The 144,179-nt window shown below is 38.1% G+C and overlaps 5 protein-coding genes, 1 non-coding gene and 1 pseudogene across 6 annotated transcripts; 5 read left to right on the top strand and 2 right to left on the bottom strand.

The window, feature by feature from the left end:
- Positions 1–59,093: 59,093 nt before the first annotated feature.
- Positions 59,094–61,198, top strand: LOC144997029 (ribulose-phosphate 3-epimerase, chloroplastic-like). The gene is made up of 8 exons (XM_078956846.1): positions 59,094–59,544; positions 59,635–59,890; positions 59,976–60,089; positions 60,166–60,244; positions 60,326–60,435; positions 60,539–60,595; positions 60,728–60,797; positions 60,890–61,198. The coding sequence occupies exons 1-8, from the start codon at positions 59,444–59,446 to the stop codon at positions 60,922–60,924; spliced, it is 822 nt and encodes a 273-aa protein (XP_078812972.1). The 5' UTR covers positions 59,094–59,443; the 3' UTR covers positions 60,925–61,198.
- LOC144997028 (Pentatricopeptide repeat (PPR) superfamily protein) lies at positions 61,190–63,339 on the bottom strand. The gene has a single exon (XM_078956844.1). It carries the CDS (start codon positions 63,249–63,251, stop codon positions 61,287–61,289), a length of 1,965 nt encoding a protein of 654 aa, XP_078812970.1. The 5' UTR covers positions 63,252–63,339; the 3' UTR covers positions 61,190–61,286.
- A 26,179-nt stretch (positions 63,340–89,518) lies between these two features.
- LOC145045137 (pentatricopeptide repeat-containing protein At5g66520 pseudogene) lies at positions 89,519–91,804 on the top strand (annotated as a pseudogene).
- Positions 91,805–92,911: 1,107 nt separating this feature from the next.
- Positions 92,912–95,065, top strand: LOC144997230 (protein NEN1-like). The gene is made up of 6 exons (XM_078957085.1): positions 92,912–93,329; positions 93,421–93,578; positions 93,657–93,703; positions 93,785–93,848; positions 93,938–94,554; positions 94,650–95,065. The coding sequence occupies exons 1-6, from the start codon at positions 92,918–92,920 to the stop codon at positions 94,885–94,887; spliced, it is 1,536 nt and encodes a 511-aa protein (XP_078813211.1). The 5' UTR covers positions 92,912–92,917; the 3' UTR covers positions 94,888–95,065.
- A 5,049-nt stretch (positions 95,066–100,114) lies between these two features.
- On the top strand, positions 100,115–102,925 carry LOC144997964 (two-component response regulator-like APRR1). Its single transcript, XM_078957817.1, has 6 exons — positions 100,115–100,894; positions 101,011–101,169; positions 101,242–101,375; positions 101,460–101,624; positions 101,702–101,735; positions 101,837–102,925. The coding sequence occupies exons 1-6, from the start codon at positions 100,717–100,719 to the stop codon at positions 102,538–102,540; spliced, it is 1,374 nt and encodes a 457-aa protein (XP_078813943.1). The 5' UTR covers positions 100,115–100,716; the 3' UTR covers positions 102,541–102,925.
- A 549-nt stretch (positions 102,926–103,474) lies between these two features.
- Positions 103,475–103,548, top strand: TRNAT-AGU (transfer RNA threonine (anticodon AGU)). Its single transcript has one exon. It is a non-coding gene; the product is annotated as a tRNA-Thr (tRNA).
- Positions 103,549–104,321: 773 nt separating this feature from the next.
- On the bottom strand, positions 104,322–108,400 carry LOC144997705 (DNAJ heat shock N-terminal domain-containing protein). The gene is made up of 18 exons (XM_078957578.1): positions 108,183–108,400; positions 108,015–108,084; positions 107,808–107,850; positions 107,641–107,718; positions 107,447–107,531; positions 107,222–107,359; positions 107,016–107,126; positions 106,859–106,916; positions 106,623–106,719; positions 106,500–106,535; positions 106,255–106,391; positions 106,039–106,163; positions 105,830–105,972; positions 105,613–105,744; positions 105,309–105,542; positions 105,158–105,217; positions 104,825–105,067; positions 104,322–104,693 (listed from the first exon to the last, which is right to left on the bottom strand). Exons 1-18 carry the CDS (start codon positions 108,355–108,357, stop codon positions 104,562–104,564), a joined length of 2,097 nt encoding a protein of 698 aa, XP_078813704.1. The 5' UTR covers positions 108,358–108,400; the 3' UTR covers positions 104,322–104,561.
- Between the last annotated feature and the right edge of the window lie 35,779 nt (positions 108,401–144,179).

Here is a 144,179-nt window from a genome sequence, read left to right as displayed (position 1 = left end):
AGTTTAACTTTTTTGAATTTGACTTTTAAGGTTGACTTTTGAGGTTTATAATCAAAGGGTTTGACTTTTAAGTTTTATTTTAGCTTCTAGTAGTGTTTTTTTAATTGATTTTAAGGTTTACGAGGGACTTGAAAGCATGAAAGAGAGTCGTCAAGATATGTTAAGACAAAATTTCAACATTTTTTATTATATCCCTAGAGAAACCCTCGAAACTCAGTTGCAGCAATTTACTACACTTATTACCGAGATGAATATAGCTGAGATCTTCTTGTGTAAATCTAAGATAAACAAAAAGCTATTGAATTCACTTCCAAAATCGTGAGATATGGACGTGGCTGACATCAAGAAGACAAAAGATCTTAATCGTCTTAGTCTGGCTGATATAATTGAAGAACTTAACACTTTGAATTGTCGAAAAACAATGAGTTCAGCAAACCTTCCGGTCAATGAAGTGTCGTGTTCTCATTCATGTGAAGTTTCATGTTCTCAATCATGTGAAGATATGATTAAATTTCTTCGGGAACAAATTGATTTATTAAAATGGGAAGTTGAGAACGTGAGATATAAAGGATATCAACTCAGGAAAGGATAGAAACCCCTGAAGGCTGAATTAGATGCAAAAACCAAGGACTTTAGGAAACTTCAGGAAGAGTATAGCAACAAGTGTGAAAATTATGATTATGTTAAGAGACAACTTATTGCTGTAACTGAAGAACTTGATGCTTTAAAAATTAAGTGTGGAAAAACATATTTCAGTTTCAAAAATTATACTGCATCAAGTCAGACAGTCGAGTCCTTATATGAAACCCAATTAAAATTCAAAGAAAATCAAAACAAGGGTCTAGGGTATGATAGTGTACCTCCTCCTTATATTCATAACTACACATCCCTCCCTATGACACAGGACGAAACTGACAGGGAGCCACATCTTCGATATGGAAAACGAGGGTATGATAGTGTACCTCCTCCTTATATTCATAATGAAGATACTAATGTTGCTACTTCTTGTGCAGGCAAAGTAACAGAGGATGAGAACAAGGAGAGTTCTTCTGAACAAACAAACGACCTCGTGAACTCTGAATCTGTTGTTTCTAATCAACCTGCCGTTGGTAATTACAGGTCACCATCTCAAGCTAAACAGAGTGCCTGTTGCAAGTGTGCGTGTGGGAAAAGCAAGAGACAAGGCAAGGATACGCCACTAGGGGCAGGAAGAGATAACTTCACAGTGAAGAAAATGACTTGTTTTCACTGTGGAACACCTGGACACATTGCCAGAAATTGTCCTAATCACGCATATGTTCCTTACTATGCTCAAGGCCAGCAGAACGCACCAAGTGGGAGATACTTCAAAAGAAATCCTTCCACTTCACGTTCAGACAATGTTGACTGGAACGCGTATAAGGCAAATAATCAAACCCACAAGGCCAAGAATCCGAATGCCAAGGGCAAGAAGGGAGTGTTGGCTAAGAAGCCCAATCCAAGAGATGCTCCCGTGAAGCCAAAATCAAAGTCATCTCAAAGGCCGACTTCAAGTTCCAAAGCAAGTGTCGACGCACCCATCGGATCGAACAAGAGATTGGTTAAACCTGAATATAGATGGGTACCAAAGGTGAAAACTCCAAAATCTCCTAATGCATCTAACGTTTCTACATCTTCTATTTGTGATAAGTAGCATATGTCATGGGAGAGAGTACCGTGCAAGGATGAAAAAGGTCGACCCAGTTTCAAAATGGATTGGGTTCCAAAGACCAACTGATCCCGCTCTGTGTCGGAGCAGCTATGGAGGCATATCATCAGACTTTGGTTTGTTGGTAGTGGCTGTTCCTGGCACTTAATAGGAGACATCTCACAACTGTACAACACTCAGAACATTGTTTGGGAGAATGTGTCCTTTGTGGGTATGGAAGAAAGGAAAGGATCATGCATGGGGTTAGTGCTTAATGATATGAAGAATTTTCGGATTTGTTCTCAGATTATTCTTGCTGTTCTCAGATCTTCTGAATGCAGATTCAATCGGTGAATTACGGTTTGTGTTTTCTTCTCTATACTCCTGAATTTTTCTTAAGTTGATTCGCTTTAAAGACTAATTTTTGTTTTAGGATAGTTTAAATTTGCGCATTTACTTTCGTTTCTCTCCTATGCACAAATTTAGGGGGAGAAATAAAAACAAAACAAAAAATTAGAAAATTTTAAAAAAAATCCAAAAACATTAGAAAATCAGAAAATCAAAAATGTGGTGTTAATGGAATGTGCTTGCAGGAGATGTTTTGGGAAATGAAATCAGCAAGTGATAACGGGCAATCTGAATCGGTGTAACGTACCTAAGTTGAATCGTCTACACTCTATGCTCGATGTGCTGGTAGGCACGAAAGATTTTAAATGGACTTGACTAGGAAAAGTTGAACCTAATGAATTTAAGGACTTGAAAAACTTTGACCTAGTTAGAACCGTTTAACCTGATGTCACGACGCTCGGATAGGTTGAGCAGGGAGATATACATGGGAATCTATCGGTCACATTAATTAACCCGTATCTAGAACTATGGATTAACTTTTCCTCAATGTGCGAATTATGTCCTTAATTCCGATTGGATGGGGCGACTGGTAAATTCCGATAAATTAGGTATGTAGAATATCTTTTTCTTTCTTTCCTTCTGTTAGTCATATGTTGCACCCTTTGCATGATTGGAAGAGATCCGACCTGGATTGAAACATATGCAACTCTATTTCTCTGCAAGTTATATATATGAAATTCTTCTTATCTGTTAGCCATATGCTGTCTCCTTTGGGTAACTTCTAATCCGACCTGGTACACAGCGTATGCAACCTTCTTCTTCTCAACCCCTCTGAAGTAATAAGTAATAGAATTCTGAATCTATCCTCTCTCTGAATGGTTGTCTGCTCACCTGGTGTAAGGAGTACTATGGAAGTTCTTGATGGCTGGGGCATGTCAGGAAGTAGGAAACACGTTCCAGTACACTTAAAATTGAAGACATACAGATTGTCTGTAGATCTTGCTGCTCAATTTTGGTGGACAACAATATCCTTGGTCGTCGTCAGTTGAATGGTCCTAAAGATATAGTATCGAGGAACTTAGGATCAGATATAATTTACTAGGAACATAAGTTCACCTTGTCTTGTAACAAATAGTATGTCATAAATTTGTCACAATTTTTTGTGTTTAAGTGGACAACAATACCGACGATCGACCAGACAAATATGTGAATATGAAAGTGATTTCAGGTATAGATAAGACTCATGGAGTTTGTGTTGAAGATTTCTGAGCCAAATCCTCGTCCGTGAGCATCGAAGAATTCTCATTCGAAGGAGCAAGAATGAAGATTATTCTTTCAACATTCAATCCTTCAACCCCAGAAGAAAGGTCAAGCTGACTTGAAGAATATGTGACGGATTGCATTGAAGCCTCCTCAATCAGTCTACTGCTATCTTAAACCTGCTGAAGTGATCTAGAAGATTTGTTCTCTCTGATGTTCTCTCTGAAGATTCTCAAGCTGAAAGCACTATCTTTCAAGAATCAGTACATCAAACCTCCTGACCCAATGTGCGTTCAATGCCAAATTCTAAAAAAAAACCTCAAGTGCTCAAGATGAAGTCATTCACTGAAGATTAATATGTTCATCCTGATGCTGTGAAGAAATCGAAGGTTAAAGCTGAAGCCAAGCTCCCATTGAAGATTGACAAGAAGAGCTAGCTACCTTTTAAGGGGAGCTTGTTGGGTCATTAAGAAAAGAAAGCTATAAACCAAGGGGGAGATTGTTGGGTCAAAATATGGTTTATACTTTACTTTTTTGGGCAATTGTATTTTTCTGCAATATTTATGAATTTATGGTCTAGTTTACGGCCGTAAACCCATTTACGGCCCATGTTATCCGGCCCATGTTCTCCAAGTATAAATATAGGTGTTAGGGTGAGGAGTAGAGATTGATAAACCCTAAGGAGTTTACGGCCAGAGATAATAAGGAGCGTATGTGTGTGAATCTTTTGTAACTGGAGCCTTAATTCATATCAATACATACAAAGATTCATATTATTCTTCTTCTCCTTCTCTTCTATTTGATCTGACATCATCCGTTTGATTGGGATTCCGCACCATCAAACGGATCTGATTGATACACAAGCAGATTAGGGACTTACAAGAGTGTTGGGTACTTGATGTTGCGTCTTGGGCTCGCTTCCTAGCCCATCTTGTATACGGCATGGGCCTGTCCATCCGTCTCTTATTTCACTAGGGTTTGTGTATTAATAGATGCTTGCATGCATCTTTTTCACTACTGATAGATCGTTGATTTTTATGTGTAATTAAGAAGATCTCTTTTGTAACCCTAGCATCCTCTACAGCGGAAGTTCTTTATCGAGCTCTGCTGAGGATTGAACGTTCTAATCATTCAACACATTCAAATCCATTCTTGAGTATTGTTTCATTGTTTTACTTTCATTATCTACCTGTTGCAAAGATCTAATCGATCAAAGAGCTTTTATATCTCGTCAATTGGTATCAGAGCGGGAGGCTGTGTAATTCATACACATCTCTTCTGTGAAAGAAGCTATTAGGGTTTATTCCGCATTAACTAATATTTATTGAGCCGTCATTCCATAATTGACGTATCTCATTACTTATTCATTTTGCCCTAATATTATATATTACAAGTCTAATCTTTCAAACAGGTTATTCGATCAAGCATGGACGAGTCGCAATCCAATCCCATTAATATTTCGAACAGTATTGGATCAACAACGAAGATTCCCATCCTTTACACCCAGGATTAGGAAGTCTGGGCACATCACTTTGAAGATTATGTTATAGGATCTGAGGACAATGGATACCTCATCTGGGAAGCAATCGTATCGGGACCCTTCGCTCATTCTGCAACATCAAGGATTATTAAAACTCAAAAGGAGTATAATGATCTTTTGAAAGATGTTAAAGATATTGCCCAAGACGAAAAAGATAAATTTCAGTGCAATATTAAAGCATTGAGATTAATCAGATTCGCTCTTCAATCTGACACTTTCAGGCTGGTGAGTTCATGTACTACTGCCAAAGAAATATGGGACAGGCTTCGAGAATTGTATTCTACGAATGAAGATCTTGAACACTCCATTCAAACCTTACTCTTGTCCGAGTTTGGTGAATTCAAGCAAGGAGCTGAAGAAACCATGACTCAAACGTTCGATCGCTTCAATCATCTTCTTAGCAAGATGATTAAACATGACATTGAAAGGAAGCTAATTGAGCAGAAGGTTACGTTTTTAAACGGCCTCAGATCTGAGTGGAGATCTGTAGTGTCCACAGTTAAAGCGCATGAGCAATTTAAATCTTATTCTCTGGCGAAACTGGTAGGCATTCTGAAATCTCAAGAAAAGATCGTACTACAGGAGAAAAATGTAGTTTCAAGCCTGGGTTCATTGGCCCTCCTATTCAAAAGTAAAGCGGTTATGGAAGATGAAGACCTCAACATGGAGGACTATGATCTTACTTCTGAAGACTATGCTATGATGGTATCACACCCCAAGAGGTTCATCAAGAAAAGATTTCCCACCAATAAGAACCGAAATTGGCAGGGAAGTTATAGTTCTGAAAAGGTCAAAGACGAACCAAAGGCAAAAGAATCAAAAAAGGAACCGAAAGCTGAAGGAGATTCGGGAGTGAGCTGCTATTACTGTGGAGGAAAGAACCACTATGCAAAAGATTGTGTCCTCAAGAAAATGGCAGAAAAGGATGAGGAGAAAGATGAAGAAGCATTGTTGCTGAAAAAGCTGGATGAGATCAGGAAGAAGAAATCTACTGCTAACCCTTCTATGAATGCTTTAATTGTGCAGGGTTCGGTAGCGAATGATGAGTTCGGAGGAGTGGAGGTCTGGTCATCCGACTCCGAAGATGATGAAGTAAGAAAGCCTTCTCATGGAAAGGCTTATGTGGCGAAAGACAAGGATAGCGGGGAAAATGATTGATGTTGTCTGATGTATCTCAGATGAGGGGATACAACACAGTTGGTGGGAATGAAGACACGAAGGAGCAACAGGACATGTGCTTTACAGCAAAACCCCTCAGCATGCAATTCAACGAGCTTGATGAACTGATCAAGAAGGTACAATCCGTTTTTGTTTCATTCAAAGTCCCACAATGCTCATATGAAAAAGAATTAAAAAATGTTAACTTAAGAATCTATCATCTAGACAGCAGTTTAACTCAAACTCGAGTCACTAATTCTAACCTAACTGACCAAATAAGCAGGGTGTCTTTGAAGAGTGAGGAACAGAGGATGTGGATCGAACTGAAGGAGTCGGAGTTAATCAAAACCAAGGATGAAAACATTTATTTGCAAAGAGACAATTTAAAACTTTTAAAACAGCGAAATGTTTTTTGTTTGATTGCTAAGCGTCTTTACAATAATATCACTCAACTTCATTTAAACTGTGAAATAGGGCAGAAAATTCATCGTATGATTTTGCCCTTCCTTGAGTTTAAGGAGGATGAAATCGACGCTGAAGCATACAATTGTGAAAGTGTGGTTTCATCTGAGGATGTTAATCCGACATATATGTATGGCCTAGACAAAATCGAATCGTTCATAAAGTCCAAAGACCATAAGGACATGCTGAAAAACCTTTTGGATGAAAATGACAAACTGAATCTAAGAACCGAAACCATACAAAAGTTTGATTCATTGAATGCCAATTTGAGCTCAGAAAATAAAATTAATGTTGAAAATGAATCTGAGCTTAATGAGGATGATGATATGAGTGAAATTTCTGTAGAGGATGAAGTTGACTGTTCTGAGTTTGTCAAGAGCGAACCCGAAAACCACAAAAATCTTATCTCAGAAAATTCTGTGGAGTTTGCTCTGTTGTCCCAACAAACATCCCCGATTCTTGAAGAAAAGGCTGTTGTATACCAAAAGGTAAGGACAACACCAAATCAGGTGTATAAGGTCACAGGTGTAACCGAACATCAGACTGCCGAACTCACAGCCATTGTAAACGAAGATAATGCTGATGGTTGTGATGAGTTCTTCTGGCCCGCCCCTATCGACAATGCTGATGAAACAGTTGGTCTGTCAGAGCGAACATCCTGGAAAACAAAAGGAATATATATTCCAGAGCCACTGAACAAGCCTGATAACTTTGACGTGCCAAGCACTAGTGGCACTAAAGAAATCCCATTAGATGAAGTCACCCCTTCTACCAAAAAGTCATCTACATCAAACAAACCTGTTGTTCAAAAGCCAAAACAAAAGGCAAATATTCACAGGCAACCCAAACAGGTGAAAAACCAAAAGCAACAAAGGAATCAGAGATACAAGAAGAATCTTTCTGAAAGAAAACAGTTTTGGCAGTCTCAAAATGCCTATTTCTCATATTGTGACAGAAATTTAAAGTCAGAGAAAAATACTGTTAGACCACAAGAAAGCAATAACAACCGAAAGCAGAGGTTCGATTCAGAGAACAGTGTCAACCGAAAGCGGAGGTTCGGTTCAGAGAGCAAAGGAGACCAAAATTCTAGGTTCGGTCCCACTGATGATCAAAACCAAAAGGGTCACCTAGAATATCAAGTCAAGAGATCATCTCAGTCTAAATTCTCTCATTCTAACTTTTCTAATTCTTTCAATCATTCTTCTTCTCAACCCCATTCTAAATCCAATTCTGTTCGAACTCAAAAACCTAAATCTTCAACTGGTCTGAAAGGGAAATCAAAAGTTTCGTCAGTTAAATCCAAGTCCAAACCAAAAGCAACAAATCCCAATAAAATTAAAGTTTTCACCATCAAAAAGAAAGATGAAACAACGTTAATAAAAAGAACATATTTTGTTGACATCTCTCTTACTACTCCTGTTCCTGTAAAAGGCTCACGAGGACCCAAGAAACTTTGGGTTCCTAAATCTGCTTAATTGGTGCAGGTTATCAGTGACGAGCAGTTTGACGAACAATGGTATATCGACAGTGGCTGCTCACGTCACATGACAGGAAGGAAGGAAGAGCTAAGGGAATACAGGTCTCTTTCAAACGGTGGAAATGTCAAGTTCGGGAACAACTCCTTCGGAACCATAAAAGGCTATGGAATGATTACAAACGGTGATTTCACGATTAGGAAGGTTGCATATGTAGAACGACTACAACATAATCTCATCAGTGTATCTCAACTTGTTGGAGGTACCGGTCTCAAGGTCTCATTCGATGATGAGGGTTCGGAAATAATTGAGAAGCAAACGAACAGAGTTATTCTCAAATCAGAGCGCAAAGGTGAAATGTTTCCCCTAAACCTCAAACCCATCAAAGGGAATCCAGCAATCTGCTTGTTATCAAAAGCACAATCTGACGAATGCTGGCTGTGGCACCGAAGGCTTTCTCATCTCAACTTTAAGGATATCAACAAACTTGTCACTGGAGGTCATGTTCGTGGTCTTCCATTGCTCAAGTACAATAGAGAACATTTGTGTGCGGCATGTGAAATGGGGAAGCAGAGTCGTCAAAGTCATCCATCAATCATAAACACTAATGTTGTTGAACCACTAGAGTTACTTCGTATTGATTTGTGTGGTCCATCATCTATCAAAAGCATCGGCGGTAGCAAGTACATTCTTGTTATTATTGATGACTTTTCGCGTTTTACATGGGTGTTCTTTCTGAAGCTTAAATCTGAAGCGACCCACAAGCTAAAGATGTTCATCAAGCAGGTTGAAGTACAGCTGAAGAAAGTCGTTCGCAACATCAGGAGCGACAATGGGCTGGAGTTCAAAAATAAAGAATTCGAAGAATTCTTGGCAGAAAGAGGAACCAGTCACAACTTCTTAGCTCCCTACACACCTCAACAAAACGGAATTGTCGAGAGACAAAACCGATCTTTGTGTGAAGCAGCTCGAACCATGCTAAATTTTGCTTCTTTACCTTTATATTTTTGGGCTGATGCTATCTCTGTAGCTTGTTTTACACAGAACAGGTCATATCTCAATAAGCGATTCACGCTCACTCCTTATGAGATCGTCAACAACAGGAAGCCGAATGTTAAATTCTTCCATGTGTTCGGTTCCCGGTGCTTCATCTTCAATTCTAAAGAACATCGCAACAAGCTTGATGTCAAAGCCGGTGAAGGGATTTTTCTGGGCGTCTGAATCGTCCGCTCACTCTGGCCGTCTATCTGGGGGTGATATGCGGTACTAAAATGCAGCTTAGTACCCAACTCCTCATGAAATTTCTTCCAGAATCGGGAAGTGAAGCGCACATCACAGTCCGAAACAATCGAGATCGGCACCCCATGCCAAGATACTACTTCTCTCACATAAACCTCTGCCAACTTCTCCGCCGAAGAACTCTCACTGATGGCAAGAAAGTGAGCGCTCTTCGTCAACCTATCCACAATCACCCAAATTGCATCAACTCCCCTGGCAGTCCTCGACAATTTGGTGATGAAATCCATAGTGATCTGTTCCCACTTCCACTCGGGAACCTCCAATGGCTGCAACTTACCATGCGGTCTCTGGTGCTCGGCCTTCACCCTTCGACAGGTCAAACACCTCTCGACAAACCATGCGACGTCCCTCTTCATACAAGGCCACCAATACTCTTTCCTCAAATCCAATACATTTTTGTAGCCCCGGGATGGATCGAAAATTTCGATCTATGAGCTTCCTCCATCAATGTAGTACGCGTACCACCCACAAACGGTACCCAAATCCGCCCTGATAAGTCATAAGCCCTCGACTATCCGACACAAACTTAGAAACCAAACCAACGACCCGTTCTCTCTTCTGCATCTCCGGATGCACAGCCTCGGCCTGTGCCCCACGAATGGCGTCCAGAACTGGATCTATCACGGTCAATCTCAAACACACATTTCGCAGTGGAGTACTCTCCGCCCTGCGACTCAATGCGTCGGCTACCACATTAGCCTTGCCCGGGTGGTACAAGATCTCGCAATCATAATCCTTGACTACATCTAACCACCTCCTCTGCCGCATATTTAGGTTAGGCTGATCCATCAAGTACTTCAAGCTCTTATGGTCCGTGTATATCGTACAACGAACCCCATACAAGTAGTGCCGCCAAATATTGAGAGCGAACACTACTGCCCCCAACTCCAAATCATGTGTGGGATATCTCGTCTCATGAGGCTTCAACTGACTCGATGCATATGCTATCACATGTCCCTTCTGCATCAGCACCGCTCCCAGCCCTAAAATCGATGCATCACAGAACACCACAAAATCTTCCATCCCTTCCGGAAGAGCTAATACCGGAGCTTCACACAACCTTTGGCGAAGTGTCTCAAAGGAGGTCTGCTGCTCGGGACCCCATAAAAATGTAACACCCTTCCGGGTCAATCTGGTGAGTGGCATTGCGATCTTGGAGAAATCCTTGATAAACCTCCGATAGTACCCTGCCAACCCAAGGAAGCTCCTGATCTCAGAGGGTGACTTTGGCACCTCCCACCTCATCACCGCGTCAACCTTGGCCGGATCGACCAATATCCCTTTCTGATTAACGAGGTGCCCCAGAAACTGGACCTCCCGCAACCAGAAATCGCACTTGGAAAACTTTGCATAAAGTTTCTCCGATCTCAAAACTCCAAGAACTTCCCTCAAATGCTCCTCATGTTGCTCTCTAGATCTCGAATATACCAGAATATCATCGATAAACACAATCACCAACCGATCCAACATCGGCTTGCATACCCTGTTCATGAGGTCCATGAACACAGCCGGGGCATTGGTAAGCCCAAAAGGCATCACCACAAACTCATAATGCCCATAACGCGTCCTGAGTGCTGTCTTCTGGACGTCCTCGTCCCGCACTCTCACCTGATGATAGCCCGACCTCAAATCGATCTTGGAGAACCAAGATGCTCCCTGCAACTGATCAAATAAATCATCGATCCTCGGCAAGGGGTAACGGTTCTTGACCGTCAGCTTATTCAGTTCTCGGTAATCAATACACATTCGATGCGAGCCGTCCTTCTTCTTCACAAACAGAATGGGTGCTCCCCACGGCGAGCTACTCGGCCGAATAAACCCCTTCCCCAGCAGCTCCTGAAGCTGCGAGGATAACTCTTGCATCTCTGGAGGTGCAAGGCGATAAGGCACCTTAGCGATAGGCGCGGCTCCCGGAACCAAATCGATACTGAACTCCACTTGCCTCACGGGAGGCATACCTGGTAATTCTTCGGGAAAAACATCTGGAAACTCACGCACCACCAGAACTTCATCCACTGAACTCGGTCTCTCGAAGATCACTCGCGTATCCATCACATACGCCACAAAACCCTTACAGCCCTGCTGTAAACACTGCCTTGCCCTAGCGGCTGAACAAAAGGCTGATCCAGAACGTGTACCATCGCCGTATACCGAAAGAACTCCCCCACTAGGATCTGGTATGGTCACCAGCTGACGCTCGCAGTCGATAATCGCACCGAATCGGCTCAACCAGTCCATGCCCACTATGACACAGACATCACCCATCGCAATAGGAACCAGATCGATCGGGAAATCAACCCCAAAAATCTCTAAAACACATCCCCGGAGGACCTCCGTGGCACAAATCACTCTGTCGGTGGCTATGGAAACCCGCAGAGGCCGACTCAATGCCTCCCGACTAACACTGATATGCTGACTAAAGGCCAAAGATACAAAAGACCGACTCGCACCCGAGTCAAATAACACTAAAGCAGGCACAGAGTTCACAAGGAAGGTACCTATGCATAGCATAATATAATCATAATATCTCAACACCAAAAATATATAAAAGGAAACGTACCAGCCACAACGTCGGGTGCAGCGCGGACCTCTTCCGCAGTCAGCTGAAAGGCTCTCCCTCGAGCTCTCAGTGCCTCGGCCTTCACGGGCCGACTCTCTGTAGCTCTGATGGCGGCGGGAGCAGATCCCTGAGACGCTCCACGCAGCAGCGGACACTCCGCCTTCCGGTGTCCAGTCTGGTTGCAGTGAAAACACACTGCAAACCCCTTGGGGCAGTCCTTGGCCATATGCCCCTCCTTGCCACATTTGTAGCAAGATCCTGCTCGACAGACTCCATCTTGACCCTTGCCGCACTTCCCGCAAGTGCGGCCCTTCTGGCTCCCGGGGTTGGGATCAGCGGGCTTGGCCCGCTTGGCTGCCGGCTGGAGCTGTGCCGGCCACCGATCCCTCCCCAGAGACTCTTCCTCCTCCCTGGCCTGAGTCTCAAGCTCAATCTCCCTCTTCCGGGCATTTTCCTGAAGCTCAGCAAATGTCCGATACGAGGAGTTCGCAGTGAACTCCCGAATATCCCGTCTCAAAACGCTCAGGTAGCGGCTCATACGTGCCTGCTCAGTGGACACGTGCTCAGGGCAAAACATCGCCCTCTCATGAAACATCCTCGTGATCGCTGTAACTGACTCAGTACCCTGCTTGAGGGTCAGAAACTCCTGTGCCAAACGCTCCCTCTCCACCTGGGGAACGTACTCATCTCGGAACATGGTAGTGAACCTCTCCCAGGTCACTGCCGAAAGCTCAGCAGGTGTGAAATGCGCCGTCACAAACTTCCACCAGTCCTTCGCTCCCAAGCGAAGCTGGTTCAGCGCGAACCGAACCTTCAAATGCTCAGGGGATGAGCAAGTGAAGAAGCACCCCTCCATATCAGATATCCACCTCATAGCTGCCACCATATCCTGTGTACCATCAAACTCTGGTGGTTTGGTGTTGCTGAACTCCCGAAACAGTGACACATCACCTCCCTGGGGTCTCGCCGCAGCGATCGCTGCGATAGCCGCTGCAACAGCAGCCTCAGAAAGAGCGGCATAACGCTCGTCAAATGTCTCAATCAGCGCGGTCTTAATAGACCCGAACATCTCTGGTATCTCAGCTCTGATGACCGCAGCCACCTCCTCATGAATGATCTGTCGAATCTCCTCATCACTAGCTCCGGCACCCTCCGGCATATGACGTGTCCTCACCATGATCAACCTCTGAAATACAACATGCGATAAATTAGAATTCACTCGAACATTCTTACACTCGACAATCCACCCCTCCTTGATTCTTGGTATCCCAAGATTCTTATTTGGACTGTGTACTGCCCCGGTGCTTTCAGTAGTACGGGCCCAATACTACTGTCCACACCGTCTCAGTACACACCCCAAACCTTCCTCTTCGGATCCCAATTCCCAAGTACTCTATCATGCGTAGACCACTCTCTAATAGATCTCTCATAAACCCCTTGCTGCTACCTACTCACTCTCAGCATCTCATAGCAGCTCACCCCTCCCTAGGCTAAGGCATCACAAATCAGGCCACTCTAGTCCTATTAGCAATACCTAGCCTACTCTAGCATGCAGATACATCATATCAATATTAATATCACGTAAGATAAAGGTATTTTGGGAATTCACCGTTCGGGCGCTGACTGATCGTACACACGTTTCTTCCTGGAATTTGTTTCTTTTTCAAGAAAATCTTTTACTCTTAGAAAAGTTAGGTTTTCTTTTGAAAATATCTTTCCAATTCCTCAGCTTGAGTTCAAATACTCCCGAAGGTGTACCCGAATCCCTCAAACCAAGGCTCTGATACCAAATTGTAACACCGTAAATTTCATAACAAATTTTTCGATTTTCTTAACAAACATAATTCGATTAATATTCATCAAACAACCATATTAATTATCTAATATAGGTTAATACAAAATCCCAAGATCACAATGTAAAAACTCCGAGTGTGTGTGTACGGATCAAGCCGGCGCCTTCCCGCGGTCGTCACTAGTACCTGAAACAATAATATCAAACACTGTAAGCACAAGGCTTAGTGAGTTCCCCAAAATACCACATATAACACATATTAGCCACTCGAGGCTATAATTCTGTGGGTCCGTGCACCCAAACTCTGTGAACCCTCAGGTTCTAGCTCTGATAAACATGCACTACATAAATCACATAGAAATAATGCAGTACAACACATAACATACATAGCATACAAATACTCTATCACATAACTCTGGTTACCTACTCAAGGTAATATAGTATAGTGAGAAGACTCACCTCACGTATCTCGGTATCTCACGAATCCTGGAAATCCCTCGTGCTCGATCCTCCGAGCTCTAATCCTCCTATAACATTATACGTTTCTAATTAACACTTTATATCTCTAAGGTTGATTATCTATAAGAAGTCAACACATGTCAACTCTGGTCAACGGTCAACGGTCAACTCTGACCGGACTCGGCGAGTACCATGGCGACTTGGCGAGTCTAGACGTTTTCACCAACCCTCTGAAATCCTCTTACTACACGTCGAGTATCCCCCCCCCTTTACTCGACGAGTTTCACCTAAATGAATCGCGGGGCCACCCCGACTCAACTCGCCGAGTCTCAAGGACAACTCGGCGAGTCCAAGTTTGACTTAGTCCACTCGTCATCCCTCTCCAACTCACCCTGACTCACTGAGTCTACCCATGACTCAATTTGGACCACCCGCTGAGCAGTCCCAAGGCAATCTTCAAGCTACTCGCCAAGTCGGATGAACAGACTCGGCGAGTCCATGCCATGCAACCACTCTAACTCGCTTCTAAGGTCAGATCTACTTCCAAAAACTATAGATATGGCCTCCCTCAACTGATTCATCACGTAAAGCTCTTATCTTGGTGCTCATAACACACCCTATAGCTCAATAATGGAGTTTTTGACCTAAGGCATGAGGATTCCAATCCAAAGCCTCCATTGATCCCCAAAAAGCTTGGGTAAAGGGACACTCTGGACCTCTAAGGGTCCATATCTATGGTTCCAACCTCATAAAGGACCAAAAGGGCACCAAATCTTGCCATAAAACGGTTCAACAAACCCTAAATCTAGATAAACAACAACAAACAAGAAGGTAACTCGGATTTATTACCACAAAAGTGATGCTCTGGACTCCAAACCCACAGAAGTGGCTCCTTCTTGCTTTCCCTTGGCTAGCTCTTCTCCTTCCTTGCAACAATGGCACCTCCAAGGTCAATAATCGCCTCCTACTTAGCTCCAAATGCTCACACACGATTAGGGTTTCACTCAAGGGGCTAGTGAGCACAAATGACGGCCATTAGGCCCTTTAAATAAGTCTCAAACCCGAGAAATTAGGGTTTCATTACACAACGCTGACTCGCCGAGTCCATATCCTGGACTCGTCGAGTCCAGGCACGATCCCGCATCCAAATCCGCGTCCCTACTCGGCGAGTCTGAGCTCTAACTCGCCGAGTCCCCCTCACAAATCAACAAAATACAATAAACAAGATACCTGATAAAAATCCGGCTGTTACAACCATCTTATGATTGTACAAATTTACGTCAATGATATCATCTTTGGCTCAACGAATCCCAGCTTAACGGCTGAATTCAGAAAGCTGATGGAGACTAAATTTGAAATGAGCTCCATGGGTCCTATTAACTTTTTCCTTGGATTAAATATTAGACAGGGACCCGATGGCATCTTTATCAACCAGGAAGCATACACCAAAACTCTTCTTGCCAAATTTGGTATGATGGGAGACTCAAAGGTCAAAGTTCCAATGGCATTCGGCACCAAACTCACACCTTCGCTGGAGAAACCGGCAGTTAACATTACGTTATACCGCCAGATGATTGGGTCCTTAATGTATCTTACTGCTAGCAGGCCTGATATCATGTTTTCCGTATGTTATTGTGCTAGGTTTCAGGCAAACCCACGAGAACCACATATGCTTGCAGTGAAAAATATACTCAGGTATCTGAAGCGAACTACCTCTCTCGGTCTATGGTATCCATCCAACTCAGGCTTCTTTGTTCAAGCCTTCTCTGATGCAGACCTTGGAGGATGTGGTTTAGACAGGAAAAGCACCACAGGGGGTTGCCAATTCCTTGATGGGAAGTTGGTCAGCTGGCAGTCAAAGAAGCAAACCTGTGTTTCCCTTTCTACAGCCGAAGCAGAGTACATCGCAGCCGCCTCTTGCACATCTCAAGTCATATGGATCCAAAGCCAGCTCAGAGATTATGGACTCAACATGAAAAAGATCCCACTATATTGCGATTCAGAAAGTGCAATTAGCATCTATCATAACCCAGTGCAACACTCTAAGACCAAGCATATAGCACTGAGGTATCACTTCATTAAGGATCATGTGGAGGATGGAAATGTCGAAATTCACTTTGTTCGAACCACTGATCAACTGGCCGATATCTTCACCAAAGCCCTACTTGAAGCCAGTTTCAATAAAATCCTTCATGGTCTAGGAATGATGGAATCAGAATCGGTACCAAAAACACCATCCCAAAGTTAAAAGTTAGAAGCGAAATGAACCGAAATGAACCGAACGTTCGGTCTATTTCGGGTTCGGTTCACATGGGACCGAAATGAACCGAACGTTCGGTCTATTTCGGGTTCGATCCCATTGCACATATTTTCGCTCAATCTCAAAAAGGTGTTGTCTATGGTTGTCAACATTTGTAAAGCTGTTTTCCAAAAATCCAAAAATATTTTTTTTAGGAACCGAAATGAACCGAGCGTTCGGTCCATTTCGGGTTCGATTCAAATTTTTTATTTATTTATTCTGTTTAGTTTTTCTCTTTTCAAAAACTTAAAATCTCCAAAAATATTTTTCTTCTTCTCTTCTTTCATTCTTGTTTAGATATCGATGGGACAGATTTGGTTCTCACACTTTATACTAACTAGTTAAGCGTCCCTAGAAGCATGCTGCTGCATGTTGTCCAAAGCCTCAATTGATTTTGAATAAAAGCCTTAATGACAAGGTATATACAAACCTTGTCTTCCCAATAAGGCCGCTCCATTTATTCTAATCCTGAGCTACCTTACTCTTTTCTCATATGGGTTAAGAGTTTACTGCTTGGTCACTATTTTCAGCAGAGGTACTATCGTTTCTCTTCACCACCTCAATACTTTTCTCCATCATATTTCGGTCCCATATCGTAACCCTTGAGACTCTCAGAAATAACCACTGAGTTTTATGGTTACACAATCTCTGTGTTTATGATCTAAGCCTCGTGTCACTACGTGCTTAGTGAAACCCAAAATCCAATACCTAACATGAATTGACGGTAAACATGAAATCTCTTTTTGGTTGTGCGATTCTTATGAAATTGTTCTTTACCCTAGCATTTCTTCCCTTAGAATCCAGTTTAATTTTTTTTTGAGATTTCACCATCACACATCTTCAATAAGTCACTATATATATATATATATATATATATATATATATATATATATATATATATATATATATATATATATATAATCCAGCCTACTTGTTCAACGTACCACATCGGTCTCACAAGTACTTCATTTAGTCTCGGTCTTATGTCAAGGTCCAGAATTCTAAACTGAAGCGAAAGCCACCCTTTTAAGCCTTATAAAAAGATGCCTTTCAACACTTCTTAGAAAGTGATTGATCGTAATTCAATGGGAATCCATACAAACACTTTAAGGTCTCTCTTGACCTTCAAGAAAGTGATTCGTGCCCGGGATCAACTGTTTTGTGTCTATATTGACATCACAACTTCCCACATATATCTCGCTTTATTTCCTTATCTTTCACACTCTATGCATGGAAATCTTTGATTTTCCAAAAAATCTCGTTCGGTTCCATTATAATCTTATGTTTGGATGACAGCTATTAAACAGATAAGATGCTGACTCAGCCGACAGAGTAACGGCCTCAATAGTGAGGTGACGGGCACGCGTGCAAAACAAAACAATTCTTCTCTCTCATGCGTAATCATCGGGGGTGCCAACCGTCGCGCTTCTGTCAAATCCGAAACCGTTACGTGTATCAAGAAGATTTGGGGGATGATCTTTCTCTCTCCTCTACCCACAGTATAAAAGGAACACATATGCTTCATTCCAAACTTACCACAATCAAAACTCAAACGAGCAAAATCAGGCGATTTCTACTTTACTGTTCATCATCTTCTACATTCAACAATGGCAGATTCTTCATCTGTTTAGGAAACCTCTTCCCGCACCAACATTCTTCCCATCCGCGCTCAACAAAGCCTGGTGATCGATTTAAACCCTAAAGCTTACGAGAATTATATGTATCCCATGGTGGAGTGTCTCAAATACTCTCCATTGGTGCTCGCTCTTTCCAAGGTCGAGATTGTGCCCATGGAATGCCTTTCCCAGGTCTTCTCCACTGCCCATTATGATAGATCAGTGGATCGAATCTACTTTGATCTTCTTTCTCACAAGACCTCCATCTCCAAGCAACGATTATGTTGGCTCCTAGGTTTTGAAGCTGATGAATCTAGGGTTAATCCCGATTCCATCACCGTAGTACAATTATTTTCGATGTTCTCCAACATGGGCTACACGGAGATTCTCACGACGGTCACTAAGTTCAAGAAGTTGTGTCTCCCTCCTCCATGGAATGGTTTCTTCACCATTCTGTTCAAAGGGCTCTCTGAGCGCAGTTCTGGTTCTGATGGGTCCAGCTAGTTGTTCATGACCATTCTCTATGGTCTATATCACGGCCTCAACCTCGACTATGGCTCGGTTCTCTGGCAGCAACTCATTCAACGCCTAGCCTCCTCCTCTCGGCACACTGAGGTGTCCTACGCCAGATTTTGGATGCTCATCACCAAGTGTGCCATGGATAAACTTCATGTTCCAACTGTTTCAGGTTCCCTTCTCTCCACCATCAGTGTCTTCCACACCACCAAGATCATTGTTACCGATCCGACCAAGTTTTCTTTCGTCGAATCCATTCTGGATTCTATGTCCGCTGGGGTGTCCAAGGAGAGCGTAATAATGAAGGCCTACAAGGACTTTCGTCCTTCGGGTCCAAGGGAACTTTCTGCAGAAATGGTTCAGTCCATTAATGATGCAGATAAACCTGCTGCTAGAGGGAAGAAACCCGAGAAAGGGAAGATCAAGAAAGAAGCAAAGGGGGAAAAGGGTCCTTCTCCTAAGAAGCGAAAACCCTCAAAACCAGATCCTTCCCCACCAGCGAAGAAGAAGAAAGTACAACCGAAGAGGAAACTTATTCTCTCTTCTTCCTCCAGCGATTCAGAAGAGAACCATTCTGACTCAGATGAGTCGGCTAGAGGCAAAACTCCTCCTCACTCACCTGCTCATGAGGTACATGTTTCATCAAAACCTCCTTCCCCTTCTCCTATAACCACCTCTTCCATTCCCACCATAACCTCTTCCATTCCCACCATAACCTCTTCCATTCCCATCATAACCTCCTCCATTTCTGTTCCCTCCATATCTAACCCTATTTCTATTCCCCCCATAACTACCTCTACTTCTCTTCCAACCACAACAACTTCCATTCCCCCGCCACTTTTCACAGAAGCCACCAAAACTACCACCAGTGAGGTTCCAACCAATGTATCTGATACGGGGGTTCCAACTTCACAACCTGAACCCACTTCCGTTCCCGAACCCACTACCACTACCGAACCACCCACCGCACCCTTATCTCCCACTCCATCTGTTGAAACCGAAACCTTTTTGGGAGGGGAGGATACCGTTTTTGATTCCATCTACTACAGCCCCTACCAACTTCAAAGTGATGATGATGATGATGCTCCAGTTACTAAAAAGCACATCAAGGAACTCCATGAGAAGATTGACAATCTTGTGGCTTCTTCCTCTTCCTCAACATCTCACTTTTCGGAGGCTGCCATTCAGGGGATGGTGGAATCTCTCTCCAAAGCACACGAAGCCTCCATCAGCTCAGCTTCTGCTGCTATTGATAAATCCACGAAGGCTAGTGCTGTTGCGACTGAAAAAGTCGAAAAACTATTTCAAGACGCCCAGATCTGGCTGGAGTCTTTGCAGGCGGCATCAGAAACAAACACTAAGAAGATCCGCACCGTTGTGGAGAAGCTGGTCCATTCCTTCAAAACTGAAAAAGACCAATTTGCCAGCTTCCACCAGAAACTCAAAGAAGACAACCAATCTTTTCAGTCTTCGGTTGCGGATCGTCTTCTTTCCTTCCAAGCCACTCTTGCCGCCGAATCCACCACAAAGGAAGAGCTTGCTCGAAAGTCTTCCGAGCTTACTCTGGCAACTCATCAGCTCTCCCAAGCCGAGAAGGAGATCGATTCTCTTCGGTCTGAGAAAGCTGTGGTCAGGAGTTGTGTTTCAGATGTCCATGGAGCTTTGTCTAATATTATCGAAGCCCATGATCCGATTCTTAACTATTCAGTGAGGCGTTCTCTTGCAGAGAAGCTAGCTCCTGCTCTTGCCCTGCTTAGCCGTATTGAAGGCATTCCTGAGCAGGAGGACCATCCGAAACAAGGGGGAGAAAAGAAACCAACACCTGTTCCTTCATCAGGTTTGAGTGCTCAAACCAAAGCCAAACAAATTGTTGACGACAGTGATGAAAGTGATGATCAAGAACCGATTGTCAGCTTTGTCAGGAAACAGACCAGAGAGAGAGAGAGCTGGATGAAAATGCTCGCATCGTCAGCGAAGCCAAGGCCAAGGAGAGGAAGATAAAGGAGGCTCATGATCTCCTTGAAAGCAGGAAAACTTTATTTCCTCCTTGGAATCTCGAAGTGCTTATCAGAAAAGCCATTGAGTCCCCTTGCACTCTTTGGTTAGAACCAGTCATCTCCTTAGACCGTGTCAATTCGGTCGATTCCCAGTTCGACATGCCCCTGACCCGAAAGGCCTTTATCTTCCATGCATTCGCTCATATAGCTGAAGTTCCCCATCCTCACCCGAAGGTGGATAGGGAGCTTACAGACTATTATCTGAGGACCGCTCAACCTCAGTACCAGACATGGAGCGCACAGAAGATAACCAACGTTTGGGTTCTCAAACCTGTTCGTGAAGGCAATTTCGTTAATGTTAGATTCAAGGTCTTGAGGGGATCTGACAAATCCGAGCATTCCATCTCTCTGGCTGATCTTCCCAACCTAAACCCTCATGATTGGATTGTCTTGCACAACATTCTTCTTGTCAATGAAGTAGAATATGGTCCGATCATAGACCATTTCAAGAGAATGTTAGTTTGCTATATTTTGGAGGTGGCTAAGCTTGATCAAGAGGTTGCTAATGTTCTAAGGAAGAAGCCCATCATCACTCCAGTCGGTTCTGCAAGCGATATAAACCGAATGAAGATGGGAAAGATTGATCCGAAACAGAACTCAGTCATGTTCACCAGGGCAGAAGGTCAGAAATGCCTATTTGCTTTGGCTGACAAACATCTTTACACCACTACCTGTTTGGAGCATGTTCTGGGTATCATCAATCGGTGCAAGCAGAACTCGGACAGTGATAAAAAGTACTTCAATGATATGATAAATTGGTACATTCACTTCCGAAAAACACTTCTTGATATCATCCCCTGCCTGTTCAAGACCGTAAAGAAATCCAGTGTTGCGGGGGTAAGCAAGTTGGAGTGAGGTCTCGCCCCAATTGACGCAAAGGGGGAGATTGTTGGGTACTTGATGTTGCGTCTTGGGCTCGCTTCCTAGCCCATCTTGTATACGGCATGGGCCTATCTATCTGTATCTTATTTCACTGGGGTTTGTGTATTAATAGATGCTTGCATGCATCTTTTTCACTACTGATAGATCGTTGATTTTTATGTGTAACTAAGAAGATCTCTTTTGTAACCCTAGAATCCTCTACAGCGGAAGTTCTTTATCGAGCTCTGCTGAGGATTGAACGTTCTAATCATTCAACACATTCAAATCCATTCTTGAGTATTGTTTCATTGTTTTACTTTCATTATCTACCTGTTGCAAAGATCTAATTGATCAAAGAGCTTTTATATCTCGTCAAAGAGAAAGTTTGAAGGAACCTCAGGTTCCAATAAGAAAAGCAAATTTTCGAAGTCTGATTCGAAAAAGTTTGGAGGGAAAGGAGGCGAAGCGAAATGGTGTGAGAAGTGCAAGAAAAAACACTTTGGGAAATGTAGTGAGGATGTAACATGCTACAAGTGTGGAAAAATTGGGCATTTTGCCAATGAGTGTCCATCCAACAAAAGGATGTGTTTTGGTTGTAATGAAGAGGGGCACATTTTGAAAGACTGTCCGAAGAAGACTGAGGCAGCTAAGCCCAACATTCCACAAAAGCCGAAGGCGAGAACCTTCCAGATGACACTTGAGGCTGATAAAGATGAAGCTGATGTCACTTCAGGTACCTTTCTCGTAAATAAATAACCTGCTCAAATTTTGTTTGATTCTGGAGCCAACTACTCCTTTATTTCGCATGAGTTTGGTAGGAAACTAGCTTTGCCTGTTGATAGACTAGATAATGCTTTATTAGTCGAAGTTGCTAGTGGCAAGTTTGTACCTATTAGCCATCGTATGAAAAACATCTTAATCGATCTTAATGGGAATAAGTTTCACGAGGAATTATTACCTATTGAACTTAATGGTTTCAACGTCGTTCTGGGAATGGATTGGCTTAGTGCCAATGACGCCGAGATATTATGCAAGAAGAAGATAGTTAAAGTAAACCCGCCAGGGAAAGAGTCATTTATGGTGTACGGGGACAAATGTCGAGTAAATTCTGGAATCATTTCCCTAGTGAAAGACAAAAAGTGTTTGACCAAGGGATGTACATCATATTTAGCATTCGTGATCTATGCTAAGGAGGAAAAGAAGGTGATGCAGAGTATTCCGGTGGTGTGTGATTATCCGGAAGTATTTCCTGAAGATCTTCCTGGATTACCACCTGATAGACAAGTGGAGTTCAGAATAGACTTGTTACCAGCAACCACGCCAATAGCAAAAGCACCTTATCGATTAGCACCGATAGAGATGAAGGAGCTAATGATGCAACTTCAGGAGTTATTGGACAAAGGTTTCATTAGACCTAGTTCATCACCCTGGGGAGCTCCGGTGTTATTCGTGAAGAAGAAAGATGGAAGTATGAGGATGTGCATCGATTACAGAGAGCTGAATAAGGCAACAATAAAGAATAGATACCCGTTGCCAAGGATTGATAACCTGTTTGATCAATTGCAAGGTTCGAGCTATTTCTCGAAGATCGATCTAAGGTCAAGAGATCATCAGCTAAAAGTGAGAGAGCAGGATATCGAGAAGACTGCATTCAGAACTAGATATGGACACTACGAGTTCTTGGTTATGTCATTTGTACTAACCAATGCTCCAACAGCATTCATGGATTTAATGAATAGGGTTTGTAATCCGTTCCTTGATAAATCCATGATAGTGTTCATAGATGACATTCTGATTTACTCGAAAAGCCAAGAAGAGCATGGCAGACACTTGCGAGAAGTGTTAGAAGTTTTGAAGAAGGAGAAGTTGTATGCGAAATTCTCCAAATGTGATTTTTGGATTCGTGAAGTCCAATTCTTGGGTCACATGGTCAACCAAGAAGGGATAATGGTTGATCCAACAAAGATTGAAGTTGTAATGAAGTGGGAACAACCGAAAAGTCCCACGGAGATCCGAAGCTTTTTAGGGTTAGCCGGATATTACCGAAGGTTTATCCAAGGTTTTTCTTCGATTACTACTCCATTAACAGCTTTGACCCACAAAGGAGCTACTTATGCTTGGAATGATAAGCGTAAAGAAGCATTCGAGAAGGTAAATAAGAAACTATGCGAGGCACCAATACTTTCATTACCCGATGGAGTTGAAGACTTCGCTGTTTATAGCGATGCGTCTGGGGTTGGATTAGGTTGTGTTTTGACCCAAAGAGAAAAAATGATAGCATATGCGTCTCGACAGCTGAAGGAGCATGAAAATAATTACCCGACTCATGATTTGGAGTTCGTAACGATAGTTTTCGCTTTGAAAATATGGAGGCATTACCTCTATGGCACAAAGTGCAAACTTTTCACTGATCATAAGAGTCTCCAATATCTCTTTAATCAGAAAGAATTGAATATGAGGCAACGACACTGGCTAGAGTTACTCAAGGACTACGACTGTGAGATACTTTACCATCCCAGTAAAGCTAATGTTGTTGCTGATGCTCTCAGTCGGAAAGTCAATCTTGAAAGGAAGAGGCCAAGAGCGTTGAGAATAGAAGTTGTCTCGAAAATTGTGGAGAGTATAAAGAAAGCTCAAGAGGAAGCTTATGAGAAAAATAACCGAAAAGAGGAATGTTTGGGCAAAACGTTGGTGTTTGGTACAAACGGTCATGGAATGAAGGTATTCCAAGATCGTATTTGGTTACCTAAGTCAGGAAGAATTAGAGATCTTCTGATGGAAGAAGCTCACAAAATCATGTACTCGATTCATCCTGGTAGCACTAAAATGTATAGGGACCTAAAACCCTACTACTGGTGGCCGACGATGAAGCTCGATGTTGCGAAGTATGTGGTCGAGTATGTGACATGTGCGAGAGTCAAGACACAGCATCAGAAACCATATGAGAGTTTAGAACCTTTACCTATGCCTATGGGTAAATGGGAAGACATTGCTATGGATTTTGTCACTAAACTACCCAAAACAAAAAGTGGTCACGACATGATTTGGGTGGTCGTTGATCGATTCACTAAGAGTGCGCATTTCATAGCAGCCAATGAGAAATGGTCTATGGATAAGCTTGCAAATTCTTATGTGAAGGAAATTGTAAGGCTTCACAGTGTTCCATTAACAATTGTATCGGATCGTGATAGCCATTTCACCTCAAGGTTTTGGAAAAGTCTACAAGAGGAACTGGGTACTAAGTTGTGTTTAAGTACATCTTACCATCCGCAGACTGATGGTCAGAGTGAAAGAACAATACAAACACTTAAAGATATGTTGAGAGCATGTACCCTAGAATTCCTAGGTAATTAGGATGAACATTTACCTTTGGTAGAATTTTCCTACAATAATAGTTTCCACTCGAGTATAAAGATGGCACCTTATCAAGCTTTGTACGAACAGAAGTGTCGTACGCCGTCTTGTTGGCTTGAGGCTGGGGAAAAGCAGTTTATGGGTCCCGAGATGGTCCATCAAACTTCTGAGAAGTTGAAAGTGATCAGGGAAAAAATGTTAGCAGCTCAAGATCGTCAAAGAGCTATGCTGACAAGAAGCGAAGACCGATGACTTTTAAGGTTGGAGATTCGGTTTTGCTTAAAGTCTCGCCGTGGAAGGGACTTATAAGATTTGGTAAAAGGGGAAAGTTGAGTCTAAGGTTTATTGGACCGTTTAAAGTTCTTCAGAGAATTGGGAACCAAGCTTACAAGCTCGAATTACCCGAAGAACTTAATGGAATTCACAACACTTTTCATGTGTGTTATTTGAGGAAGTTCACGGGAGAAGTTCCGGATATAATTCCAATTTCTGAATTGAGAATTGATGAAAACAAGAGGTTAATTGAAGAACCAGAGGCAATTGTTGACCGAAAGACTAAGAAGCTTCGACGCAAGATGGTCGAATTAGTGCTTGTCTGTTGGAAACATACGAATGGGTCAAATCTCACTTGGGAAACGGAGAGTGACATGTTGAGTCGCTATCCGCATTTGTTTGTTGACGTGTTATTCCGGGGACGGAATCATCCTAAGGGGGAGAGAATTGTAACGCCCGCGTTTCCAGGCTAGGCATTATCATTGATGTAATAGGCTAGGTTAACCCTTGTAACTCTTTTTGAAGTATTAATGATGAAATATTCGAGTATTATGTGAATTATGTGTTTAGTTTCTTAATTATTATGATTTAATGAATTAAGAATAAAATAAGCGTCAAAATTAAAGTATGAGATAAGCCCAATATATTTGCATAAAGATGTAGTGGTCGAAACAAGGATTCCGAAGATATAAAGAATGCTGAAATCCGAGTTATAACGAAGAAGTTATGACCTGTCGAAGTTTCGCGACAGAACCGGCAACACTGAATGACGTAAAAAGTGAAATTTACGTTAGAGCGATATTTAGCCTTAGTGATCTAAAGGAAAGTCGTAGAGTTCATTACCCGACTCATGATTTGGAGTTGGCAGCGGTAGTTTTCGCTCTGAAGATATGGAGGCATTACCTCTATGGCACGAAGTGCAAACTTTTCACTGATCATAAGAGTCTCCAATATCTCTTTAATCGGAAGGAATTGAATATGAGGCAACGACGTTGGCTGGAATTACTCAAGGACTACGACTGTGAGATACTTTACCATCACGGTAAAGCTAATGTTGTTGCTGATGCTCTCAGTCGGAAAGTCAATCTTGAAAGGAAAAGTCCAAGAGCATTGAGAATTGAAGTTGTCTCGACCATTGTGGAAAGTATAAAGAAAGCTCAACAGGAAGCTTCTGAAAAGAATGACCGAAAGGAGGAACGTTTGGGCAAAACGTTGGTGTTCGGTGTAAACAGTCATGGACTGAAGGCGTTCCAAGATCGGATTTGGATACCTAAGACAGGAGGAATCAGAGATCTTCTGATGGAAGAAGCTCACAAAACCATGTACTCGATTCATCCCGGTAGCACTAAAATGTATAGGGACCTAAAACCCTACTATTGGTGGCCGAAGATGAAGCTTGATGTTGCAAAGTATGTGGTCGAGTGTGTGACTTGTGCGAGAGTCAAGACACAACACCAGAAACCGTATGGGAGTTTAGAACATTTACCTGTGCATATGGGTAAGTGGGAAGACATTGCTATGGATTTTGTCACTAAACTGCCCAGAACAAAGAATGGTCACGACATGATTTGGGTGGTCGTCGATCGATTCACTATGAGTGCGCATTTCATAGTAGCCAGGGAGAAATGGTCTATGGAAAAGCTTGCGAAATCTTATGTGAAGGAAATTGTGAGACTTCACGGTGTCCCGCAAACCATTGTGTCGGATCGTGATAGTCGTTTCACCTCAAGGTTTTGGAAAAGTCTACAAGAGGAAATGGGTACCAAGTTATGTTTAAGTACAGCTTACCATTCGCAGACTGATGGTCAGAGTGAAAGAACGATACAAACACTTGAAGATATGCTGAGAGCATGTACCTTGGAATTCCTAGGTAATTGGGATGAACATTTACCATTAGTAGAATTTTCCTATAATAATTGTTTTCACTCGAGCATTAAGATGGCACCTTACCAAGCTTTGTATGGACAAAAGTGTCGTACGCCGTCTTGTTGGCTTGAGTCTGGAGAAAAGCAATTTATGTGACCGGAGATGGTTCATCAAACTGCTGAAAAGTTGAAAATAATTAGGGAAAGAATGTTAGCGACTCATGATCGTCAAAAGAGCTATGCTGACAAAAAGCGAAGACCGATGACTTTTGAAGTTGGGGATTCGGTTTTACTTAAAGTCTCGCCGTGGAAGGGACTTATAAGATTTGGAAAAAGGGGAAAGTTGAGTCCAAGGTTTATTGGACCGTTTAAAGTTCTTCAGAGGATTGGGAACCAAGCTTACAAGCTCGGACTACCAGAAGAACTGAATGGAATTCATAACACTTTTCATGTGTGTTATTTACGGAAGTTCACGGGGGAAGTGCCCGACATGATTCCACTTTCAGAGTTGAGAATCGATGAGAACAAAAGGTTGATTGAAGAACCAGAGGTAATTGTTGACCGAAAGACTAAGAAGTTGCGACGCAAGATGGTCGAGTTAGTGCTTGTTCGATGGAAACACACGAATGGGCTGAATCTCACCTGGGAGATGGAGAGTGACATGATGGGTCGCTATCCGCATTTGTTTGTTGAGGTGTGATTCCGGGGACGGAATCATTCTAAGGTGTAGAGAATTGTAACGCTTGTGTTTCTGGGCTTGCCATTTTTAGCAATGTAATAGTCTAGGTTAACCTTTCTAACCCGTTTTGAAATAATATAAGTGTATTATTTGAGTATTATATGTTTTGTGCTTAATTGCTTAATTATGTGGTTTGATTAATTAAGAATAAAAATAAGTGTCAAAATTTAAGTGTAAAATAAACTTGATATCTTTAGATAATGTTGTAGTAGTTGAAACAAGGTTTCCGAAGATATAAAGAATGCCGAAATCCGAGTTATAACGAGGAAGTTATGGCCTGTCGAAGTTTCGCGCAGAACCGGCAACGCTGAATGACGTAAAAAGTAAAATTTACGTTAGAGCGATAGTTAGACTTAGTGATCTAAACGAGAATCGAAGATCTCGTTGTTAGTATCAAAGCGATAAAAAGTTAGGCGAGAACGGACGTCAAACGAAGAAGTTATGAATTTATAACGAAATTTTTTGTCCCGGCCTATTAAAAATAAATAATAAAAATAAATTCAAAATTAGCCGACGGAGTCTAAACAGAAGTTGTAGAGCGTAGTCTCACCTTCGCGTGGATATAAAGAACGTCGAAAACGGAGTTCGTATGAAGAAGATATGAATTTTCGAAGTTTATTAAATAATTAATAATTAAATTTAATTATTTAATTTCGGTATTATCCGAAGACGAGTCACAAATCTGATCCGAGGTACGCCCCGCGTACGCCGAGAGTGTCGACATTTCAGATGACGCATGCAGTGACGATTTCGGACGCCCATACGCCCCGCGTAAATAAGGCTACGAGCCTCCTATAAATAGGATGCGAGGGCAGCCGACTTCTTTGCTATTTTTCTCCATTCTCTCTCCCGTTTTGCCTCGATTTGCATGCCAGATGTACCCCGAGTCCCCGGTAATATTCCCGAGTCCTGAAGCAAGTCCCGAGATCCCGAAGATCCCGAGAAGTGCGGTTTCCGACCCGAAACTCTGCCCGCGAGAAGTTCGATTTTTGTAGAGATCTTCCAGATCTGCTGAGGATTACTACTTTTGCAAGTTGTAGTACTGTCCGATCATCTTCTGATCAAGTGAGTGTATACTACCTTTCATAAACGCAATAATAATACAAGTATGGTTTGAGTGTATTAAGCATATTGTTGTTTATATGTGTGAGTGTGTTGCTACTTTCTCCTAACGTATAATTATGAAGTATTTTATACGAGATACGTGTTATGTGTATATTCTATTGTTATGTGTGTGAATGTATATTCACTTTCTTCTATCTTACAGATCTGATTATTTCTATATGAAATACGTGTTATGTGTGTGTGCCTCATCTGTTATATGGAAAATGTATTGATCAAGCATGCTATACAGGTTTTGAAAATATGTATAAAAATGTATGTTTTTATCTACTAATATGTTGGGTAGAACATGGGTAGATAGTTGGTGTGTAATAAACAGATGAGAGGCCTCGTTGTTGTTTTGATCAAGTCATCTAGCGGAATTTAGATGACGACCACGGACTTTTCTAGACAGTCTAGTGCAACGCTAGCAGGCTCATAACCTGTAGGTGTTAATGAACTTGGGTGTTCATTCGCTGTATTCCATCCCCCTCATGGTTGCCTTATTTGACTTATATTGCTGAGGAACCCCCGCAGCATGTGTTGTCACCTCGATGAAAATATTCTTACATTAGGTCCCTTGTGTTAGTTATTATAGGGACATAAAGTGAGAATAACGGGAATGGGTAACTGGGTTATTGTTGGTTGATAATAATTAATTTAATTATTTATTGTGGGTCGAAAACCCTATATGCTCACTAGAGTCCCAAGCCTGACCCACTCAGTTTTATTTGTATTACAGGAAGTTGCGCAAGGGCGTAAGATGGATGAACCATCAAGTTGTTTTGTTTACAAGTATGTATATATATATATATATATATATATATATATATATATATATATATATATATATATATATATATATATATATTTGTTGAATGACTTGTAATGTTATCGTTTATGCTTATTGGTCTGTATCGGAACATGACACCCCGAGTTTTGATTATATAATGAAAAATACATTTCTTTTATGAAATGCTTTGGTAACCATTGTTTTATCATGTTTTGTTTTTGGGAACAAATTCCGCAAGTCTTTCAAATCAAAAGGATTTACTCTGAATTTATTTTAAAAGCATAAATGAAAACCGATCTTTTCTGGCCGAGATTTTGGGGATGTCACAGCTATTGTGGTTGGTGGAATTAAATATAATTATTTATTGTGGGTTGAAAATCCTATATGCTCACCAGGCTCCCAAGCCTGACCCACTCAGTGTTATTTGTATTACAGGAAGTGGCGCAAGGGCATAAGATGGATGAATCATCAAGTTGTTTTGTTTACAAGTCTGTATATGTATATATTTGTTGAATGACTTGTAATGTTATCGTTTATGCTTTATGGTCTGTATCGGAACATGACATCCCGAGTTTTGATTATATAATGCAAATACATTTCTTTTATGAAATGCTTTGGTAAATATTATTTTATCACGTTTTGTTTTTGGGAACAAATTCCGCAACTCTTTCAAATCAAAAGGTTTTACTCTGAAATTATTTTAAAAGCATAAATGAAAATCGGTATTTTCTGGCCGAGATTTTGGGGATGTCACAGTTGGTATCCGAGCATTAGTTTAAGCGAACTAGGAATTTGTAGGATTTATAGACTTAAACTTAAAATGCTAAGTGAAATTTTAAGATGTGTGTCTGTTATGTTTTAGACACGAGCACTAGTTTATTTTAGGAAAGTTGCCTAAAATGCTTTTATGTGCTAAATGTTATATGTTGCCATATATGATATTATCTTTTCGGATCTATGGTCTGTTGCCGACCGGATCTAGAAACCTTATGTGTGTAGGATTCTAAGCGTACGTTTACAAATTTAGAACTAGCATGTAAACATTTCGGAGTGATAAGGATGATTTGAATATCTAACGTGAATGAGGATCTAATTTCACCTTATTCGAATTGTAACGCCCGTAGATCCGGGCTAGTCAATTTAGAGGCAATAGGGGTCGAAAATGGCTTTTTGACAAAAGATTATTTAGAATAAATAATCTTAACCAAGTTTTAGAATATGTCACAAGGTTTCCGTACATATAAAGAACGCCGAAATCCGAGTTATAACGAAGAAGTTATGGCCCGTCGAAGTTTCGCGACGAAACTAGCACGGCACCGGGAAGTGTAAATACTGAATTTACGATGGAGGACTTTTTAGCCTTAATGATCTAAATGAAATTCGTAGAATATGTTAAACTAAGAGCGTCGATAAAAAGAACGCCCAAATCTGACTTCGTATGAGGAAGTTACGATTTTTCTAAGATTCGGCTTAGCAGTGTACAACCCGAAACTCGAATTTTAGTTCGAGCGGTTTTTGGCTTACGCAACCTAAATGAGAGTTGAAGATCTCATTAATAGGAACTCAACGGTAAAAAGACAGACGAAAACGGAGTCCGTATGAAGGAGTTATGAATTCTTCGCAGTCATTTAACAGTCTAAACGCCTCTTACTGTTAAATTTGACATCAGTCGAGAATTAGCCAACGGAGTCTAAATGAAAGTTGTAGATCATGATTTTACCTACGCGTGGATATAAAGAACGTCGAAAACGGAGCTCGTATGCGAAAGTTATGATTTTTCTAAGTTTGAAGGCTGATACGCGATAGGGGGTGACGTGGCACCACCAGAATTGGACACGTGGCACCACCAGAAGGGTGCCACATGCACCAACTCGGCGAGTCATGACTCAGACTCAGCGAGTCCATCAGGTTTTTGCACTATAAATAGAGGTGTCGGGTCTAGCCTTCTCTTCACACCTCCCAAACCTTCTTTCTCTCTCTAAACTCTCTCTCTAAGCCTCCCTAACCCCCCAAAGCCTAGGGTAACTCCCTAGCACGAGGCGGAAGCCCTGGAGCGCTCGACGGCTCCGAGAAAAGAGCCTTTCGGCTCAGGAAACGCTGCTCCAGCGAAGCCCGGTTTTGCGAAAAACCCGTTGTAAGTGAGCTACGCCTACGCTAGTTTTAATATAGCTTCTAATTAATTATAGTAACATTATTAGGACCTGAAAATAATTATTTGGGCTATTATTATGAGTTATATTGAGTGTTATTTAACGCTTATATAATAATAATAATAGCTAGACTATTAATTAGTCACGGTTATCGTTAGACTAAACCCTAATGGTATTGATACTAGGATTTATCGAAGGAAATTGTTTTGAGAGTATCGAAGCGCTGTCCGAGTGCTGAGTCACCACCTTTCAAGTGAGTGCATAGTCCCTTTCATGAACATGATTTTAATACAAGTATTGATTGAAGTATTAATTATATGTTTATGTGCGAGTTAATTGATGTTGCTTGAAATTCGTGTTAAAGAACATACCTGATTATATTTAATAATTTAGGATAAATAGTAGACCTAAATTAAATATGAGAAATATTGGGTAGTATATTCTTACGAGTACAAGTAAGTTAAACTCAGAGAATAGAAGTTAGTATATGTCACTTATCCGGGAGTATGGATTAGACATAATCATTGTCCCTAGTCCGAGAATATGGATTAGGCATAATCATTCGTCATTAATCTGAGAGTATGGATTAGTCATTGTCCCTAGTCCGAGAGTATGGATTAGGCATAATCATTCATCATTAATCCGAGAGTATGGATTAGTCATTCGTCCCTAGTCCGAGAGTATGGATTTGGTAAATTCGTTCATTTCTGATCCGGGAGTATGGAGTAGGTAAAACAACTAATCTTAGGTCCGAGAGTATGGATAGCCTCGTTGCGAGGATCGACGGGGTGGGATAAGAGTTGTTTATATATATATATATATATATATATATATATATATATATATATATATATATATATATATATATATGGTGAAATTGTATATTTTGTGGATTTTAAACTATATATATGGTATAACATTGTGGGATTGAAATCCCTATGTACTCACCAGGTTTCCCAACCTGACCCACTCAGTTTATTTACATCACAGGTATTGATATGAAGTCACACTGAGAGATTAAAGAGATGTAGACCACTAGTGTAAATAAATATAAGTTCTGTTTATGCTTATGTTTCTATATTGACGATGACATCCTAAACATTTTAACATATACGTTTCTTCGAAAATGTTTTGATAACGTATTTATCGTATTTTTCTGGGAACAAATTCTGCAACATTTTTATTAAAAGAAGTACTCTGATTTTTATAAAGCAAAAACAAAATCGGTCTTTTTTGGCCGTGAAAATGGGGATGTCACAAGTGTGTAGATCAAAAATGGTGAGAACAAGAAGTGGAGTTGGAAATGCTGATGAAAACAGGAATCAACCACCAGTGATTGAACAATTACCTATTGTAGCTGCAACACCGGAGCCAATAACAATGGCTGGTGTACAAGTGATGATTTAAACAATGTTGGATCATCAAATGGAGGAGACTAAGTGGTTGCTTCAACAGAATCGTGAAGAACTGTCAATTCATGTGGAAGAGCCTGAATTAAATGAAGGGCACTCGGAAGGTGGAAACTTCAGTGGGTCTGTTGGTCAAGCCAACCCACGGATAATTAGGCAAAACAACCATGATGGAAGGAATGATGGAATGGGATGCAAGTACAAGGACTTTCTAACTTGCAAACCATCGACCTTCACTGGAAAGGAGGACCCGATAGGAGTGATGGATTGGATCTCCGAAATGGAGTTAGCCTTCATGACTTGTGGCTGCAGAGGCAAGTTGCAGACTACCTATGCAGTGCGTCAGTTCCGAGGTGGAGCTATCGTTGGTGGAACACTCTAGGGAAGACTTTAAGCCCTAATGAGCCATTGCAATTGACATGGGCAGAATTCTTGGTGCAGTTCAAGCGCAAGTTCTGCTCGGCTCAAAATCTGTTGGAATTGGAGAACAAGTTTCTGATATTGACAAAGGGCAGCATGTCAGTCGACGTATATACTAACAACTTCACCGACAAGATGGGGTTTGCCTTGCGCATTGTTCCAAATGAGTTGACAAAGGTTGACCAGTACGCAAAGGGACTCTCATGGGAGTACGCTGGGCTAGTTCGTCAGGCACCTACTCTAGAGGCAGCTATTTGGGCTGCCAAGTCTGTTGAGGACATGATCAAGGCAAGATCCGCCAGCAAGATTGAAGTTGGCGAGAAGAAATGTTGGGTTAAAATATGGTTTATACTTTACTTTTCTGGTCAATTGTATTTTTCTGCAATATTTATGAATTTATGGTCAAGTTTACGGCCGTAAACCCATTTACGACCCATGTTATCCGGCCCATGTTCTCCAAGTATAAATATAGGTGTTAGGGTGAGGAGTAGGGATTGATAAACCCTAAGGAGTTTACGGCCAGAGAGAATAAGGAGCGTATGTGTGTGAATCTTTTGTAACTGGAACCTTAATTCATATCAATACATACAAAGATTCATATTATTCTTCTTCTCCTTCTCTTCTATTTGATCTGACATCATCCGTTTAATTGGGATTCCGCACCATCAAACGGATCTGATTGATACGCAGGCAGATTAGGGACTTACAATTGGTATCAGAGCCAAGTTGTATCAGTCAATTTTGTCACATTTGGGGCATTATTTGATCTTATTTTCGAAATATTTTTGCGTTTTTGGATAGATCTCACAAAAATATGCGGGGTTTGTTCTTCGCGTTTTTCATAAAAACGGGTTTTTGATCGAGTTTTGGAGCAAAAAAGGGTAAAAAATGTTGTTTTTAGTTGTAAACTGCGAGGGTGTGGCAGCCAGCAGCTAGGGTTTCCGAGGAGTTCCCGGCCCGAGGTTTGCCGCTCCGAGTTTGTGGCCTCGGCTCGGAGTATACGACTCAGCAGCGTTTACTTTCTCGCATCTCGCAACAGGTCCCCGCTTCGCGGGCTCGTCCTCGCTGGAGCAAATTCGCTTCGCATACACTAAAAAAAAGGGGAAACGGATTTAACGTTGTTGGGTTTGAACCGGGGACATCTTGTTCACAAGGCAGCGCACTTAACCAACTCAGCCAAGAAATCCCTTGTGATCTAACTTCGAATTTTTGAACTTAACCCATCCCTGTCGATTCCAACTTTCATCTTTTAGCACTTTTAACCCCAAAACTAAATTCCTTTTAATTTTAAATTTCTTTTTCATCCAAAATAATAATAATAATAATAATTAAAAATAATAATAATAAATAAATTAAATTAAAATTAATAAATAAATTATATTTTAATTTTTTACTTTTATTTTTTTTAACTTTTGACCTTAGATTTTGTCTTTGACTTCCAAGTTTGACATTTGACTTTAAACCTTAACTTTTTCGTTTAATTTTCAAACTTTCAAATTTAGCTTTTCGGTTTGACTTTTGAGTTTCATTTTTTAAATTTGACTTTTAAGTTTAACTTTTTAAGTTTGATTTTGAAGTTTGACTTTTGAGTTTAACTTTTTGAATTTGACTTTTAAGGTTGACTTTTGAGGTTTATAATCAAAGGGTTTGACTTTTAAGTTTTATTTTAGCTTATAGTGGTGTTTTTTAATTGATTTTAAGGTTTACGAGGGACTTGAAAACATGAAAGAGAGTCGTCAAGATATGTTAAGACAAAATTTCAACATTTTTTATTATATCACTGGAGAAACCCTCGAAACTCAGTTGCAACAATTTACTACACTTATTACCGAGATGAATATAGCTGGGATCTTCTTGTCTAAATCTGATATAAACAAAAAGCTATTGAATTCACTTCCAAAATCGTGGGATATGGACGTGGCTGACATCAAGAAGACAAAAGATCTTAATCGTCTTAGTCTGGCTGATATAATTGAAGAACTTAACACTTTGAATTGTCGAAAAACAATGAGTTCAGCAAACCTTCCAGTCAATGAAGTGTCGTGTTCTCATTCATGTGAAGTTTCATGTTCTCAATCATGTGAAGATACGATTAAATTTCTTCGGGAACAAATTGATTTATTAAAAGGGGAAGTTGAGGACCTGAGATATAAAGGATATCAACTCAGGAAAGGACAGAAACCCCTGAAGGCTGAATTAGAAGCAAAAACCAAGGACTTTAGGAAACTTCAGGAAGAGTATAGCAACAAGTGTGAAAATTATGATTATGTTAAGAGACAACTTGCTGCTGTAACTGAAGAACTTGACGCTTTAAAAATTAAGTGTGGAAAAACATATTTCAGTTTCAAAAATTATACTGCATCAAGTCAGACAGTCGAGTCCTTATATGAAACCCAATTAAAAATCAAAGAAAATCAAAACAAGGGTCTAGGGTATGATAGTGTACCTCCTCCTTATATTCATAACTACACATCCATCCCTATGACACATGATGAAACTGACAGGGAGCCACATCTTCAATATGGAAAACGAGCTGGATTTGTGTCAGGAGGAGTTATCAATATTGAAGATACTAATGTTGCTACTTCTTGTGCAGGCAAAGTAACAGAGGATGAGAACAAGGAGAGTTCTTCTGAACAAAAAAACGACCTTGTGAACTCTGAATCTGTTGTTTCTAATCAACCTGCCATTGGTAATTACAGGTCACCATCTCAAGCTAAACAGAGTGCCTGTTGCAACTCTGCGTGTGGGAAAAGCAAGAGACAAGGCAAGGATACGCCACCAGGGGCAGGAAGAGATAACTTCACAGTGAAGAAAATGACTTGTTTTCACTGTGGAACACCTGGACACATTGCCAGAAATTATCCTAATCACGCATATGTCCCTTACTATGCTCAAGGCCGGTAGAACGCGCCAAGTGGGAGATACTTCAAAAGAAATCCTTCCAGTTCACGTTCAGACAATATTGACTGGAATGCGCAGAAGGCAAAGAATTAAACCCACAAGGCCAAGAATCTGAATGCCAAGGGCAAGAAGGGAGTGTCGGCCAAGAAGCCCAATCCAAGAGATGCTCCCCTGAAGCCAAAATCAAAGTCATCTCAACGGCCGACTTCAAGTTCCAAAGCAAGTGTCGAGGCACCCATCGGATCGAACAAGAGATGGGTTAAACCTAAATATAGATGGGTACCAAAGGTGAAAACTCCAAAATCTCCTAATGCTTCTAACGTTTCTACATCTTTTGTTTGTGATAAGTAGGATATGTCATGGGAGAGAGTATCGTGCAAGGATGAAAAAGGTCGACCCAGTTTCAAAATGGACTGGGTTCCAAAGACCAACTGATCCCGCTCTGTGTCGGAGCAGCTATGGAGGCATATCATCAGACTTCGGTTTGTTGGTAGTGGTTGTTCCTGGCACTTAATAGGAGACATCTCTCAACTGTACAACACTCAAAACATTGTTTGGGAGAATGTGTCATTTGTGGGTAGGGAAGAAAGGAAGGGATCATTCATGGGGTTAGTGCTTAATGATATGAAGAATTTTCGGATCTGTTCTCAGATTATGCTTGCTGTTCTCAGACCTTCTAAATGCAGATTCAGTCGGTGAATTACGGTTTGTGTGCATAAAAAGAGTTCGTTAAACCGAGAGCGTGCATAAAGGAAATTCGTAGAGTTCGTTAAACCGAGAGCGTGCATAAAAAGAATGCCCAAATTTGACTTCGTATGAGGAAGTTATGATTTTTCAAAGTTTTGACATAGCAGTATGCAGCCCGAATACTCGATTTGAGATCGAGCGATTTTTAGCCGAAACAATCTAAATGATAATCGAAGGTCTCGTTAATAGTAGTAAAACAATAAAAAGATAGGCAAAAACGGACGTCGGATGAAGAAGTTATGAATTTATAACGGAGTTTTCCTGTACCGGCCTACTAAAAATAAATAATAAAAATAAAGTCAAAATTAGCCGACGGAGTCTACACGAAAGTTGTAGATCGTAGTCTCACCTACGCGTGGATATAAGGAACGTCGAAAACGGAGTTCGTATGAGGAATATATGAATTTTTGAATTTTATTAAATATTTTTGATATTTAATTTAAATATATATTAACCGATATTATCCATGGGGGGAGTCAGCGACCCTATCCTCATTACGCCCAGCGTAATTCAAAGTTCCAGCCCCTATAAAAGGATGTCGGGGAAACTGATTTCATTGCTCATTTCTTCCCCTTTTCTCGCGTTTTTGCATCATTTTTCGTGCAAGAATTATCCTGAAGCCCCAGTATCATTCCTGAGCCCCAAAGCAAGTCCCGAAGCCCCGAAGATCCCGAGAATTACAATTCCCGAGCCAAAGCTCTGCCTGCGAGGAGTCCGGTTTTTGTGAAGATCTTCCAGATCTGCCGAAGAATACTACTTCTATAAGCCACAGTACTGTCCGATCATTTTCTGATCAAGTGAGTGTGTGCTTACTTTCTTCTAATGCATAATTATGAAGTATTTTATACGAAATACGTGTTATGTGTATATTTTGTGTTATATGTTGGTGGATTAGTGTCTAAGTCCATAACTATTTTGGTATGTACATGACCCGATGGTGCATGGTCCTTTTGGGTGGCCTTCACCAAACCAACTTGATAGGATGAATTATGGAGATAAAGGATTAAATATGATTTATTAATATATTATGGAAATAATATATTAAAGGAGAAATCATATTATTTAATTAATATTAGTCAGGAACTAATAAGAATTAAGTCTGTGACTAAAAGAGATTAATTAAACTTAAGGGACTGGAATCGTAATTATAAGATAATTGCAATTGGGCTATGGATTACCTTATTATATAAGGTTGGACGAATTCTATGGGGAAATGGGGAAACCCATTAGAAATCGTCCAAGGCCTTTAAGAAGGGAATCCATGGGCTGCTTAGGGCTTAAGCAGTCAGATTAGGGTTTCCTAGTTTAAAACCCTAATAGCCTACATGTATAAATAGCACCCTTAAGCCCCAAAAACGTGGTGAACTTGTTCTCTAGGGTTTTGGACGATTTTGGGCAGCCTCCTTCTCTTCTCCTCTTCATCCTCTTGCTTTTGGTGTATGTGAACCATTAGAGGAGTGACATTTGTGACTCTAAGCTTTCTAAAGTCATTACAAGAAGGAATTGTGATTGTTATTGCCACACAACAATCAAGGTATGATCTAAGCCCTAATTATATGTTGTATTGATTATCATATGCTAGATCTAGGGTTTATAGTCTTGGATGAATTGCATGTACAATAAAGAAACCTAGATCCAAGCATTAGGGTTTTGTATGAGCACATAGGATGTTCTTATGACCAAAACCCATCAGTGGTATCAGAGCCTAGATTGGTTTCTATTGTATTAATGCATTATGTGTTTATTCAAGTTGCAAAAATCGTTTTTGTCTAAACTGTCTGATGAACTCGGCGAGTCCCATTGTGGACTCGGCGAGTAGGCCCCTACTCGGCGAGTCCCATTGTGGACTCGGCGAGTAGGCCCCTACTCGGCGAGTCCATATGGGTACTCGGCGAGTTCGAGCGTCAAAAAGAGGGGATTTCGGGATTTCTTGCTGTTTTTCTCATGGATAATTGCCTTATCTGTTTTAGATCAATAAAATCCGATTTTAATCAATTTTATGAGTATATCCTTGATTAAACAAAAGATAATTATCAATTGATTAGATAATAACTTCCTTATATGATTAAAGTTGATTATTTGTATTAATTGGGTAACTTATTTTGCAAGAAATTGAAATTGGGTCAAATATAGATAATGATGAAATTAATTGTTTAATTTGTATTATTTGTTATTTGATCCTTGTATTATGAAAAGTTTCAATTTTCCCCTTTAGGTTTTATAGTTTAAATTTAAACTCAAAAGCTTAGTTTTGAAATTTAAATAGTTGAAACCCTAATGTTTTGAAAAGGTTTCAAAACTTGCCCTCATGTTTTAGAATTTAAATTTTGATTAAAAAGTTTAATTTTGATGTATATTTAAATTCTAAACCTAATGTTTTGAAATGTTTCAAAACTTGTCCTCAAGTTTTTGAATTTAAATGTTGATTAAAAGTTAATTTAGAAATGTTAAATTCTTAAACCCTAGTATTGTTTTGAAAAGTTCAAATCACACCCTTATGGTTTTATTAATTAATTAAGGTGTGTAAGTAAAAGAGGTTTAATAAATCCATAAAAGTTTAGGTTTACAATTTAATTGAATTAAAGGTATAATTGTTGAATTTGACCACCTAGTATTTTAAAAGTGTAAAATACACCCTATACTATATATAACATTAAAAGTCTAACATTATATATATGTATGAGTAAAACTCAGTCTTATCGTTAGTAGGCCTCATTCACGAAGCTGGTCTATAAGGGGTGTTTAAGGAAATTGCCTATAATATGGCGATTGAATGAGTATCCACTCTTACCCACCGCACTCTTGACTAGTGGAGGGTCGTTAGCCAAATGGGTAGGATAGGACGAAACCTTCCATTATAAGTATAATGAAGTACAAAAGTAACTAAATGTTTTTTACAAATTCCCAATCTTAGTTACTTAGGCAAAAGTGAATTGATGCAATTCCATGAAATTACACTTTGTGCCCTTGCGAAGACGTTAGTGGAGCGTGTGTGGTTTACCGACACACTAAATGGTTCTAAGCAAAGGTAGCAAAGGGTGACTCAATGTTTGTCATAGTTCAGTGGAGCGTGTGTGGTTTACCGGCACATCGAATAGGTGATCGTAACATGTGAGGGGACCATGTAAGTTTGCATGGTTATTCACACCCGCTTTGTGATCCTCGGCATCCCAATCACAAACAAGAGGGACATATCGAGATTTAAACATGTCATTGAAATGTTCAATGAATCTCAAAGGATCTAGGAGTTTTCATAGATTTAAAAACTTAAATTTCTTATTTGTTTTTCATGGTGGAAATTAGTGAATCGTCATTCACTTACCTTCAAATATTCTGCAACTAGATTACGACATCCCTTTTCTAGGTTGTAGCGTATTATGTTGGGTCCTAGCCTTAATATCTCATTTGGGTGAATTATTAAGGACTCAATCAATCAACTAACTTGAATTTGTTTTCTCCCGTTTTGTAGATGTCAAAGTTCGACAACTATGGTCTTCCCAAATCCCGTAGAACAAGCATTCCACATGAAAATGATATTCCACGATTCGATCGACGAACAAGAGATCATGCTTCACTTCCTCCACCTCCTCCCATTATTCTCCCTAACCCACAAGATCGAAGAATTGAAAGGTTCAATGTAACTAAAGCCCTATTGGAAATGAAACATGAAGATGGTAAACCCGTGTGTGCCCACGTTCTGGGAATGAAATCACACATTGATAGGTTGAGAATGTTGGGCGTGTCCTTCCCGGATAAGTTGGTTGTGAACTGGGTTCTGCAGTCACTTCCCGAATCATATAATGAGTTCAAAAGAAAGTACTATATGATGGATCATGACGAAAGCCTCATTGACCTAACTTACATACTTATTGCTGCAGAATCAGAAATGATTTGGCAAAGCAATGGAGCGTATTTGTTGGAAGAGTCAACCAACCATGCTTCCAAGGACGTTCTAGGAGAACCGACCTGCGTTTGCTGCCAAGAGAAATGGCGTTGGATACAAGTCTTCCCTAAGAGCCTGAAGAGTCTAAAAGATGGGAGAGTCAAAGAGTATGACTGTGCTTCAGGTAAAATCCACTATCTAACTCGATTAAGTTCCTATTCGTTGATTCATGATACATAATGTGATAAGATTGCATTTGAATGTTTTGCAGGATCGATGAAAGGAGAGGAAGCTTGATGAAATAAAGCAAGATGAGTCTAATCACGAAGAAATGGATCTCGATCGCATGGATTCGAAGATTAGATTTTGAGCTTAGATAGAGTTGTTAGGAATATTTATTACATAGTTTTTCACTTGATTTTGCATTGTAAGGAAAAATGTTTTCCGCTGCTTTTATGAATAAAATAAATTTTGTTTGACGTGTTTATTTATTTATTTCCTTGCAATGAAATCGTTATGAAAAATTGATGTTCGTACATTTACAACAAATGGATGTGATTCTTAATTATGTTGTTTGTGGAAATGTCGAGAATTTACCAAATAGGGAAAGTTTCTCATCGCCCAAGTTTCAATTGGATAGAGATTTGGAATCGTACAACAAGAATTGTATGATGAATGAATAAACTTTCACATTTGGAAATTAGACTAATTCGTTGACAAAGTGTCAAGTGAAGAACTAGGAGATCAAGTACACAAGGTTATGTGTTAAGTTCACCACAAGAGTAACAAATATATTCGTCATGATTTACTAAAGGTTTAGTAAATATGATTATACTTATAAGACTAAGTGTAATTCTGAATTGATTGTAAAAGTTTAAATCAATAAGCAGAACGAATAAGAAGAATCAAGTAGGCAGAAATATAAAAGTTTCTCTATTCTAAGAAGAAGGGAGAGTACCTTTTATTATGTTTTATGATAGGTCTTAATGATTAAGAACCATATCTCAATTGATCCTCTAAGTGAGACTTAGTACAATTGTATGTCTAAAAAGAGGAATCAAGAATTGAAGAAATGGTTAAATCAAGAAGTCAATCATACTTCGTTTCAAAACAAGTCTTAAAGTTAAGATTGTGACATTGAGTGACAAGTCTTAAGAAGGTTTATAACATTCATCAAATGAGGAAAGTTGTGATGTCTTGGATAAGACAAAGACCAACTAGGACCTATTTATGAAGTGTTTTGATAAAAACTACACTAACTCTTGAATATTTGTCAAGAAGTGTTTATTGACAAGAGAATCTTATATGTCGAAGAGTCAGTGGGAGTCTTAATGGTCTTGAAAGGTTTCAAGAACAAATCAAAATAAACTTTATCTAACATCACTAGCACACGACTTGAGGTTTACAACCTATCGTGTTGACATGATATTGTTTCTGTGCCATTCCAATTGAGTTAATTATGCATGTGAGTGTTGGGTTTTGAGCATTCTAACACTTCTAAGTGTACATGCAACCCTAAATACCTTGGATCTATGTTTTCTCTATTATACATGCAAATAAGAACTTCCAAGGCTTTAATCCTAACTAGCATATTATGAAGCAACTATACTACAAAGACTAGTTAGATGACATACCTTTTGGCGTAGCTTGATGTCTTCAAGCTTTAAGAGCTTAGCCCCAATAGTGTGGAAGCCTCAAGTGGAATCACAAATCACCAAAACACCTTGGAAGACTTTAGAGAATATGGATACTTGGTTCTCTCTAGTGAAATCGGCTAGCCCTTCTTAGTGTACCACCACTAGTGCCCATTTCACCAACCAAGGACATCTTTATATAGTATGGAGACTAGGGTTAAACCCATGACCTTTCATTTTATATGATCCATGGGTTAAAGACTCCATGGACTATCCATGAAAGCTTAGCCCAACCTAAATGAACTTGGCCCATTCCATATATATAAGAGTCCATATTTAATTAGTTCATTTTGATCACTTAATTAATTCTAAATTAAGTCTTGATCAATACTAATTAAATAATATGATTCCTTATTAATATATTAGAACTTATAATATATTAATATAAATCATAAATATACTATTGTCAAAAGACTATCCATATAAATTGTGTCAGTGAAGTGCAACCCAAATGGACCATGTCGGGTCGGGTCAAGTACATACCAAATATAGTTATAGAATTAGACATTAATCCAACAGTCTCCCACTTGGATAAGTCTAAAACTATTATTGAGTATGACTTCAAACCCTAACTGGCAATCGTAGCTCTTAAAGTCGCTGTGAAGCCGCTGTCAAACTTTGATCTTGTCAACGAACTTGTCCATTAGATAAGGGATCATATATTCCTCCATTCTAGATATCATATGGACTGAGTCATGGATTATAATCATTCTCTCTTTCCATTTGTTGTTTCCCGATTTCCGATTCATGACGACTGACTAATTGAACAAATCAAATCAGTCCTGGCCCGTCCGAGCACTTCCATTTGTCATCATCAAATCATCGAGGGGCCCACAGATATCACTTTTATCCCGAAGGTAAAAGGAATGGATAAACTTTGACTCATATGGCTTGTTCTACTACTTGTTAAATCATATACAAAGGCACGTTTTATAACACCGAGTTACCGAATGCGTTTTCGTGCAATCAATGTACAACCAACTCATAGTAACAACTCATATCTCTAGGTTTGAAGAATATAAGATATTATCGTCTCATGATCACTCGGGATAAAATCCATAAAGTGATTCCAATGAGCGCGGGTTGAATCCAATGCTCAGAACTTATGAGCACTCATGAGTGTTGTAGCCCTTTGTCCAACACCTTAGACCTCTATAAGCCAACCCATGACAGTCTTAATTCATATCTACTTCCAACATATGATCGCCTGTCGATGGTTTGAATAACTTAGTCATTCCGGAAGAATAACCTAGATTATTCTGGAAGTCAAAACATGCAAAATGAAACACAATAATAATTGAATCCAATATGGTATCAAAACCTATGAACATAAATAAAACATCTTTTATTTATCACCATATGAGTACACATTATTCATTGTATACTGTTTCAACTGTCAACTTTATTCTTGAATTTAAAACAATAGTTGTCCCATGCTCCAAGCATGTACACTATGTTTTCTAAACACTAGTCATGCCATACACCAAGTATTCATACTATGTTTGTCTATGATCTTTACTTTGTGAACTAGATCAATTGAACATAACTCCAATGATCCTCTTTTCACAATCCCAAATCCTTACTGCAAATGCAAGAATTCCAAATTCATGTGATTTACTAAAATTTGTTGGATTCTTAAACTTATATGCATTGATCCTCTTGTAATGATTATGCACGAAGTCAGAAAGACTTGACAACAACCATTACAGAGCATTCCAAAGGATATCAGCTCCTTGGAAACATCCTTCTTGCATTAAGTTTCCTAATCTTACACAGATTGAATAATTTCTAACTTTGAAACATTTCCAGATTCCATTTTGACTATCACTTCTGAACAAGAGTTGCCTCCTTACAGATTATGTCAATATGGTCCTTCCAGAATTATCACTATACTTCCAACTGTCCTTGAGCAACCAATCTTTGGTAAACCTTAGATTGTCCTCGACAATTGTTTAATCCTTTTAGTCATATCCAATTCTAGACCTTTTTCCTTCTTAATGCCCCAAACATTTGGAAAATTTTAGAAAGGATGAATATAGCACATGTGATCGATTCTATATCCGAAGCATATGGGACACTATTCATGATGTCTCACGTAAAGACTAAACCAGTCTTTTTCTATAATATTTCCATTTCTATTTGCCAAGTTCTCATAATTCAGATTATGAAAAGGGATGCCGTAATCATAATTGAATTTTAGAATGCAAATAATGGACCCATATACAGAATTTCCTTATGTTGAGCCATTCCAACATGAAATTCATATATATATATATATATATATATATATATATATATATATATATATATATATATATATATATATATATATCCTTGACTATACGATTAAAACCTCAATCTAAGCTTTTAGATTTGAGATGAAGTATAATTTCCTCTCCCTTAATTATAGCAAAACAACTTTTTCCCAATTGAAACCTTTTGTTTTCTATAATTAATATTGCTAACTTTCAATACTTATCATAAGTATCATGCTCCCACTAACATGATGATTATTAGCATAACACTTATGCTCCCACTAGCTTTGACATGTACCCAGAAATCAACTGGACTTCTAGAAATCAATACTTTATTGACTTTCTTACCAAAGTTCAGATTTCTGATACTAGATTGCCTTGATAAGACTTTATCAAAATCATACACCTCTCTTAGATAGCTCACAAGTGTGTCTAAACAATTTCAGAACTATGAAAAGGGATACCGTAATCATAGTCTAAATTGTTTAGACCTTTTGCCATTTCTCATAAGTCAATGTTAGTGTGTCGGTTAACCACGCACGCTCCACTAACGACTTTGAGAACTACAAATATCACAATTGCTATCTACTTAAAATCTACTTAGTGAAAGAGTTTCCTTACCATCATTTTCATGAATCGAAGAGAAACCTTATGACATTTAGATTTTATGGTGTAAGTGTTCTTATCCATGTGAATTTTTCAACACCATAATCACAAGACTAGGTTAGTGACAAATCCTAACTCATATGGATTGAACTTGTGCAATCATATCTTCTTGCCACCTGGCAACTCAAGGGCCTGCCATTGCTTCCAAGTTGTTGTGCAACCAATTGAGAACTCTAAGAACTCATATGCAAAGCCAACTTTAACTGGAATGGGCACAGAATATGTCAACATGATAGGTTATAAACCTCAAGTCGTGTGCTAGTGAAGAACTTCAGGTTTTTTTCTTGATTAGTTCTTGAGACTTTCAAGACCTTTAAGACTCCCACTGTCCTCTTGACCTATAAGACTCCCTTGTCAAACATCCAAGAGATAGTGCAGATTCTAATCAAGACAAACACTTCACACAATTGGCCTTAGTTGGTCTTTGTTTTATCCAAAACATCACAACTTACCAATTTCAAATGTACAAGAGTAGGAGACTTTTACTCTTACATTTGACAAGTGTTTTAAACCTTCTTTAAGACATGTCACTCAAATTACAATCTTGGAGTATGACTCTAAGACTTATATTGGAACGAAGTATGACTCATCTTCTTGACTTAACCATTTCAACAATTCAAGATTCCTCTTCTTAGTCATAAGAATGCACTAAGATACCCTTTGAGAAATAATTGTTCTATGGTTTCTTAATCATTAAGATGATCACAAAACTGATACTAAAGTACTCTCCCATCTTTTCAGATTTGAGAAACTTTTATCCTTTTGCCTAAGTTGATTCTTCTTATTCACTCTGCCTTACATTGGAACCTTTTCCAATGTCTCATAATTAAACTTAAGCTTGTAAGTATAACCATATTTACTGAGCTTTAGTAAATTATGACGAATAATCTTATCGATCTTATGTGGTGGACTTGACCAGTGCACAAGAATGTGTACTCGATCCCTTAGTCCATTACTTGACTCACACATCCATGTGAACATGTAATTATTCTTAATTTTGCAATACTTGAAAGTTCTCATTCATCATGCTATACAACTTGCATGATTCCAAGTTCCGGTCCAAGTGAAACTTGGGTGATGAGAATCTTTCCTTATTTGGTAAATTTAGACATTACCACAAATGAAAGAATCAATTTCATATTTGCACTTTTGCTATTAATGGAATTATATAAGCAACAATTTTTCCTCAAATGCCATTGTAAGGATATTTTTAAATAAATAAAATCAAAAAATTTTCTTTTATTTTAAAACTTTGTGGAAAAACTTATCCTTACAATCCATATGAAAAATTGTTGTTATCTATTCCGAAGCAATATCTCATAACTCCTAAGAAGTAGCTCAAGAATCCAATCTTCAAACTGTACGATAGAAATCCATCTACGCGAGCAGATTCAACATATTCTTTCTTTAAGTTTCTTCCCTATTCTTTGATTCTTAAAACATCACCATGTGACCCAGTCACATCATGTATCAAGAATCTCAGAATAGAAACTTAGCAGAGTTAGATAGTGGACTTTACCTGAAGTAGAGTCAAACTTATTGACTTTAACAACCTTAGGTAAATTTGGCAGCTTCGCAACTAATGACCCTTCCTGTGGCAATATAAACATATGGACCCTTTGATAATGGTACACGGGACTATCTCAGACTTAGCCTTTCTCTTTACCATTTGGTCAACCGAGTTGACTATGGCCGGTCCCTTTCCACTGGGAAGAGAGAGCTTTACTAGATATCCAATGTCATCATTGTCAATATCCATAAAGTTTTAGGAAGTTGATATTAGCAAATAGATAAGATCATTAAGGGTCTTTTCATAGTCCGTTTCATAGGTGTTCCAAAAGAACTCACTATGTGACTTAGAAAGTAGTTGAACCACCAACTTTCTCAAGACTTTGACACCCAACTCTCCTGGCTTGTCAATATGTAACTACATCTCCAAAATATGATCACACCTAGACCTTGCCTTGCTAATAGGGCTTGAGTGACCTTGAACTTGTGGGTTAGGGAGAATAATTGGAGGATGTTAAAGAAGTATAATTTCCAAAGGACAACATCTTCATTTAGGAAAGCTTGTTTCAAGAGATTTGGGAATATCATAGATGTCTAGACCAGACATCTTTTGGGAGATATTCAAGATAGTTGATCTAAAGTCCTTAGTATGACACCCAATATGAAATATTAAGGATAGGACCCAACAAACTATTTTATAACTTAGAAGAGGGATGTCATAATCCAATCTATAAAATATTTGAAGGTAGGTGAATGACGATTCACCAATCTCCACCAAGATAAACGAAATGTATTATTAGGTTTTAATTGGATTTGAAACTCCTAGATCTTTTGAGATTCATTGAACTGTTCAATGGCATGTTTCAATCTCGAGTGTGCCCTTCAGGTTTTGTGACTGGGATGCCAAGGATCACAAAACAAGGTGTGAATTAACCATGCAAATTACTTGGTACCCGTAAGTGTTTACCCCTCAAATGATGTGCCGGTTAACCACACACGCTCCATCGATACTATGATAAACATTAAGTTACCCTTTGCCTACCTTGTTAAATACGAGTTAGTGTGCCGGCTAACCACACACGCTCCACTAACCGACTTAAACAAAGTGCAAAGTGTAATTTCATGGATTAGCACCTTATTCACATTTTTCCTAAGTAACTAAGATTGGGTATTTATAAAAAGTTTATTTACTTAGTATTTATCATTAATACTTTTAATGAAGGGAGAATTATAGTCCTGTCAAACCCGTTCGGCTAACGACCCTCCACCAGTCAAGGAAGCGGTGGGTGAGAGTGGACACCCATTAAACTGCCATTTTATAGGCAGTAACCTTATACCCCCCTTATAGACCGGCTTCGTGAATGAGGCCTACTAACGGTAAGACTGACTTTACTCTTATACATATATATATAAATATTATTAACTTATAATATTATAAAGTATAAGGGTTGAATTTTAACTCTTTAAAAATCTAAGGGCTAACTTGGAATTAAAGTATTCATAAGTGAACACTTTTCAAATTCCAAAACTTGAGGGCAAGTTTTGAAATTATTCAAAACTAATTAATTCCATAACTTATGTGTTTAAAGTAGTTTTAATCCAAAAACTCTTCAAGTTCCATAACTTGAGGACAAGTTATGGAAGACTTTAAACTTAATAAAAGAATGTAACTTTTCATTATTTTATAAATTATGGAATTATTATGGTTACACACTTTATTCTTTAATGAAGTGACTCTTGAACCTCCATAACTTGAGGACAAGTTATGGAGTCATAAATACAATTAATGATGACAAGACTCTTCATTTTTGTAACCATTGCCAACTTTTATGAGTTTTATGAATCTTAAATGTGTCTTATAATATAACTTGAGGATAAGTTACAAAAACACATTTTAGCATCAACTCTTACATTAAAATGGATCAAACACACAATCAATCAACTTTTCTATTAATATAAGCAACTCATAAGAACAAGATAATTCAAATCAAACTTTTTCATGTAATTAGTCTAAACTTTAAACTAAAACAAAACATGAATCTATTGACAATTATCTTTGAAATTGGACTAGCATGAACATTACCACATCAAAATCAAGTTTATAAGTCCAAAAACATCTTAGGGTAATGTTCCTAGTCCAATTCTAGCCAAAAAAGTCGAATTTATGTTGTTTGGGGTTCCAACTCGTCGAGTGCATGAACCAACTCGGCGAGTTGGATCGATTTGATCACTTTTTATGCATGGACATGCCGAGTCTCCTTATGGACCCGCCGAGTCTGATGATCACACAGCAAACAACTTCGATTTTTTTAAGCAGTTTTGCAAGTATAACAAGAAAACAAGCATAGGCTCTGATACCACTGTTGGGTTTTAAGCATTCTAACACTCCTAAGTGTACATGCAACCCTAAATACCTTGGATCTATGTTTTCTCTATTATACATGCAAATAAGAACTTCCAAGGCTTTAATCCTAACTAGCATATTATGAAGCAACTATACTGCAAAGACTATTTAGATGACATACCTTTTGGTGTAGCTTGATGTACTCAAGCTTTAAGAGCTTAGCCCCAATAGTTTGGAAGCCTCAAGTGGAATCACAAATCACCAAAACACCTTGGAAGACTTTAGAGAATATGGATACTTGGTTCTCTCTAGTGAAATCGGCTAGCCCTTCTTAGTGTACCACCACTAGTGCACATTTCACCAACCAAAGACATCTTTATATAGTATGGAGACTAGGTTTAAACCCATGACCTTTCATTTCATATGATCCATGGGTTAAAGACTCCATGGACTATGCATTAAAGCTTAGCCCAACCTAAATGAACTTGGCCCATTCCATATATATATATAAGAGTCCATATTTAATTAGTTCATTTTGATCACTTAATTAATTCTAAATTAAGTCTTGATCAATACTAATTAAATAATATGATTCCTTATAAATATATTAGAACTTATAATATATTAATATAAATCATAAATATACTATTCTCAAAATACTATCCATATAAATTGTGTCGGTGAAGTGCAACCCAAATGGACCATGTCGGGTCGGGTCAAGTACATACCAAATATAGTTATGGACTTAGACATTAATCCAACAGTGAGTTCTATGAGTTCTCATTTGGATGCATAAAAGGCAACGACCTTGATCAATGAAAATTATATTGATAGAAAAGGGTGAACTGCTTAACTACTTGGAAGACATTGTGGGTAGCCGTGTTACCTTAAGGCAAGAAATCAAGATTAAGAATGTTCGGTCCATATGAGTTTGGATTTGTCGCAAACTTTGGTTTTGACAAATTCACATGGATAGGAACACACACATACACCATTAAAATCTAAGTGTCATAAGATTCCCCCCTTCATGAAAATGACTGTGAGGAAATGCTTTCACTAAGAGAGATTTTAAGAAGATAGCAATTGTAAAATTGCATTCTCAAAATTGATTATGGTTACGGTATCCCTCTCCATGACTCGAATTGTGAGATTTGGCAATTAGTCTTAATTGTTTAAGACACATATGAGCTATCTTGGATAAAGGTGTATGAGATTAAGAAGCCTTGATAAAGGATTATCAAAGCATTAAGTATTAGAAACATGAACTTAAGAAATTCAATAGGTATTGTTTTTCTGGAAGTTAAGCTGGTTTCTGAATACATGTCAAAGCTATTGGGAGCATAAGCGTTATGTTTATAATAATCATCATGATAGTGGGAGCATAAATGTTATGATTGTATGGTTATTAAGGCAAGTACTGCAAGTTAGCAATATTAATTATAGAAAACAAGAGTCATACTTTGCAAAGTTGTAAGGGTTGAATACTTGTTTTGCTATAATTAAGGGAGAGAATATTATGTTTCATTTCAAATCTAAAGGCTTAGATCGTGGAATGTTAATAATTTAGTCAAGGATATATAGTGTGTTCTTAGATTTCGATTATGATTACGACATTCCTCTTCATAATTCGAATTGTAAGAACATAGTACACAGAATATTATGGCAGAAGATTGATAAAGTATCAAATCTTTATGTAAGACATTTTGAATCGTGTCCCATACGCTTTGGGTATATGATCGATTGCAAATGCTACAATATTTGACCATTCTAAAATTTTCCAAATGTCTAGCGCATTTAGAGGGAAAAAGGACAAGAATCGGTTTTGACTAAGATAATTAAACAACTATCAAAGGATAATCCAAAGTTCGCCGAGGATTGGTCGCTTGTGAGTAGTTGGAAGTATAGTATTGGATGGAGTATATCGATATTTTTATGAATAGATAAGATTCTATTAAGAATGAGTAGTAATATGGTAAGTATGGAAAGGTTTACATATTGGGAGTTAGATATTGAGAATCTATGTCTAGATTAGAAACTTTATGCAAAAGGATGTTCAAAGAAATGTACTTTGAGTGAGAGACATCACATCTATGGAATTGTCTTGTAACAATTTCCGATAGAGAACTTTGTAATTCATTGGCAGTAGTCATTGTGACTTTAGTGCAATGACATTACAAAAGGATCTTTGCATAAAATGTTAGATTTTAACATATTCTATAAGTGGCAAGAATTTGATATTCTTACACTTATGAAAAAGGATTGGGAGTTGTGAGATGAGTATGATTGGAAATGTGTTCATTTGATCTATTTCATAAAGTAAGAACCATAGGTAAGCATTGTGTGCATGCTGAGAGCATAGGACAAGTGTTATAATTCAAGTAAGAAGTTGATTACCCGAAACGACAAATAATGAGTAATCGATATGGTGATAAATAAAAGGTGTTTTATTTATACTCAAGGGTTTGGGGCCATATGGGATTAGTATTATCCTTGTGTTTCACTTTGCATGTGTTGACTTCCTGTATAATTTAAATTGGTTAAGAATAGTCAAATTATTCAAATGGGCCACAGTCGTTCATATGTTGGAAGTAGGTATGAATGAAGACTGTTATGAATTGGTGTGTGAATGTATAAAAGAGTATTAGGCATAAGCAAATGTTTATTGTAACGTTCATGAGTGCTTATGAATATGATTTGAGCATTGGATTAAACCCATGCTCACTTGGATCACTTCATGGATTTTATCACGAGTGATTGGTGAGACGATAACATCTTATATTCTTGAAACCGAGATGTGTGAGTTGTATCTTGCAAATCGGTTGCACATTGGTAATATGTAAACACACTAGTAACTTGGTGAGTGAGTGCAAGCGAACATTGAGTGAAAGTTTATCCGTTCCTTTTATCCAAAGTAGGATAAAAGCGATATCTTTGGGCCCCTCGATGATTTAGTGATGACAAACGTAAATGCTCGGCCGGGCAAGGGCTAATTTTATTTGTTCAATTAGTCAGTCATCATAAATCGGAAGTTGAGAAATGGTACAGAGAGAATGATTAGAAATCATGTCTTATACGATATCTAGAATGGAGGAATATATGATCCCTTATCTAAAGGACACGCGTATCTGATAGGATCAGAGTTGACAGCGGCTTTAGAAAGTTACAATTGCAGATCAAGATCTGAAGTCATACGCAGAATAGTTATTAGACTTATCCAAGTGGGAGACTGTTGGATTAGTGTCTAAGTCCATAACTATTTTGGTATGTACTTGACCCGATGGTGCATGGTCCTTTTGAGTTGCCTTCACCAAAGCAACTTGATAGGATGAATTATGGAGAGAAAGGATTAAATATGATTTATTAATATATTATGGGAATAATATATTAAAGGAGAAATCATATTATTTAATTAATATTAGTCAGGAACTAATAAGAATTAAGTCTGTGACTAAAAGAGATTAATTAAACTTAAGGGATTGGAATTGTAATTATAAGATAATTGCAATTGGGCTATGGATTACCTTATTATATAAGGTTGGACGAATTCTATGGGGAAACCCATTAGAAATCATCCAAGGCCTTTAAGAAAGGAATCCATGGGCTGCTTAGGGCTTAAGCAGTCAGATTAGGGTTTCCTAGTTTAAAACTCTAATAGCCTACATGTATAAATAGCACCCTTAAGCCCCAAAAACGTGGTGAACTTGTTCTCTAGGGTTTTGGACGATTTTGGGCAGCCTCCTTCTCTTCTCCTCTTCATCCTCTTGCTCTTGGTGTTTGTGAACCATTAGAGGAGTGACATTTGTGACTCTACGCTTTCTAAAGTCATTACAACAAGGAATTGTGATTGTTATTGCTACACAACAATCAAGGTATGATCTAAACCCTAATTATATGTTGTATTGATTATCATATGCTAGATCTAGGGTTTATAGTCTTGGATGAATTGCATGTACAATAAAGAAACCTAGATCTAAGCATTAGGGTTTGTATGAGCACATAAGATGTTCTTATGACCAAAACCCATCATATGTGTGAATGTATATTCACTTCTTCTATCTCATAGATATGATTTATTCTCTATGAAATACGTGTTATGTGTATGTGTCTCATCTGTTGTTTTGGAATATGTATTGAATGAGAATGTTATATAGGTTTTAAACTATGTATAAAAATATATATATTTTTATCTACTAATATGCCGGGTAGAACATGGGTAGATAGTTGACGTGTGATAAACAGATGAGAGGCCTCGATGTTGTTTTTGATTTAGTCATCTAGCGGAGTTTAGATGACGACCACAGACTTTTCTAGACAGTCCTGTGGAACGCTAGCAGGTTCGCCACCTGTAGGTGTTAATGAACTTGGGTGTTCATTTGTTGTACTCCATCCCCCTCATGGTTGCCTTATTTGACATATATTGTCGGGAAACCCCCGAATGCATGTGATGTCTCCCCGATGAAATATTCTAAGACTAGGTCCCTTGTGTTAGTTGTTTTATGGACGTAAAGTGAGAATAACGGGAATGGGTAATTGGGCTATTGTGGTTGGTGGAATTAAATATAATTATTTATTGTGGGTTGAAAACCCTATATGCTCACCAGGCTCCCAAGCCTGACCTACTCAATTTTATTTATATTACAGGAAGTAGCGCAAGGGCATAAGATGGATGAATCATCAAGTTGTTTTTTTTACAAGTCTCTCTCTCTCTCTCTCTCTCTCTCTCTCTCTCTATATATATATATATATATATATATATATATATATATATATATATATATATATATATATATATATATTTGTTGAATGACTTGTAATGTTATCGTTTATGCTTTATGGTCTGTATCGGAACATGACATCCCGAGTTTTGATTATATAATGAAAATACATTTCTTTTATGAAATGCTTTGGTAAATATTATTTTATCACGTTTTGTTTTTGGGAACAAATTTCATAACTCTTTCAAATCAAAATGTTTTACTCTGAAATTATTTTAAAAGCATAAATGAAAATCGGTCTTTTCTGGTCGAGATTTTGGGGATGTCACACTCGATGTAGTGGGCAAGGCCTAATGTATGCTATTATGTGATTATGTGTATGGTATGTGGTAGTTTGGCGCGACTCACTAAGCTTTGTGCTTACAGTTTTTAGTTTTGGTTTCGGGTACTTCCACTAGCAAGGGGAAGAGCTTGGGATGACTGCACGACACACACCGCGACTTTTAGCTTGGGATGATTTACTCTGATGTTTTGACATATGATTTTGATATATTGATAGTTGTTTATAACATTTATGAGATACACGAGTTATGATTTTTATATGATGAATGATACTTATGGTTTTTATTTATGGTTTAAAACGAAATTTTTGGACCGTATTTTTGGGATGTTTCAAAGAGATCGTAATTCTGAAGCAGGAGTCTATTGAGAATGACCTGTTGATTGGAAATTTAGATGTGAGAGTCTATGAGCTTGAAAAGGAGAATTCTCAAAAGAATAAGCAGAAATCAGATCTTCAGGCCAATCTTGACGGGTTGACAGCTCTTTATTTTGATATTAGAGACAAATTAATTGGACAAATTGGTGATGAGTTTAAAACTTCAAGTTCTAATGATGGAAAAGTTTCAGAGACGTCTAAGAGAGTCATGGTCTCTCCTGACCCAGATGCTAACATTGATCAATTTTTGTCCCCTGTCCCTATCACAGCCGAAGAAAGAAGGGAGAAGAAGAGAAAAGTTGATAAGCTGAAAAAGGATAAGAGGCTTCTGATGAAAAACTCTTATTAAAATGCACCTGGTGATCACCCAACGATGTTCATTAAAGAAATTGGAAAAATAAAATTTGTTGATAGATATGGTGATCGCTCAGGAATCTTATGTTGGGATATGAAGTTGATAAGAAGATGTGGATTGTGAAACAAAAGAGCGGAAACATTGAGTATTATGCGAAGAAGATTGACTTTGTGTCTTAGACAAAAGTTGATCTTGCATAGATGGTCCATGCACCGTTCCACATTCCAATAAATGATCCTAACGCATGGGCGTTTAAAGGTTCCTTGAAGACAAAGCTAAGATGAACTTTGAAGGCTTGAAAACAACATCATGATTCATTAAAAGGGCCAAGGGTGTCATAGATCCTCACACTAATAAGACTATGGTAAATGTCATGTGCCCGCTTACGAATAAAGCGAAAAGATCCATATCATTCAGCGTGTACCTGATGGCTCTTTGAATGATTTATTATATTGGGTATATGATGAGACTACATAGACTGTTGTTCTCAAGTTGAAAAAGGATCTGTTTCGTCTTGTTGATCCTTGGGATTTGCTGAAATTTGGCGAGCATGACATTCATACCTTGTCCAAACATCAGCTTATGGTGGAGAATGAAATGTTTGAAGCGATGCAAAGGCGTTTAACGACATGTTAGCGACTATCATTGATAAGATGTTGTGGGCAGGAGCATTGGCTAATTCTGATGTTCATCTTGTGGAGAAGTCGTAAAGTTAGCCAGCAATAAACAAAGGGAGAGATTGTTGGGTCATATTTAAATTGTTTATGTTGAGCTTCTAGTCTTTTTATTGTTCTTGGGCTTTAAATAACGGGTTTATAGTGTTTTCGGTTATGGGGACCAAAATCACTATGCATCATGGGTTTGGGCTTTTTAAGCTTTGTACTTGGTTGTATATATATATATATATATATATATATATATATATATATATATATATATATATATATATATATTCAGCCATTTACATGTTCTAGTTGTTCAATCTTTGTGGTATTCGGTTGTTAAGAGTATTCTTGTGTACCAGACGATTTCATTTAATAAATCGTATGCATTAAGAGTTATTTACGTGTTCCTGAATCACTATCTGATTTATATTTTTCTTTATTTAGATAGTTTGATTGATATCTTATTGAGCAAACTATTTTGGGACTTACAAATTTCAAAATATACATAAACATTAGCATCTATTTCAGAAAATACATAACCAATAACATATAATTTTATCATAGATTCTAATATGATTCTAGACAAAGAAAAAAAAAGAATGGTTGTTTACCGTTTGACTTGGTGAGATCATTAATTCTTATATGGAGATAGCGAGAATAAGAGAGTCTTGATCAATATTCAATTTTAGATGAAGAAGCTACCAACAAAAATCAGCAAGTAAACAATCAAGGAGTCAAGAAGTTTAATTTTAAAATTAAATAATGTATTACAACATTAGATAATATACTTAAATAAATTTTAAAAACTTAAAATATAATAATAAATTTAAAGATAATAAAATAAATAAACAAATTATTTTTAAAATATTTATTATTTATATTTAAAAATATAAACAATTATTAAATAGACTTAAAATAAGTAATGATATATATATATATATATATATATATATATATATATATATATATATATATATATATATATATATATATATATATATATATATATATATATATATATGTTCAGGCTCATTTGAGACCATTCTAATTTTGTAAGACCGTAAAACCAAATCTAAAAATAATTTTAAAATGCAAAATAAATGGAAAAATCCAAAAATTCTTTTTTTAAATATTATTTTCGGAACTTAAATTAACTAAAAAAAATTAAAAAAATTAAAAAAAAATCCCGTTTTTTTTTTTTTGAAAAATACGTGAAATATTCTAAATAAAATATTACACTAACATATTCTAAAAAATAATTTTAAAATGCAAAATAAATGGAAAAATCAAAAAATTCTTTTTTTAAATATTATTTTCGGAACTTGAATTAACTAAAAAAAATGCGTCTCACGGTTTCACAAAATTAGGCCGTCTCACATGAACCTATATATATATATATATATATATATATATATATATATATATATATATATATAGGTGGGTTCAATTGAGAAAATAAAAAAAGGTTGAGAATGGGGGAATCATTCTCAGCCACTCATTTAATCTAAGCATAAAAGACACGGTGGCAAACTTGTAAATATCGTAATAACCTTCAATCTCCAATACGTAACTATAGAGAATTCGATAACTGTTCGTTTATCATCAAAAATTTTCCTCCAACCTTCAATAATCATCTAGATTTCTTCAACTAAACCGTAATTTCTTTGCTGTTCATGAAATTGAAATCAGAGTTCTGGACTCACAATCACAGTCGACATTGAGGGACTTAGAATCGGTACTCACAGGTTCCCAATCAGATTTTCGGAAATCAAAATCAAATTGAGAAATCGATCAGAGATAAGATGTCGCATCTGAAGTCGAAATCGAAAGTATATGATGATTTGGAATTGATAACTTGATGTTTTTAACATTTTTAAAATAGTTAACTTGTTTGCACTCCAACTGTTTGATGAAATACATAAACTAAATTACCACGTTATATTCACATATGAATATGTTTTCTCACCTGAATCAGTATATGATTATTAAAAACACAAAACAAATATGCAAGTCTATATGTTATTCATATGTAAATAACATATAAAAATTATATATATTTGCCAAAATACCTTCAATATTCATAAGTGAATATACCTTGTAATATTCATATGTGAACATACTGTGTAATATTCATAAGTGAATATATCATCTAATATTCACAAGTGAATATACTCCATAATATTCAAATGTGATAGACTATATAATACTATGTAATATTCACATATGAAATATCATTTAATACTCATAAGTGAATATACCATCTAATATTCACAGGTGAATATATTATGTTAATATTCACAAGTGAATTCATCGTCCAAATCATATTTTTTATTCATAAGTGAATAACGAATGTACTGTAATAAAACCTGATGCATTGTTATTCATTTATGAATAACGATAGCTGAAAATATAATATATATATATATATATATATATATATATATATATATATATATATATATATATATGTTATCTTAAAACTATATCAATATGGATGTCTATTTGTAGAGAATAAAAAATCATGAATTTTGATATATTTAAAATCATTTTTTGATAAAAATAGCTTATAAAAATTAAAAAAAACTATGTTTTTGTATATATTAAGGTTTTTTACTAAATTTATAATCTTCTCATCTCCATTATATATATATATATATATATATATATATATATATATATATATATATATATATATATATATATATATATATATATATATATATATAATGGAGATGAGAAGATTATAAATTTAGTAAAAAACCTTAATAATTTTATATATATATCGGAGATGAGAAGATTATAAATTTCGTAAAAAACCTTAATAATTTTTTAAAAAATATCAAAAAAAAAGAAAAAACGACTTTTCAAAATATAGTCAAACCAATGGCATATAGCTAGTCCTCATCTGCAATGTACTCGTTCCATTTGCTATTTGCTCATTTTTATCAACGATTTGTTCCTTTCCATCAACTATTTGTAGATGAGAGTGACGAAACAGCAGATGTGGCTAATTACATTTCGTTGGCTATTTTACGAAAATTGTTAAACTTTTGGTATTTTTCAAAATTCAATAAGAATTTTTTTTTTTTTTTTTTTTTGGGTACGATAAACCCTCATATACAAATGGCATGTCAGCTGGCTCCCACCATCCTAAAGAGGTGTTCAAATGCAGTCGGCCGACTTTTTACGGCAACAGAGGGGCGTCAAGAAGAGACTCAAGATTGTGGCCTGTCACTCTCCAAAACTCCCTATTTCCTCTTTTCTGTAGCCACCCGTTTACTAAACCCGCTCCTCCAATCTTACGTGTGTCAATCACATCTCAATTCACCCACCCATCATTTTCCGACACCAGAACAATCTTCATCTTCAATTCCTTAATCTTCACCCAAATTACACTCATACCCAAAAGATTTCGCGTGAAGATACCAAAGATCGCGCCCTTTTAGGCTATACCCACCAAGTGTTTGTTAAAAATACTCATTTTAATAACTTTGAGAATATAAAATCCGAAAACAAATGGCAACTGCTACTTTGGGTTCATCGACTCTAAGCCAATCGCAGATTAATGGTTTTATAAAGCCGTCTATCTCCCAGTGTAACACGCTCCCTTGCACAAGGTATAGTTTTACTTCTCTAAATTCGTAAGGATCTCGACAACATTCCAAATGTAGTACTCATAATTTTCAAATTCATGATTAAATTCAAAGGAGAACCATTAGAACAGTCGTGAAGGCTAGTTCTCGAGTTGATAGATTCTCAAAGAGTGATATAATTGTTTCTCCATCGATTCTGTCTGCAAACTTCTCAAAGTTAGGAGAGCAGGTCAAAGCCGTTGAGGTGGCGGGTTGTGATTGGATCCATGTTGATGTAATGGATGGCCGATTTGTTCCAAACATAACAATCGGACCTCTTGTTGTTGATGCATTGCGCCTTGTTACAGACCTCCCATTAGATGTTCATTTGGTAATGAACTCTTCTTTTTGCAAATAATAATTCTCATTCTCATATATCATTCAAACCAATGTAATGAAAACTATAAAAATGGCAGATGATTGTGGAACCTGAACAACGAGTCCCCGACTTTATAAAAGCTGGGGCAGACATAGTCAGTGTCCACTGTGAACAATCTTCCACCATCCATTTACATCGAACTATTAATCAAGTGAGATTTCATACGTTTTCTTGAAATCTAAAATCTTTTTTATTTGTCGTTTTTTAATGTTCCTTTTTTCATTCAGATTAAAAGTCTTGGAGCAAAAGCTGGAGTAGTGTTGAACCCTGCAACACCATTAACAACCATAGAATATGTCCTAGATGGTAAATTATACACAATTTTGTACATTTAAGTATATCTTTTAATGGAATTATTGACTCACATTGTTTTTTTTGTTCAAATAGTGGTGGATTTGGTGTTGATTATGTCTGTAAATCCTGGATTTGGTGGCCAAAGCTTTATTGAAAGCCAAGTGAAGAAGATATCAGATTTGAGAAGAATGTGTGTGGAGAAGGTATTCTTGCATTCTCGCTTTTTTTAAAATTTTAAAACATGAAAATCCTAATCGGGAAATAGTTTGTAATAATGACAAAATGTAATTTATATCCACTTTGCAGGGTATGAACCCATGGATTGAGGTAGATGGTGGAGTGGGTCCCAACAATGCATACAAGGTATTTCAATCTATGTCCATGTTTCTTTTATAAAGTTCTGTATGGGTGTGAGTAAATGACCATTTTACCCTTCTGTTTACAACACCAACAATCAGTTTGAACAATTTTAAAACTTTCCATGTTTGATGACAGGTCATTGAGGCTGGAGCTAATGCGTTGGTTGCTGGTTCTGCTGTTTTTGGAGCTAAAGATTATGCTCAAGGTAAGGACTCTTTAGTTTTTTCTACTTTTTATCTGTAACCAAAAACTTGAGTAAAAATCCTTAAACATGTTTATTTTTATCCATTTTTACAGCAATAAAAGGTATTAAAACCAGCACAAGACCCTGAACATGTTTCTTATCCATTATCTCAAGTATTTGAAGACAACAGGGAAAGAGGATTCTATACCAAATACCACATTGCTTCATGATGTTGTGAGATTACTCGTATAAAGAAGATGGATATTGAAAAATGGCATGCAAATGTGTATAAAATGTTCCATTTTTGCCCTTCACTTCTACACCTTGTTTAGCTAACAGTCGAGAGGTCTGGAAATTGTTATGAAATCTTGATGTAACTGAAACATAATAGGGAATGAAGAACAAGTGGCAATTTTATGATTTTTTTTTTTTTGAAAATTTGATTGTTATTGAATGCAAAGAAAACCCGAAAGCATAAAATTATATCTCTTATAAATTTCACAACTACAACTACAATCTCTCACATTGAACACCCAATTCCAGAAGATCATCAGAACACTTGAATGCTGATTTATAATCCCCATTTTCTCTATAACCCCTAGCAAACACACCATAAATCACATCATTTGGGATCACACCAATCTTAACCATGTCTCCATGTAACATCATCACTCCATACATATGTTTCATCTTAAAATGCCACTCTGTAATCACTGCATAAACATCCACATCTGCCTTCAAATCAATCCTTCTCATGTCTCTAAAAAACTTACCAGCTTTGAAAACTTTCCCATCATTGCAAAGTCCTATAATCAATGATGTGTAAAGAACATTATTCACGTGACAATTATCATTTTCCAAGAAAATCTTGATTGCATCATTAGTTAAACCATCTTTGCATAATCCATCAATCAAACAAGTAAGAGTGAAAACATTAGGAGTTAATCCTGACTCCATCATCTCCTTGTAGATCTTTAAAGCCGATTTTGTATTGCAATCTTTAAAATGGCCATCAATCAAAGCAGTGTAAATCACAACATCAGGCACAAGACCTTTGATCATCATTTCTGTGTATAAACCCATTGCACATTCCATGTTCTTTACCTTACAATAACCGTTTATTAATGTAGAGTAAGTAATGATATTAATCTCAACACCATTACTCATCATTTCACCACACAACTCAAGAGCTTTCTTCATGTTTCCTTTCTTTGAGTGCCCATTGATTAATGCATTGTAAACTGCTGAATTAGCAATGACTCCCTTTTTAGTCATTTCTTTTAACAAAAGATTTGCTTCTTGTAATCTACCCATATTGCAATGGCCATTTATAAGTATACAGTAAGTGTAAACATCATTTGTTATACCCAAGGTTTCCATTTCGGATAACAAATTAAGGGCTGCAGAAAGATTTCCTTCTTTACAATATCCATCAATTAAACAATTATAAATGTGTGAATTAGGTATCTCACCAAACTTAATCATTTGACTGAAACAACTTTGGGCAGATAACATGCTACCCACTTTGCGAAACATGTCGATTAGGATACCAAATGTGACAAAATTTGGGATCAAACCAGTGATCAAGATCTCTTTGTAAAAGTCAAGAGCTTTACTAACATTTGCCATCTTACAATGGCCATCTATTAGAGCATTGTAAGTGTATAAATCTGGAGCCACTCCAGCTTTCTTCATTTCTGCAAACATGCTTTCGGCTTCTGATATTCTTCCTTCACAACATAGTCCACGTATGAGAGTTGTGTAAATGACAACAGTCGGGTTCATACCTCTTTCAAGCATTTCATCAAACAGCTTCCGGGCTTTTTTGATATCTCCTTGGTGACAACATGCATCGATTAAAATCCCATACGTGACAACATTTGGTGGCATGTCATGAGAAGTAATGTTTTTGTAAGCCTCCCACATTGAATTATACCTCCCCGTTTTCAGAAACCCATCTAAAATCCTGTTGCAAACTTGAACAGCAGGCAACTCATCTGTTTTCTTGAGCACCCAATACGCCTCGTTCACAAATCCCAGTTCGGTTAAAGCTATGATTAACACTCCAAACACTTTGGTTTTGGGTTTGCTGAGTTCGGGTTGATCAAGGGCATGGTAGAGCAAAGAACATACTCTATTAGGAGGGCAAGATCTGTGTAGAGTTTCGATGAGGTCTTTCATCAAACACCTGGCCTTCAAGTATAACCTTGCATTGGTCAAGAAATGAATAGTCGCTGAATGCAGTTTTAAATTCTTAGTGGTATCGATGTTCTTGGAAGCTGAATAATACAACTGAAGCGCTTCACTTGCGGATTTGGAGTTTATGATTTTATCTGCGAGGTTCGACTGAAAGGATGAAAATGAGGCAGCTGAAGAGAAGAGAGAAGGATTTCTGGAGCATGAGAAATTGGCTTTAATGGCGGAAATCTTCATCGTCGCGCAGGCAAGGTGATTTCTTCCATGAATCAGATTCATCTGCCGTTAATTCTTTGATCCAAGTCTCAGCCCAAAGTTGCTCTTGCTCCTACTATGAAATCACAACACTTTTAATCATATACTTAGAAAAGAGTGCATTTTACTAAAATACCCTCTTAATTTGAAAATAATTAATGAAGTTGTAAACCAAGAAAAGGATCGATTGTTCTCGGAGTTTTTCATAACCTTCTTTAATCATTAGCCGTCACCCACCCATGCTTCTCTCATAAATCTGCCTAGCCTTAGGCCCGGTATATCTGCAACTAGGTTTGATAATAGAACGGGGTTTGATCATAATCCAATCCAAACCCTTTAAAATTATAAGAGTTTGAAGTATCGTTTTTGATTCGTTTACCCGCTAACATTTTTATTAAAATGGTCTTGTATGGATCATTACCGATCCGCTCCGTTTATAACCCCCCCCCCCCCCTCTCCTAAGGGGCTGTTTGGTAAATTAGGGATCGAATTTGAGAGGAATTATGGAAACAAGGGTGTGATTGGTAAAATTCCGGACTTAATTTGGAAGGATTTTCACAAGGCGGTTTAAATGGTAAATTAGGGATTTGTTTTGAAAAAGAATAATACAAAGAGGGACCATTTTTGTTATTATGGGATAAAGCTTAAGGAACCGTGTATATAACCTCACTACCCGTCTAACCCTAACCCTAGAGAGGTAGCCGCTAGTTGTATCTCCAGTCGCCGCTATCTGTGCCATCACCGGACGTCGGGTGTTGCCGGGAGGAACCACCAAGACCGATGTTGTATAGGGGAGGACCAATCGAAGGTGCTGGGTCGAGTCTCGTTGCTGGCATTGCCGCCATACGGCTGTTTCATCGAGTTTGATGCTGCTACCTCCGTTTCTACGATCTCCGGTGCCGCCACCACCATTGTTGAGGTTCCAAACTAACCACCGGCGACTCCTCGCGACTCCGACGATGGGCCTGAAGGCTGATACCGCTACTGTTGTTGCGTTTTTCCTTCCTCTGTGTCTTATTCTTCTCTTTCCTTCTGTCGCCATCCACAGACGCATCACGACGAGCGTAGGTGCTTCTCTGGCCACCTTTCGTCATCTGTTAATGCCCCATCGTCGCGAGTTGCTGCTTATCATCGTAATTGTCGCATATCGCCGTTAAGACCGCTGCTGCCTACTTTCCCGTGTTGTTGATGTCGTCACGGCCCACCACACGTGGGTGTTGGGTTTTCTTTTCGAGCCAAGATGCACATGTTGTCTCTCCTGTTGCTGTGCATATCGTGTACGGTGTTGGTTTGGCCGGAAACCATGGAAGACCACCACGGTTGCCAACCATGGTGATTACCACCGCCTTTGCTATTATGCCACCACCAGTCGTCGGGTGGTGGTGGTTGTGTGCGTGCTTTGGTGCATTGTGTTTATTTCTGGAGTGAAGTATATGTGTCGTGGGCGGAATTGCTTGGTCGGAAATCATGAGAAAAGCCACCACCACCAATTTGAGGTGGTAACTGCCACCATGTGCCACCGTCGGCCACCACTAGGGTGGCTGTGTGTGTGTGTTTGTAATAGTGTGTGTTATTCGGGTTTTGCTTTGTAATATTGTAACCGATAGAAAAATAATAAAAGAAATTTGTAACCACCACCGTGAGGTGGTGGCCACCGCTGTGAGCCGCCGTTGACCACTACTACCCGAGATGGTAGTGGGTGGTGCCCAATTAATGAAACCCTAGTGGGCCTAATGGAACGGTGGGCCTAATGAAGCCCTAATTGATATGATTGGGTTGGACACCCTAATTTTGGGATTATTGGTTTGGACTTATTGGGACCTGTATTTTGGACCATTAGAGTGGAGTTATGACTCAAGCCCAATTTCATTGTATGTTTGGACTTAATGGATTAAGTCTTTAATGGGTTAAGTAGGAATACTTAACCCTAATCGTCATTTTATGTGAAAAACCCTAATTGGGTTTGGATGCTTGTTGGGCTATTTATTGGACTAAGCTGTTTGGGCCTTTATGGGCCAATTAGGAACATATTTATGGACTAAGGGAAATTATTGGGCTTCAGGATAATACCCATTAGAGAGGCTTGGGTCCAATTTGGAAAATTGGACCATAATTGGGCCTTAAGGATTATTAGCTATTGGGCCATCAGAATGCCAAGTGTTGGGACTAGAATAATTGGTTGGACTTAAAATAAGTCCATGTAGAGGTTTGGGCCCAATTTAGAAAATTAGGCCTTATGTTGGGTCTTGGTTGACTATTGGGCTTTTGGGCCTTCACGGTGTGAGTTTGGGCCTTGGTTTTGAACCAAGCTAGGTTAGGGGTAAAATGGTCCATTTACCCCAAGTGTAGATTATGGTTGTGTATTAGAACCCATGTGGCACCTGGTTCCTGGTATGTATTTTAATCTAAGTATTTTTGCATTTTTTTAGCTGGAACTCGGTGAGTTGTAGGCCCGACTCGCCGAGTAGAGACGAGATATTGAGCACGTTTAAGTTGGCGACTCGGCGAGTCCATATCCTGGACTTGGCGAGTTCGTCAGTCTGGATGAAACCCTAATTTCAAAGGTTTGCACCCTATTTAAACATCTCTTTGTGCCTCGTAACGGCCCCATTGCGTCCAGAACACTCCCTCACGAAGCCCTAACCCTTCTTTTAGTGATTAGAGTGTTTTTGGTGCAATTCCTTGAAGTTTTTCAGAAAAGAAAAAGGTAGATCAAGAGGAGAGGAAGAAGATCCAGAATCCTTGTGCCATTTCAGAGCTTCTAGAGGTATTAGACTCAAAACCCTCTCTGTTCCTTCATTATTATCTCCTTAAGAGCTTAATATAGTCATTTTAAGGCCTCTTCTAGTCTTGATCTTTGAGTAATGAGCTTATAGTGTTAAGGGACTTAGATCTATACATGATTGAGCTTTAGGAGTTTGGATATGTTGCCTTTATAGGCCTAACTTGTATATAAGTCCTAGATCTACTCTTCTAGTCCTTGTTAAGCCTCTTATTTCCCTTTTGATGCATGAATACACGTAAAGTTGGAAACTTTACGTGTAAAACCTACCCTAAGAACCCAGATCTATGAATGGAATGCATTGGATTCAAGCAGAATCGAATATATAGTAATTGCATGCATGCGACTCGGCGAGTCGAGTCGCGAGTCCCCGATTTTCCCCTTTTGAGTTACGCTGTGTGGGATCAATGAGCTATAAGTGGACTCAGTGAGTTGGAAGCCAGACTCAGTAATGGAGGGACTCGGCGAGTCAATGCCCTAACTCGGCGAGTCCAAGGCAATCTTCTTGCCTCAAGAATAGACTCGACAAGTTGTTCATACAACTCGGCGAGTCATGGACCAGAGTGTTCATCGGATGAAGATGAACTTGACGAGTTGTTCATACAACTCGGCGAGTCGAATGAAGGACTATTGGATATCTGTTTAGAAGGAGAACTCGTCGAGTCAATGCCTAACTCGACAAGTAAGGACGAGTGTGAGGACAATCGACTAGATATGGACTCGACGAGTTAGTGAGCCAACTCGGCAAGTCGGGTCAATTAGAAGTTGACTTTTACTTTGATTTTTGACTTGGTCAAGGGTAAAATGGTCATTTTTGATGGGTTTTGTACATAAGAACATTCCTATGTGCGCATACAAACCCTAATGCTTGGATCTAGGTTTCTCTAATTAAACATGCATTGAATCCAAGACTCCTAATGACTAATTAGGTATAAGAACAATACAAAACCAAAGTTAAAAGCATACCTTGAAACACTTGTTTGATCTTCTTGTTCTTGGAGCTTTAGAGTCACAATTGTCACTCCTCTAATGGCTTACAAACACCAACTAGCAAAGAGAATGATTTGAGAGAGAGGAGAGAGGAGGAAATCGGCCAGGGTATCCTTGCTGTAGAGGAGGTGCTGATTTCCTATCCCAAGGGGTCTATTTATACTTGTAAGGCTCCTAGGGTTTCACCCTTAAACCCTAATTGGATAACTTAGACTCTAAGCAATCCCAATCCTTTCCATAGATAAGCCATAGACGATTTTATGGCTATCCTTAGCCCTAGAAATCGTCCACCCTTTATCATATAAGGATTTACAGCCCAAAGTGTAACTATCAAACAATTGACAGTTTATACCCTCTTATTTAATTAATCTCTTTAAGTCACCCAATTAATACTAATTAATCTTTGACTTGTATTAATCAAATAACAATATTATTATTCATTATATTATTCTCATAATATATTAATAATATCTATTCTCTCATAATAAATCATCCTACCAAGTTGCTATGGTGAAGGCAATCCAAAAGGACCATGCACAATCGGGTCAAATACTTGCCTAATATAGTTGCAGCCTTAGACACTATTCCAACAGTCTCCCACTTGGATAAGTCTAGTAACTATATGCGCAGGTACATTCCGATTTGCAATCGTAGCTCTCAAAGACGCTGTCAAACTCTGATCTAATCAATCTTGTCCTTCAGATAAGGGATTGTACAGTCCTCTGTTAGATATCATGCTGACAATTCTATGGAATAATTTGTCTAACATTTGGTTTCTCGATCTCCGATTTATTTGACATAGAACTTAATCGAACACATCAATTCAGTTCTGATCGGGCCTGGCACATAAGTCAAATCAAATCATCGAGCGGACGAGATATCACTTTTTCCTTCTTAGGATAAAAGTTACAGATAAACTTCGACTTATATGCATTTACTTATTCATTAACCGACTATACACAACAATGTGTTTTATGACATCGAGTTACCAATGCGTTTTCGCATTATCAATGTACAATCAATTAACCAATAACAAACCATATATCTAGGTTTTAAGACTATATGATATTATCATCTTGCGATCACCCTTTTTATCACATTCCATAAGGTGATTCCAGCAAGTGCGGGTTTGTTCCAATGCTCAAAACTAGTTCATAAGCACTCATGAACGTTGCAGCAATCTTTTGCTATGTCTAAAACCATTTAGACACTCTACACACCTATTCATGACAATCTTCATTCATATCTACTTCCGACATATGAACGACTGTGGACAATTTGAACAATTCGATTATTCTTAATAAACTCAATTATTCTGGAAGTCAAAACATGCAAAGTGAAACAATAGTTAAACAATTAACATAAGACAGTAACATTACTTATAAATAAAACTCCTTTATTTAATTACATTTATCTATTACACGTTTCTAATACTATCTAATCTATGATAATATCATCCTTCAGCCCAATACTCCTAGCATGCTGCAAATGCTTAACCCTACTCAGTCCCTTTGTAAGCGGATCTGTTGGGTTATCTTCTGATGATACCCTCTTCACTACGAGTTGTCCTTCTTCTACACGATGTCTAATAAAGTGATATTTTCTGTCGATATGTCGTGATCTACCCTGATCTCTTGGTTCCTTGGTCAAGGCAACCGCTCCTTCATTATCACAGAAAATCTCCATGGGCTCCTTTATGGCAGGTACAACTCCAAGATCACTAATGAAGTTCTTCAGCCATATTTCCTCCTTCAACGCTTCACTTGCTGCAATATACTCTGATTCGCACGTTGAATTAGCTACGGTTTCCTGCTTGGAACTTTTCCAAGTCACTGCTCCTCCATTCAGGGTAAAGACCCAGCCCGACTGCGAACGGTAGTTGTCTCTGTCGGTTTGAAAAATGGCGTCACTATACCCTCGCACCTTCAAGTCATCACTCCCTCCGAGGACTAAGAACCATTACTTCGTCCTCCGAAGGTACTTAAGGATATTCTTCACCGCAATCCAATGGCCTCTATCAGGGTTCCCTTGATATCTACTAACCATGCTCAAAGCAAAGGCTACATCAGGGCGAGTACAAGTCATAGCGTACATGATTGAGCCAACTGCGGAAGCGTATGGAACTCGGCTCATTTCAGCTATCTCAGCTTCGGTACTCGGACTTTGAGTCTTACTCAACTTGATATTGATTTGTATCGGTAATTCTCCCTTCTTCGAGCTTTCCATCCTAAAACGTTTTAGTACCTTCTCTAAGTAAGTGTTCTGACTAAGTCCTATTAGTCTCTTACTTCTTTCTCTTACTATCCTTATTCCCAAAATATAGGAAGCCTCTCCGAGGTCCTTCATAGCGAAGCACTTCTCGAGCCAGGACTTAACCTCCTGCAAAGTTGGGACGTCGTTTCCTATGAGTAATATGTCATCGACATATAGAATGAGGAAGCTTACTACACTCCCACTGGCTTTGACATATACACACGATTCATCTTCGCTTCGTACAAATCCAAACTCTTTGACTTTCTCATCAAAACAAAGATTCCATCTGTGAGACGCTTGTTTAAGTCCATAAATGGACTTCTCAAGCGTACACACTCTATTCGGATGCTTCGGATCCACAAACCCCTCTGGCTGAGCCATGTAAACATCCTCAGCCAACTTTCCATTAAGGAAAGCGGTCTTGACATCCATTTGCCAAATCTCATAATCATGAAATGCAGCAATAGCTAGCATCACTCTAATAGACTTTATCTTCACAACCGGTGTGAAGGTCTCTTCATAGTTAACTCCGGGAGTTTGAGTAAAGCCCTTCGCAACCAATCGCGCTTTATACGTGTGTACCTTTCCATCCACGTCGGTCTTCCTCTTGAAGATCCATTTGCACCCAACGGTCTTACGTCCAGGCACATTATCAACCAAATTCCAAACTCGGTTATCATACATGGATTGGATCTTGCTATCCATTGCCTCTTTCCATTTCGCAGACTCCGGGCCTGCCATGGCTTCCTTATAGCTATTAGGTTCATCAAGGTTTATTAGTGTACTATCACTAATATACGTGTCCCCTTCGATAGTAATATGAAAACCATACAACTGGGGTTGAAACCTAACTCTTTCGGAATGTCTAAGAGGTAATGATACGTCAATTGGTTCAACCGGTGTTTCCTCCTCGGGTTGAGTGCCAGCGGTTGAGGTTCCTTCATCTACCGACTCTTGAATCTCTTCAAGATCGATTTTCCTCCCACTGTCTCCTTGGCCTATGAGTTCTCGCTCTCGGAAAACTCCTCTCCTCGCAACAAAGACAACATTGTCCTTCGGTTTATAGAAGAGATATCCAAAGGATTTCTGCGGGTAGCCGATGAAAATACATCGCTCACTACGAGTTTCGAGCTTAGTTCCATACGCTTCCGCAGTTGGCTCAATCATGTACGCTATGACTTGTACTCGCCCTGATGTAGCCTTTGCTTTGAGCATGGTTAGTAGATATCAAGGGAACCCTGGCAGAGCCGATTGGATTGCGGTGAAGAATATCCTTAAGTACCTTCGGAGGACGAAGGAATGGTTTTTAGTCCTCGGAGGGAGTGATGACTTGAAGGTGAGAGGGTATAGTGACGCCAGTTTTCAAACCGACAAGGACAACTACCATTCGCAGTCGGGCTGGGTCTTTACCCTAAATGGAGGAGCACCAACTTGGAAGAGTTCCAAGCAGGAAACCGTAGCTAATTCAACGTGCGAATCAGAGTACATTGCAGCGAGCGAAGCGTCGAAGGAGGCAATATGGTTGAAGAACTTCATCGGTGACCTTGGAGTTGTACATGCCATAAAGGAGCCCATAGAGATTTTCTGTGATAATGAAGGAGCGGTTGCCTTGACCAAGGAACCGAGGGATCATGGTAGATCTCGACATATCGACAGAAAATATCACTTCATCAGACATCGTGTAGAAGAAGGACAACTCGTAGTGAAGAGGATATCATCAGAAGATAACCCAGTAGATCCGCTTACGAAGGGACTGAGTAGGGTTAAGCACTTGCAACATGCTAGGAGTATTGGGTTGAAGGATGATATTAGCATAGATTAGATAGTAGTAGAAACGTGTAATAGATAAATGTAATTAACATTTGATGATTAAATAAAGGAGTTTTATTTATGAGTAATGTTACTGTCTTATGTTAATTGTTTAACTATTGTTTCACTTTACATGTTTTGACTTCCAGAATAATTGCGTTTATTAAGAATAATCGAATTATTCAAATTGTTCACAATCGTTCATATGTCGGAAGTAGATATAAATGAAGATTGTCATGAATTGGTGTGTAGATTGTCTAAATGGTATTAGACATAGCAAAAGATTGTTGCAACGTTCATGAGTGCTTATGAACTTGTTTTGAGCATTGGAACAAACCCACGCTTGCTGGAATCACCTTATGGAATGTGAAAAAGGGTGATCGCAAGACGATAATATCATATGGTCTTAAAACCTAGATATATGGTTTGTTATTTGTTAACTGGTTGTACATTGATAATGCGAAACCGCATCAGTAACTTGATGCTATAAAACACATTGTTGTGTATAATTGGTTAATGAATAATTAAATGCATATAAGTCGAAATTTATCTGTTACTTTTATCCTAAGAAGGAAAAAGCGATATCTCGGCCGCTCGATGATTTGACTTATGTGTTGGGCCCGGTCAGAACTGAATTGATGTGTTCGATTAAGTTCTATCTCAAATAAATCTAAGATCGAGAAACCAAAATGCTAGACAATTGGTTCCATATAAATGTCAGCATGATATCTATACAGAGGACTGTACGATCCCTTATCTAAAGGACAAGATTGATTAGATTAGAGTTTAACAGTGTCTTTGAGAGCTATGATTGCAAATCGGATTGTACTTGTGCATATAGTTACTAGACTTATCCAAGTGGGAGACTGTTGGAATAGTGTTTAAGCCTGCAACTATATTAGGCAAGTACTTGACCCGGTTGTGCATGGTCCTTTTGGGTTGCCTTCACCAAAGCAACTTGATTGGAGAAATAAATAGAGAAAGAGGTAATTATGATTTATTAATATGTTATAAGAATAATATATTAAAGGAGAAATCATATGTGTTTAATTAATATTGGTCAATAATTAATTAGGAATTAATTTTGTGATCAAGTGTCATTAATTAAACTAGAGGGGTTGAATTGTAATTATTTGATAGTTGCAAAATAGGGCAATGGTTATCCTTGTTAAAGGATGGACGAATTCAAGGATAAGGATATCCTTAAAATCGTCTAAGGTCCAAGAGATAAGGGTTTTCAAGGCTTATCTTGTGGTTGCTTAGTGGGCAAGTAACTGGATAAGGATAAGGACTTAAACCCTAATCCCAACCCTATATAAAGACCCCTAAGGCCTTAGGATTTCGTCCACTTGATCCCTAGAGCATCTAAGGATGATTTCTACCTCCTCCCTTCTCTCTCTATAGCCTCTCCAATTGCTTGTGGTGTTTGTGATGGGTCTTATACAAACAATCCTATGTGTGCATGCAACCCTAGTATTGGATCTATGTTTTCACTATTAGTTATACAACTTTATGAACACAAAAAGAAACCTGGCATGCTACTATAATTTTCGAAATTCATATATAAAGCTAGAATACATACCTTTTGTTGTTATATAGCAATAACAACTAGTTCCTTGAATTTCCTTAGCTCTTGAAAGCAAGTACCACAAGTGTAGTACCTCTAATGGAGTCACAAACACCATATGCAACTTGGATGAAGAAGAGAAGAAAAAGAGGCACCAAAAATGGTTGGAAACCCTAATGGAAGTGTTGTTTACGTTTTTGGGGCTTAAGGGTCCCTTTTATACATGTAGGCTATTAGGGTTTACAACTAGGAAACCCTAATCTGACTGCTTAGGCCCTAAGCAGCCCATGGACTCCTTAAACATATCCCTTAGACGATTTCTAATGGGCTTCCCATAGAATTCGTTCAACCTATATATTATTAGGTGATCCATAGCCCAATTATAATTATCTTATAATTACAACTTCAGTCCCCTAAGTTTAATTAATCTCTTTTAACCATAAAATTAATTCTTAATTAATTCTTGACCAATATTAATTAAACAATATGATTACTCCTTTAATATATTATTCTCATAATATATTAATAAATCATATTTAAACCTTTCTCTCCTTAAATCATCCTACATATTGCTATGATGAAGGCAACCCAAAAGGACCATGCTCATAATCGGGTCAAGTACATACCAAAACAATTATGGACTTAGACACTAATCCAACAGTCTCCCACTTGGATAAGTCTAATAACTATTTTCCGTATGACTTCAGAACCTGATCAGCAATCGTAGCTTTCAAAAGCCGCTATCAACTCTGATCTTATCAGATAGCGTGTCCTCTAGATAAGGGATTATATATTCCTCCATTCTCAAGATATCGTATAGACAAAAGACATGAATTTCAATCATTCTCTCTATACTATTTCCCAACTTCCGATTCATGACGACTGATAACAGACTACAATTGAACACATCAACTTAGTCCCGGCTTGGCCAAGCGCTTAGGTGCATCACTAAATCATCGAGAGGCCCACATATATCGCTTTTATCCCACTTTGGGTAAAAGGAATGGATAAACTTCGACTCAAATGCTCGCTTGCATTTACTGATCGAATCACACACAACAATAAGTTTTATAACACCAAGTTACTGGTGCGTTTACTTATTATCAATGTGTAACTGACCAACAAATAACAACTCACATGTCTCGGTTTCAAGAATATACAATATTATCGTCTCACTAATCACTCGTGATAAAACCGTGAAGTGATCCAAGTGAGCGTGGGTTTAATCCAATACTTTAATCTTATCAAAGCACTCACGAACTCTGCAGCAAACTTGTACCATGTCTAAACACTTCAGACAATCTACAGACAGATTCATGACAATCTTTATTTATACCTACTCCCAATGTATGACCAACTGTGGATGTTTGAATAACCTAGTTATTCTGGAAGTCAAAACATGAAAATTGAAACATAACAACAATACTTAATCCTATATGGCCCCAAACTTGTGAGAGTAAATAAAACCCTTCTATTTATCCACCATATTGATTACTCATTATTTATCATTTAATGTTTCGGATAAGCAACTCATTGCTTGAATTACAACAACAATTGTCCCATGCTCTAAGCATGCACACCGTGTTTCCTATGGTCCATGCTTTGTGAAATAGATCAATTGAACACATTTCCAATCATTCTCATTTCACAACTCCAAATACATTTTCATAAGTGTAAGAATATCAAATTCTCGTTACTTATAGAATATGCTAGATCTTAACACTTTATGCAACGATCCCTTCATAATGTCACTGCACTATTGCCAATGATATTACAAAGTCTTCTATCGGAGATTGTTACAAGACAATTCCTTAGATATGATGTCTCTCACTCAAAGTACATTCCTTTGAACATCCTTTTGCATAAAAGTTTCTAATCTAGACAAAGATTTTCAATATTTACTTCCTAATATGAACACGCTTCCATATTTTCCTCATGATAACCCATTCTTAATAGAATCTTTTCTATTTGTAATGATGTCGATATGGTCCATCCAATATGGAAACATTTCCATATTTTCCAATACTATACTTCCAACTACTCACAAGCGACCAATTCTCGTCGAACTTTGGATTGTTCTTTGATAGTTGTTTAATTATTTTAGTCAAAACCAATTCTAGTCCCTTTTTCCCTCTAAATGCGCTAGACATTTGGAAAATTTTAGAATGGTAAAATACTATAGCATTTGCAATCGATCCTATACCCGAAGTGTATGGGACACGATGCATAATGTCCTACATAAAGATATGATACTTTACCAATCTTTTGCCATAATATTTTATGTGTCATGTTCTCATAATTCGAACTATGAAGAGGGATGCCGTAATCATAATCGTTTTAAGAACACACAATGTATCCTTTGACTGAAAATATTAAAATTTCTTAATCTAAGCTTTAGATTTTGAAACGGAGTATAATATTCTCTCCCTTAATTATAGCAAAACAACTTTTCAACCCATGCAACTTTGCAAATTGAATCTTTGTTTTTCTATAATTAATATTGCTAACTTGCAATACTTTCCATAATGATCATACAATCATAACTTTTATGCTCCCACTATCATGATGATTACTATAAAACATAACACTTATGCTCCCACTAGCTTCGACATGTATTCATAAACATCTTAACTTTCAGAAAGACAATAACTATTAAATTTCTTAAGTCCATGTTTCTAATACTTAGTGCTTTGATAATCTTTTATCAAGGCTTCTTGAACTTATACACCTTTGCCTTAGATAGTTCATATGTGTGTCTTAACAATTAAGACTAATTGCCAAACCTCACAATTCAAATTATGGAAAGGGATACCATAACCGTGATCGAATTCGAGAATGCAATTTTACAATCACTATCTTCTTAAAATCTTTCTCAGTGAAAGCATTTCCTCACAATCATTTTCATGAAGGAGGAAATCTTATGACACTTAGATTTAAATGGTGTATTTGTTCCTATCCATGTGAATTTGTTAAAACCAAAGTTTATGACAAATTCAAACTCATATGGACTGACCTTTCTTAATCTTGATTTCTTGCCTTATGGTAGCACAGCTGCCCACCACGTCTTCCAAGTAGTTAAGCAGCTCACCCTTTCTTATCAATGTACTTTCATTGATCAAGGTCCTTGCTTTTTATGCATTCAAATGAGAATTCATAGAACTCACATGCATAATTAACTCGATTGGATTGGCACAGAATCAAAATAATGTCAACACGATAGGTTGTAAACCTCAACTCGTGCGCTAGTGATGATCGATAAGGTTTATTTGATCTGTTCTTGAAACTTTTTCAAAACATTAAAACTCCCACTGACCTCTTGACATATATGATTCTCTTTGTCAAGAAACATTTCTTGACAATCAAATATTCAAGAGTCAGTGCAGTTATTATCAAGACAAGAACACTTCACAAGTTGGTCCTAGTTGGTCTTTGTCTTATCCAAGACATCACAACTTACCAATCTCAAATGTACAAGAATAAGAAAACTTTTCCAAGTTCCATATTTGATGAGTGTTATAAACCTACTTAAAACTTTTCACTCAATGTCACAATCTTGACTTTAAGACTTGATATTGGAACGAAGTGTGATTGACTTCTTGATTTAACCATTTCTACAATACTTGATTCCTCTTCTTAGACATGCAATTGCACTAAGACTCACTTAGAGGATCTATTGAGACATGGTTCTTAATCTTTAAGACTTATCATAAAACACAATAAAAGGTACTCTCCCTTCTTCCTAGAAAAGAGAAACTTTTATCTTTCTGCCTACTCGATTCTTCTTTATTCGTTCTACTATTCATTGAAACTCTTTCAATCAATCTCAGAATTACACTTAATCTTATAAGTATAATCACATTTACTAAACTTTAGTAAATCATGACGAATATCTTTGTCACTCTTGTGGTGGACTTGATCAACGCACAACCTAGTGTACTTGATCTCCTAGTCCTTCAACTGACACTTTGCCAAAGAATTAGTCTAAGTTTCCCAAATGTGAAAGTTTTCCATTCATCATACAATACACATTTCATGATTCCAAGTTTCTGTCCAATTGAAACTTGGGCGATGAGAAAGTCTCCCTATTTGGTACACTTTTGACATTTCCATAATTAAGAATCAAATCCATTTTGCTAATAATAGAAGTACATGAACATCAATTTTTCATATATTTCATTGTAAGGATAAATAAATAAGACAAAATCAAAATTTATTTTATTGTGGAAAAAACTTGTCCTTACAATGCAATTCAACTGAAAAACTATGTTAACAATCTATTCTAACTCCAAGTTGTAGCTCAAGAATCCATTCTTCAAGTAATGCGATCGAAATCCATTTCTTCATGATCAGATTTAGCTCACTTCTTTTCTCAAGCTTCCTCTCTTTTCTTCGATCCTACAAAACATCAAAATGTAATATTATCACATCATGTATTAAGAATCTAGAATAGGAACTTAAAAGAGTTAGTTAATGGATTTTACCTGAAGCAGAGCCATACGTCTTGACTCTCCCATCTCTTAGATCTCTCAGGTAATTAGGGCAGCTTCGTCTCCAATGCCCCTTCTCTTGGCAATAAAAGCAAATAGACTCCTTTGGCACAACACATCGGACAATCATAGACTTAGTTCTTTCTGGACTTCCAATGTTGCCAGTGTCCATTGAAGTTTGGGAGTTTGATTCACTAGACAAATTTGCTTGACCAGCACGCCAAATCATTGCTGATTCAGCAGCTATAAGCAAATAGGTGAGATCAATTAGGGTCACGTCGTGGTCCATCATATAGTACTCTCTAACGAACTCACTATATGATTCAGGAAGTGACTGAAGAACCCAGTCAACAGCCAACTCACTTGAAATCTCGACACCCAACATGTTTAACCTATCAATGTATGACTTCATCTCTAAGACGTGCGCACACACAGGTTTCCCATCTTCGTGTTTACTTGCCAAAAGGGATTGAGTGAGCTTGAACGTTTCAAGCCTTTGAACTTGTGGGTCAGGGAGAATAATTGGAGGAGGTGGAGGAAGTGAAGCATGACTCTCATTTCCTTGATTGTATCTCGGAACGTCATCTTCATTTGGAAAGCTTGTTCCAAAGGATTTGGGAAGACCATTGTAAGATTCAGACATCTACAAAACAGGAGAAAATTCAAGTTAAGTTGATTAGAATTCTTGATGCAACACCCAAATGAAACATCAAGCTAGGATCCAACACAATACTCTACAACCTAGAAGAGGGATGCCGTAATCTAGTTGCAGAATATTTGAAGGTAGGTAAATGACGATTTACCAATTTCCACCATGAAAAACGAAAAAGAAGTTTAAGTTTTAAATGAATTGAAACTCCTAGATCTTTTGAGACTCATTGAACTCTTCAATGGCATGTTTAATCTCGATTATGCCCTACTATTCGTGACTGGGATGCCGAGGATCACAAACAAGGTGTAAATAACCATACGAATCACATGGTGCACTCAATGCTACTATCACCTAATCAATGTGCCGGTTAGCCACACACGCTCCATTGATCTATGATAAGCATCGAGCCACCCTTTGCCACCAATGTCATCCCCAAATTAGTGTGTCGGTTAACCACACACGCTCCACTAACGTTTGACAAGGGTACGAAGTGTAATTCCATGGGTTAGCATACAATTTCACATTTTTCCTAAAGTAACTATGATTTGGGAATTTGAAAAAGCATTTAGTTACTTTGTACTTCATTATACTTATAATGGAAGGTTTCTGTCCTATCCTACCCGTTCGGCTAACGACCCTCCACTAGTCAAGAGTGCGGTGGGTAAGAGTGGATACCCATTCAATCGCCATTTTATAGGCAATTTCCTTAAACACCCCTTATAGACTAGCTTCGTGAATGAGGCCTACTAACGGTAAGACTGAATTTTTAGTTATACATATATAATATTAAACTTTTAATGTTATATATGGTATAAGGGTGTATTTTACACTTTTAAAATACTAGGTGGTTTAAATTATACTTTTAATTAACCAAAATCATTATGGATTTATTAAATCTCTTTTAATTATATACTTAATTAATTTAATAAAACCATAAGGGTTTAATTTGAACTTTTCAAAATCAGGGTTTTGGAATTTAGACTTTCAAAATTAACTTTTAATCAACAATTTAAATTCCAAAACTTGAGGGTAAGTTTTGAAACTCTTCAAAACAATTAGGTTTTAATCTCACTTAAAATTTTCGAATTTAAGACATTTAAATTAAAATTTTAAATATTAAAACTCTTGATTTAATAATTACCATAAATTAAACAATTAATTTAAATTATTAAATCACAAGGGATTATCTAGATCATGAGGATAATTACCAATTATACATCTAAGATATCCTAATCCCTTGAATCCCTCTCTAAATCTCGAAAATAAAGGATGGGATAATTCAAGATCTTTAATTACCATATTTAACAATTAAAAGATAATTACAAGATATGGGATTATCCAAATCCATAAAATTTAGGATCTAACCTTGGGGAAGGAGGTAATTTCGAAATCCAAGGGTTGGATAACCCTAGATTTCAAAATCTTGGAGGCTAAGGAAAGGATTTGGGAAACCCTAGCAAAAATCGCCATCTAGGGTTTTGCAACCCTAATTGCGAAAATTACCTAGCCTTTAGGGTTTATTAGCCATAAACCCTAATATGTCAAGTTCACAAATTTGAATAAAAGCTAATTGAAAACAAAAACCAATGGCTCTGATACCACTGATGGGTCTTATACAAACAATCCTATGTATGCATGCAACCCTAGTATTGGATCTATGTTTTCACTATTAGTTATACAACTTTATGAACACAAAAAGAAACCTGGCATGCTACTATAATTTTCGAAATTCATATATAAAGCTAGAATACATACCTTTTGTTGTTATATAGCAATAACAACTAGTTCCTTGAATTTCCTTAGCTCTTGAAAGCAAGTACCACAAGTGTAGTACCTCTAATGGAGTCACAAACACCATATGCAACCTGGATGAAGAGGAGAAGAAAAAGAGGCACCAAAAACGGTTGGAAACCCTAATGGAAGTGTTGTTTACGTTTTTGGGGCTTAAGGGTCCCTTTTATACATGTAGGCTATTAGGGTTTACAACTAGGAAACCCTAATCTGACTACTTAGGCCCTAAGCAGCCCATGGACTCCTTAAACATATCCCTTAGACGATTTCTAATGGGCTTCCCATAGAATTCGTTCAACCTATATATTATTAGGTGATCCATAGCCCAATTATAATTATCTTATAATTACAACTTCAGTCCCCTAAGTTTAATTAATCTCTTTTAACCATAAAATTAATTCTTAATTAATTCTTGACCAATATTAATTAAACAATATGATTTCTCCTTTAATATATTATTCTCATAATATATTAATAAATCATATTTAAACCTTTCTCTCCTTAAATCATCCTACATATTGCTATGGTGAAGGCAACCCAAAAGGACCATGCTCATAATCGGGTCAAGTACATACCAAAACAGTTATGGACTTAGACACTAATCCAACAGTTTGTGAGCCATTAGAGGCATTACACTTGTGGTGCTTGCTTTCAAGACTAAGGGTTTGAAGATTTAAGTTGTTATTGCAATATAACAACAAGAGGTATGTGATCTAACCTTATATATGAATTTCGAAAATAGCATGCTACATTAGGGTTTTATCCATGTGATCATAATGTTGTGTATCTAATAGTGAAAACATAGATCCAAATTAGGGTTGCATGCACACATAGGATTGTTTGTATAAAACCCATCAACTTAATGACACTTTAAAAAGAAAACTCTTCACTTTCCATAACTTGAGGACAAGTTATGGAGTTCATAAAAACCATTAAGATCAAATATTCCAATTAACACAATAACCAAATAATTTTTCTATGATCTAGATTAAACTCATAAGTAAAGATAATTCACATCAACAATTTTCAAGAAATTAGATAATCATATAAACTAATACAAATCTTGAAACTTTGACAATTATCCTTTGAAGACTCTTGGACTTCATAACCTAAAGAGTTAATAAATGAGACATTTCACATCCATAACTTATGGAAGTTTTAAAACTCTTAAGATCATAACTTTAAAAAAACTTTTGAGTTCCAAAATTTTATGAAAAAATTTGTAACTCCTTAAAACCACTTAGATCAAACTTTTAAAACAAATAAAATAATCATATCATTCTATCTTTTAATAAATTGACCTAATTCAACTGTTGTAGTAAAGTGACTCAAATTTTACAAATAATTAGTTTTTCATATAATCAAGTAATTATCATAGAATTTGACAAACTTCATGTTTTTTTTTTCTTTTTTTTCCATCAACTTGAAAAAAAATACATTTGCATCAAATATAGTAGAAAACAACCCATAGCTCTGATACCACTGTTGGGTTTTGGTATAATACAACATCCTATGGTGCACATACAACCCTAAATACCTTGGATCTATGTTTTCACTAATTATACATGCAAATGGTTTCCAATGCATTAAACCTATAACTAGCATGCATTTGACATAAACCATATAATATACTAGTTAGGGAAACATACCTTTTATGTGGCTTGAAGTCTTGATGTATTTGGCCTTAAGAGCTTAGCACCAATAGTATGAAATGCCTCAAATGGAATCACAACACACCTAGGACAAAGGTGGCTCTTGAGAGAGAATTCCATGCACCAAAACACCTCCATATTTCTCTAAGAAAAGAAGTGGTGATTTTGGCTATAGAGTAACCTATTTATATGTAGGATTCCAAGGATCATGGGTATAACCCATAATCCATACCCATGAGTTTTATGATCCATGGTTCATGTGGCCCAACTCTTTATGTATCCATACATAAACTTGGTCCAACTTGGGTCATAAGACCAACACATATAAATATAAATAATTATCATAATTAGTCCCCATAGATTTAATTAGTCTCTTTTGATCACTAAATTAATTCCAAATTAATTCTTGATCGATACTAATTAAAAACATACAATTTCATATTAATATATTATAACTTATAATATATTAATAAACCATAAATAACCTTATCTCAAAAGTCCATCCTAACAATTGTCCTGATGATATGCAACCCAAATGGACCATGCTACTCTCAGGTCAAGTACATACCAATAATAGTTATGGGCTTAGACATCTAATCCAACAAAAGTACTCTCCCATCTTTTCATATTGGAGAAAATTTTATCTCTCTGCCTAATTTGATTCTTCTTATTCGTTCTGCCTTACATTGAAAATTTTCCAATGTTTCAGAATTATACTTAAACTTGTAAGTATAATCATATTTACAAAACTTTAGTAAATCATGTCGAGTTGTCTTGTCGTTCTCTGTGGTGTACCTGAGCAACGCACACCCAAGTGTACCCGATCCTGTAGTCCTTCACTTGACTCACAAATACATGTGATCAATGAATTAGTCTTAATTTCCCAAAGATGAAAATTCTCATTCATCATACAAGTTGCATGATTCCAAATTTCTATCCAACTGAAACTTGGATGATGAGAATCTTTCCTTATTTGATAAATTACGACACTACCACAAACGAAAGATTCAAATCCACTTTTCAATATTGCTATTAATGGAATCATATAAGCAACAATTTTGAAACCTTAATATTTAATGAAATGATGAATAATGAGCTATTATATCATAATAGTTTTGATAATTTTGAGTATTCATAATAACTCTAAAATCTATAATCATAACACCTTTGAGTTATCTGTAGAGTTAACATCTAGATGAAAATATTTTCATGGTTTCATATATTATACATAAAGATGTGTTTGTTTTAACGTAAGGTTCTATAATACTATATATTCATATATTCTTCATAAATCATACACAAAGTTGTAGGTTTAAACGATATGTTCTATAATACTATATTTCATTACATTGTATAACACCCCAACTCTCAGGTATAAACTTTACAGTCTTATATTTTCATTTTGAAGGGTAGGCTCAATGAGTTGGATGCCCTGACTCGTCGAGTAGGAACTGATTTGGCCGCGTAGCTGAAGTGACCAACTCGACGAGCCGGAGGACACGAATCGATGAGTTGGAGCTGGAGGATGAAACCCTAATTTACAGGGTTTTGCATCCTATTTAAAGGGTCATTAGCCTTCCTTGGCCTCCCCTCACCATCCCCTTGAGCTCTAAAACCCTAACTCACGTGTGCCCTCCATTTTGTGTGATTTTCAAGCTTGGAAGGTGATTTGGAAGAAGAGGACTTGAAGTATAAGAGGATTGGAGCATAGAGGAGCTGGTGGATCTGAATCTTCTGCTTATTGGCATCATTTTGAAGGTAACAAGTCGTTACCTTGACTTTCCTCCTTCTATATCTCTTCATGTTTAAGATTAGGGCTTTTCTAGCATGTATGTTAACCATTTCCGGGTATGAGCTAGGATTTGAAGTTGCAATTTCAGATCTGAACTTATCTTGGTCTCTATAGCTATAAAGTCTCCAGCTTTAGCAAGTATGAGCCTTCCCTTTTGAGTTAAGCTCCATTATAAGTTTGGATTTAATATTCTAAGCCTTTAGAGCCTTGTATGCACGTAAAGTTTGCAACTTTACGTGATAAACATACCTTGGGAAGCTTGATCTACAATATGGAGCTTTGGGGTGGCTTAAAAGCATCTGAATGGAGAAATGATTGAAGGGACTCGACGAGTTGCATGACCAACTTGGCGAGTCCTATGAAGATTATCCTTGAGGGTTTCTGCATGAACTCGGTGAGTCAGCAAGACGACTCAACGAGTCAGTTAGGGTTTTCTCGAATTTTGGACACGCAAGGACTCGACAAGTTGTCTGGAAACTCAACGAGTCAACTGGGGATTTCACGACTTCTCGAGTTCTGGAAGGACTCGACGAGTCAGTGAGCTGCACTCAACGAGTAGGTTCAACATGAATTGTTGACCTTGACTGTTGACTTTGGCTTTGACTTTGACCAAGGGTTGACCAGTTTGACTTCTGGGGGTATTTTGGTAAATTGGAAATTTATGGAATGGTGTCATGGTGAATATAGGTGTTGGAGCCCATGGTTGTGATTCGAGAGTTTGAGCTTATTACTTTAGTTCGACGTTTGCAGGGTGAGTTTTCCTCACTATACTCAAGGGTCGAACGCACCAAGGCCGACCCTTTAAATTGTTATCCTGATATGTTATGCTAGTATGATATGTTAGATTGGTATCCTGGTAGATAGGATGATATATGTTATTGTGATCTGTTAGATCGATATTAGATCGGTTTATCTGTCTATAGACTGTTATGTGATTATCTGTTATATGTGCACATGTTTGATTGGTGGTTGAGGCTTATCTGCTTTATGCGAAAACCAATAGACATGGGCATTCCAACCCGATGGTTGTAGGTTGTGAGTATTCCATCCTGAGAATGATTGGACTAGTAGTATGTGGGCATTCTAACATGTTGGTTGTGGGCCTGGGGTATTCCATCCCGATGATGATTAGACCCATAATATGTTGGCATTCCAACATGTTGGTTGAGGGCCTAGGGTATTCCAACCCGATGGTTAACTGGATCCATAATATGATGTTTATGATTATATGTATATTGTTGTATGTATGAGTATTTTAGGGGAACTCACTAAGCTTTGGGCTTACAGTTTCAGTTTTGTTTCAGGTACCTCAGATGATCGTGGGAAGGCAAAGGCGTGATCGTACAACTCCTCACATTTATGACTTTGTTTCCGGGATACTCTGATATTATATTATTTTAAAAACAAATTTTGTAATGTTTAATGGTTTTGAAATGTTTTAAAAAATTTAATGATTTTATGGATGTTACACATCATGCCTTTGAGAGATAACTATACAAGGAAATATCCCAGTTAGAATACATCTTCGAAGATACACAATGATGTTGACTAAAAACTATACTATAATTAAAACACAAATATTTATAGAATTTTGCATAGATGACTATATTAACTCAAAGTCACACGGAGAGATAAAATCGACGATTATAACACATTAACTAAAAATCACATACAAAGATAATATTGTGAAGAGATTATAGTAGTATACATTACCTAGAATAAGTTTAGACGTGAAATCCAAATCTGATTGTGTATAATGAGACCTTTGCTGGAATAACAAGCTTCAATCTCATTGATTTAGGAATGATTGATAATCCGGAACTTGACCCATTTTCAGAATCATAATCATAATCTTGAAAATCCAAATAAGAAGGAATCTGAAATTGTCTTAAACCAAATTTTCCTAGAATATTCATGTATTAAACCTTATTTCAATGTATGTGTACTTTATCGTATAATTGATCAACACAAAAACAATAGAACTTAAATTTTACTATTCATAATACTTAGAATATTACATATTTTAAATTAGAATATGACACATAATTTCAGAATATATCACATTACTTCGTTGTTAACTGAAGACGATACTTCATAAAAGGTTCAAAACAAGTTATTTCCAACAAAAGAAGAATGTCTAAAATCAGACATCACACATTATTAACAAAAATGTTCAAAGCAAGTTGTTTCCAACAAAATCATAATGTCTAATGTCATATATGACATATAATTTCAAAATATTTCACATTAATTCATAATATATCAATTAATATCAGAATAATATATTTTACTTCCACAAAAAGATTTAAAGAAAGTAATTTCTAACCAAATAACATATAAACTAAAAAAAACAAAGCAATATCTGACTTATCAAATTAGAATACATATAATAGAAAGTCATTAAATACATATTTACTTAATTTTCATTTGATCACCCTAGTTAATGAAACAAAATAACACTTAAAATCAAATTATATTGAAAATACTTGCAATCTGAATATGATTTAGTTGAACCATTTATAATCTATGATTAATGTGTGATTTATAGTGTTTTTTGATGCTAAAACTCGAATAAAAGGCCAGGTTTTTCAATTCTGTGTTTTTACCAGTACTAGGTTTTTTTTTAATACTGATTCATCAGTTTCCTCAATGATTAGTGCGGTTATGAGGGGTTCCTGGGGAAAACTATGAAATGAAGATTGGCAAATGAAGAGTTACATACATAGTTTTATGTATTAGAAATATCGATACATGTAAGCAAAACTTCTCGACTTCATACCACTAGATGAAAATCGCACATAAAGAGTATAGTATTATATGTTACCTGGAATATATTTGGATACAAAACTGGTATCGGATCGAGTAGAATGAGCCGTTTTTACCGATTGATTGTGTAAATTGAAATTACAAACAAGTTTATAGTAGAATGAAATCTATAGAACAATCTTCGATCTGTTTTCGAGTGAAATCATAGAAGAACTCAAGCTATAATCAAAATACCTGGCTTGAACTTTCAATGTCGATTTAGGGTTAATCAAAATCAGAAACAAATTTGTAACATGGAAGGGATTTCTTGATGAAAGGGTTTTGGTTGAAAGAATTTTAACAAATGAAAATTTGTATGAAAAGAGAAGAATTTGTTTGAATACACTAAGTTACGTTTCTACCCCTCTGCTTATTCTAGTTAATTACAAAATTTGGGTTATTTATACAACTGCCACCGCCTCTTTCAATTTTTTTGATTAAATCTGAACCTTAGATCAATTTAGAAGAGTGGTTGTGATCTTGTCCCAATGTCTCACAAAATATTACGGTCTCATATGAACTTATAAGAAATCCAATTTTTTTGGCATTTATCATGTTTCCATCTCTTTATCTAATATTGATGTGTATGCCAACTCGCCACTAACTTGGATCTCGGTTGCCGTGCATCAAAATTAATGGAAATAAACTTATTAAGGTAATTAATTTTTCAGTTTGTTCATATCTAGGTAACTATCTTTTTTTGTACACATCAAGGTAACAAACTTTTTGGAAGTGTTCACATATGACCATTATGACCGGCTGTAGCATGTTACATCCGGTCATAATGGTCATATATGAATACTTCCAAAAAGTCTGTTACCTAGATGTGTACCAACAAAAGATAGTTACCTAAATATGAAGAAACTGAAAAGGTAAGAGTAAGTTACCTAGATCTCGGTTGTCGTGCATCAAAATTAAGGGAAATAAACTTATTAAGGTAATTAATTTTTCGGTTTGTTCACATCTAGGTAACTATTTTTTTGTACACATCTAGGTAATATAATTTATCTATATATAAGAAATCTAATTTTTTGGCATTTATCATGTTTCCATCTCTTTATCTAATATTGATGTGTATGCCAGCTCGCTACTAACTTGGATCTCAATTGTCGTGCATCAAAATTAAGGGAAATAAACTTATTAAGGTAATTAATTTTTCGTTTTGTTCACATCTAGGTAACTATCTTTTTTTGTACACATCTAGGTAACAAAATTTTTGGAAGTGTTCATATATGACTGGCTGTAGCAGGTTACATCCGGTCATAATGATCATATATGAACATTTCCAAAAAGTCCGTTACCTAGATGTGTATCAAAAAAAGATACTTACCTAAATGTGAACAAACTGAAAAGGAAAGAGTAAATTACATGAATGGTCATTGTAGTTTAGTTAATGTATGTGTTTGGTCCCTAACTTATTTTTTAACTCGGATGATATTTACTGTTTATTTTTGTTGTGCGTTTGGTCTCTGTCTTACCTCAAAAGACTATTTTATCATTTTTAATTAATTAATTAATTATTTTTTTATACATTTAAAAAATTAATCATCCATAATAAATAAATATATTTTTGCCACATGTCGTATTCTTCTTTATTTTGCTATATGTAATTTTGTGGTTATTTTAAATTAATTTTTATTTCACATGTTATTTTATGGTTTTTTCATTTTATTAAATTTTATATAGTATTTAAATTAATAATAAATACATATCAATTTGAACTTTTCTTTCTAATTTTAAAATTACTAAATTAAATATTCATTAATTTTCTATACTTATTTATCTAAATTATTTGTTTAAATTTAAATGAAAAAAATACTTTAATTTTTATAATTCAATATTTCCTCGTATTTTTTATAAATTCAAACTTTTCAAAAGTTTAGAATCGACAAAAGTGCAAATTTAGTCCTCGTGGTTTGTAAAAACCTTTTGATAGGGTCCAAAAAGTTTTCGACTTGCATGACAGGTCCAAAATTAAGGTTTTTCTGTGTTTTTGGTCCAAAAAAACTTGAAAAGACGATTATGCCCTTTTACGTTTTTTTTTGTTTTTTTTATAAATTTTCAAATACTAATTTAATTTAAAAATAAAAAGAAAAGAAAATAATTATCCCCCCCTCTCTCCCTCCTAACTTAACCCAGATTCATTCCTATTCATCTTTAATAATCTTACACAACTCCATCGGCATACTCCTTACTTTGATCAGCCTCTTGCTGATCGAACCCGACCACCGGTCCCATAAACATACAATGAAACCCCTTTCCCCTTCAACAACACACTACTCTATTATCTTACCCAAGTCAAAATTCAAAAATTGATTGTCAAAAGAATCTTAGGCATCCGGTCAAAGAACCTGCAACTTCTTTAAATTGGAGAAATCGATCATGGATAAGCCTCCAGTAACCAAATTCCCTTTAATGTAGATCACTTCAAGACTCTTTAACCCCCAAATTTTATTAGGTAACTCACCGATGAGGATTGATTCTAAACTTTTGATTTCTACCCATCATATATGGGTTATTTTGTAGGTTAGAAAACCCATATGAGATTGCAGCGATAGTGGTCGCTGTTGGTTGCAGCGGTGGTGATCGACGGTGGTTGTAACGGAGGAGTACGGGAATTAGATGGCGGCGACGTCGATTTTGCTAACCCCCAAAATAAAAAACCACCAATGAATGTTAATATGGAGATTAACCTTTAAGATCTAAACCACAACACAAAAAACGGAACTTGAAACTTGGATTTTTCGGTGTACCTAAGGACGAAGATCTTGGTGGCAGTTAGACCACCGATCTGTTTTTTTTTTGGCGCTCTGCTCTCGTGGATAGTGGAGCTCGACAAAGATGTTTGGGTTGATTTTTTTTACAATGATGGTTGTTGTGTTGCTTGATGGGATTCCTTTTAAGCTTTTCTTCTATCTAATATGTGAACATGGTGCTTGACTGGATAGGGAGAGAGGACCGATACGTGAGAAAGGAAGAAGGGTGGAGCTGAGTTTTGAAGAAGATGATGGTGATGGATTGTGTTCTGGGAATTAAACGAGAGAGAGAGAGAAAGAGAGAGAGAGAGAGGGTTGGGGGATAATTATTTTATTTTCTTTTTATTCTTAAATTAAATTAGTATTTGAAAATTTATAAAAAATACAAAAAAGAAAGTAAAAGGGTATAACCGTCTTTTCAAGTTTTTTTAGACTAAAAACATAGGAAAAACCTTAATTTTGAACCTTCCATGCAAATCGAAAACTTTTTGGATTCTATCCAAAAGTTTTTACAAACCACAAGGACTAAATTTGCAGTTTTATCTTTAGAATTTTATATCACACCATAAACTTTGAGGGTGTTTGGATAGGGAAAAAATAGGTTGATTATTGTTTATTGTTTAATCCCACCGTAATAAGCAAATTTAAGTGTTTGGATAAAAGTTTTTAAAAATCAACTTATTGCGGTAGGAATAAGCAAAATAAGCTGATTTTAATAAGCAAGATGGTGAATGCTTATTGCTTATTGATCATTTTATTCATATAAACTGTTTTATTTTACCAAACACTTAAATATTTATTGCTTACATAAGTTAAGCAAAACATATTTTAAAATAAATATTTATTCTCACCACAATTAACAAATAAACCAACTATAACGTAAAAACTACTTATCCAAAGATCCTCTTTATATATCGTTCTCCTCCTCTTGACAACCACCTACCGAAGAGTGGTATTGACGTTTGAGACACTTTACAGCCTTCAATTTTGTTTTTTCTATATGCTGGTTCAAGAAGGGTTTCCCGCCCTCGCTCTAAAACACCCTAGAACTGCTAGATCTTTGCAACAATTCCTCTTCAGTAATCTCCAAAACACCAACACCATTAGAAAAACCACCCAAATCCACGCCCAGATAATCACCAACGCCTATACCCAAAGAAATTTCATCATTGTTAAGTTGCTCCAATCGTATCTATCTTCAGGTTATCTTCATCATGCCCGCCAAACTTTTGAACAAATCAACAACCCTAGCACTACCTCCTGGAATCAAATCATTAGAGGGTATGCCGGGACTGATGCCCCTCGTAAATCAGTCCATATTTTTGATGAAATGCTGGCATCAGGAGCAATGCCAGACGAGTACACTTACTCGTATGTGATCAATGCGTGTGCCCGGGGTAAACTGCTACGATTGGGAGAGAAGCTTCACGGGAAGGTCTTAGCAGGTGGGTTTTGTTCAAATCTGTTCGTGCAAACTAATTTAGTGAATCTTTATGCGGTAGCCGGAGAGGGAGACTCTAGTGGAGTGAAGAATGCACGTAAGGTGTTTGATGAAATGGGTGAGAGAAACGTGGTAACCTGGAATACACTGCTTGCTGGATATGTTAAGTGTCGTGACATTGATGGTGCATGTACAGTATTCGATAAAATGCCCGAGAAGAATATCGTTTCATGGACAACATTAATTTCAGGATCTGCACATAACGGGAGGTGTAAGGAAGCACTATCTTTGTTACGTGAAATGCTACAAGCTCATATGGAATTAGATCAGGTGACTTTAGTCTCTGCTTTATCTGCTTGTGCAGAAATCGGTGATTTGAAAATGGGGAGATGGATCCATTCTTACATTGACAGAAGTTGGCACATCAAGAACAAACAACGCACAGTTCGTTTGAATAATTCACTCTTACATATGTATGCTGGTTGTGGTGTTATTGATGATGCATACAAACTATTCGCTCAAATGCCAACAAGAACTACTGTCTCATGGACAACAATGATCTCAGGTTTTGCAAAACAAGGCCATGGCAAAGACGCGTTAAGTATCTTCCAATGGATGCAAGACTCTCAAGACACAAAAGATGATCATGATCATAGTTCACAACCTGATGCCATAACCATGCTAGCTGTCTTACACGCTTGCAGCCATTCAGGTTTTGTTGAAGAAGGTCGTTATATCTTCAAAAACATGAAACCCATTTGGGGAATTGAGCCAAAAATCGAGCATTATGGTTGCATGGTTGATCTGTTAAGTCGTGCTGGATTTTTAGATGAAGCACATAAGCTTGTGGAATCCATGCCCATGGAGCCAAATGATGCAATCTGGGGTGCTTTACTTGGTGGTTGTAGAATTCACAAGAATGTGGATCTTGCTTCCAAAATTGGTGAAAAGATTGGTGATTTGAATCTTGAAGATGATAAAGCTGTTGCTTATTTAGTACTATTATCAAATGTATATGCTGGTGCTAAGAGGTGGAAAGATGTTGCAAATGTGAGGGAGTATATGGTTAAAATGGCACTTAAGAAGCCTCCTGGAAGAAGTTGGATACAGATTGATGGATCAGTTCATGAGTTTTTGGCAGGTGATAAGCATGATGTGTCTTTGATTTATGAGATGCTTCTTTTAGTCACCATGGAAGCAGGGTTAACTGGATACATGCCTGATGTTTATGAGTCAGCTCAATCTTATATCACTCAATAGTTAAGTTACATTATATTATTATGTTTTTGAAATTTTACAATTTACATATGCTATGATGCTATCAGCCTCCATATTTTATGGCCACATTTATATAACACTGTTTGTTGAAAATTGAAATGCCTTAAAATGTGGGTTATATGCTTTAAGAGTTTAAGATATGCTCAATGGAAACTAGTGTTATGAGTTATGACTTGTTAAGGGGGTAAATTGGGAAAGAAATTGTTTAGAAGGTGGTATATTAATATTGGAAGATATAGAAGATGGTGTTTGCTTGTGGTAATGGTTTATGTGAAAACTTGATTGTTTTGATAAAGTATCTTTGCATATTGCTTTTTGTTCAACATGTTGCATTTTACTTCGTGCTTAGGTAACTTTTGAGGAGTTTGTCTTTCAATTGGATATCTTCTTGGGATTTTTTTATTTTTTTTATTTTTGTATTTATTATATATTTTTTTTCTCTGGATTTCTTGGATAATCATTGGCACTGTTACATGTGGTTGTTAGACTATCACACCAATTTTATTTTTATTTGTGTCGCATCAACTTAAGTATATTATTCAGTTAATTAATAAAATAGTAATTATAAAAATAATTTATGTATAACTGCATTTTTAGTAATAGGAAAAATTTACAATATAAAGTTATTTCATTGTTAACTTATTAGTAATCAAAATATATAATAAAATATAATTGTTAGACTATTGATGATATTAAGTAATCAAAATGTATAATTTTTATTAGCTTTAATGATATTTAGTGTTGTTTAATATATAAATCTGTTTTTAAAACAATGAAATGATTTTATTTTTATTTTTTTATAATGTGACATGGCCTTCCTAAATTAGAAAGTATTTTAGCAACTTTTAGTAGCATAACATTGACGTTTCAGACTTTCAGGGGTTGTTTGTTTGATAACAATCGAATGTAAGTATGTAACCATTCAGAGGTCATTGAATCCGGTTAGCATTTAAAGTGTTTGATACATGATGGATTAAAAGCCTCTAAATGGTTAAAAAAACCTTACTTTCTCTAAACTATCAAGTGGTTTAGCAGCTTTTAAAAGCAAAACGATGTTATTCTGCCTAAAATATAACAACTTATCACTCCTGAATTGATTATAACATCTAACATTTTTCCTATTGCATCTCACCATTTCTCTACTATGTCTCACATTTATCATAATATACACAAATAACACATATAATACACATTCAACACATGTATGCTGACAATATATTAAACATGTTGAAGAAATTTGACTTATTTATGCCATGAAAGATGTTGAGTTCTTTTTCATGTGGATGAGTTATAAGGTCGGATAAAACACACAATTACACAGTGATATCACTTATTAGTTATTGTAGTTTTAACATTGTTCTCTTAAGCTACAAAATTCGTATAAAGACTTTATCTAAATGTTATTCTATTTAAGAAATACACAATATAATACTTAAATAAATTATCTTGATTTCTGATAATTCTTTCCCATATGAGTAGAAATAGAATGTCATTTTCATGAAAAAGATAAATAATTATTATTATGATCAAGTTTAATGAGAAGGTTCTTGCCTTCTGGGAACACCGTTTTCTTGTGAAAGGGTAGAAAGGTAATACCAGACGTTTCTTCTAAACTTCTCCTCAAAGCCAAACCCCATGTGCTTTGCTTCATGCCCATTCCTCTATAAAAACAAAACCCAAAATCCTGCACAACACCAACTCCAAGTTCGCGCCCTAAATCTTCAATCTTTTCTGCGAATTTCTAACTTCTTCACACAGATTGACGATATGGTGTCGAGCATAGATCGATCGGAGATAGCTTTCTTTGACCTGGAAACAACTGTCCCGACCCGACATGGTCAGGGGTTTGCCATCTTGGAATTCGGTTCGATACTGGTTTGCCCTAGGAAGCTCGTTGAGCTCGAAAGCTACGAGACGCTGGTAAGACCACATGACCTCTCACTCATTTCCACCTTGTCCGTTCGCGCCAACGGTATCACCGCCGATGCTGTCGTTTCCGCCCCGACCTTCTCTGACATCGCGGATAAGGTTTACGACATCTTACATGGTAATTTGAGCTTCAGTATCTTCCTACGCTAGTAAGTTTCTCTGTAAACGTTTAACTAATTGAATTGGGCGTTTGTTGTATCGTTTGGTAGGGAGGATATGGGCAGGTCACAATATAATTAGGTTTGATTGCGTGAGGTTGAGGGAGGCGTTTGCGCAGATTAATAGACCACCACCGGAGCCCAAAGGAACCATTGATTCATTGGCTTTGTTGACACAGAGATTTGGTAGGAGAGCTGGAAACATGAAGGTATAAATATAATCGTTCGTCCTTTAAATCGATTCTCAACTATTGCTATGCTCATCCTCCTCCTCCTCTTTTGTTCAGATGGCCACTCTCGCAGATTATTTTGGGCTTGGAAAGCAATCACACCGGTAAGTCTGGCATTTCAACAACACAAACGTGCATTACATACCATAAATACAAAATTTTAACATTTTTAATAACATTTTCAGAAGTTTAGATGATGTGCGAATGAATCTTGAAGTTCTCAAGTATTGTGCAACTGTTCTTTTCTTGGTAAGCTTTTAAGCAATGTTCATTCATTATCATTTGTGAAGAAGATGAGCGTTTCTGTATAACAAAACTATGATATGCTCTCCATGTAGGAATCAAGTCTTCCCGATATATTTACAGAAAACAGTTGGGTTTCCTCAAATTCCACCACAAGAACCCGTAGTAACGCAAATGCAACTGGCCCAAACACTAGCCCATCATCTTCCAATTCCCCTCCAAATCAATCAGCTTCTGGTGTTGGTCAACAAGCTCAACCCGACCCGTTTGACTTGGGCCCACTTATAGACAAAATTGAGAACGAAGCCATGGAGGAAGAACCACCGACAGCCGCTGCTGAAACTGCCGCCATCAGTGACACTGACACCATTGAATTTCTCGACCCTGATCAAGTTTCCATACCCTCTGTTACTATATCTCTTGTCCCCTTTTTTCGTGGACCCCAAAAGATACAAATCCTTCACAGAAACGCCCCATTGCAGATCCGATGTAATGCCTTGAAGATACGTTTTGGAATCAGCACAAAGTTTGTTGATCAAGCAGGAAGGCCTAGGCTAAGTTTTGTGGTTGATGCGCCCCCAAATCTTTGTGGTGTTCTTGATGCATGTGATAATATTGCCAAGAGGTTTGTGGATTCCGATAGTAACTCAGAATGGAGACCTGTTGTTAGCAGAAAGCCCGGGTTTTACAACTCACCTACTGTTAGATTACAGTAAGTCTTTTTCCCCATTTTTAAGAACAATATGTGGTTTGTAATTTAAATAAATAAATAAATAAATGTTAAATATTGTTATTGGAATTTTACAGGTTACCTACTGTAGCTGAAGGAGATAGTGCAAGATGGATTACAGAGATATACCAGAAAGAATCATCTTCGTTGTCTGTGGAAAGGGTTATGTTTAGTAGGTATGACGTGGCAGAACTTGAGGCTTTGATTCGTCAGGGTTCCTTGGTGGATGCTTGTTTTCTTTTGGATCCATATGACTACAGACAGAGTGCTGGAATTCGATTAGTGGCTAAGAAACTGATTGTTAATTCTAATTGAAGGGTTTTGGTGTATAGATCACACACTAATGGCTGACTTCTAGAAAAAGAATCTTGGTTTAATGTTTGTAAAGATTTGGGATGTAATTTGTTTTATTGTTGATGTAGAAGGTGAACGACTGATCCTAGGGTTTCGAATTCATCAATGCAAAATGTTATTCTTCGATCTTTTTTTATAATCGATGTGTAAAATGTACTGTAAAGCGTATATCATACATTCAAATTTTATACAGCAAGAAGAAAGAAATACAAGCCTAATTATATGGCACTAACGGTAAGCGAAAGACTTGGTACTACATCTTGAATTTTTTAGTGCACGTGTTATTACCCCCCGACAAGCTGAAGTGTGGGACGGACTTGAAGCTTGTGTCGTAGCATGTGGACTCGATCGCGTGCGAGAGGCTTTGTGAAAATGTCTGCCAACTGATCAACTTGATCAACTGAGGAGATATAGCAGATATTTTAGAGTACCATTTTCTACTTGTTCACGAATGAAGTGAAAACCTAAGGCAATATGTTTTGACCTGGTGCTGATAATCGGATTTTTACTCATGAAGATAGCCCCGACATTGTCACATAGAATCATTGGTTGTTTGGTTATGGGTGCCTGAAGTTCTTGAATCAAGTGTTTGAGCCATAACAATTCAGCGGTGGTATATGCTAAGGCTCGATATTCTGCTTCAGTGCTTGATCGAGCAACAACTTTTGCTTCCGAGAGGTCCAATTGATGAGATTTGGTCCATGAAATATAGCGTACCCGTATTGAGAACGACTGTCTTCTTGATTTGAAACCCAACCTGCATCGGAATATGCTAGAAGTGAGTCAGCCTTTGTTGGAGAAAAGTGAAGGCAGTGAGTGGCAGTTCCTTTCAGGTAACGGAGAATGTGTTTGGTTGCTTGCCAGTGCAGAATTGTTGGAGAGTGCATGAATTGACAGACCCGGTTGACGGCAAAGGCAATGTTTGGTCTTGTGATAGTAGCATATTGGAGTGAGCCGATGATCTGTCAACAGTGTTGGATCATGAAACAGATCGCCATCAGGGGACAAACATGAAGCAGGATCAGTTGGGGTATTAAGTGGAGAGGCGTCTGCCATTTTGCTTTTGTGGAGAATGTCCATGATGTATCGATGTTGAGAAAGATCCAAACCAGTGGCTGTAGGTGTAATTTGAAGTCCCAAAAAATGATGTAGAGAACCCAGATCCTTCAGTACAAAGTTCTTGTGTAACTGATGAATGAATTGCTGAATTCTGACTGTATTGTTACTTGTAATAATGACATCATTGACATAAACTAGGACATAAATGGTGGTTGTGGGACTTATGTGAACAAACAATGAGGTATCGGATTTGCAAGCAGTAAAGCCCTGTGTAATGAGATATGTCTTGAGTTTGGTGAACCAAGCTCTCGGAGCCTGCTTTAACCCATAGAGAGCCTTGTGAAGGCAAAAAACATGATCGGGTCTGGTGGGACCTTCAAAGCCACGGGGCTGTTTCATGTACACAACTTCGTTGAGATCGCCATTTAGGAATGCGTTATTGATGTCAAGTTGTCGAAGCGTCCATCCTTGAGAGAGGGCAATGGACAGAACCAGGCGGATGGTAGTAGGCTTGATCATCGGACTGAAGGTTTCAAAGTAGTCAACATTAGCTTCTTGGGTGTATCCTTGAGCCACAAGGCGGGCTTTGTGGCGTTCAATAGTACCATCTGCACGTCGTTTGATCCTGAAAATCCATTTACATCCAACTACATTGACATTAGTAGGACAAGGAACAAGAGACCATGTGTCATTTCTCATAAGAGCATTGTATTCGTTTTGCATAGCTTATTGCCAACACGGTATTTTAATAGCGTGAGAAAAAAGACGTGGTTCATAATCAGAATCGGTGGATGTATGGAAGATTTTAGGCTTAAGAATATTGGTGGAGGTACGAGTTACCATTGGATGTGTTTTGTGTGGAGCGAGACGATAGTGAGAGGTAGAAGGTTGAGTATGGGAGGAAGGAGAGTGTGTGGGATGTGGTGGTGGATTATGGGTAGGTGATGATGGAGTAGGAGAGGGGATGGGAGGAGGGGAAGGGGGTGTAGTGGAGGGAATGGGTCCTGGAATAGCAGGACTGTGGATAGGAGATGAAGAGGAGGATATGGTAGGTGATGAAGGTGGTGAAAGATTTGCTGCTTGTGCAAGTGAATCGGAATTGATTGGAGATGATGTGGTGGGAATGGATAAGGAAGCTGATGTGGGTGTGGTTAAGTATGGGAAGACAACTTCGTTGAATACTACATGTCTAGAGACATAAATACGGGAAGAGGGCTGATGATAACATAGGTAACCTTTGTGTGTTGGACTGTACCCAAGAAATATGCAAGGTAAGGATCGGAAGTCGAGTTTATGAGTGGTATAGGGTCGCAATAAGGGATAGCAGAGGCAACCAAACGTATTTAAAAACTTGTAATCCAGAATTTTGTACAACTGACACATAGGGCGGGGTTGCCGATTGGTGGAATTGCGGGAATCAGGGCGGAGATTTGGGGATGAAGTGGTGGAGGGGTTGTAATTGTTGGAGGGTCTGAAGGTAGAGCGATTGGCAGCAAGGGGGAGGAACCAGTGACAGGTGTGTCAGGGGTGGAGGATTGGGGGATGAGCTGTGAGTGGCGACGATGGTCCTGTTCAATACGGGCTTCTTCTTGAAGAAGAAAGCCAATGAGGTCGTTAACGGTGACTATGGCCACGTGCATCATGAAGGCAGTGACAAAGGCGACGTATGATGAATCTAAACCAGAAAGAAGATAGCAATTAAGTCCTCATCGGAGACAGGACGAAGATTTTCAGCTAAAGAGTCGGCGATGGATCGCTTTTGTTTGATGTAATCGATCATCGACAGTGAGCCCTTGGAAAGTGTTTGGAGTTGAACTTTTAACGCCATTCGTCGGGCACGTGTTTGCGATTGAAAGGATTTTTCAAGTGTGGTCCAGGCATCAAAGGAAGAGGTGGCTCGAGTGATTAGGGCCATGGCCTGAAGGCAAAGGGTGGTTTTGATCCACAAAAGAATGAGTTTGTCTGGTTTCTTCCAAAGGGTGTAAGCTGGATTGATTTTTGGCTCAGGTTCATTGTCTTCTTCAGAATCGCTGGAGAAGTAAGTTGCTAGAGGTGAATTGGGATGGAGGATGAACGACTCCAAATCAAAAGCTTCGAGAGATCGAGTAATCGTGGACCGCCAGAGAGAGAAATTATCCCGATCAAGTTTGATTGTGATCTGAGGAAGATGAAACGGAACAGCACCGGTGGAGGCTTGTGTTAAGAGTGATGGATCGAAAGTGGTCATGGTGGAGAGAAAAAAAAACGAAGGGTAAAAAAGTGATACCAATATTAATTGTGCTCTGATACCATATAATCGACGTGTAAAATGTACTGTAAAGCGTATATCATACATTCAAATACAGCTAATGTACATTTATTTATACAGCAAGAAGAAAGAAATACAAACCTAATTATATGGCACTAACTAACGGTAAGCTAAAGACTTGGTACTACATCTTGAATTTTTCAGTGCACGTGTTATTATTTTTCTATTTGATAAGTAGAGCTGTAGAGATGACCAAAATGTCTTGAAATAAGTGGACATAGGTGAGCAAAAGATAAGTGCTTTTGCCACCGGGTTCGACCCAGTTAAAAAAAAACCATACCAGTTATGGAAAGCCAAACAGGGTACGAATGTACGATCACTTATAACATTTTTGGGTCCCAAGGGGTTGATTATGTGAAAGGTTTCAAAAGGCATGAGATGTTTATACATAAAAAAAGATATAACTCTAGATTTATATTAAATATATTAAGTTTTTAGAAGTTTTATATCAACACCTAATATCAAAAAGTTAACAAAACCTCTATGGTCTAATGCGTAGTAGGAAAAAAGAAAAGAAGAAAAAATTGTTACTCGAAAAACACTCTTGTAACAAGGCACAAATACACCTAGTCAATCCTTTTCCGACTTTACAACAGAGCGTTTCGGCAAATAACGTTGAGAGTTTCTGATTTATAGCGTTTGACAAAATTCTCTGTTTTGAACAGAAAACCTCGTTTAATACTACAAGCTTCTAGCGTTTAGTTTAAACAAAACACACTAAATCCAAATATTACTTTACGTGTCATTTAACAAAATGTTACCTGCTACCAGCCATTTTTGCCGAACACGCCCTTTGTAGTTGTTAGATCGCCAAAAATATTGAACTTTTAATTTTTACGATATTCCATTATCATGAATATCAAAAAGAATACATAAATTCGAATTGAAAAATAGAAATCTTAGAATGAGAATATAAAAACGAAATAATGTATGAGGCGGAAACAAAATCTTGGATTTTTTTAATGGCAGACAGGACATGTCAAAGCCTAATCTATGCCAATTTAGATTGAAACGCGACCAATTCAACATTTATTTTCTAAAGACCAATTTAGGACTAACAAAATTGACCTATGATCGGTCTGAAATAGCAACCGATCTGAGACCGTTTGGTCCTAAATTGGTTTGGATCGATCTACTCTATGCACCTGATTCAAATTGGTCTGAATATTCACTTTTAAGGGAGATCTGCATGCCCAAAAGGATTTAGCGGGATGGAAACCAGGTGGAGGCGGTCCTGCAATGGAGCCAAGGGCGTAGCCCGTGCTACCCTTTAATTTTTCAACCGTAATGTGAAATATTTAAAGAAAGTTATAGGCACAATTTAATTTTTTTGAAGAGATACCCCTAAAAATATACGCTACCTTTATATTTTGTTTTAGGTCCACCCTTGCCTTTTAGATAACTCAAGATTCTTTCAAACACAAGATTACCTATACCAATCAAGTTGTATCTCTATGCATAAATGTGCAACACAATCTTTCTTTAGTAGTTGGATAAAAAGAATACTTGATCGTTTTGATGTGGCGCCGATGTAAAAAAAATGTTAGAGAAAAGAAATTATGAAAATAACTCATACCCTCCTACAAGTAAATGACAAATTATGGGTCCCCTATCCTCTGGACTTTGGTGTCCAATTAGGCCTAGACCCTCTGTCCCCTCTATCAATATTATCATATCTGCTCTTTTCTGACGTGGAAAGATCTCTTTTTTCTTGACGTGGCCTCTTCTCTTTCCCTAAATAAACTATCCTCACGCGCTCCACAAATCATTTTTTTGTGCACTTTTCTCCACGTCCGCCTTATGTCTAACGTACGCCGATACCCTACGATACGCCCATCCCAACTCCGATCCTGTCAGATCTAACGTCTCAGGATATTCGCCTAACCATGGCGCATGGTAGCATCCACCACTGTGGAAAGTGAATTTGCGAAGTATCCACTACAAGATCCAACACCAATCAAAGATCTCGTTCTCTCTCTCACACACTTACGCTAAAAACCGAAACTTCCCTGTCGAATTCGGCGATGCTAACTTCTGTCGTTTGATCGGCGGGATTCGGGAAAGATTTGAGTCGTTGCTTTAGGTATTTTAGATTGTGACATACTTTTCGTTTTTGGTTCGGTTGAGTTTTCAGAACATCAGGAGGATTTGATTGTTTAATCGCTCCATTTCTGAACTTCTGATTCATTTTCCTTTTTCCATTTTTGTTTTGTGAGAACTGTGGTAATCTCATGTTGATAGAGTTAATAGAATTAGAAGCGATAACCCTAGATGGCAAATCCTTTATATTTGAAGTCCACGAAATTTTGTGCTATAATGGAAGTTCTCTAGTGTTGACTCCGTTCTGATACTTGTTTAATTTGGGGGATTGTCGAGGCTTCTGTGGTTGAAAGTATAAGGATAGAGCGAGTCTGATTTGACTGATGTGGGAGATGGAACAAAAGGGAATCTCGTTGGGCAGAGGTGGAGTTGGAGGAGGTAACTTTGGGAAGACTGGGGATGGGTTTATTGATCGCAGTAAAGTGACAATTTTACTTTGTGACAATGATTCGATGGGTTCAGGAGAGGTTTTTACTCTTCTTCGTAAATGTACCTATCAAGGTATCGTACTCTAACTTGTAAATATGGGAGCTCATTTGAGGCGTTAGACCGGATCTAATTAGTTTATCATTGATATTTTCCTGTGCTGTTATGTGAGCATGTTTTGTGGTTTACAGTGATTTCAGTGAAATCACCGAGGCAAGTGATTGATGCTCTGAATGCTGAAGGACCCAACATCGATCTCATTCTTTCTGAAGTCGATCTTCCTATGGCCAAAGGCTTGAAGATGTTAAAATACATCATGAGCAAAGAGTTGCAACGCATTCCTGTGATCAGTAAGCTTTGTTATTCATGGATTCACTTCTTGCTTTCATTTTCCAGTAGTTCATCCTTTTTCCTTCTCGCAGTGATGTCTACACAGGACGAAGTTACCCTTGTTGTCAAATGTTTGAGACTTGGAGCAGCTGATTATCTTGTGAAGCCTTTAAGGACAAATGAGCTCTTGAATTTGTGGACACACATGTGGAGAAGAAGACGAATGGTATGTATGCCTGTTATTATCATCTTGTAGAGTGAGCGATCATTGCATTTCTAAATTCTAACCTTTACTTTTTGCAATCGGCAGCTTGGTTTGTCTGAGAAGAAGCTCATGAACTGTGAATTTGATGTCATACCTTCAGACCATAGTGATGTTAACACAAACAGTACTGTATATTCAGATGATACAGATGAAAAGCCACAAAAGAGTGCCAATCTAGAGATGTCTGTATCAATCCATCATACAAACGAGGTGAAAATCATCTATAAATAAAGATTGCCAAGTTACATGGATTCAATTTTGATAAAATTTGACTTGTTTCTTTTCAGATTAATGTGATATTAGCTCCTGGCCATCAACAAGGTGAATAATTCATCCGATCTAGATTATATTTTCTTCTAACTAGTTGTATCAATATATTGAAAACGTAGTAAACCAAGTGTAATATCAAATATCGTTTTTAGGGAAAGTTATGTGTGGTCCAAAGAAGAGTGAACTAAAGATAGGTCAATCTTCAGCATTTCTTACATATGTCAAATCAAGTATATTTACAAAAACTGCTCCAGTGGTATCAAAAATTGACAAAGTATCTGGTGGAGAAGTGGATCAAAATGTTAGGCCATGTGATGGAGGAAATGTTTCTCAAATAGAAGACTTTCATTGCAGTTCTGTGTCACTGGACGAGTCATCTACAACTCCTCTAGAGTTTCTTCCCAAAGCACACATAGAAGAAGGGTATAATCGTCATTCTGGTTACCCGTATTATCTTCATGGTGCAAATGCGATGAATCAGGTTATGAATATGATGCCACCATCATCATCATCAGAAGCAACAATGTATCATCATCATCATCATCATCAGATGACGTCATATCCGTACTACCCGGTTAATCTTTGTTTACAACCACCGCCACCACCACCACCACCACCACCACCACCGGGGCAGGGGCAGAATGAGGGGAAAATGGATAGAAGAGAAGCAGCTTTGGTGAAGTTCAGGCAGAAGAGGAAAGAGCGTTGCTATGATAAGAAAATAAGGTATGTGAATAGGAAAAAATTAGCTGAGAGAAGGCCACGCGTCAGGGGACAGTTTGTGAGGAAAGTTAATGGGATAGATGTGGATCTGAATGGGCATCCCACATCCACTACTCATTTTCATGAATCATGATGATGATGATGATGATGATGATGATGATGATGATTCTCCTTAATGACTCTGGTAACAAAACGAAGATCACCACTGGAAATTTGTGGTGATGACTGTTTCAGCAACAATTTTTGATTGGAATCTGAGGAAAGGAAGCCAACATTCTTGCACTTGTGTTGTACAAAAAAAGGGAAGCTACAAATGGTAAATTAAAGGTGGAGGAGGAATCTCTACTCATTTCAGACATGCTTTTCTTTTTGGATGTTATTATGTACATTTATTTTGGTTAGGTAGCACTAACCTGTAAAAATTTATAATTTGTTTGAGGTTTATTGAAATATACTTGTGTCACAAGAAAACACAAAGCAGAAACTCAAGAATTGAATGAAAACCCAAAATTGGAAAACTGCGAAGCCACTAATATTATTTTTGAAATTTCAATAATGTCTAAGGGGGGGGGGGGGACAAGGAATGAATAAAAAGAATGAGATTAACCATATTATTTACCCATAGTTTTTCTTGTTTGTTTTAAATTTTCAAGTAAAAAAAGACGTAACATAGTCATAATATGATGCAATTATCCACGTATTCATGCATCACGTTGTTTTAAAACGTATGTGCAGTTGCATTTAAAGACACTTTTAAATTTTAATTAAAAACTCTTTTTTAAAATTTAATTTTTAAACTTTCGAGGTATACTCCATTTCTGTAATTAAATAAATCCCGATTATTAAAATACATCTCATCAATAACCATGTGTCATTAAAAATAAAAACAATTTTATTTTTTTATCATGCTAGCACAAAAAAGAGAGTACAATTTATATGAACACCTGATATTATTATTTTATATTTAATATTCTAAAATCCATCAATGTTGATAAATTCGTATGGTAAAAAGATCATAAATTCACAAATAACGGATTTAAGCAAATTACCTTGGACATTGAACAAAAGCTTTCATAGCTCAGTTGGTTAGAGCACCCGTTTAGTAAGCGGGAGGTCTTGAGTTCGACTCTCAATGAAAGCAAATTTTTTTTTTGAATTTTTACAGGATGGACCAAAACTGGATATTTATTTATAGTTTCAGTTTACACTCAGCTCCTCGGGGTTTGTAGCCATGTTCATTTTGGTCCTAAATACACAGCTTTTTGTAGGGGAAATATACAAGGATACTAAAGCTCGTAACAGATTTAAGGGCCAAAAATACCCATAAAAGATTTAAGGGGATTGTAGTCATGTTGTTTTTTCTTTTTTTTACAATGGCCAAAACTGTAAATTTTATTTATTGTGTTCATTTTGGTCCTCGACATCTCTAGTCATGTTGAATTCGTACATGATTATATTTCCTCTCTAGGTGAAGTAAATTTGTTTGGGGATAATATATAAGAGAGGGTTATCAAAGTTTGTGAAAGCTTTCAAACAAACAACTCAATTAGATAAATATCAAAGATTGTCACCGGTTTTCAAAAGCGGTTCATGTATGTCAACCCAGTCAAGAAATCATTAAAAAAAAAACAACTAAAAACAGACATCTTTTGATTTATTTTATTTTTTTTAAAAAAATTCATAAATGGCAAGTAATATACTCCATTCAAAGGTATTTATAAGCTTTAAAATCTTAATTTAAATTTAAAGTTCAAGATTCATACAAGAAGACTCGGAGAAAACGTTTTCTTGATACAAAGGAAAACTTAGAAAAAAAAGCATGAATTAAAATTAGAAGTCTTAAAGATAAATTGATTTAAACCGAAATTTACGAAAACTTCTTTAGTGGTTAAACATCATTATCCCAACAAAACAAAAACAATTCCTGATCATCATTACATTGATTGATTAAGACATTAAGTTGTTAACAAAGTTATGAAAACCAGGACTAAATTACAAATTAGGTAAAAATGATTCAAGATTTGGATGCTCATACATTATGAACATATAACTATAAAGTCACATCTGAAGTACCTACCATATATTAATTTAAGACCTCTTGTTTCATGTAGTTTATATAAAAGCAGCTTTCAATTTTTTTTATGCATAGTTTCTTTAATCAGAATCAGAATCTGTAAACGGCATCTGAAAAGCATTAGGTGGTTGCATGTCAGTAACAGAAGGCGCTGCATCCTGCTTTTTATGTCTATTTGGCCTTCTCCTTCTCATTTTTGGTCGCTCATCACCCTGTCAAACACATACAATCGTCAGATAAAAATGCAAGAAATAGCAACATACTTTTATTTGTTTGTTTATTATAGAAAAAAAAAATACATTGGAATTAATACAAGAAGAAAGAGAGGTTACCCAATGTTTACCTCGGTATTTGTTTGACTTGACTTAATGGACTGATTTCTCCTCAAATAAATGAAACCAAATGACATCAATGCCCCCAAAAGCAACATTGGACCAAACCTTGGATCTTCCATAACATCATGAATTCTTTCAGGGATGTTTTCAAGCCTCTGTTTCATCCCCCTGCTTGAAGAAATAATTTGTTCTCTTCCCTTTGACCAAATAGGATCCGCATCCTCAGCCACTAGCTCAGGAGTTGATGTTCTCTGCATTTAATCAAATTTTATACAAACACATGTGTCACAAAATAAGTATATATAAGTTTTGTTTATTAAAAAAAAAAAAAAAAAACTCACATGAAAGGGAAGATCTCTGGAATCACCATCTTTGACTGTTTCAGAGATCCATTGTATTATCTGCCACAAATTCGAACATATAAAAATCTCAAGACTTGAAGAAAAGCTAATCTAAAAAATATTTTTCATGGAGAGATTTTCAAATTCAAACCTGTGGGGCTTCATCTAAACCTTTGTAAAGTGCCACTAATTGGGATGTGGGGTCCACATCCTTAGAAGCAATTGTAGCAAACATGTTCATTGAGTTTTTTTCATTAATTTTATTAGCTTCTGTATCATTTCTTTTGTAACGTACAAGAAATAACCTCGCGACATCTGTTACATCCCTCCTTGGTCCACATGTATCAAAACTCTCCTCCACATTTACATAAAACAAACAAAACCTCTGTAACAAAAAAAAAATTAATTAATTAATTCAAATATTATCCCATAATAAAAAATTGTTGTATGTATACCTTTTGTGCTTCACCATCCACCCAAGCAAATGTGAGTCTTTTTTCCTTCAATGCTGACATGGCGGCTTGGTATTGGTCAGCCTGATTTACATTTTCACCATCTGATAGTATATCTTGGACCCTACGCATGATCTTTAACAATATAACATATAATATTATTCTTTCAAGAAAAAAAATAAAAAGATTATTGTTTTATGAATTAAGATAAGAATCTTACTTCACGCATTTTATGGAGTTCAGTGCTTTGTCTTCCAATAAGAACAGCACAATACCAAACAGTGGTGTCGTTTCCAGCACGTGAGTAGCCTTTTGGATCACAACCAAGCTCCATGGATGTGACACTTCTTAATTGGGGAAGCACTGAAAAAAAAAATAATTAAATATAATTTTATTAAAAAAAGATTGTGACAAAAATGATTTATGCACCTTGATGCTTATTTTGTTCCATGATATCAATAAGTCTTGAGTTGTTGATTGAGCCATGGTAGACTACAGGTTTGACTCCAGGGTCTCTTAGAATAACAATGGCAGGAGCTTCTTCCACACCAAATCTGGAATTATTATTATTATTATTGTAATATATGTTTAATAAAATTAATCACTAATTTAAACCTTATAAGAAAAGTCAAAGTGGAAAAGTACGTGTTTGACCAAAAGATAGATTCTTCTTCTCTGTAAACCGTGAATGCGAATGAGGCATACGGCCAATAAGCTTTCGCCACTTGGCGCACAAATGGTGTGGCGCGTTGTCCTGTTTTTGAAACATAAATGACTTTGACCTAGTAAAAAAAAATATTAAAATTAAAAAAAAAAAAAAAAAAAAGTTAAGATAATATTGAACATTTGAATGTGAATAAAAAGGGTTGAAAGTTAAAATGTATATGTACCTTATGCCGACTCCCTTTTCCTAGAAAACTTTGTGCCTGTAATTAAACAGATGTTACATTTTATAACAATGTAATAAAAAAAATTATGTATGTCTACTTGAGGAGAGAGATTATGGAAATTACCAAAGTGTCCCTGGAGTAGTATGAAATACGAGGTAAGCTTAGTATGGTTGTTGCAAACCAATCAGTAACAGCATCAACAGACAACTCACCGGTGTACCTAACAAATTGTAAAAGTATAATCTATAGACAATTATTTGGAAGATTAATTATTATTATTATTATTATTTTTATGTTTTAAACTTTTAATAACAATAATAATATGGTTATTAACTTATTTATTATCCGCATAAACTCACCTTACAATGCAATCCGAGGTTTTACACCCAGGGGGAAAAGCCAAAAGTGAAGGAACACCTGTATCATATCAATAACTTGGAGAATTATTAACTTGTCCAATATTTTAATAAAAAAAATAATATGGTTAATTATTATTATTATTTAATTATTACCAACCATTTCGATAGAAAGGAGCTCCTGTATATTTCTTCTCAGATAAATATGTTGCAAGCTTAAGATCACTAATATCAATCATCCCAGTATTTGCTATACCATCCAATAAACTAGCTGAAATATATACAAGAAACCAAATGCTAAATAAGTTATAGAGTATTTATTAGAAAAAAACACAAATAAAAATAAAATAAAATATATATATATACCGATTCTTTTCCAAAGACTAGAAAATTGGGCACATCGGCTGCTACCAATTGAATAAACTTGAACAAGCAATGCACTGCTGTTTTGTAGCTTAGAAATAAAATTATCCGATGAAATGGCATCAAAAACATGATCTGATTCTGTTACAAAATATAATGAATAAACTGCATGAATAAAGATTATAGTTTTACAAAGGTAAATTTAAAGAAGCGGATCATTTAACGAACCAAATGAAAAGGGCTTCAATAATGGAAGATTAATATCAGAAAATGATGCACTGGAATATTTCTCCTTGACCTTTTCCATTACATGCTGCAGTCAACAAAGCAAGCATTTTTATTTTTAATATTAAATAATTATATACAAAACTGAAAATGAAAATTGGATATTGTGAGTTGTGACCATGTCTGAAGCTACTCACAAGATATTCATCAATGCTAAATATGTCATAGTCTCTTTTCCATATGGGATTGCTCAGAAGTTCAAAAGCATACTGAATCTGCAAATCCAACAATGTCACCATCAATTGTTGAAGTATTGAACATTAAGAACAAGAAAACGAAGAGTACAGTAAAGAATCACACCAACCTTAATCATATCAGGAGTTGAAGAAGGTTCGCTATCGGTTTTCCTGGTATGGCGAAATTTTCAATTAGTAATGCTTTGTAAGTTATTCATCGTTATTAGGGTTTAGCAAATAGAACTAAACGTCTTTCTTTGCCTTGGTAAATAACTGGGGAAGTGAAACTATACAACTGCAGGAAACAATTAACGCAAGGATAATTTAGAAGTTACCAATTAGAAGAGAGGTGCTGGTAGGCCTCATTCACTTGTTCAATTGAACTGTAAGTTTTGATCCCAAGAACTGTAAAATCAAATAGAAAACGAATAAGTAAGATGTGAATTTGCAATGAGTAGAAGCTAAGTAGGTTAACATTGTTGGGAAAGTAAGGAGCCACAAACCGTCGTAATGAGAAGGCGGGAAAGAACGAGGGAGAGCTACAAGCTGGAAGAACATGGAGGCGGAGAACAGGATCGCCGGCAGCCAATACGCCTTAACAATCGACGGCAAAGATCCCGATTTTGCCTTTGGAATCTCCGGGATCGTCGCTTTTGGATTCTCCGAAGTCGTCGCCATTGGAGGCTGAGCAAGGAGTTGGATTGTTGCAGTGATGGAAGAAGATTCTGTTTTCTTTTTAAGATGTTTGGATTATTTTTTATTATTATTATTTTTAATTTGAAAGTTATGTGCACTAAATAAAAATAAAAATAACATATATATATATATATATATATATATATATATATATATATATATATATATATATATATATATATATATATATATATAGGTTAGGTTCATTTGAGACCACTTATATTTTGTGAAACCGTAAGATGCATTTTTTTATTTTTTTTAGTTAATTCATATTCCGAAAATAATATTTAAAAAAAGAATTTTTGGATTTTCCATTTATTTTGCATTTTAAAATTATTTTTAGAATATGTACAGTGTAATATTCTATTTAGAATATTTCACGTATTTTAAAAAAAAATAGAATTTTTTTTATTTATTTTTTATTTTTTTTAGTTAATTCAAATTCCGAAAATAATATTTAAAAAAAGAATTTTTAGATTTTTCCATTTATTTTGCATTTTAAAATTATTTTTTAGAAGATGTCAGTGTAATATTCTATTTAGAATATTTCACGTATTTTTCAAAAAAAAAAACAGAATTTTTTTAATTTTTTTTTAATTTTTTTTAATATTTTTTTTAGTTAATTCAAGTTCCGAAAATAATATTTAAAAAAAGAATTTTTTGGATTTTTTCATTTATTTTGCATTTTAAAATTATTTTTAGATTTGGTCTCACGGTCTCACAAAATTAGAATGGTCTCAAATGAACCTGAACCTATATATATATATATATATATATATATATATATATATATATATATATATATATATATATATATATATATATATATATATATATATATATATATGGGAAAAGTGAATATACCCTTAAGGATATATAAGCTTAGGTACCCAAACTCACTATATTACATCGTTTTGTATTATATATTTAAATTGTAATTGTCTAATTGTTCTTATAATTCAACTTATAACTTGATTACTTTTAAGATTTTTATAAATTTTACATTTATCTTCCTCTTACATACTTTTCATTTTCAACTATAATATATATATATATATATATATATATATATATATATATATATATATATATATATATATATATATATATATATATATATATATATCCTAGTAGGTATTCGACAAAAAGATATGATATACGAGGAAGATAATAGTGAAATTTCAAAAATCTTCAATGTAAATCAAGTTAGGGGTTGAAGTTTAAGAACATTATAATAAATATATCTAACAAAACTACTAATTATTGTGAGTTTGGGTACCTAAGTTTATATATCCTTAAGGGTATATTCACTTTTCCACACACACATATATATATATATATATATATATATATATATATATATATATATATATATATATATATATATATATATATATATATTAGCTGTTTACCCGCACCAAGCGATGGGTGCAGATAATTATTTTTAGAAATTAGTTTTCTAGAGATAATGAGTTCTTTTGCACAAATAATTTACTACATAAAATAAATGAGTCTCTTAAAAAATCGATTCAAGACAATCTTAAAACTCTTAATCTCTTATACTCAAAACCTACTTGGATATATGTTAAATGTTTACAAACAATAATTAAATATATGATTTAATCCATTCAATTCAAACCCATCCACAATAATATAATGTGATAATTGTTTAGTTTTGAACAGCAACCAAATTATAATAAACGAAAAAATAATTTTTTTATGTATGGAGTTAGGAACGTAATTGTTAAATTGTTGGATTAAAATGTTGCTTTTAAAACTATGAAGACCTTTTATGTGAAAATTTAATAAAAATAAAAGTTTCTTTTATCATTATTCTTCTTCCATGATTATGATATTTAAAAACATTGTATTTTCAATTAACGTGTGGATATATAGCATCCACTTTTATTTTTTCTTATATATTTTTATGGTATTGCTCTTTGTAAATGAATTTTTATAATATAATGTTGGAAAAGACAGTAATAAAATAAGATATTGCGGAAAAAACAAATATTTGAAAATATCTAATTATAGTTTACTACATGTATAATTTACAAAGTTAAAGTTAAATAATTTGAGATATTTTTTTATCAATATATTTGTTAGTATGGAATTTTATATGAAGTCGATTAATCAAGAAACTTAAAATAAAGTAATATATTTTTAAATACCGTTTCCTATTTTCTTAAAAAAAACTATTATACGTAATTCATGACTATAAAACAATCTTGAGAATTAAAAATCAAATTAGGTTAGTCAAAAAAAATCTAAAAGCCTTTAAGAATCTCAATTTGAATAGTTACAAACAAGTTTTATAATCTCAGATTGAGTAGTTACGTACAACTTTTAATTAGGTGAAAACCTACAATCAAAACTCTTATGGATATAATTACTACTTTTATCTTACAAATACCAACTATATACAATTCAAATGCTTAAATGAAACTACTTTTAAATAGGTCATATAAGACGGTTGCTAAACATTATATCACTGTATACACAAACTAAAACATCTCTAGACTTTAGATATTGTTTATAACTTTAGCATAGGGTGATTTACTGGCCCATGATTATGCTTACTACCCATCTTGGAGGGATTTTAATAATGACCCAAGGCATTCCTTGCAGAATCTCAGAAGCACTTTATTTTACATTGAATTTCAAATTTCACGCCATTAAGCCTCAATACTCAAAAGTACTCCATCACATAAGGCATTACTTGCTTGATGCTTCAAATCCATCCAGTTTATTAAGAAGCTTCAACCTGTTCGTTGGACTTCACAATCGGTGAATCATTGTTTCCACTTTGAGAATCCGTTCAACTTTACTGCCACTTTATTCAGTAATATAATCGATCAACATAGACACTAAAAAACCAAACATACAAATATAAAAAAAAAAAAAAAAAAAAAAAAAAAAGCTGGGACCGGTAGTAAAAGAGCCCACACCATGTGAAAATACAAAAATAACATTTTGATTAAAGTACTGGTTTTACTATTAGTAAAAATTAAAATCAATATGCAACCTTGAACTAAGGAGCAAAACTAAAAAGCTTTTGGTTAGTTGGACACATTGCCTATATTTTTCCAAAAGACAAAGTATGTTGCTATTTAGCATAATTTATTTAATCATTAAATGCAAATAAACAATCAAAAAAACTTGGTCCAGTTCTATCCTTTTGAGTTTTAAAAAAATCTTGGTCCAATCTGATTATAGTTGTCGTATGTGCTTTTCTATCCGATTTATCTGTAACCGCTAAGCAGGTTAACTTCACCTGAGAATTTATATTTTTTTATACAATAGATAAAAATATATTATTACACTTTTAGATACCTTGCTTGCAAGTTTGTCAATTATATGATACAGTGAAGGGCACATCACAATGACAGCTGGTTTATCTCTATTTGATCTAAATCCTACCGTAGATAAAAGAACAAAAAACCATCAAAGCTGTAATCGAGATTAATAGATGTATATATTAGTATTATACTGATAAAATGTCAGAGGATATCATGTATGATATTGAAGAAGTTTTGGAATTCGCATCAATGCCATCAAGAACATCATTGCAATTTATTTCTGCTTTCATCGAGTCTACTTCAAAAAATGATAAAGCTGATTTAGCATTAAAGCAAGTAAATTTTTAGCTGATTGATCATTACACCTAGCAGCTGCAACGCCAACATAAACACACAAATCAAATTTTACAAACATGTTTGTTTATCAAAACAGGGGAGATAGACAAAAAATCAAAATCGATTAGCAAATATTTTTCCTTTTGATTAATCTAGGGTGAGAATGGCCGTGAAGAACACCAACACATAAATATATAGACACACATACAAAGCTAGTGTTTTTCTTATGAATATATATATATATATATATATATATATATATATATAGAGAGAGAGAGAGAGAGAGAGAGGGAGGAAGAGGACATTCATGGTGATTGTTTAATGGGTTAGTAAATCTAGAGATCAAAGAGAGATATGATTCGTTATTGATCCTTGTGAACAAAAACATTCACACACACGTTTACACAAAAAAATTTCAGTAAGGGAGAAAAATAAAAATAAAAAACTTATATTTGTCACTTACTTTCTTCAAATCGAGAGATGATGGTGAGGTGCTCCGGCTGTGGTGATATCGATAGATAATGGCGATGTCGGTAGTAAGCAACTGTGGTTCTAGGGTTTTCTGTATGATTTCTAGATCGAGAGAGATGGAGGCAAATGCGGTGACGGGAGAAGCTTTTGTGAGGAATGAGTCGATAGGGTTTCTGTAGTTGCGGTAACGGACGGCTACGAAGTATGAAATAGGCAATCTGTTTTGCATAATGGGTGGCTTAAGTGGGAATGCAATTGAAAAAGACCACGTTACTTTTCTTTTCCGGCAGGAACCAAAGGTGGAGAGAGTGGAGGTGGTGAATGATCCGATGATGGTGGCGACTGGTTTCTGGTGTGCGCTTGTGACCAAAGAGAGGAGATGTTATATAAAGTATAATTGGGGTTAAGCGTTGACCGATTAATTTGGCTGAGAGCGAGGAATACCAATTCAAAGGCTGCTTGACCATCGGATAAGATTTAACGATATCTCCTTATATCAATATTTTTTTTTGACCTTTTCAAGTGTCCACAAAATAAACTTGATGATTTTTCAGAATGAATAAAGTGTATGTATATGATGCTTTGAGGGTTATACCTCTTAAAATTCAGCAAAATGTGGTAAATGTTTTTTAAGGTATATATATATATATATATATATATATATATATATATATATATATATATATATATATATATATTTGAACCGGCAAAATTGATATATATTAATGGGAATAGCCCCACTAGCAAAAAGCTAGTAGAGAATTGTTTTACATAAAATCAGCAAAATAAAGGAGAAAAATTCCATAGTCTCCAATCTAAACTAACATTTTCTCCCCCTATGTTTAATCAACACATATGACATTGACTTAACATCAGCCACAATCCTCTCCGCCTTTATGACAATTTTTTTTTAAAAATCCTCTCATTCCGGGCTATCCATAAACACCATATGGTTCCATATAAGATTGTGATTAATTTACATCTCTTCTTTGGGCAATTGCCCCATGTAGATGCAAACTTAATGATGTCTAGAACTGAGTGAAAATCCATCTCCGGTAGTCCGCACCAGTGAAAAATCAACCGAAAAACTTCCTTTGCCAATGAACATGTTGCAAGGATATGATCACTTGTTTCTTTTGCCAGATTGCAAGCACCACAAACAGTTGACTCCAATGACACACCTCTGGTTTTAAGTGCTTCAGCTGAAGGAATCCGATTTTGTTTTGCTCTCCAGATAAAGCCCAAGACTTTTCATGGAATCGACTTAATGCAGAAAGATCCCATCACATACCGGAAAGGATGCTCTTTCAATCCTGTCTCGAAGGGCTGCTACACAGAACTGTCCATCACTAAGAAAGGGAGAGACCCAAGTACCATTAGACTCTTCATAATGCATTACGTTCCCGAAAGGAATATTTATTTGTTCTAACTTTTTTATGCTTTTTGCGATATTATGCCACACACTGCTCCAAGGATTTTTTGCTCCAAACCTGTTATTCACACCCACCAATTTATGCAGTCCATTGATGATCTGGACCCAAAAAGAGTTTGGTTCGTTTTTCAGCCTCCATAACCACTTAGTTAGTAATGCCAAATTTAGGGACCGGATAGAACCAATACCCAAACCACTAACCGCTCTTGGGGCTATAATTTTTTTTCCCAAGCCACCCATTTGATTTTATTTTTGCAAGCAGGACCACCCAAAATGAACTGTCTACGGACTTTCTCTATTGACCTTATAACTCCATTCGGGGCCCCAAAAATGGATAGGAAGAATGTGGGTAGACTCCTTAATACCGATTTGGCAAGGGTAAGTCTTCCACCGAAACTGAGGTTTTTGCCTTCCAAGTTGAAAGTTTAGACTTCAATTTGTCTAATATTGTGTTCCATGAGGCTTGTCTATTCATGTTTAGACCAACCGGGACGCCAAGGTAGGTGAATGGTAGTGTTGCCGGTTCACACCCAAGAGGAGATGCCCAATTAATAACATCCTGGGACGGTACTTCTATCCCATAAACCTTGGATTTAGAGAAATTCACCTTTAAACCAGAATAAATATAAAAGCACCTAAGTATTCTAGCAAAGTTTGCAACATTTCTGCGTGTCCAATCTCCCAAAAATAAAGCATCATTTGCGTACAGGAGGTGGGATAAACATACATTTTTGTTAGGGATACGGACACCATAAAAAATACCTTTAGTTGTTGCAGATTTCATTACAACGTTTAGTCCCTCCATTGCAATGATAAACAAGAAGGGAGATAGAGGGTCTCCCTGTCTCACTCCCTTTGTCATTGAGAATTCAGCAGTGGGACTTCTGTTAATGAGGATAAAGGCCCTAACCGATTCAAGACAGCCACGAATCCACGACCTCCATTTACGCCTAAAGTTCATTTGGGCCATTATGGAATCAAGGTATCCCCAGTTGATTGAATCGAAAGCCTTATTAAAATCTACCTTAAATAACAAGATTTTCCTGCCATTTGACTTAGCCCAAGAGCAAATTTCATTGACAATTAGGGGCCCCTCTAAAATGTTTCTCCCTTCCACAAAGGCAGACTGGACTTCATCAACCACACTTCCAATCACCTTTTTAATGTGCAGGGCTAGAATTTTTGTGATGATCTTATACATCGAACCAATCAGGTTGATTGGTCGATAATCATCAAGGCAAAGAGGGTCTTTTCTTTTGGCTGCCAACGTGATGAAAGAGGCATTGCATCCATTTGAGAATTTACCCCATCTTTTAAAATGTTTAACCGAAGCTGATACATCACCTTTAATGAGCTCCCAGTATTTCTTGAAAAATTTCATGGTGAACCCGTCCGGACCCGGGGCCTTCTCATTTCCACAAGACCAAATGGCATTTTTAATTTCACTAATTGATATCGGGACCTCTAGAAATTCAGCATCGGTTGGAGAAAGTTTTTTGAATAGATTACTACTGAACTTTGGTCTAGTCACCCACTTCTCTTGGAATTTGTTGGAAAAGAACGTCACTACTGCATTTTTCATCTTGATGGGGCGAGAGGTCCATTCACCATTAACCACAAAACCATGAATTTGGTTTCGTCTTGTCCTGCTATTAACATAAGCATGGAAAAATCTAGTATTCCCGTCCCCATCTACCACCCATTTCAACCTTGCCTTCTGCCTCAGATCTGTAGATGCATATCTTTCTGGTTCTAAAATTCTGCCGTATCCCCTCGCCCTTTCTTCGATCTCAGTTTTAGTTAATTGTCTCAATTTCGTCATTGAGTCAATTTCTATCATTCGTTTCTTCACGCCCAGAAGTTCCTGATTCTCCTTTTGATATTCGATCATTCTCCATTTTCTGATTTCTCCTTTTAGATGTTTAAATTTACAGACTAATAAATATCAGCCGCCCCAAATCCCTTGAACTCTTCCCAGGCCTTTACCACAATCTGATCAAACCCATCACGCAACATCCATGAATTAAATAACTTGAAAGGTGGTGGACCAAAATCTTCTACTTTCGTCTTAAGGATCACTGGCGAATGATCCGAGAATTCTTTTGATAGAGCAGTAGAGAATGACAAAGGAAATTTAGCTATGAAATTCTCACAAACTAGGATTCGGTCTAACTTACTCAGTTTAGCACCATACTGTTGAAAATAAGTAAATCTACCCCACCCCCCCCCCCCCGCCCTCTTCAAATCAATTAATTCTACATTTTGAATAAAACTATTGAATGAATCCGCACTCGGTTTGTGGAATACATAATTAATTCGTTCACCGGGACTTCTGACTTCATTAAAATCGCCTAGGATTATCCAGGTACCTATTCTTGACTGTTTCAGGTTTAATAGATCCCGCCACAGTTGTAATTTTTCAGGAATGGATTTAGGTCCATATACATGAACAATCACCAATGGTCCCTCAGTAGATGGGCGGGAACCTAAGATCGCTAAGAAGTACTTGGATTTAATCGTTTCCACTATATTTAAGAAATTTGTATCTCATATTGTAAGCAGTCCCTCCGATCTACCAGTAGCATTTACCCAATCGAAGTCATGATTAGCATTTCCCCAACAACTTGACACGTCTAATGAGCTTTGGAGGTCACTAAGCTAGGTCTCTTGTAACGCCATAAGAACTAGGTTATGGGATCTTTGCAACCTACATACCCAATCTGCTTTGTATTTCTCACCTAACCCACGGATATTAAGGATCATCAAATTCATCTAGGAACTTGGTTCTCTCCGATTTCGCCCATAGCCTCAGTGAGAATAGGATCACCATTCTCAATCTCAAAACCCAGGATTTGACCAATCTCCACAGTTTTTTTCAGCTTCGTCCGTTGGCAACAACACTACCGGGGAATCGGGCAGCGGTATTTGCTCAGGTGGGATTGTATTAGGACGATTAAGATCGATGCGTAATTGATTTGTCGGTGATTCAAGAAAGGGGTTCTAATAATTCTACGCCTTTTATCCATTGTGTTACCTGATTCATATCCGACCATTGTGACTTGGGTATTAGATGGGGACATGGGCCCATTACATATCCTACCAGAAGAAAAAGGCCCAAAGCATCCCAATGCAACTAAGTTACTTGCTGGGCCATAAAGGTTCTGCACTGTGTTATTTGGGCTAAGATGGTTTTCCATGCCTAGTCTATTTGACTCTTCATCACTATTGAATTCATTGTTACCTGTTTCCAAGTCAATACAACTTTCAAAATCTCTTGGTGGCGGAATTTGATAGCCATGAACTGGATGTTGATCTTCTACCTGAGAACTAAATGTAGAGCGTTAGATCAAAATAAACTCATTAAAGGCATGATCGTCATCTTATCGATCTCATTTAATGTTTAATTTTTTTTTTGTTATTGGAAACATTAATAAAAAGTTTTAAGAATCAACATAATAAAAAAAATCGAATTTAAAAAAAAAAAATTCGATTTAAAAAAAATAAATGGTGATTTTTTTTCAGAAAACATGAATTTTTAAATAAAAAAGAAAAAAAAAATATTTTTTTTAAAAAATTGTAATTTTTTCAATAAAAACTACAATCTTTTTAAAAAAAATGTATTTCTTCAAAAAACTACAACTAAAAAAAAAATTGCATTTTCCAAAAAAAAAACTGCACTTTTTAAAAAAAAATTGCAATTATTTTTTAAAAATTGCATTTTTTTCAAAAAAAAAATACATTCTTTTTAAAAACCTGCATTAAAAAAATTACAATTATTTTTAAAAAATTGTATATTTTTTTCAAAAAAAACTACAATCTTTTTAAAAAATGTATTTAAAAAAAACTACAAAATTTTTAAAAAACTGCATTTTTTTTCAAAAAGCAAAATTTTAAAAATCAATAAATTTTAAAAGAACTAGAATATTTAAAAAAAAAAAAAAAAACTCTAATTTTTTGAACAAAAAAAATCAACGTTTTTTATGCATATATGCATATATTTTTCAAATGCATATATGCATATTTCTTATACTATAATAGTTGTGAGTAAGTAAAAAAAGATCTCATTTTTATTAATCAATCTATAAACATAATACCGCAAGTATTTTATTCGATAAAAAATAAAATATAAAAAAAACTACAAAAATTCACAGTATTATCATTTCTTCATATCAAGATTTCCATATTTTCTTCAATTTATCACTTTTCACCTCTTCAATATTTTTCCACAAATTCTTCAAAATCTACAAGAAAGTTAAAATATAATAATTGATTAATGCAACAACTCTCACAATAATCCACATGTATATACCATGTAAGATTCACATGTGAATTACATCTAATTTACATGTGAATCACATTTAATTTTATATGTGAATTACATGTTATTTACATGTGAATCACATGTAATTCATATGTGATTCACTTATGATTTACATGTGATTCACATGTGAAGTATATGTGATTTACATGTGAATCACATGTAATTCATATGTGATTTACATGTGAATCACATGTAATTCATATGTGATTTACATGTGAATCACATGTAATTCATATGTGATTTACTTGTGATTTACATGTGAATTGCATGTAATTCATATGTGATTCACCTGTGATTTACATGTGAATCACATGTAATTCATATGTGATTCACATGTAACTTACATATGAATCATATGTAATTAATATGTGATTCACTTGTGATTTACATGTGAATCATATGTAATTCATATGTGATTTACATGTTAATCACATGTAATTTATATGTGAATTACATGTGAATCACATGTAATTTATATCTAATTCACTTGTGATTTACATGTGAATCACTACACACTTATAGTCGAATACCACCTAAATATTTTATTAAAGTAGATAAATTTATCTGTCAGCAAGCATAAACAATTGTAGAGATTCTTCAAGTACAACAAGTCCATCTCAATCATCAATATTCTGTCTTAGCAAAGGTAACAAATATTTTTATTCATTTTGTAAATAATAAATACTTTTTCTATATATACATTTATTGTTTTAATGAAGTAAAAATTACATATTGTTGATAGATGGAAATCGAATTGATGATGTAAGCGAAAGAAGATCAAATCAAGATGAGTTAGAGTACAACTTAGTCTCCTTACACTTCTTAATCAAATAAGGATATATTGCTAAATAACCTACATATCAACGTGTTTCATGTCATTTGAAATATATATATATATATATATATATATATATATTAATATATATATATATATATATATATATATATATATATATATATATTATATGCACATTTTAAATAGTCAAACATAACTTGATAAATTAAATACCATGTAAAATCTTAGCCTGCTACATCTAGAATCGTGTCCTGATCAACAAAGCTTAGACAAAGATCCCATATGAAATTCTGTATAATCACAAGCCATTCGTTGCTCACTTCCGAATTTTTAGATGTCCTTGCACCAATCTTCACTTAGAGTCCAACCCTAATTTCAACTCGAAGGTTGATGACTGTTAGTTCATGGGATATGATGTGCGCTTGCTTACCGTGTCTACAACAAGAAAACTATACAGATTGTTGAATCTTTCAACATGTGCTTGCTGGAGGAGAATGAGACAAATGCCCGAGTCCGTCCTGACTGGTTATTTGGTTACACTTCTTTAATTAAATAATTTAATGTGTTTTCAGATGATGTGTCAGTTTCTTGCTCAGTTACGAAGGTCGTTATTAAAGATGAAGAGGAACATGTTGTGTACAGACCACATTCGGCCTTTTACGACTCCTACGGTGGATGAAGTTGTTCCAAGCACTTCTTCAGATTCTCCTACTCAAAGAATCAATCTTGATGCTGAAGTCACTCCACTCACTCCTGCTGAAAGAGAGTTCATGACTAGAGATACTTCCGCTGCTACTCAAACTTTCATGGAGCTTCTCTTTCTCGAGCCAATTGCAAATGAGTACGTGGCTAGCACCTCTCACAATTCAAGATCGTCTGAGGCAAATGAATCAGCAGATGACAGACTTATCAACATCAATAACCTTCCTATCACACTCAGTGATATCAGTCATGAAATCCCCACCAAACTTCAATGCGATCATCTGATCGAAAATGTCATTGGTCAACTAGGCGACGGAGTCAAAACGAGGAGTGAGAGTGGAAATGTCAACACATGTCTCTACTCTTGCTTCATCTCTCAGATCGAGCCAAAGAACGTAGAAATGGCACTGAACGAGCCTAGTTGGGTGGATGCAATGAAAAAGGAACTTAATCAGTTTGAGAAACCGGGGGTGTGGAAATTGGTTAAGCTGCCAAAGGGCCAAAAGTCTTTCAACACGCGTTGGGTGTTCCACAACAAGCAAGATGATTGTGGGGTGATTGTGCGAAACAAAGCGCATTTGGTCATTTGTAGGTTTCTCCAAATTGATGGACTTGACTACACTAAAGTGTATGCTCCTATAGGGCGCCTTGAAGCTATCCATATCTTCCTGGTGTATGTCTCCTACATTGGGTTCACATTTTATCAGATGGACGTTAAGACTGCCTTTCTATATGAAGCCGCGAAAGAAGAAATCTATGTTGATCAGCCTCCTGGTTTTGTCAACTCTAAGTTTCCCAATCATGTCTACAAATTAAACATGGCTGTGTATGGGTTACATCAGGCTCCTCGGGCCTGGTATACTACCCTAACAGATCATTTGCTCAAGCATGGTTATACCAAAGGTACGCTTGATCAGACTCTCTTTATTAAGCATGTGGATGGAGACATAATTATTGTTTAGATCTATGTCGATGACATCATTTTCGGTTCAACAAGTCCAATGTTGTGCTCTGAGTTCAAGACCACTATGAAGAAGAGATTCAAGATGTTCTCCTTGGGGGAAATGACCATGTTATTGGGTTTGCATATCTGTCAAGATTCAACAAGAATCCTGCTACATCAAGGAAAATATGTTGAAGACATGCTTGAGAGGTTCAGGTTTAAAGATTGCAAAGCTGCCTTGACACCAATGGATGAGCGATCCCTGTTGTCTCCAGATCCTGAAAGTGAATCCGTAGATCAGACAGAATACAGATCGATGATCGGATCCCTGATGTATTTGACTGCGAGTAGACCGGACGTCATGTTCGCAGTCGGTCAGTGTGCACGCTATCAAACTAATCCTAAACTCTCTCATTTAATTGTTGTCAAAAGAATCTTTAGGTATTTCAAATGTAGCCCAAAATTGGGTCTTTGGTATCCTAAAAAATTTGATTTTGATTTATATGCATTTGCTGACATCAATTATCGAGGTTGTGAACTTAACAGGAAATCAACTTCCAGGGGATGTCAATTCTTAGGCGACCGTATGGTGTCTTGGGAGTGCAAGAAACAACAAACTGTCTCAAGCTCAACGACGAAGGCGAAATACGTTGCTGCTTCTGCCTGTTGCTCTCAAGTAATTTGGATTCAACACCGCCTGTTGGACTACAGTTTGAATTTTCTTGACACCCCTATCTTTTGCGATAACGATGCTACAATCCAAATCGCCAAAAATCTTGTCAAACACTCTAAAACCAAGCACATCGACATCAAAGTTCATTTTATCAGAGATTGGTATGAGCGTTCTCTCATTCGGTTGGAATGGATGCACACTGATAATAATGTGGTGGATCTGTTCATAAAACCGTTTAACAAAGCTCGATTGGATGTTGGTGGGCTTTCTAAAAATGCTATGTTTTGAGGATTGGTTTTTGTTTTAGGTTAGTTTAAATTTGCGCATTTAATTTCATTTCTCTCCTATGCACAAATTTAGGGGGAGAAATAAAAACAAAACAAAAATCATAAAATTTAAAATTCCAAAAATAATGTTATATCTATTTTATTTTTTTCAGAAGAAAATGAAAAATTCAAAAATAGTGTCTCATGATAGCCTCTCTGCAGGTGATGTGTTAGGAAGTGATATCAACTCATTGATAACAGACAATCTTAATTTGTGTAAGGTACCAACGTTAAACTGTCTAGACTCTGTGTTCGATGTGCTGGTAGGCACGAAAGATTTAAATGGAGCATACTAGGTATAGATTGACAATTAAAAAGGGACTTGACAAGCAATTGATTTAGATAGTTCCGTTTGGTTTGACAATACGACTCTTGGGTAGATTGAGCAGTGAGATTTACATGAGAATCTACGTGCTACACTAAAGTAATATGTATCTAGAGCTGTAGCGTAACTTCTCCTCGATGTATGGATGCATGTCCTTAATTCTCGTACTGATAGGGCGATTGGGGAATTCCGATAAAGTAGATCTGTAGAAAGTTATTTTCTTGCTTTCTTTCTATCAGTCATATGTTGCCTCCTCTCTGTGATCGGGAGATTCGACCTGGACTGCAACATATGCAACTATATTTCTATGCATCTTCTTATCTATGCAAATTATTTCCGTCTGTTAGCCATATATTGTCTCTTTTGCATGATAAGTTCTTATCCGACCTGGAGCACAACATATGTAACATCCTAAAATACGACCCAGAAATTTTTGTTTAATAATTACTAAAAACATCATGTTAATATTATAAAATAAAACTCGTATGTCAATATCTCAAAACCATAGAAAAGTATCACGAGGAAACTGTATCAAGACTATATCAAATCACATCTATGAAAAGCTAAAACAACTCCCAGGAAAAACTGAAGCTGTGGTGTGTGCGATGCCATCAACCCGAGCTCTTCCCTTTACTTGCGAGAGTACCTGAAACCAAAACTGAAACTGTAAGCACAAAGCTTAGTGAGATCCCCCAAGCTACCACATACCATACAATAACATATAAACACATACTAGGCCTTGCCCACTGCATCGGACCGAAGTCCGGAAACTAACCAGGGCCTTGCCCTCTGCATCGGACCGAAGTCCGGAACTGACTGGGACCTTGTCCCCTGCATCGGACCGAAGTCCGGAACTAACTGCATCGGACCGAAGTCCGGAAACTGTCTGAGCATAACATGGCATGGCATAAACATATCAACTAGCATGAACACATAAACTGCATACTGCATCGGGCCGTAGCCCGGAACACATAACACATAAATCCTGTCTGATCCACAAAGGCATCAAACATACTAAAAACTACATCGTACCGAAGTCCGGAAACTACTACTAGCTAAACTGGTCGGCATTGTAGCCTTAGACCCGTTCCTACTGGAAGGAAACTCAACTCGCACACTGGCTGCTAAACGAACTACTCTGGAAACCGACTGCTGCTGCTTTTGTATCTCCCCGGCTATAATTTCCATAAATACACTCAATCAATTACTGATAACTGTACTGAGGGTAAAATGACTATTTTACCCCTGGTCAAAGTCAACCTCCAGTTGACCAGACTCACCGAGTCGGAGGAACTACTCGCCGAGTTCTGTCGAGCAGATTCCATACAACTATATTCGAATCCGCTCTATGGCTCCTTACTCGCAGATCTGAAATCTTGGAACCATCTGAACACGTAAAGTTGCTAACTTTATGTGTAACTATGAAGGAATGAAGCCATCCTACTCAAACACAACTTTACTCGGGAAAACTCATCCGACTGGCCGAGTTTCTCATACAACTCGTCGAGTTCTAAGGCAAACTTCATCGGACTCGCCGAGTTGTTCTTCCAACTCGTCGAGTCGACGACTAACTTCATATAACTCACCGAGTTCATTCAACCCTTTTTCCATACAAGTCCGATCTGAGCCATGCAGCTGCTACAAATCATGGATCTAGACTTCTAGGGCATGTTTTTCACGTAAAGTTGCTAACTTTACGTGCATGCATGGCTTTAAAGGCTTCATATGACCAAAATAAGCTCTTAATGAGGTTCTAGGCTCAATGGGGACTTTAATCACAACAACAACCAAAACTTTATACTTCTAGCATGCCATGAGTGTCCAGATCTTGAGGTATAACCCGACACAAGGCGTAATCACAAGGGATTTGGGGTTTTTGGGCTTAAAAACCACAAATTAGGGACAACATAAATCTATATGATCAATAAGAAATGTATAGAATTTAATACCTGAAAAGATGACCAATAGAGTGTGTATTATGGATCTACTTCCTCTTCCTTGAGCTCTCCAACTTTCTCCTTCTCCTTCTTACTTCAAAGATGCCTTCACAAGCAATAAACACACACACACTCACTAAAAATGGCTAGGGTTTGATAAGGAATGCTCCGAGGGTGATGGAGGCTGAGATGGGGGCTATAAGGTCATTTAAATAGGTTGCAAACCCTAAGAATTAGGGTCTCCTCCTGATTGGCCTACTCGCTGAGTCCATGCGTGGACTCGCCGAGTAGATCACTTAAAGCCCGCAACCAACTCGACATCTACTCGGCGAGTTAGGGCTACAACTCGCCGAGTAGCTCTTCCTAAAAGAGCATTTAATCAAAAATAAATACGTACCAGTAACGGGGCGTTACAATTCTCCCCTACTTATCTTAGACTTCGTCCTCGAAGTCTGTTGACTCCAGAAACAACTCTGGGTAGTGCTCCCTCATCTCCTACTCCGCCTCCCATGTCCACTCGGAACCCTTCCACTGGTGCCACTGCACCTTCACCAACTGAACCACCTTGTTCCTCAAGGTCTTCATCTTCCGATCTATGATCTCTATGGGTTTCTCAATATAATTCAGGCTGCTATCAACTTGAATGTCCTCCAAGGGTACAACTGCTGACTCGTCCACCAAACACTTTCTCAAATGAGAGACATGGAAAGTGTTGTGGATCTGACTGAGCTCTGCCGCAAGATCCAACCTATAAGCAACCCATCCCACCCGGGCCAAAACCCTAAAAGGACCGATGAACCAGGGTCCCAACTTGCCCCTCTTTCGAAATCTGGTAACACCCTTCCAGGGTGATACCTTCAGGAGGACCATATCACCTACCTGGAACTCCAAGTCTAAACGCCTCCTATCGGCGTAACTCTTCTGCTGACTCTGCGCAGTCTGCAGTCTGCTACGAACCTGCTGGATCAACTCTGTCGTCTTGAGCACCACTTCGGTGCTCCCAATAACCCTCTGACCGACCTCGCCCCAACAAATCGGGGTCCTGCACTTCCTCCTATAGAGCATCTCTAAAGGAGGTCGATCAATACTCACGTGGTAACTGTTGTTATACGAAAATTCTGCTAGCGGAAGATACATATCCCAACTGCCACCGAAGTCCAGGACACATGCTCGTAGCATGTCCTATAGAGTCTGTATCATTCTCTCGCTCTGTACATTCGTCTGCGGATAGAAAGCGGTGCTAAAATGGAGACGAGTACCCATCTCGTCGTGAAACCACATCCAGAATCTGGAAGTAAAACGGACATCTCGGTCTGACACCACTGAAACAGGCACTCCATGCCGTGCCACCACCTCTCGAACATATATATCGGCTAGCTTCTCAGCCGATATTCTCTACTGTATCGGTATAAAATGGGCACTCTTCATCAACCGATCTACTATAACCCAAATCGAATCCACTCCACATGTGGTCCTGGGAAGCTTAGTAATGAAATCCATAGTGATATCCTCCCATTTCTACACTGGTATGTCCAACGGCTGCATCTTGCCGTGAGGCCTCTGGTGCTCCGCCTTAACCTTCCTGCAGGTCAGGCATCTTTCCACATACCAGGCGACATCCTGCTTCATGCAGGGCCACCAATAGTCGGGTTGAAGATCCCTATACATCTTCGTTGCCCCTGGATGGATGGAAAATCGAGACTTATGGGCCTCGTCCATTAACACCTTCCGTACTCCGCCCCAGTAAGATACCCATAGCCTCCCATGAAGGGTCAACAATCGTCGGCTATCATAGTCAAAAGAAGCTACTCGACCCACAATCCTCTCACACTTCTGCCTCTTGTAACAACGCAAATTTTCAAATAAAATTTTCATTTTAAATAAAGTGAGTTCGTTCAACTAATAATATTTATTTCATGTTTCAAAACAAATACATATGTAAAATCCCCAAGATCTCAAATATCAGCAGTGTGTATGCATCATGTCAGCGCCTTCCCACGGTCCTCGCTAGTACCTGAAACACATACATAACAACTTGTAAGCATAAATGCTTAGTGAGTTCCCCAGTATACCACTTACACATATACGCCTTTCCAGGCCCGGACCTTCCGGTCCACAGTACAATGCCTTCCGGCCCATATGATAATCGCCTTCCGGCCCTTAAACATATATAACACATAATACATTTACTCTAGCACATATATCACATATATCATATATCATACCTGACCTTCCTGTCACATAATACATTTCCTTCCGGCCCATAGAAACATACATAGCATGCATAGCAACTATTCCTTTCAATTATAGCATATATATAACACGTAACATATCCGACCTTCCGGTCACACAGTCAAACCCTTCCGGGTACAGTATAGTGAGAAGACTCACCTCATGGTAATCTAAGCTATCAACTCTTGAAACTACTCGCGCTCGATCCGCCGATCTGCAGACTCCCTATAATACCATATACCCTTATTAATACTCTTATCATTCAAGACAACTGACCCTAAGAATTACATGCAGGTCAACTCTGGTCAACGGTCAACTTGACCGGACTCGTCGAGTGCAAAGGCGACTCGGCGAGTCTAGACGTCCTCCCCAACTTTTTCTGTTGTTCCCCATTTTACTCGTCGAGCATCCCTCTTGACTCGACTAGGTCCTCGTGGAAGAATCGCGGGGCCACCCCGACTCCACTCGCCGAGTCCGAAGACAACTCGACGAGTTCCAATGAATCCTCAACTACTCGCCGAGTCTGAAGAACAACTCGGCGAGTCCCAGTAAATCTTCAAGCTACTCGCCGAGTCTGATCATTGGACTCGGCGAGTCCATGCCATGCAGTCGATCATCTGCCTCCTGAAATACGCATGGTCCCGAGACATGCACCCATGGGACTTTCTGGACCTCTAAGCATCCTATTGCTGGGGTATAAACGATTGGGTAACAACATAATAATCTATCTAATCCTCAAATGGGTCTCATAAACCCTAGATTCGTGTACAACACCAAAACAACAGAAATAATCCGAGTGTTACCTGGAAAACGTGTTCTCTGTGTCCCCAACCTTCAAAGCTCAATCCTCTTGATCCTCCTTTGACCACAACCTTGCCTCTTCTTGCCTAAAAACTCCTTCAAGTTTCCACTAGCCTTCACTCCTGCTCCAGATGCCCACAGACGTTTAGGTTATCCTCAATCGGCCAAAAGATGAGAAATGACGGCCCTAAAGACGTTATATACGATCCAGAATCAAACGGCTAGGGTTTCTGCTGAACAACGTCGACTCGCCGAGTCCCTAATGGACTCGTCGAGTCCAGTCGCGAATCTACGACCAAGTCCGTGGTCCTACTCGGCGAGTCAGGCACCAACTCGCCGAGTCCCCTCCTAAAAATGCCCCAAAAATAGTTTTAAAGCAATACCTGAAATTCCGGGCTGTTACAACTCTCCCCCACTAGAACTAGACTTCGCCCTCGAAGTCTCACTCTGCGAATAACTCCGGATGTTGCCCCCGCATTTCACGCTCCGGCTCCCAAGTCATCTATGACCCCTTCCGGTGTTGCCACTGAACCAACACCAGAGGTACCTCCTTGTTCCGCAGAACCTTGATCTTCCGATCCCTGATAGCTACTGGTCTCTCGGCGTAATTCAGGCTCGCATCCACCTGAATATCCTCTAGCGGGACCACCGCCGATTCATCGGCTATACACTTCCTCAACTGTGATACGTGAAAGGTATTGTGGATCTGTCCCAACTCTGCTGGAAACTCCAACCGATAAGCTACCCGACCTACCCTTGCAATTACCCGAAATGGACCTATGAACCGGGGCCCTAACTTGCCCCTCTTTCTGAACCGGATCACTCCCTTCCAAGGAGAAACCTTCAGGAGAACGAAGTCGCCGACCTGGAATTCCAGCTCGGACCGGCGTCGATCCGCATAACTCTTCTGTCGGCTTTGGGCGGTCAATAACCTCTGCCTAACCTGCTGAATCTGCTCTGTCGTCTGGAGTACGATCTCTGTACTGCCCATCACTCTCTGACCCACCTCTCCCCAACAAATGGGGGTCCGACACCTCCTACCATACAACAACTCAAAAGGTGGCATACCAATGCTCGAATGATGGCTGTTGTTGTAGGAAAACTCTGCCAAGGGTAAATATGCATCCCAGCTACCCCCGAAGTCTAACACACACGCTCGAAGCATGTCCTCCAATGTCTGAATAGTCCGCTCGCTCTGCCCGTCGGTCTGGGGATGGTATGCGGTACTAAAATGCAGTTTAGTACCCAGCTCCTCATGAAATTTCTTCCAGAACCTGGATGTGAAACGTACATCACGGTCTGAAACAATCGAGATCGGCACTCCATGCCGAGATACTACCTCTCTCACGTATAACTCCGCCAACTTCTCCGCTGATGAACTCTCGCTAATGGCAAGGAAGTGTGCACTCTTCATCAATCTATCCACAATCACCCAAATTGCATCGACTCCTCTAGCAGTTCTTGGCAATTTGGTGATGAAATCCATAGTAATCTGCTCCCACTTCCACTCAGGAATCTCCAAGGGCTGCAACTTACCATGCGGTCTCTGGTGCTCGGCTTTAACCCTACGGCAAGTCAAACACCTCTCAACGAACCATACGATGTCTCTCTTCATACAAGGCCACCAATATTCCTTCCTCAAGTCCAAATACATCTTCGTAGCACCGGGATGGATCAAAAATTTCGATCTATGAGCCTCCTCCATCAAAATAATACGCGTACCGCCCACGAATGGTACCTAAATCCGACCCTGAAACGTCAAAAGTCCTCGTCCATCCTTAACGAACTCTGAAATTAACCCAACGACTCTCTCTTTCTTCTGCATTTCGGATCTCACAGCCTCAGCCTGCGCCCCACGAATAGCATCCAATATCGGGGTCATCACTGTCAGTCTCAAACATACGTCTCGCAATGGAGTGCTTTCCGCTCTACGAATCAATGCATCGGCTACCACATTAGCCTTGCCTGGGTGGTATAGGATCTCACAGTCATAATCCTTAACCACGTCCAACCATCTCCTCTGACGCATATTTAGGTTGGGTTGATCCATCAAATACTTCAAACTCTTATGGTCCATGTATATAGTACAACGAACCCCGTACAGGTAGTGACGCCATATTTTGAGAGCGAACACCACTGCCCCCAACTCTAAATCATGTGTGGGATATCTCGCCTCATGAGGCTTCAGCTGCCTCGACGCATAAGCTATCACATGACCTCTCTGCATCAACACCGCACCCAGTCCCGAAATCGATGCGTCGCAATATACGACAAAATCCTCCATCCCTTCCGGGAGAGCTAATACCGGGGCTTCGCACAGTCTCTGACGAAGTGTCTTGAAGGAAATCTGCTGCTCGGGTCCCCATGAGAATGTCACACCCTTCCGGGTCAATCTGGTGAGCGGTGCCGCGATCTTGGAGAAGTCCCTAATAAATCTCCGATAGTACCCCGCCAACCCAAGGAAACTCCTGATCTCGGAAGGTGACTTCGGTGCCTCCCAACTCATCACTGCTTCCACCTTGGCCGGATCGACCAATATCCCTACCTGATTAACATGTCCAAGAAATTGGACCTCCCGCAACCAGAAGTCACATTTGGAGAATTTTGCATATAGCTTCTCCGACCTCAGTACTTCAAGGACCTCCCTCAAATGTCTCTCATGCTGCTCTCTAGTTCGTGAATATACTAGGATGTCGTCGATAAATACAATCACAGACCGATCCAGCATCGGCCTGCATACCCTGTTCATGAGGTCCATGAACACTGTCGGGGCATTGGTGAGCCCGAAAGGCATCACCACGAACTCGTAATGCCCATACCGCGTCCTGAATGCTGTCTTCTGGACGTCCTCATCCCGCACTCTTATCTGATGGTACCCTGATCTCAGATCGATCTTGGAAAACCAAGATGCCCCTTGCAACCGATCGAATAGATCATCGATCCTCGGTAACGGATAGCGGTTCTTGACCGTCACCTTGTTCAACTCCCGGTAATCAATACACATCCGGTGTGAACCATCCTTCTTCTTGACGAATAGAATCGGTGCTCCCCACGGAGAGCTACTCGGCCGAATAAATCCCTTCCCCAGCAACTCCTGGAGTTGCGAGGACAACTCTTGCATCTCTGGAGGTGCAAGACGATAAGGCACCTTCGCAATAGGCGCAGCCCCCGGAACCAGATCGATACCAAACTCTACTTGCCTCGCAGGAGGTACTCCCGGCAAATCCTCGGGAAAAACATCTGGAAACTCACGCACCACTGGAACCTCCTCCACTGTCCTCGGTCTCTCGGAAGCCTCCCGCGTATCCATCACATACGCCACAAAACCTTTACATCCCTGCTGTAGACATTGCCTCGCCCTAGCGGCCGAACAGAAAGCTGATCCCGAACGGGTACCCTCGCCGTACACCGTAAGAACTCCCCCACTAGGGTCTCGTATAGTCATCAGCTGGCGCTCACAGTCGATGACGGCGCTGAATCGGCTCAACCAGTCCATGCCCACGATGACACAGACATCACCCATCGCAATAGGAATTAGGTCAATTGGGAACGCAACCCCAAAAATCTCTAGCACGCATCCCCGAAGAACCTCCGTAGCACAAATCACCCTCTCGGCCGCTATAGAAATGCTTAGAGGCCGACTTAACGGCTCACGACTAATGCTGATATGCTGACTAAAAGCTAAGGATACAAAGGATCTACTCGCACCCGAATCAAATAACACAAGAGCAGGCATAGAGTTCACAATAAAAGTACCTACACATATATTAACATAAGCATAACATTTCAACTTTAAATAAATACGCGAATTACAGTATACCTGCCACAACATCGGGTGCAGCGCGGACCTCCTCCGCAGTCAGCTGAAAGGCTCTCCCGCGAGCCCTCGGGGCCTCGACCTTCGCCGGTCGTGTCTCGGTAGTCCTGGTAGTAGGTGTAGATCCCTGACGAAGCTGCGGGCACTCGGCCTTCCGATGGCCTGTCTGGTTGCAATGAAAGCAAACCATAAACCCCTTAGGACAATCCCTGGCAATGTGTCCTTCCTTGCCACACTTGTAGCAACCACCCGCTCTACACGCCCCCTCATGACTCTTGCCGCACTTTTCGCAAGTGCGGCCCTTCGAACCTCCCGTCCTCGAATCAGCGGACTTGAACCGCTTGGCTGCCGGCTGAGACTGAGCCGGTCGCCGGTCCACCTGCCGAGACTCGGCCTCCTCCCTGGCCTGGGTCTCCAACTCGATCTCGCGCTTCCTGGCATTCGCCTGAAGCTCAGTGAAAGTACGATAGGTGGAGTTTGACACAAACTCCTGGATATCCCTCCTCAACACGCCCAAGTACCGGCTCATCCGTGACTGCTCTGTAGACACCAACTCGGGGCAGAACATCGCCCTCTCATGAAACTTCCGTGTAACCACCGCAACGGAATCAATACCCTGCTTAAGGGCCAAGAACTCCTGGATCAATCGTTCCCTCTCCACTGGGGGAACGTACTCGTCCCTGAACATCTCAGTAAACTTCTCCCATGTCACCGCTGAAATCTCCGCCTGAGTGAAGTTCGCCGTCACGAACTTCCACCAATCCTTCGCTCCCAGACAGAGCTGGTTCAAGGCGAACCGTACCCTCTGGTGCTCCGGGCATGAACAAGTGTAGAAGCACCCCTCAATATCGGCGATCCACCTCATTGCAGCAATCGGATCCTGCGTCCCATCGAACTCAGGGGGTTTCGTGTTGCTGAATTCCCGGAATAGCAACGAATCACCCCCTTGCGGCCTAGCAGCGGCCACAGCTGCGGTAGCGGCAGCGACTGCAGCTTCAGTCAGTGCGGCGTACCGCTCCTCAAACTCCTCCATCAGGGTGGTCTTAATGGACCCAAACATCTCCGGGATCTCAGCCCGAACCGCCGCAGCTACCTCCTCCTGAATCATCTGACGAATCTCCTCGTCACTCATACTGCTCGAACTCACTCCGTGGCGTGTCGTAACCATGATGTCTCTGAAATACAACATAAAATTATCAAAGACTCCATCAAGTACAATTGTACTCGATAACGCAACCCTACTCAGTCTCCGATATCCAGGGATTCTTACTTGGGTCTTCCACCGACCCGGTATCTTCGGTAGTACGGGCCCAATACCACCGACCACACCGTGTCAGTATTCGTCCCAAATCTTCCTCCCCAAACCCCGAATAGTGAGTACTCTACTCCTCGTATGCACTCTCTACCTGCACGCTACCGAATATCTCATACAAGCAATCTCCCTAGACTAAGGCATCACAAAACAGGCCATTCTAGTCCTATCATGTATACCTAGTCTTCTAGCATGCATAACAATTCATAATTCAGTACATAACATAACATTGTAAGGTATTCTGGGGATCTTTACTGTTCGGGCGCTGGCTGATCGTACACACTGCGTCTTTCTTATTTACCACTTTACCATTTATAAAAGTTTATGTATTTATTATTTTTAAAAGATTTTTCCTCAAATCCTTGGTTTGAGTTCAGTTACACCCGAAGGTACACCCGAATCCCTCAAACCAAGGCTCTGATACCAATTGTAACAACGCAAATTTTCAAATAAATTTTTCATTTTAAATAAAGTGAGTTCGTTCAACCAATAATATTTATTTCATGTTTCAAAACAAATACATATGTAAAATCCCCAAGATCTCAAATATCAGCAGTGTGTATGCATCATGTCGGCGCCTTCCCACGGTCCTCGCTAGTACCTGAAACACATACATAACAACTTGTAAGCATAAATGCTTAGTGAGTTCCCCAGTATACCACTTACACATATACGCCTTTCCAGGCCCGGACCTTCCGGTCCACAGTACAATGCCTTCCGGCCCATATGATAATCGCCTTCCGGCCCATAATATAATTGCCTTCCGGCCCATAAGATAATTGCCTTCCGGCCCATAAGATAATTGCCTTCCGGCCCATAAGATAGTTGCCTTCCGGCCCATAACATGATTGCCTTCCGACCCTTAAACATATATAACACATAATACATTTACTCTAGCACATATATCACATATATCATATATCATACCTGACCTTCCTGTCACATAATACATTGCCTTCCGGCCCATAGAAACATACATAGCATGCATAGCAACTATTCCTTTCAATTATAGCATATATATAACACGTAACATATCCGACCTTCCGGTCACACAGTCAAACCCTTCCGGGTACAGTATAGTGAGAAGACTCACCTCGTGGTAATGTAAGCTATCAACTCTTGAAACTACTCGCGCTCGATCCGCCGATCTGCAGACTCCCTATAATACCATATACCCTTATTAATACTCTTATCATTCAAGACAACTGACCCTAAGAATTACATGCAGGTCAACTCTGGTCAACGGTCAACTTGACCGGACTCGTCGAGTGCAAAGGCGACTTGGCGAGTCTAGACGTCCTCCCCAACTTTTCCTGTTGTTCCCCTTTTTACTCGTCGAGCATCCCTCTTGACTCGACTAGGTCCTCGTGGAAGAATCGCAGGGCCACCCCGACTCCACTCGCCGAGTCCGAAGACAACTCGACGAGTTCCAATGAATCCTCAACTACTCGTCGAGTCTGAAGAACAACTCGGCGAGTCCCAGTAAATCTTCAAGCTACTCGCCGAGTCTGATCATTGGACTCGGCGAGTCCATGCCATGCAGTCGATCATCTGCCTCCTGAAATACGCATGGTCCCGAGACATGCACCCATGGGACTTTCTGGACCTCTAAGCATCCTATTGCTGGGGTATAAACGATTGGGTAACAACATAATAATCTATCTAATCCTCAAATGGGTATCATAAACCCTAGATTCGTGTACAACACCAAAACAACAAAAATAATCCGAGTGTTACCTGGAAAACGTGTTCTCTGTGTCCCCAACCTTCAGAGCTCAATCCTCTTGATCCTCCTTTGACCACAACCTTGCCTCTTCTTGCCTAACAACTCCTTCAAGTTTCCACTAGCCTTCACTCCTGCTCCAGATGCCCACAGACGTTTAGGTTATCCTCAATCGGCCAAAAGATGAGAAATGACGGCCCTAAAGACGTTATATACGATCCAGAATCAAACGGCTAGGGTTTCTGCTGAACAGCGTCGACTCGCCGAGTCCCTAATGGACTCGTCGAGTCCAATCGCGAATCTGCGACCAAGTCCGTGGTCCTACTCGGCGAGTCAGGCACCAACTCGCCGAGTCCCCTCCTAAAAATGCCCCAAAAATAGTTTTAAAGCAATACCTGAAATTCCGGGCTGTTACACCTCTCCTCCTTAAGGCCCTCGGCCTGTGCCTCTTTGATTTGCTCCAATAATGGAGTAATTACCATCATCTTCAAACAAAAGCCTATGACCGGGGCCGCCACTCCCTTCTGGCTCATAGCGTCGGCCACCACGTTGGCCTTCCCTGGGTGATAAAGGATCTCACAATCATAATCCTTCAACACATCTAACCATCGCCTCTGCCTCATGTTCAGATTCGGCTGATCCATGAGGTACCTCAAACTCTTGTGATCTGTGTAAATAGTACAACGGACCCCACAGAGGTAATGTATCCAAATATTTGAGGGCAAACACCACTGCCCCCAGCTCCAAATCATGTGTAGGATAGTTAGCCTCGTGAGGCTTCAACTGTCTCGAGGCGTAGGCTATCACACGGCCTCGCTGCATCAACACTGCTCCCATACCAGTGATCGAGGCATCACAATATACTACGAAATCCTCTACTCCTTCTAGCAAGGTAAGAATCGGTGCCTCGCACAATCTCCGCCTGAGAGTCTCAAACGCCACCTGCTACTCAGGCCCCTAACGAAACGCCACCGACTTCTTGGTCAGTCGGGTGAGCGGTACTGCTATCTTGGAGAAATCCTGGATGAATCTCCTGTAATATCCTGCCAAACCTAGGAAGCTCCGAATCTCAGATGGAGATCTCGGGACCTCCCACTGCATCACGGCCTCTATTTTGGCCGAATCTACCAAAATACCCTTCTGGTTGACGAGATGACCAAGGAATTGCACCTCGCGCAACCAGAACTCGCACTTGGAGAACTTTGCGAAAAGTCTCTCCCTCCTCAAAATCTCCAGCACCTCTCTCAGATGCTCTTCGTGCTGCTCCTGAGTCTTGGAATACACCAAGATATCATCTATGAATACTATTACAGACCGATCCAACATCGGCCTGCACATGCGGTTCATGAGATCCATGAACGCTGCTAGAGCGTTGGTGAGCCCAAACGGCATCACCACAAACTCATAATGACCATATCGGGTCCTGAAAGCAGTCTTGTACACATCCTCGCCTCTGACTCGCATCTGATGATACCCGGAGCGTAAATCGATCTTGGAAAACAAAGACGCTCCCTGCAGCTGATCAAACAAATCATCTATCCTCGAAAGTGGGTAACGGTTCTTCACTATTACCTTATTCAGCTCCCGATAATCTATATACATACGGTGCAACCCGTCCTTTTTCTTTACATAAAAATCGGTGCACCCCAGGGCGAACTGCTCGGCCTGATAAAACCCTTGTCTAGCAGCTCCTGCAGCTGCGTAGATAACTCCTGCATCTCCGGGGGAGCCAACTGATTCGGTGCCTTGGCTATTGGAGCCGCACTAGGGATTTGGTCAATCCCGAACTCAACCTGCCTCTCAGGAGGTATTCCCCACAATTCCTCAGGAAATACATCCGGGTAGTCCCGTACCACCGGAACATCATCACCTATCGTCTTACCCTTCTCACGGGCATCTAGAACATAGGCAACATAACCGACACAACCCTGCTGAAAATAACGCCTCGCTCTCGCTGCTGAACACAGAATCGGTCCGTGATGTGGCCTCTCGCCCTGAATCACTAACTCTCCCCCACTGGGAGTGCGAACTCTCACTAACTGCAGCTCACAATCTATCACCACCCCATTGGGGCTCAGCCAATCCATGCCTACTATAACCTTGTTCCCTCGCAGGGGAATAGGGACCAACTCTACTGAAAACCGCTCCTCGAATAACTGTAGAGAACATCCTCCGTGTACCCTTGCAACCCTAACGGTCCAATCAGCTGCTATCTCAACCTCAAGTGGACAATCTAGCTCTCCAGGAGCTCTGCTGAACCTCTTGCTAAGCGCAAGAGAGACGAATGATCGAGTAGCCCCCGAATCAAACAATACTGTAGCTGAAATACCGTTCACTGAGAACGACCCTATACAAAACATATAATCATAAGAAACACTCAATAATAAATGAAGAGATAAGGGGAAAAAATACATACCCGTCACCACATCAGGAGTCGCTCGTGCCTCCTCTGCTGTCAGCTGAAAAGCCATACTCTTTGCCACCGACATCTCAGCTCAACCCTGACGGCCATCTGTAATCCTTAAAGTAGCAGGAGTAGGTGCTGACACCTTTCCTGCAACAGCTAGACTCGGACACTGGGACTTTTTATGTCCCCTCTGATTACAATGAAAGCAAATCAGGTCTGATGCTGCAACGGCGACAGTAGTGGTCGTACAATCTCTGCTCATATGCCCAGTCCGACCACACTTGTAGCAGCCGACACTCCCTGCCTTGCACGCCCCATCGTGCAATCTCCCACACTTGCCACATCGAGCGTGGCTCTGCTGACTCCTAGCTCTGTGATCTGAACCCTTGGGCTTTTTGCCCGCATTCCCTGCACATGGAGCCGCCTCCGGCTTCCTCTTTCTCTCCATCTCAAGGTCAATCTCTCTCTCTCTCAAGCCCTAGCAATCATGTCATCCAGCATTTTACAGCTGGACCGGCTCATAAACTGGCGGATATCACTCCGCAACATCTCATGATAACGAGCCTTCTTCATTTCCTCATCAGCCGCGTACTGAGGAACAAGAAGAGCCCTCTCCTTAAACTTGGCGGTAATCTCCACCACTGTCTCTGTAATCTGAGTAAGATCCTGAAACTCACGTGCTAACTGCTGCACCTCAATAACCGGTGCAAACTCAGCTCTGAATCTGGTAGTAAAGTCTGCCCAGGTCATGACATCCAAGGTTGCGTCATCCCCGATGGCATGACCAATCTCCTCCCACCAATCCCGTGCACTGTCCTTCAGAAGACAGGACGCCAATCTGACCTTGTCCCCCTCGGGAAATTTTCTAGTGCGGAAGGCATTGGCCACGTCTGCCAACCATCTGGTGCTCGCTATGGGGTCCCGTGCTCCGTAATAATCCGGAACCCCGCATGCCCGGAACTCCTAAAAAGTAAGCGTGTGCGACCCTATCATGGCCGCCACCTCAGCACAGAAGGTGCTCAACCTCTCGTCCATCATATCTAAGATACCCTCCTTGATCGAACCGAAGATCACAGGAGTCTGCTCAAGTATGGTGCGAGTAATCTCTGAAGAGAGAAACTCCCTAGTCTGCTCATATAACTGCCCGGCCTCCGGGCCTGATCCTGATCCCCCTCCAGCACCTGAACTGCCGACTGCTGGTCTAGGGCGTACTACCACCATTCTGAAACACAACATAATAAATGTCAGGAACACTGATATATCTCGAGGAATCACTACTACCACAAGTTTCCTGGTCTCATCTCAACTTTCCTTGATTCGAGTACGGATCCTCTGCTTCCAGTAGTACGGGCCCATACTACCTTCCACATCTATCCGCACTTTCCTCAAGTACTGCCTCGACTCCATCAAGTCACTATTACTGCTAATGATCTCTGTTACTCCCATCCTAGGTTTTCCCTAGGGAATTCTATGACTATACCCGATACAATCCTCAGCTGCTGAAAGCCTCCTTGTGATGCCAATTAGCCATCACCTGAATACCATCACATGCGGCGAGGCTCAGATAATCTTTCAAGTAAAAGACTCGTCCCTACAACGGTTAGACTCAGACAAGAGCTGCACAATAGGGCTAAGTCTAGCACTTTGAGATTATTCAACCCTGTTCACATGTGACGTGACGCATTCACCTAATGGCTAACTCCCATCACTTAGAGTCCCACAAAGCACAAAGCAAGCAGCATTCAGACATAGGAGACTACTCAAGAAATTCTATCCTCATAATGGGAAAGTGCACTAGCATACAATGCTAATCTCATATTATCAGGCATAACCTAAACAGGCTATCCTACTACTGACTACTCCATGTTAGCATGCAATTCTTATAAGGTTGAAACACATAAATCAGACATATAAGGCATCCTCCTAGATCCTTAGTTCTATACTAGCATGCTGTTCTACTGATACTAAAACTGAAACTGAAACTCAACATTAACTGATACATATTGTTGTATGGGTAATTTGGGAGTACTTACTTGAGCTCGGCTGATCGCATGCACCACACCCTTTTCTCCTTTCAAAGTTCTTATCTTTCTAAAATTCTTTTTACTTTTCTAAAACTCTTTTCTTTCGAAAAACATTTTACCATTTCCTTAGTTTGAGTTCAGACACACCCGGAAGTGTGCCCGAATCCCTCAAACCAAAGCTCTGATACCAACTTGTAACATCCCAAAATATGACCCATAAATTTTTGTTTAATAATTACTAAAAACATCATGTTAATATCATAAAATAAAACTCGTACATCAATATCTCAAAACCATAGCAAAGTATCACGAGGAAACTGTATCAAGACTGTATCAAATCACATCTATGAAAAGCTAAAACAACTCCCAGGACAAACTGAAGCTGTGGTGTGTGCGATGCCATTAACCCGAGCTCTTCCATTTACTTGCGAGAGTACCTGAAACCAAAACTGAAACTGTAAGCACAAAGCTTAGTGAGCTCCCCCAAGCTACCACATACCATACAATAACATATAAACACAAACTAGGCCTTGCCCACTGCATCGGACCGAAGTCCGGAAACTAACCAGGGCCTTGCCCTCTGCATCACACCAAAGTCCGAAAACTGCATCCGACCGAAGTCTGGAACTGACTGGGACCTTGTCCCCTGCATCGGACCGAAGTCCGGAACTAACTGCATCGGACCGAAGTCCGGACACTGTATGAGCATAACATGGCATGGCATAAACATATCAACTAGCATGAACACATAAACTGCATACTGCATCGGGCCGTAGCCCGGAACACATAACATATAAATCCTGTTTGAGCCACAAAGGCATCAAACATACTAAAAACTACATCGGACCGAAGTCCAAAAACTACTACTAGCTAAACGAGTCGGCATTGTGGCCTTAGACCTGTTTCTACTGGAAGGAAACTCACCTCGCACACTGGCTGCTAAACGAACTACTCTGGAAACCGACTGCTGCTGCTTTTGTATCTCCTCGGCTATAATTCCCATAAATACACTCAATCAATTACTGATAACTGTACTGAAGGTAAAATGACTATTATACCCCTGGTCAAAGTCAACCTCCTGGTCAAAGTCAACCTCCAGTTGACCAGACTCACCGAGTCGGAGGAAGTACTCGCCGAGTTCTGTCGAGCAGATTCCATACAACTATATTCGAATCCGCTCTATGGCTCCTTACTCACAGATGTGAAATCTTGGAACCATCTGAACACGTAAAGTTGCTAAGTTTATGTGTAACTATGAAGGAATGAAGCCATCCTACTCAAACATAACTTTAATCGCGAAAACTCATCCGACTGACTGAGTTTCTCATACAACTCATCGAGTTCTAAGGCAAACTTCATCGGACTCGCCGAGTTGTTCTTCCAACTCGTCGAGTCGACGACTAACTTCATATAACTCGCCGAGTCGTCCTGTGGACTCGCCGAGGTTATTCAGCCCTTTTTCCATACAAGCCCAATCTGAGCCATGTAACTGCTAGAAATCATGGATCTAGACTTCTAAGGCATGTTTTTCACGTAAAGTTGCTAACTTTACGTGCATGCATGGCTTTAAAGGCTTCATATAACCAAAATAAGCTCGTAATGAGGTTCTAGGCTCAATGGGGACTTTAATCACAACCACAACCAAAACTTTATACTTCTAGCATGCCATGAGTGTCCAGATCTTGAGGTATAACCCGACACAAGGCCTAATCACAAGGGATTTGGGGGTTTTGGGCTTAAAAACCACAAATTACGGACAACATAGATTTATATGATCAATAAGAAAGGTATAGAATTTAATACCAGAAAAGATGACCAATAGAGTGTGTATTTTGGATCTACTTCCTCTTCCTTGAGCTCTCCAACTTTCTCCTTCTCTTTCTTACTTCAAAGATGCCTTCACAAGCAATAAACACACACACACACACACACTCACTAAAAACGGCTATGGTTTGATAAGGAATGCTCTGAGGGTGATGGAGGTTGAGATGGGGGCTATAAGGTCATTTAAATAGGTTGCAAACCCTAAGAATTAGGGTCTCCTCCTGATTGGCCTACTCGCCGAGTAGATCACTTAAAGCCCGCAACCAACTCGACATCTACTCGGCGTGTTAGGGCTACAACTCGCCGAGTAGCTCTTCCTAAAAGAGCATTTAATCAAAAATAAATACGTAACAGGAACGGAGCGTTACAACATATGCACCATTTTATTTCTCAATCCCTCTATCTAGTTAGTCATATGTTAATCACTCTGCGTGATTGGAAGATCAGACCTGGGTGTACAACATATGGATTCTAAATCTGACTTCCCTCTTAATAATTGTCTGCTCATCTAAAGTATGGACTATTTTGGAAGTTCTTCATTGTCGGAGTATGTCAGGAAGCGAGAGACACATTCTAGTTCATCTAAATTTGAACATTCAATAGGTTGTATGTAGATCTCACTGCTAAATTTAGGTGGACAACAATATATGTAGTTGTCGTCAGCTAAATGGTCTTCTAGGAATAATAGTTAAGAGCATAGTGTCAAATGTCTTGTCACTTGTAGTATGTCCACATCTGTCAAAAAAATTTGTGTCTAAGTGGACCACAATACCAGCGATTGACCAGATCTACTCATGAAAGTGGAGGTACTGAAAAACAGATTAAGGTTGTCCCATAACTTTGATCCCAAAATCACAAAAAGAATATCTACATTGGTGAAAAGAAATTAGTGATATTTTATTTTTCATAAAAATTAAAAAAATTAAAAATTGCAAAATTAATTTAGTTTAAATTTTTAGATTTTATTTAATTTTAATTTAAAATTTCTAAAGTCTTCAAAATGTCTTATTTTTGAAATTTTGGATGTATTGGGTTTGGGTTTGAAGCTTTTTTGATTTGCAGCCCATGAGTCATGGGCCGAAAATGGTCCAAGTATAAAAGGTTGTGTTCTTAGCTGATTAACCCTCATCGGACTTAATTTTTGTTAACGGTCGTGAACTCCAAACAGTTTTCTCTCTAACTGTTCTTTGATTCATCATTAATTCGTGTTTCTAATTTGAAATTGATCGTTAAATCTTGTAGGTAATGCAAAGGCGATCCTATTCATGCTAAGTTTACCAAGATTCGACTGTGCTTATTGGGTCTATTGGATCAAAATATTTTTTTGGCACTGTTGATGCGTTTACGGCTATTGAACAGTTCATGACCGATGAAGCGTTTACGGACGTGAAGCTGTTTGCGGCCGTGAACCCTCTTTTTGGACATAAACACATTTTTTTTCAATTAAGTTCAAAACTAAAGCCTAACTAATTGATAATTGAGAAAACTTATTTTTTAATGATTTAAATCATTTTTTTCTCACATGGCTCGGTTGGTGCAGATCAAAATGGTGGATTTAAGATTTTCAAGCAATCACAACATTTCCACCTTCTTGATGGATCCACCAGCTGCACACAATGACTTCAAGTCCATGATTCATGGATTAAAGAGATGTTGCCTTATTTATGCTTTCACATCAAACCCAATCATTTATCAAGACCTTGTAAAGATTTTGGAACAAGGTTGTCGTGCACAAAAGAGAAGATGGTGCATACTCTGTGGAATTGACTATTAATGGAAAGAAGATCATAGTGAATGAGCAAACCGTCTGTGAAGTGTTACAGATCAATGACCAGCCAAGGTTTCCAACATAGATCTCTGTGGAACAGACTGAGGAAATCATTTAGTGAATAGGCTATGAAGGATTGTTTCCTCCTACCATTAAAAAGTTGTTTCCACCTTATTGGAGGCCCCTTGTTCATGTTTTTGTGATCTGCATCTCAGGAAGGAGAGCTGGTGCTGACGAGATCTCATTACTCAACACAATTGTTATTGTTGCTCTCGCTGTGGGTCTCAATTTTAACTGCTCAAGATACATCTCGAACGAAATGATAGGCGACATGGAACGAAGGAGGAAGGATAGATTTTTGATGTTCCTAAGGCTTCTACAATTTATATTCAACAACAAATATCCAGAGATTGAAAGAAAATGAGAAACCTTAGATCTAAAGTCCCTTGGATCCAACACTTTTGGTCTCATGAAGCAGATTCGAAAGGGAAAGTTTATGTTTGAAGGAAAATTTCCATTGGTGAATTTTGGTCAGTTCGCAGAAGTTAGTGATGCAACTGAGTCTGAAGAGGCTATTACTGCTTCAGTACATGAAGAAGAGATTATTCCTCCAGTCGCTATCATTGCTGAGGAGCATGTGCATGTTAAAAATGAAGAGGTTAATGAGTATGAAGATGCATAAGATGTTGATGAAAATGATTTTGAGAAAGGTTTGACGGACAATGTGGTAGATGAAAAAGATTATAAAGAGATGATGCATTTTGGTGGAGATCTTTCTGGTTATGATAATCATGACTTATTCTTTGGTATTAAGCAAGGTCATGATATACGACTAAGCAATGAAGACCTTGATGCTTTCTTTGACAATGTCAATGATGTTGCACAAACTGCAACAGAGACAGAGGGTGATGATGATGTTCTCAAGACAATGCCTCTAACTTCTACTCAGATGCCGACCCTTCAATTAATATGGATACAACTTCAAGGATTCCTCCCATTCCAGTTGATATTCCAACATCCTTGCCATCTGAAAGTGATCAAATTTTGACACAAGCCTCCCAACCTCCAATCAAGAGAAGAAAAGTTGATCCTAGGCCAGGAGTGCTTCTATGGGAACAAGCACCGCGTATACAACAATCCACTACTGCTGCAACACCAGCCTAACCAACCCTTGAAGAAGGTCCAAGTGTTATTCGATCTTCTCATGTAGTCGGGAGCTCTTCATCTCCTGGAGGTTCCTCTCCACCAATACATGCGCATGATGCTGCCTCTGAGAGGCTTGCCAAGTTATTGGCACAACAAGATTTTGATCCTTCCACTCGAGCCAAAGGCGTATATATTGAGGAAGGAAGTGTAGGGGGAGCGGATCCATTGATTTCTGATCTGAGAGCAAAGATTGGAGTATTGAACCAGAAGATTATTGAAAAATATTTTTTGATTGGAAACCTCGGCGTTCGAGTTTCTGAACTTGAAGAAGATAATACATTAAAGTCAAAACAAATCTCTACTCTGCAACTAAACCTTGGAGCCCTGAAGGCTGGATACTTTGACTTGAAAAATAAGCTTATTGCAGAATTTGGTGACAAGTTCAAGACCGCAGTCGAAGATCCAAAGGTAGTCGAGACCTCCTAATCTGCCCTAACCGATACATCACAATCTGATTAGCTTGATAACACTCCTCCAGTCATAACCACAATATTTATTGACCAATTTGAAAGTGAACCAACTCAAGTGCCTCAAAAAGTTACTCTTAAGCGAGCCCGACAATCGGCATCTTCTCAGAAGAAGGGGAAATAGCTCTTCATGAAAAATTCTGACCAGAAAGTTCGTGGAGACTGGCCCGAACTCACTGTAAAGGATCTCGGAAAAAGTCAGTTCAGAGATAAATACGGTGATAGGTTAGGGATTCATATGTGGGGTTCTCACGATAAATTAAACTGCTGGCTGATCAAGCGCAAGGGCGATAATATTGAATATTATAAGGACAAGAATGATTTCTCTTCTCTTAACAAGGTGGATCTTACTGAGCTCTCAGAATCCCTATTCTCCAATCCATCTAATGATCCACGTAGAACAGACTTCAAACTCTTCTTGGAAAACCAAATTAAGAGAAATTTTGATGGGATGAAGACCGCTGAATTTTTTCTAAAGAGAGCCAAAGATGTGCTTGACCCAAAGACCAATAAGATCTTCACAAATGTCATGTGGCCTCCAACAAATCAGATGAAACATATCCCAATTGTGAAGAACTTTTGTGATGGATCTTTACAAAAGATGGAATATTGGGTCTATGATGATGCTACAACCTCTGCTGTCATCAAATTCCCAGATGGGG

The sequence above is a fragment of the Lactuca saligna genome, chromosome 5 (genome assembly GCF_052625555.1).
Source record: "Lactuca saligna cultivar CGN05327 chromosome 5, ASM5262555v1, whole genome shotgun sequence".
NCBI lineage: Eukaryota > Viridiplantae > Streptophyta > Magnoliopsida > Asterales > Asteraceae > Lactuca > Lactuca saligna.
Note: the sequence above shows the minus strand (reverse complement) of the source record. Positions and strands in the feature narration are given on the sequence as shown.

What these genes read in the sequence shown, in the direction of transcription:
- LOC144997029 (XM_078956846.1), top strand. Translation starts at nt 59,444, where the DNA reads ATGGCAACTGCTACTTTGGGTTCATCGACTCTAAGCCAATCGCAGATT. An exon ending in AACACGCTCCCTTGCACAAG is followed by an intron (nt 59,545 to 59,634) that starts GTATAGTTTTAC and finishes TTAAATTCAAAG; the next exon opens with GAGAACCATTAGAACAGTCG. An exon ending in AGCTAAAGATTATGCTCAAG is followed by an intron (nt 60,798 to 60,889) that starts GTAAGGACTCTT and finishes CCATTTTTACAG; the next exon opens with CAATAAAAGGTATTAAAACC.
- LOC144997028 (XM_078956844.1), bottom strand. Translation starts at nt 63,251, where the DNA reads ATGAATCTGATTCATGGAAGAAATCACCTTGCCTGCGCGACGATGAAG.
- LOC144997230 (XM_078957085.1), top strand. Translation starts at nt 92,918, where the DNA reads ATGTGCTTTGCTTCATGCCCATTCCTCTATAAAAACAAAACCCAAAAT. An exon ending in GGTTTACGACATCTTACATG is followed by an intron (nt 93,330 to 93,420) that starts GTAATTTGAGCT and finishes ATCGTTTGGTAG; the next exon opens with GGAGGATATGGGCAGGTCAC. An exon ending in GTGCAACTGTTCTTTTCTTG is followed by an intron (nt 93,849 to 93,937) that starts GTAAGCTTTTAA and finishes CTCTCCATGTAG; the next exon opens with GAATCAAGTCTTCCCGATAT.
- LOC144997964 (XM_078957817.1), top strand. Translation starts at nt 100,717, where the DNA reads ATGTGGGAGATGGAACAAAAGGGAATCTCGTTGGGCAGAGGTGGAGTT. An exon ending in CAATCCATCATACAAACGAG is followed by an intron (nt 101,625 to 101,701) that starts GTGAAAATCATC and finishes GTTTCTTTTCAG; the next exon opens with ATTAATGTGATATTAGCTCC. An exon ending in AGCTCCTGGCCATCAACAAG is followed by an intron (nt 101,736 to 101,836) that starts GTGAATAATTCA and finishes TATCGTTTTTAG; the next exon opens with GGAAAGTTATGTGTGGTCCA.
- LOC144997705 (XM_078957578.1), bottom strand. Translation starts at nt 108,357, where the DNA reads ATGGCGACGACTTCGGAGAATCCAAAAGCGACGATCCCGGAGATTCCA. An exon ending in TAGTCTTTGGAAAAGAATCG is followed by an intron (nt 107,127 to 107,221) that starts GTATATATATAT and finishes TATATATTTCAG; the next exon opens with CTAGTTTATTGGATGGTATA. An exon ending in GTTTAGATGAAGCCCCACAG is followed by an intron (nt 105,218 to 105,308) that starts GTTTGAATTTGA and finishes AATTTGTGGCAG; the next exon opens with ATAATACAATGGATCTCTGA.